General features: G+C 39.7%; 2 protein-coding genes across 8 annotated transcripts; both read left to right on the forward strand.

The window, feature by feature from the left end:
- Positions 1-220: 220 nt before the first annotated feature.
- On the forward strand, positions 221-43,255 carry HGFAC (HGF activator). Its single transcript, XM_005498445.3, has 14 exons — positions 221-404; positions 1,974-2,028; positions 3,915-4,011; positions 9,834-9,907; positions 14,960-15,073; positions 16,126-16,257; positions 17,653-17,763; positions 28,586-28,760; positions 32,169-32,254; positions 33,210-33,450; positions 36,106-36,245; positions 38,377-38,517; positions 39,566-39,714; positions 41,322-43,255. Exons 1-14 carry the CDS (start codon positions 327-329, stop codon positions 41,490-41,492), a joined length of 1,764 nt encoding a protein of 587 aa, XP_005498502.1. The 5' UTR covers positions 221-326; the 3' UTR covers positions 41,493-43,255.
- A 1,912-nt stretch (positions 43,256-45,167) lies between these two features.
- On the forward strand, positions 45,168-111,457 carry DOK7 (docking protein 7). 7 transcript variants are annotated; one of them, XR_010472101.1, is made up of 13 exons: positions 45,179-45,681; positions 45,825-45,870; positions 48,395-48,640; positions 52,352-52,552; positions 61,017-61,136; positions 68,323-68,430; positions 70,889-71,763; positions 93,957-93,999; positions 103,643-103,711; positions 104,793-104,864; positions 105,844-105,877; positions 107,866-108,018; positions 109,659-111,457. XR_010472101.1 is itself a non-coding variant. In XM_065060448.1 (12 exons), the coding sequence occupies exons 1-12, from the start codon at positions 45,628-45,630 to the stop codon at positions 109,793-109,795; spliced, it is 2,124 nt and encodes a 707-aa protein (XP_064916520.1). In that variant the 5' UTR covers positions 45,178-45,627; the 3' UTR covers positions 109,796-111,457. The 7 variants fall into 7 exon arrangements, 5 of the variants coding, with proteins under 5 accessions (XP_064916525.1, XP_064916520.1, XP_064916521.1 ...); XR_010472102.1 differs by having other exon boundaries at positions 103,646-103,711; XM_065060448.1 differs by lacking the exon at positions 105,844-105,877 and having other exon boundaries at positions 45,178-45,681.
- The last annotated feature ends 486 nt before the right edge of the window (positions 111,458-111,943 follow it).

The raw sequence follows: 111,943 nt of genomic DNA on the forward strand, positions 1-111,943 counted from the left end.
TCTCTGATCATAGACAACATTCGATCGACTCCTCTGGAGGTGCTCTTAAACGCTTGTGGAGTACACCAGTGGTCATCTCTGAGGGTCAAGCACTTTGTAAACTCTTCACTCCCTGTGGTTTTGGGAGAGTATCTCGCTACCTGGAATTACCATCAACCCACAAAGACATTAATGATTAACAATGATAGCAGCTGTGCTTACTTAGAAAACTAAAATACCCTAAAGTCAAGTAAATCACAGTCCCTTGCGAAAGCTCGTTGCTGATTCACCCTCCTATTTCAGCCAAGCCCTGGAAGTTTCCCTCTGCGAGGAAAAACCTTTGTGAGATGAGAGCAAAGATGAAAGTCTGTGCTCCTTTTGCTGTTGTCTTGGCTCTGACTCTGAGCAGTGACTGTGCAAGGATGGTAAGTCTGATTCTTCTGTGTTGGAGTGGTGGATCATCTGTGTGCTGGCTGGCAGGCCAATGTTGCCTTGGGGGTTGGATGAGTGAAGCCGAAGACTAGACTGAAAGGAAGAGCGCTTCAAATGAAAAACAAAAGGAATTTGCTAGGTGAAGCCTCACAGCAGTGCTGACTGAGTGGGGGACCTGTAGGACACTTGGTTCCATATGTATCTTAATTCAAAGAAATTGCTTACATCCATGCCCTGCTAGGGAGAAAGAAAGAGAGGGGAGGAAGGACAACAAAAACTGAAATACTTTGAAAATGCATCTCAGAAATGTGTTGACACAAGCAGGTACCTACAGTAGCATAGAGTGCTACCCTGTCAGGCATTACTGCTACCTGGTAACTGAACAGGCCAGCTTAGGTAACCATCTCCTTCTTCTCAAACTTCCCCCTGTTTTCATGCCATGGCCTTCAGCATTTTCATCATGTGCTTTGTGTTTTGTAGTTTTTGTTGTTTTGTTTTGTTTTTTTGGGGGGTGGGGATAAGTCTACACAGCAGCTGCAGCGCTGCTGAGCATGGCTGTTGACAATTTGACTTTGCTAGTTTGCTTAAACCCAGTCATGGCCTGGCATACATCATGGACTAGCAGAGCAACCAATATCCTGGACCCTCAGTTGTGTAGCTTTATGATTAACCTTATTTCACTAGCTAGGTTAAAACCAGCTCAAATATACTTAAGCGATCCTAGTTATCAAAGTGAAGTACACAAGTAGCTCCTTAGACAATGCAGGTGGGAGCAGAGAGGAATATTCCCAGTGTCCAGGAGAAGTTCAGCCCTGGCTGAAGCTGTTGGAGACAGCTCAGTGCTGGCAGAGTCTGCGTGGACTGCAAAAACTGCTTCTTTCTTGGAGCTGTTCAAACCCTTCCTATACATTTAACAACAACTTTGTCTTATCCATTACTTGTTATGTCGTCTATCCAGTTCTACATCCATGATGTGCTGCTTCCCTGACTGCTTTTGTGATATTTTTATTCTGCTATAATTCAGCTAAAGTCAGCACCTTTGGTGGCAACAGCACTTTATGTGTATTATCATTTTGTGTTATTTCCTATGACTTAAAATCAGGTCAGACGGTGGTCTTTGCTTGCTGATCGGTGGACCCAGATAAAGTAGGGGTTGTTTTTTTTAACTAATGCCCTGGGGGATACAGCTAAATGGCAGGAAAAGTCAAGTGCTAGGATATCATTTGTAACTTTGAACTGGCCCCAGTATGCATATATGGTTTCTTCCCAGAGAAATAGGAGATATGTTCCTTGGCAATAGAAGTAAATAATAGAGCAGAGCTTCAGCCTTTTTTGTACTGTGCTGGCTTTTCCTCACTTAATAAAGACATTTCACAAGCCAGTGTTTATCTACTCTCTCCAGACTGTGTCCTAGCAAAAATCGCACACAAATAATGAGATCTTTGCAGAAGCACTGGGAGAAACACAATTTCAGGGCACCCTGGAAAGTACATTTGTCTCTATAGGATGGTTCCCACAGTGAATTTGTGACTCCAATCCACATTCTCTTTTTCTTGTTGTAGCACCACAAATCTGGGGCAGGAAGAGGCTCAAAACATGAGTTCACTCGCCCACAAGGTACAAAGTCAATTCCAGTAGGTTTAATGACAGTAAGAATGATCTGCCTGTCTGTATTCATGCTGTGCGAGTCAGTAGTAAGCCTGTCTTTGTTTCAACATGAATAAGGATTATGGAATGGTTGTGCCAATATTAATTTTTATGTAGAGGGGAATTTGGGATTAGCTCAGGAATCTCAGGTTATTTTCCTTCAGGTGTGGATTAATGGGAAGATGATGATGGGGTTTTAGTTTGTCTGAGCTGGTGTGGCTTATATTTACTCACAACATAGTGCTGCTGAAGATATGCAACTCCATTTTAATCAGAGCTACATCTGCCCTCTGACTTTAAAGTACATAAGCTATTTGTATATATAGGTTCAATGTCTGCTATGGCCTTTGATTGCTCTGTGGCAGAAGAGTTTGAGTCTCATGCAATTTGCTGGGTTGCATTTGTTTTGGTGGGACCTAAACCATCATCCTGTCTGTTCACAGACATTGCAGACTTCCATTTTTATAGCTTTTGTTGTCCTGTGTTTTTGCTGTTAGGGATAACATGAATTGGGCCATCAGTTGTGCCTTTATAGCTTAGAACAACAAAATTTGGTGGCCTTTGGGATGTAATACATCTTCTGAATGGATGTATTTTCACAACTTTCCCAACTGCTTACAGTGGGAGGTATCAGAGAAGGTAAATATCTGAACATTTGCCCAGTTACTTCAGACAATGAAAATCAGACTTGAAAAAAGGATAGCAGAAGAGCTAGCAGTAGCTATTTCACATTGACAGATAAGGGGACAGTTAGTGCAGATTGAAAGGCTAGGACCACAGGGACAGGTTATTTTTTCCACAGTGTTAATGACTGGCCTCAGCAGCTATTTGGAATGATGAGTCTGGGCTTGTGAGGGTTAACAGATGTCACAAGGGTGTGCAGGAGCCCCAGCCATCATGGGAGGGGTAAGCTCAGGACAATGAGCCATAGTACATCCTCACTGAGAAATGGAAATGTGCTGTGCACCCCATTGCTCTCCTATGGCAGTGGTTGGCTTCCAGTTCACACTCCCAGCTCTCAAAACTGATTGCTTTTAGTGTAGTGGTTAAATAAGCTCTGATAGGTTTTGTGGTTGTGGTTTCCTGCCCCCATCCTGGCCCCCCTTTTTATTTTTTTTTTTTTCTTATTATTTTTGGTTTCCTTCATTCCAAGACTAACCTTGGAGGATTTTTTTCTGCTAGACTCCCACTAGCCCTCCTTAGGCTCCCACTAGCCCTCCTTAGGCTCCCACTAGCCCTCCTTAGGCTCCCACTAGCCTTCCTTAGACTCCCACCACCCTTCCTTAGACTCCCATCACTGATGTGGCAAACATAAACTTGCCAGTCCCATCAATTTCTCCCCATTTGCAAGGAATCTGCTTATCCCAAAGGGAAGGTGTTACGATCAAAATTATTTGTAATTTCCACCAGTCTTTATAACCTCCTTTCTTCTGACTGTTTCTATTTCAGCTTGTGCTATCTGGTGGCTTAATTGTTTTAAACAGATGTTATGACGTGATATGGAGCCTGAAAGGATACTACTTCAGAAATCAATTTAATATGCTATTATAATACTACATAATTAGAAATTATAATTTCAATTAATGAATATAATTGGCATTTGCTGTACCAGAAATTGCAATATATTTTGAGCTGAAGCCATCCGAGATCTTTATTCTACCACACAGCCCATTAAACTTTGTTGATTCAGTCATTACATAGGATTATAAGCCTCTTTTATGCATTGTAAGTTACAGAGACATAGAGTCAAGCTGAAAAACCTATCTATCTTCATAATTTCATACAATAACATATAATGCATTTACCTGTGAGTTGGATTTCAGCTACATGATGAGCTCTTTATTCTTGTATTTCAGTGTTTACAGAAGATGGAAATTTATGCAGATTTCCTTTCCGGTATGGTGGAAGGTTTTATCACTCGTGTTTATCAAATTTATTTTCCCGAAAGAAATGGTAAGTTAACAGTGCTCATAAATGAAAAAAGCCATGAAATGAAAATGTCATCCTTTTAGTGCTTTAACCTTGTTTTTAGAATTGTTAACTTGGGCTTGATATCGTATCCAAGGAGACCCACGCAGTTCTCCTGCTTGTAGTCATGACCTCAGATTAAGACTTGTGCTCAGAGGAGAGGGAGCCCAGGTGTGGGGTCTCCAGGACCACAAAAAACACAAGAACTGCAGAAATGTTTCCTCCTTGGCCTTCTTATTGGAATTCCGACTTACAGGAGTGGCCAGAGCTTGCGCAGAAAGGGGGGGACTGATGGGATGACCTCATAGAAACCTTCTGCTGAGGGAGAAAAGAGAGATACAGACACCTGTAAGAGACGACACTCCGTTAAGGAACTGTTTGATTTGTGTGGGTCATACTTGAACTGCAGCAGAGAACATACGATTTCTGAGGACAGTGGAAAGTGTTGGTTTTGTTTGTTTGTTTTTCTCCTTCTCCATGTCTCTAATTTCTATCCAGATTGGCACCAGGCCCTTTTTGGACAGTGCAGTAGTAAGAGGTGAAGTATTGCACCTGTTTGTGCGGTAATGATTTATTCTACTAGTGTGTTTAAGTACAGGTCTCCTTATTTTGGGCAAAGGTTATTTTTTGACATATGTGGAAGTTGTTGAGGCATTCATTATTAATTTTGAGGTAGGGGCAGTCAGGTGGAAACCCTACTGCATCAAGAGCTGAATAAATAACACTAACTTTGTAGGCAAACCTATCTCATATGTGCATATTAACAGAAGTCAAAAGCAATAAAGCAGGGAATATATGAGTACCAGTAATGTATGCACAGATGAGCTATGTGAAAGGCACATACTTGCATGTTTTCAGGGTGTAGATAACAGATTTTATTTTACTCACCCATACCAGGCAGAATTTTGATTTTTTTTTTACACTAGGCTGACTAATTTTCTCATGATCTGTATAATCTTGATAGGACAAGGGGTAATGGGTTCAAACTGGAACACAAAAGGTTCCACTTAAATTTGAGAAGAAACTTCTTCTCAGTGAGGGTGACAGACACTGGAACAGGCTGCCCAGGGGGTTGTGGAGTCTCCTACTCTGGAGACATTCAAAACCTGCCTGGACACCTTCCTGTGTAACCTCATCTGGTGTTCCCGCTCCGGCAGGGGGATTGGACTGGATGATCTTTCGAGATCCCTTCCAATCCCTGACATTCTGTGATTCTGTGATCTTTCTGACAGCATATCTAAGTGTAAGCGCTCATGCAACGTAAACACAACACATACCTTCTCACACAAATAGACACAGAGCTTCAGGCTAGGAGACTACTTCTGAATTGCCCCAACACCCATAGATACAATCCAGATAGGAAAAAAAAAAGCCTCAAGGAAACAAGAATTCAAGAATATCTCAAGTAAGGGAACTGGAATAATTTTTGAGTTTGAACACAGTCTTTGATGAACTGTAGCCACAATGAGTTTGGCCTTTATGCCCACTTAATTTCATACAATGCTTAAGATGGATCATGTAACTCTGTGTATTTGTTTTCAGTCAGGCTACAGAAATGGAAAACCCCATGAATGGATGGGATCCAAGGTTAGAGCACACTTTAGAGCTGACCTTGGACAACTTGCTCTTATGGTTCCAAATTTTTAAAAGTAGTTTACAAGCAGGGAGATGAGGAGGAAGACACATGGAGCTGTTCAGATTCGACAGGCCATTTCACCTCATGGCTGACCTTCTGGTCGGTCTTCACTGTTCTTTCATAAGCTAAAAGCAACACAATGTGTGACTTCAGACACAGAGGTGCTGGGAAAAGAGCCACGAGAAGCAGTGGGGAAACCTGCTCTGTGCGTTCTTGTGTGACTTGAGCCTAGCCCAGGCTGGACTGATGCTGAATAACTGATCCCAGGGGACCCAGCAAGAACCAGGTGAGGGCAAGGCTTGTGTCCTTCCTCCCTGCCTGACTGCGAGCTGCTAGTAACAATGGAGATGATGGGAGGTTGGATGTAACCTGCAACTTTGGGGACAAATGCAAGGAGCCTAGGCCAAGAGAGTGCTGGATTATGCACTTGATGAGTCCATGTCCTTAGTCCTCAAATCATACTTTAAGACAAGATCATGGGCAGGACTCTAGTGTGTGCCAAAGCCTGCTCCGATTTGCTTTAATGTTGTTATATGTTTTCCCATACTACATACAACACAGATATTGTATGATAGACCATAACATTAAGTTAAATAAAAAGATAGTCCTCCTACAGAAAGCATTTAAGAGCAGTCTCTATCTTAATACAAAGCTGGATATCTCATATATGAAAGCTACTGTGTTGATTGAAAAGGCTAAATGTGGAAGTCAACCAAACATGACCTTGTCCATTTGTAACATCAAATGCTTCAACATACATCAGAGTCCTGAGCACAGAAACCTCTTACTACTTACTCTGAGAGCAACAAACAAGTTATGTCTTTATAAATATTTATCAAAAACACAGGAAACAATACAAAATAATTGCAGTAGTCAAATAACAATCTTCCTTTAACAGTATCTGGTATTGAATTTCCCTTTAATTATAAGCTGTTTTCACAGATAAATTACTATTTAGAGGCCTCTTACCAGGTACAAGGATGTCATGTAAATTTGCCTTTTGTGTTGAAGAGAAAAAATTAGCTGGAACTGTTGCTAAAGATCATTGATACCTCCAGAAAGACAAAACAGTGTAGGGACAGAGAAAATGGGGGTGCAACAAACACCCGTGAGAGCAAATGGGGAGGCTGGTCTGAATTGCGACCAAGCTGTGACTGCAGGGATGCTGCCAGTGCCCTGCCCCTGTGTCCCATGGTGGGATGGGTTCCCTTGAGATCCTGCTCAAGGGGAATGGCTGGAGGAGATTTGGGCTCAAATTTTAGCTGTGACTGGGAAGGTGTTGATATACACCCTGGAGAAGCCTTGTCCTGTGCTCAAGTAGTGGATGTGTGGGTTCCCATTGTGCCAGGTTGCAAGGAGGGGTGGGCTTAGGTCTGTATAGGAAGGGCATGGTCTTATCCTCTTCTCTGGAAACAGTAGGATTTGATACTTTACCACAGACTGGAAACACTGCAGAGAAGGGTTTATTTTGGGCTAGCTGGATTACAAGCTGGAAAGTTTATTGCAGTCCTGGAAAGGAGGACATGTGGGGTGAGCCAGGAGATAGAAGCATCAGGCTCTGGAGCTCGCTACTGCTGATGGTGTCTGCTTTGGTGTTGTCAGGCAAAGTCTGGCCATCGCTCTTGGTCAGGACAGCACCTAAGAAGTCTGAGGGAACTTCCAGGCCTTGAACACGGTGACAAGAGCAGATGTGATGGTGGAGCTCTTTGCTTCCACCAGTCTGGCTCTGGCCTGTGGCTTTACTTGCTTTCCAGAATGTCGTCTTATTAAAGCTCCCAAAATGCTCCTCATGCATAAGTGGCTTTCCATTTATCCTTCCTACCAGTTAGGCCTCATCTGTGATACACCATTTTTCCTGTCCATTTCAATGTTTTTTATAATACCACACATTTAAAAATGTTGTTTAAATCAGTTCCTCGAAGTGGACTTCTCTGGTGTAATTAATTCAGTATTCGTGTGCTTAAATTTTCACTTTTTTATTGAAAATTTGATGTGACAGGCTAATGTAAAGGCATTACCTCATAAATTTAGGGAGTAGGCCCATTTACAAGTAACAGCAAGGAATAATAAGCCTGTTTGGTTGGTCTGGCTGCTGGAGGTAACATCCCATGAGACTGATATGTCATCAAGTTTTTGGTAAGCCTCCCAGCAAAGAAGAGATTTTAAAAAGAGGGAGATTAGTTAAATAGCTTTGAGAATGTGCTGAGCTTCTCCCAGACAGTGAGAGATACGTGACAGAAAATATAAAAGAATTATGTGAATGTGCAAGAAGTTGACACTGAGGAGGCATCGCAGGGGAGGACCGGCCTCCTCGTAGTCACCGTGAGGAGATAGGGAAGGAGGGGGCTGGTTGTGAAGACCACTGGGTGGGAGGACCAGAAAGTTGTGGAAAGCTGGTGCAAGAAGTCTCTGTCGGGGTCTCTGATTGCAAAAGAGACATTTAAGAGGGGAAAAATTGAATTCTTCATTTGCTTACAACTTGGCTGCTGCTGGACAAACTCCAGAGACTGTTAATTTGCATATAAATAAGTTTTTTCCCCCTAATGATCAGAGTTTGCCTGAATTCTTTAGATGTATATGGAGCCCTTTCTGTTTGCTTCTCCCATGCTGTTCAGTGTAATGTCGCTCTGCTGAAACAATCATTAAGTCAGTCAGAAAAATTTGGATTCTTCTTCCCCATCATGGCCGGCACAGATGAAGTGTTCAGCCAGAGATGGTTTTGCCAACAATGGCACAAACACTGCACTGCTGAGAACCATTTTCAAGTTACTCCTCACCTTAATTCTCATGAGTATTTGACCATCCTTTAAAAATCCACGATCTACTTCCTACCGAAGGAGCACAAAGAAATCTCCATTAACTCCCAGCAGCCTCACAGGCCTTAATGCCTGTGAGAAAGCAGCCTCTTTCAGATCATGTCAAGTTAATCTGCACTAGACTACCAAGCACCTTTCTTTTTGTGCTCCTTATATAATTGAGGTCACAAAACTTAATATGCATGGCCTATTCAAATGCTCCACAGGAATGAAAGCATTTTAAATACCACATAGCATCTAATTAAGAAGCAAAATAGGGCAGTTAAAATGGTAGACATGCTCTACAATAACATTTCAATCTAACTTGTGACTTCTTGGGGTAGAAAAATATCTGATAACACAACTGTTCAAGGTATGATAAAAACATGCATAATATAGATTATCAAGCTCATTCAATAAAGCAAACTTCCATTTCTTCCAATGCCATATGACCACCCATTTTCCTGTGTAGAGGCAGCTGATACTTATTATGCTGCATAAGAGCTGGTTAGGGAGGATGTTTTGGTGGATGGTGTGTTGGGATAGGACATGGACCTCCAAGGTTCAACCTTGCTTCAGTCACACACTCCCTGTGTGGCCTTGGGGAAGCATCTGTCTACCTCTGCAAATAGAGAATGGTAGCTTAATGCTCCTTGGTATGCTGTAAGCCTTGGAGATAACAGACCGATGAGGGTAGGGAAATGTGTGGATAAAACAGTTGTCAAAGTTGGTCTCAGTAGGATTCCCACAGGTGGTATGGTGTGCAGGATTCAGCCTGCTGCTCTGCAAAATAGAGAGGTTTTATCTGTGTGTTTGGAAATCACCCCCATGTTAGCAATTTCCTCATTTCATCTGTCATGTTAAAAAATAGAAATGCTTTAAGGGAACTGAGTGCAAAATAGGTTTGCCACTAAAAGCCAGGAAAAATTCCCTCTGTGGACAGTCTCCTGCCTCCACAGATTATTAAAATAACTGACAGGCATAAAAAGTGGGTTGGGTTCTGTTTTGCATGTTTTGTAATTATAAAGGAGACATAATTTATTTGCTTTGGTTTTGGTTTTTATTTACGCCTTTCATTTTCTAATCTTAAAAATAGAAAGAAAGTTGGGTTTTTGTGGAGTATTTGTTGGAGATCTCAGATCCTACTTCCACATCTCATTCTTAATCTATATTTATTTTGAGAGAAATGCAGTAGAGCATCTTTAACAAAAGAAAGCATATTTTTTCTCTGGTGTTAAGAGAGTTTGAATGAAATACACACTAGTTAGGAAAAAAAATAAAAATCCATGTTACCAAAGAGTGAAGGCCATATTGTTTCACTGCAAACATCCAGGTTGTTTAAACCTGCACTAAACTGCATGTTTAATTCTTTTCAGGTGCTCAACAACACATAACTACGACCGGGACAGGAGATGGGGACATTGCGCTTCCTTGCCTAAAGACCACTCAGGTAAGGTTGGGCCACTGCTGAGTTGCTTCAGGTACTTGGCTCCTCCTTTGCCACTTGCACTGAGGAAGGACGGTGCCTTCAGTGCTACTTGGTGTACACAGAACCAGCCTTCACATTAGCTGTTTCTGGGATCTCTCTGTGGCTCTCTATAATCACAGCATTAGACTGCGAATATCACACAGTCTTTAATTCACTCTCTGTTGACTAATTTGAAGCCATGGAGAAGAATTATGATAACGCCAACATGGAAATCTGAACTCCTGCTGGAGCCAAGGGCACAGAGGCATTTGCCTTCTTCTCCCTTGTGGCTTGGATGTGCCTTCGAGTTTTCTCCTCATTTAATCAGCTACATTTTCTGTCTTTTTGACCAGTTAATTTTTTTAGAAGGTACAGAAACATTTTACAATGCTGTACAGCACATGGCCATCACTTACAGCTGTCCTTCCTCAATACCTCAGGCTAAAAGTCAGGCCTTCAAAACCTGACTTCCTTGGGAATTGGGCTGTGTCAGAAAAGACAAGAGGACACACTCTTGTAGGAGTATTAGGGGACAAAGAAAGGGTTACTTAGCTGAGCAGTACTACTGCTTTGTGTGGATCACAGCTCACCACTGCTACAACTACCTCATTGTGAAAGTCTGTCTAAAACGGGAAGCCAAGGTCTGTGGCAAACTCTCCTTTCTATATAAATCACTTTTAATTGACACACTGGGTGAAAGCACCATGTCACAGGCAGTTCAGTGGGGAGCATGCATCCCTCTCCCCAGTACTACCTCGATGGTTGGACCTTGATTATCTCTCTCTCCTCAGCTCCACGTTTCATCAGCTGGATGCCGGAGGATCTCATTTTATAAGGAACATATGTATCTAATTCTCAATTTATACAGCGACAGACCAGCATTGAAAAATCAGGTGTTTCACTGATCTGACTTGATGCCTCTGAGTTTTTTTTTGGATCTGCACCAAGATGTTGATCATCTTCCCCTTTTCTCCTTTGCAATACTTTCAAGTGTGATCTGTCTTGTTTAGTCTGCAGGATATGACCAGATGCCCTTAGATGTTTGCTTCCCACTTTCAAATGAAAGAGAAACTCGTTTTCCACCATCCCCTAGCAGGGAATTCTCTGTCAGGAGTCTCATCGCCAAGCTGATTGCAGTCTACCAGAGCACTTGAAAAGCCAGTGTTAGCTGAATCACACTGACAGTCTAAAATTATGCAGTATACAGCATCATCCTTTTAAACTTAACAACTTTAAATTCTTTTCCAGCCTGGTTTTAAAACAGATTAACAGGAGATCAGAGACAAATGACCTAACCCCCAAACCCCCAAGCAGCAATGCATGTACCTTTGTAATGCAAGTATGTCAGGCATGAACATAGACTTTATAGACAGTTCATGTTTACAAGAGTCAAGTTATGAAGGCTGCACGCACTTATTCATGAGTGCCCTCCCAAAGCTTAAAATGTTGGAAGCTGTAGCTCGTGACTGCTTTAATCCGCTGTTGAAACACTGACTGTTTTGGGGCTTGCTGGCTCATTTTTGCCTGTTACCCACCACAGTGTTGGATAGGATGGTTTACAACAAGAAAGCCCCTTGTCTGCCTGCCCCTTGAGGAGGGATATCACTGTCGATATATCCTAATGCCAGAGAGGGCTTGCTCTGGCTGCTTTTTTTGCAGAAAAATAAAGAGATATATGTGTGAGAGAGGAAAGGAAACAGAAAACAGGATGGGTAGCTGGAAGAGATCACTGCTGGCTATTGCAAAGTAAAGTATTTCTGAAAGCATTAGGAGTTGTGTAAAATTAAACTAAAATGTCTTTAGCTGTTCATTTATTTATAAACATAAGTCTACTTAGTTTTTAAGCAGCAAGTGTTTGTACTTGGGAAAATGTTTAACAGATCAACCAGCCACAGCTTAAAGAGAAAAGTTTTATTGTGTGGTTGAAAGGAAGGAGTGGCATAGTGGCTGAAGGGAATTTCAAGCAAATGGGAGGAAAGTTTGCTCCTGGGGAAGATAGTTAGGAAGAAAGAAGCAGTCAAACTGAATCATGTTGATCTTTAAAGTATGGAAAAATATACAATTTTGTTGGGAAAAAACCCCCACCAAAATATTAAACATTTGGGGGAATCTCAACCACTTTATAGACACTTGTAAAACAAGAAAAAAAAAGAATTTTTGGGGAGAGAGTGTATCCTTTGGCCATGAGACAGTGTGAGGAATCTATGAACTGGGATGGGGAAGGAGCTGGTTGAAAGCAAAGGCTGAAGCATGAGTTCACTCCAGGCCAAGAATACCATGTGTACCTGGGGAGTTGACCTGAAACCATTGGAGCTGCTTACAACTTAGTGTTAAGCAAGTGTTGGAGGCATTGATCCAGAAAAGTACATCTGCTGACTTCAACAGAAAGTTTAATCAAAGAGTGTTTATTTTCAGGATGAAGTGAAGCTCAGGTATGAAGGCTTTGCTGGAGGGAGATGTTAGTACTGCACTGTACAGAGCCAGAGCTCTCCATAATAACACCCAAGGTGCTTGTTCAAACCCCTCCTGAAATCCACAGGAGCTTTATTGCTACCTTCAGATTTCCACAGGATCCTCCACTCCTGCCCAGGAGATCTCTGTGGAGATTGTGTGTAGTATCTGCCCGATGTGACCCCTTCACACATATGGGCCAACTGGGCAGTGAACATATAGTTCACATATATTTACATTTATATGCATAAAAGTTCAACGACACTATGTGTGGGACTTCCAGATCTTGGGCAGTGTGTTAGGACTACTGCTCTGAATGTCTGGAAACCTTGGACAAATGGCCAAAACCACAGACTTGGGAGAAAAGTAGCAGACAGTGTGTTTTTTAAGAGATGTTTGGACTGATATGGAAAGAAGAAGTGGGGTAGTGTGGGCTGTGCAGGCAGGAGGAAGAGGCATCACCCCAAGAGGCACTCTGGGGAAGAGCAGTCCCTGTTCTGGGAAAAGTGGGTGACAGAAACAGAAAGTTTTTGTGAGAAGATACGGGTAGAAAGGCAACACAATTCTACTGCTCTTTCAGCAGAGCCTCAGAGATGAACCTGAAGTCAAGAAGAATGCAAGCATTCATGGAGTATTTTACCCATGAGGGTGGGGAGATACTGCTGGGTGGCTTTAGACACCAGCGGAGCAGGGAGGGACTTGGCACTTCCCAGTTAATGGATAATTAATGGTGGGCAGGATTCTTTACAGGGAGATGTGGAATGCCCATGTGCTTATGAGTAGAAGTTGTTCCTGGTCTTCAGGGGGGGTGGATAGGGATGCAGAATACCCTGGGGAAGTCAAGCTGGAGAGATGGGTGGGATGCAGTAAGGGAAAAAAAAATGGAGGCCTGGAAGTACTCTTGCAGATTTAATGAGTGTACTCAATAAATTACTTGAGCACTACTGTACCAGAAAATGGTCTAGAGATAAAGTTATGGTTTAGATGTGATGGGGATAGGAAATACAGGACTTTCCTTTGAGGAAACATTACATCACTAAAAGTTTCATAACTATCAAACTGCAATAACAGTAGAAACATTGCTGCCTTTACTTGCTTTCCCTTGATGTTATCCTGGAGTGAAACTACCAGTGAATACACCCAGGCCTGCTATCTGATCTCAATTACATCACTCTCTTCTGAAGTAAATATTTTGATCTATGCAGGGGAACCTTCATATTTACGCTGCTGTAGCAAAGTTCAGGATATACCTTTTGTGCTTTGCTTCAGTTCTATATGTATGTGTCTGTGTTTCTATATGTTGCATCCCATGCTTAGGACCACACACTCTAGCACCTGGATTCAGTAACTCTACAGTTGCCCTTGAGGAGTCTGACTAGCATTGAAAGGGAGAATTTGAATGCAGACAAGTTGCTGGGCCAGCTCTGTAGAGGGTGTAAAATGTGATGTTGGTTGACTTCAGTGGAGATCTACTCCTTAACACTGCCTGAAATCAGGAATGTCGGATGGCCAGCAAGACTCTGACAACTTTTGCATTGCGCGTTGCCAAGTAAAGATTCCATTGTAGGAGTTAGAGGGTTGCACTGGCAAACCCTCTCCCTCTCCTTCTTTTCCTTCTTCTCCTTCTTCTTCTTTCTCCTCTTCTTCTTTCTCCTCTTCTTCTTTCTCCTCTTCTTCTTTCTCCTCTTCTTCTTTCTCCTCTTCTTCTTTCTCCTCTTCTTCTTTCTCCTCTTCTTCTTTCTCCTCTTCTTCTTTCTCCTCTTCTTCTTTCTCCTCTTCTTCTTTCTCCTCTTCTTCTTTCTCCTCTTCTTCTTTCTTCTCTTCTTCTTTCTCCTCTTCTTCTTTCTCCTCTTCTTCTTTCTCCTCTTCTTCTTTCTCCTCTTCTTCTTTCTCCTCTTCTTCTTTCTCCTCTTCTTCTTTCTCCTCTTCTTCTTTCTCCTCTTCTTCTTTCTCCTCTTCTTCTCTCTCTTTCCTCTTCTTCTCCTCCCATGATTCAGAAAATTCCTTAAAAAACAGAGATACATTAGACTGGTCCAGTTTAATCTTGCTTGGCCTGATTTACTGGGATGTGCCCTCATTCTGCTTTAATTTGTTTTCCTTTCTTCCACGTATCCATTCGTTTTAGACATAACCCAAAAATCCACAGCAAATTCTTCTGTCGAGGATTGTCCTTGGTGTAACTGGAAAGAGAGAAGCACAGATCCAGTCACTGATGTTGGAAGGCGAGGTGTGCAGGGCAGTAACCCTGGCAGAGGCATTGCTGCAGCTTTCCCTCCCCAGTGTAAAGGCACAGCTCCATCTTGTGGGCATTTGTCCCATCTTCTTCCTCACCACAGCTCTGGCAACTTCACCCGTGCCTGGACCTACCACCTTTGGACAAGTTACTCTATACGGTTTTTAAAAGCTGGATAAATGTAGCTGTACAGCTGGAAACAAACCCAATGTAAATTGGTTGGATAAACATTGTTTTAGATTAATAGGCGGGTATTGAACGAAAATGGTTCATGTAGCCAAAATGACACCTAACACAACAAAACATGGCTTGTCTGGCACCTGTTAACAACAGCTTCTTACATGGTCTAGATCACTGTGCAAACAACCCTTGCCAGAATGGAGGGACCTGTTCTCTTGCTCATGGCCATAGGATGTACCACTGTACCTGTCCCGAGGAATTCACGGGCGAGGCCTGTCAGATGAGTAAGTATCTTCTTCCGTGAATGTTACAACATGAAATACAAGCAGTAAGTAGATCTCATTAATGTTTGATTAATGAAAAGGTAGTGCTGTTGTGATGGGAGAGACCCCTGCAGCATGAATGTTTGTGTAGGCGGATTTCCAGATGGTTATGACAGACAATCCATTCCTGACAGGGCAGCTGAAATTAGTACAATTATAGAGATATAACACACAAAGAGCCTCTTCCTCTCCCTATGCTGTTTTTAAGATTTAAATATCCCTTATGTGGTTAGAAACTATTAATAATATCATCTAGTAGGTATGGCAGGGAGACATGAAAAAGCAACAAAATTTCCAGTGATGCCTTATTCCTTATGTATATGCATACAGGGCTCCATTACGACTTTTCCTGCAAAGTCAGCTTTGCACCAGGGCAGCTACTTCACTTTCAGGGTAGTCATTTTCAAAGGAGGAGAGTCAGGCCAAAAGGCTTTTCTTGGGTTATTTTTCCAGTTTTATGGTGGTGTTACTCCCAATTTACTGCATGTCAAGCAAGGAATTAGGCTTTTAAGTCGAAGGTTTTCAGTTGTGCTTGCTGTTGTTTTGTGAAGGCTTTTCACAGAATCATCTAGGTTGGAAAAGACCCTCAGGACCATTGAGTCCAACAATTAACCTAACACCACCAAGTCCACCACTAAAAGGTGTTCCCTGCAGCTCTTGGCTTCTCTCCCAACAATAAGCGAGAAAGCCTTTTTCAGTCCTGTTGCTCTACTGTCTCCAGCACAGCCCAACAACTGTGGATGATGCAGTAAAGTGGGACAGATGCAAGTATATAGCAAAGATTTGATTTTTTATGTGTTTGCTGAAAGAATTTCTGAAAGGAAGGGCTCAAGTAATGTGGATGCTGTCATGCTCATAGGGCTTTAGGAGAAAGCCACCTCTGTCTTGAGCAGGGTATGATGCAGATTGCGGTCCCATTCCTCACAAGAAATAACCTCAGAAAACCTGGGTGTTTTTTGTTTGCTTGTTGTTTTGTTGTTTGGTGGTTGTTGTTGTTTTTTACTATCTTTTAGATAAATGTTTTGACAACAGTCTCCATGAGTTCTTTGATATGGGCATGAGCTGGGCAAGAGTCCAACAAGGAGCTGTGGAGCAGTGCACGTGCGTGGATGGCCAGATTGAGTGCGAGACTGTCAGACACAAAAGTAAGGCCCTATTTTATATTACAGATATTGGCCTGCATGGCGTGGGGATAAAGGACAGTAAGGATATCAAAGTCAGAATGTGTTATACACAGTAATGCTGCTCTTGCAGCTCATGCACCCTCCCCAAAAAAGAAAACTTCAGCTTTCCATTAGTAAGTAGTAATTCTGACCCAGGAAATCACCTCATTGTGATCATCCTTATTTGAGGAAGCAATTATATGCACTAAGCTGAATTTTAGGGACATAGCTCAGTGTTTTCTTTACCAAGGATGCAATCCCAAACTGCAGCATGTAAGAATATGCAACAGATTATATAGTAGAAGTGGCAAAATTTCTGACCTTACAAGCTCTTTTCCAAAACTGTAACCTCCCTGAGAGGCACACCCTCCTCTATCTCTCCTGCACACCTACAATTGCTTCACATTGTTGTTTCACCTCTGGGAATTTTTCCCAAGCCTTGCTCACTCTAGAATTGCCAGCACATAAACTCTACCAACTTCCAGGATCCTATTTGCCCTACGTCAACCCCAAAGTCCACATGATTTTTGGCCCCACATACCCATTCATGGCTGGGGTGATGCTTATGTTTTGAAGCCTTCTCCTTGTTTTGGGGCTCCCAAATGTTTGACACAGCTGACCAGCTGGCTGCAGGTTGTCTCTTATCTGATGAAGTCAGCACAGCACCTCTCTTTTGGATGGAGAGATGGTGGGAAACAAACCAGGATGCCTCACCTGTATATGTATGTGCTCTGGTATGGCTATTCTGTTATTCAGTCCAGCTGACTTTTACCATGCCCAGACTCCCAGGTAGTTTGCAGTACTGAGTAAGCTTCATGAAAGCCCTTTGAGATAGGTAGGTGCTTTTATTCCCACCTTACAGCACTGGAAACTAAAACATGGAGAGAGTTGGTGGCTTTCTAGGACATTGGGAGTCCATGAGAGAGTTGAGAAATTTGATAGAACTTAATACTTCCCAGTCACAGATCCTAAATATTTATATAAGATCCCTGCTAGATACACTACTACAAATTCTAATACAGCTCAGTGACGAACTTGGAATTGGCAGAACCCTCTATATAGATAGAAATGCTAATGCTGTCACCAGCACCATTAGTAATAAAGGTCGCCACCACCATTTTGCCCATTGTTCATTGATAACATTTTTCAATAGTTAGGCTGACATTATCCAATAAAAGTGATGAGACACACCTCAGTAGGCAGAAATTGGGATAGTTTCCTTTTCTTCAATTTGTATCAAGGGTAGATCTGACATGAGTGAAAAAGAATGAACTTCCACAACATACATGTTCATGGAGAAGCTGTGCTAAGGTTAAAATAGACCTACTCTCTTGAACTGTTTGAACCTTTGGCTTGATATTTGGTTTCTGCTTATAGGTTGTGTTCATGATCCTTGCATGAATGGTGGTGAATGTAAAATGGTTACCTTCAGTGGGAAAATAGTATGTGACTGCAAAGGAAATTATGCAGGGAAGTATTGCAATATCGGTAAGTAAAGGAACCTACCAGTGAGCAGAGAATTTGGAGTTTTTCCTCTGTGTTTTATTCTGCCTTTGCAGATATTTCTTGTAATAAGTGAAGAGTCACACCAAGCTAGTATTTAATGTATACCTCCAGGGTAAAACATTACACACTTTTCACCACTGAGACTCTGATTCTGAAAATACTTGTTCGTGTCCTTGACGCTATGGAAAATTAAACACAAAACTTTTAAATCCAAGTACTCATGCCTGTAAATGCTTCAGTTTTGCAGGATCTATTGCAGAGCTGTACTCTAGTGCAAACGCTTCCCCACAGATCCATGCATCTTACGTTGTCCGCTCATAAAATGGGGATTTACGCTCTGACAAAATCCAGCAGCTGACTGTATTAACTAGTACTATGTTGTTATGGGAAGCAGACAAAGATAAAATGCACACTTCTTGTTTGGATTACCTTATACTTTAAATTAATAGCATATTTATCCCAGTATGTCTTGCCTAAAAATCCTTGCTTGCTGGTGAGTCAGGGCAGAGAAATCTGTTTTTTGGTGCCTACATGTTTGTTCTGTGTTGCTTCTTTTAGATACTACATAGTTTTTTGATATTATTTTCCTCTAGAAGATTTAACATTTCTCACTGCAAGGGTTAAATCTGCTTGTAAAACTTACCTGCATGCTAAATCCTCAAGTTATATCAGCAGCTACTTTTCAAATGAAACAGGTTTTAGGCATAAATTGTAATAGATCTTCAGTCATACCAACCTGTGGTCCCATCAACTCCCTGGCTATGTCTTTCTCAATACCTAAATCCCAGGGCTCATCAAAATTGAAGACAAGACTCCAGGTAGCTCTGGTGGGCACCTAGTTGGTCCAAATGGCTGGTGGGTTAAAGAAACCATGGCAATAAAGACTGGAATTGGTATTTGGTATTCTTTTTTTTTTATTCTGGTGGTTAACTGTGTAGCTGTCTACTCAAGCTGGGGATAAAAAATCCATTTGGGAGACCAGCAGTACGGGTGGAATAACAAATAGCAGGAGATAATTGGCAAATTGAATCGTGTATGAACTGGCCATGAACCTTCACCCACCAGGTACTCAATGACTCGTGTCAGATCGGCCTGTGACTTCTTTAAGTGCCATCCTAAGGAGTGATATTGTAGCTCTGCTTTTTTGTCCTTTAGTTGCCTTTGGGAGGCTTTTCCCAGGCTTTGTAAATTCTGCTGCATGGCTCCAGGCAAGGGGCAGCTTGTCTTCAAATAAAACTGCTTTTCAAATTCCTGTGTCTTTATCAGCTGCTTCTGCCCAAAGCAGCAACACTGTGCTTAAAAATCCACCCAGTATGATCTGGATTACAAATATCAGGTTGTCGGTGTTAGAGCTGTAATACTGGTTTCTGTCTGACTACCTTAGAACAAGAAATAAGCAAACGCTCTTTGATTACTTGAAAATAATAAAGCAAACATTTGGTTTGCTAAACAAGTGGCTTTAGATGCTTATAATCCATCTGCGCTTAACTGCCTAACACCCCCACACAAAACGGGTACTGAAGGATTGTGTTTATGTGTCAGGGCCTTGCAAACAAGTATAGAAATGAAAAAACCCTCTTTGCTAGGATTTAGTCATTCTAAATAAATGCAAATAAATCAGTGCTGGGGTCTGTAGACCTGGTTGGATCATCACATGAGGGCAATGACATTCTGATGAAAGCGCTGGGAGCTTTTGCTCTCAAAGCACGTAGAACTGATTTTTAGATATGTGTTGGAGTAATTTTTCTTCAAGCCTTCAATATGATGCTGTGAGCACAGCTGGCTTTTTTTTTTCTTTTTGTTTGTTTTCCTTTTTATTGTGTTTTATATTTTCCCTTGTCTAACAAGACTGAATTGTGAGGTTGCCCTTTAGTCAAAACAGCTCATGGTTATAATGCTTGGTCCAGAAGTTACAGTGTCTCCAAAATGTACTTTATTCTAAATTATTCATTTATAGCAGCAACCTTAAACCCAGGTTGTGATGCAAAAATATATATATTTTTTTTAATAAAAACCCAATCAATTTAATTAACAGTAAGTACCCCAAAATGTTATTGGGCTGTGATGTTTTTGAGTTCTCTCTGATGTCTTCTGCCCTTGACTTCTACAAAGAATAACCAGTCTTCATATGTTTCTAATGGAAAAGCAGCTAATTTACCTTCACGTTACACTCACAAATATTAATAAATGGAGTGCTGTCCTGTGTAAGACCACAAGTCTAAATAATACTGTGATTTGAGCACTGGAGAAATTAAGGATGACTGGGGAGCAATGTAAGTAGCAGGAAATTACTGAGAAATACTTCTGGTTGAGGATTTTCTTAGCAGACGGCTGGACCATCATGTTTAATAGACCCTTAACCTGTTTCCCATGAATTTGTCTAAACTCTTTAGAACCCCTTTTGCTTTTCCCTTTCACAGCATGCCATGTCAAGAAGTTCCAGAATCTAAATAGATCTGATGAGAAACTGTTTTCTATTGTTAGCTTAAAACCTACTGCCTGATAATTTTGTTTCCCCTCTTTGAACAGTGAGTAACAGAATAATCATAACTTCTGTGATTTTACAGATACCTATTTAACTGTCCATTTGTGCTTTTTTTTCTTTTTGACTACAGAGTCCCTGTCAGAACTCAAAAATAATCTTTTCACTGTTCTTAACATTCTCTTGCAAACGATCACTATATATATGCACTACATAAACAATCACTATATATAGCCAAGCCATTATCACAACGGCCGTGCAGTTATTGGCAAATTACGAGCTGACTTATGGGAGGTGATAAACATAACATAGGAGATATTTATAACAAAGGAAATCAAAATACAAAAGACAGTTTCTAATATAGGTTTCTATTCTTTGCGGTAATACATTATTTTCTAGCCCTTAAAGAAGAAACCTTCAGTACTAAAGAAAGAACTGCCATTTAAAAAAGTGTTCTAACAGAGTTTATGCAGAAATTTTAAGTGAAGTTTAGTTCCAAAGGAAATTAGATATATCATCAACAAATCTACCTGAAAACACACACTGTTTAAAATTATTCAGGGATGCATTTTAATTAAGTTTAATTCATAATAATTGCATTTAAATATGCACTTATTTTTAGAAATACGGATTTTGTGTTAAGAGAGTAACTGCATTCACTTTGGAGACAAAGTTTTTGCCGAGAGAACTCTCTATCCAGGTTTTAGGTGAAAATTCAGAATTAATTATCCAACCATGAGTACCAATAGTTGTCTTATTGTACAGAGGAAGTTGAAAAAGGGACCCAGACCTTTGTCAGTGATAAATGTGAGGAAGAGGTGAAAACTAAGAGGGATGTAAGGGTGATATTTTTTCCCTGCCCCAAGTTGGCGTAGACAGTGGAAAGGTAATTGTGAAGATTTTTGGGAAACATATAGCTTCAGGAGTGTTTAACTTCATTGGAGGTGATAACTAATGATAAATGGTTATGAACATGTAATTGTAAAATTACTTTGCTATTTTATGCTTCTTTGAACAGATAGGAGCCATGTTAGAGATGTCGAGTGAATACAGAGGGACACAGCTAAAGACAGAGGAGTAGCTGTTTGGCCAGAGGACAGATAATTCAATCTAATAAGCATTGGTATGTAAATGCTGAATAGAGTTGGAAGGCGAAGGAAGGTGATGTAGAACTTTTTTTAAGGGATTGGTGCCTTTAGGTTTCTGTGATTGAAAACCCACCATTGCACTCACATTGTAGGTGTTAGCTGAAGTGCATGTGAAAACTGATATATATTTTGCCCCATTTCCTGTGTAAAAGCACTTCCTTCTTGCCATTGCTTTATTACTGGTTTTGTGTGTGGGATATTGAGTTAATCTGGGAGCCTCATTTGTATTTTTAGGTTTATTCTTGATTTTTTGGAGGGTATGTTGGTGGGGTGTATTTATTCTGTTTAATTAGCTGCCAAGCCTTTTCCTGAAACATTTAGTCTATGTAGGTGGCTTTGTTGTGTCGCTGTTGATCAGAGGAAGAGCTGGTAGTCACATGTGGAGAACTGAGGTGGGGCTTAACACTATGTAACCTTAATCATTGGGTTGGACGATGTTCTTGATGGCTAGCTGGGGTTTATTTCTGTCTCGTTTGTTGTATTAGGACTCAGTAGCAGCTCAGGACCTGTTCTTGTGGAACTATTTGCAAAAATAAAGTAGCCATGTAACAAAGCAAAGCAGTGGGATGGATGAGTTGTGGCAGATTTTGGTATTTTTGATGATTAAACTAGTGAAGAGGGAGAAAGTGACACATGGAAAGCCTGCTTGGATTTGTGTCACTGTGGTCGTGGGTTACAGTAGATGGTAGTTTGAAGAGTATTGGGGGGACTGCACAGGGGATTATACATTTTGAGGTTTATTTGGATTGAGATTTCAATAGCAATAATGTTTTTGTTAGCATTTTGGTCATGATGAAGTATGAAGTTGTTGAAGATATTTTTGAAAACTCTTTTATGTTTTCTAGTTTGTTTGTTTGTTTTTTTTCCCCTATTTTATTTTATTTTATTTTATTTTATTTTATTTTATTTTATTTTATTTTATTTTATTTTATTTTATTTTATTTTATTTTATTTCCTATGGGTAATGGAATTAGAGGAGTACCATAACTTTAGAGAAAGTATGAGTTGCAATGCTAATTGTGGAACGTTTATGGTTACATAAGGAGATGTGTTGTTGTATGCCACAAGTAGGTTGAAGATTTTTAGAAAAGGAAGGTGACAGAATAGCTGAATATGTAATTACACACAGAAAAAAAATTCTTGGCCACATCTTTGAGGGTTAAGCTGGGGGAGTCTGAGGTAATAAAAGAAGTAAAAATGACAGCAAACTCACCTTTTCAGTGGTTGTTTTACTGAAATAGGGTGTTTGCAGTTTTCTACTTAAAAAGAAGATACTTTAGTAAGTAAAGTTCAGCTCTGGAAACTGGAGGGAAAGTTTAATTCTTTTTCTTCTTAAGACGACAGCAAGAAGAAGATAATGAGTCTTACTTTTTGGTTTATGTTTACTAGTGTTATTCTATAATCTACTAGAATGCTTTTGGATTAGTGTTCATTTTTTTATTTCCTAGGATCCGGATGGGGGGGTTGGATGAAATAGCTGAAGCATAATAACAGTCAGTTGACTGAAAACGACAAATGAATATTCAACCAGTCAATCCCCCACTGAGCGTGGATAAGTAGGTCTGCCACTAAGAATTGAAGAGGATTTGTAAGTGGGGCTGGGTTGCTGCTTGTTGTTTGCATGTGTGGAGCATTTGAATTAGTAATAAAGCTAAGATGGAAAAGAATAAGGTTAGTATTCCTCCATGGTTGTAGAAGAATGGATAGACTAGCAGATAAAAAAGCACCATTAAGGTCTGACATGGCTTGATATGGTTTGCAGGGGTAGAGTCCTATGGATCCCCTAGGAGGCTGCATGAGGGCAGGGCAAGGGTTAATAAGGCAAGGTTAACAAAGAGAAAGTGTAGAGCACTGTTGCAGAGATAGTAAGGGCAGGTTGGATTTTATCAGATTTTGAATTATTTCAAAATAATTCAAACAGTGCTGGAGTTCCATGGGGAAAAACTAGGTCTAGTGGACTATCCCCAGTGATGGTAAGTGGCAGGAAGAATTGCAAGATGAATAAGTGAGAGAATGTGACATTATCAACTGAGAACCCACCTCTGATTCATTACACTAAAATAGGGTCAATACAGGGGATGGTGGACAGGAGACTAATGATAACTATAGATTCACAAAATGATAATTATAGGGTGTCATTTATGGAGATGATAGATATGAGCAATAATAGAGATGCTATTCTGATCTCCCAGGTTTCTTTATAAAGTTAGGAATTTTCCACATCTCTGACTAGTTTTTGGCTCAGACAGATTGTTTGTGCGTTTCATAATCAGGCTACTGTTTCAATGGGGATTTATTTCAGTGTTAGGTGCTCTGAGTCCAGAGATATCGTTGCTATTCAAAGAATCAGTAAGCAGCATAACTGTTTGAAACAGTTATTTGTTATAAATTAGTGGCATGCATTATCTGCTGTTGTATTAAATCATAAACCCAAACAGAAATACTGAAATCTAGATAAATATTATAAATGCATGATTGAATTATACAGAAATATATATATATATATATATATATAGCTTTCCTTACACTTCAGTTGTGGTTTATATTTGATAATTTGCAAACTCTGAAAGCTACAGTGGGTGCTGTTATTCTCACTTTCACAAATAGGTATTAGTGCATGAAAATACGAAGCCATTTGCTTCAAGCCATTTGCAACAGTCCAGTCCCAGGGCTGCTGCCATGCAATCTCCTGCCCCTGTTGATTAGCCTTCACATTCTCATAACTAAAGAGTGAAAAAGATAGCAACTGCTTTCTTCAGTGCAGTCTATACCCACCTGACCACCTTCCTAGACATTAACACAGATTTTTCAGTGGCACAGGGAATCACTGAAAGATAAGCTAAATCTTCCTTTGGGAGCAGTGCTAGGTTAATGTGGACACCCTTCAAAGCTCTCTGTGTGGTGTTTGTTTCATTTTGCATAGAAATTTCTGCCTTCAGAATACCTGGGGGCTTTTCAGTGCTTTATCTGATGAAATGAGATGCCAGTAAGAGCAATCTCTAGGAATACTGGAGACTCCTTTCTGTCACACATTTATGGCCAGCTCAGGCTAGAAGCTGGCTGCACTTGCAGCGAGGGAGTTGCAGCTCCCCAAAATCAAAAGCTTTCACACCTTTCATGGCTACCCAGGAAAGGAGATCAGGGACCTTCCAGGTGAATCAAGAAAAGATGGACCCTTCTGTAGACATCCGATGAGTCTGAGCTCAAACAGGAAAGAAACTTGACTTACACTCTGGTAAAGGATGACTTGGAGAGCGACACATCCTGCAATGCCAAGGCAGTGTAAGCAAAAGGCTTATGCAGTGTCATAAAATTTCATTGTTTATTACTATTCATCTTCATAGTTAGTGGGTGAAATAGGATCAGGTAGAAATATAAATAGATAGACATATTAAAAAGGCTTCAGAGGGATATTAATGCACTGTCTTGCAAACCAGCTTCTACTTAGTGAGTGCTGGAGTGTTCCCTCTGACCAGACCAGGGGATGTAGGGCAGGCACTCAGGCCTTTGGCTCTGGAGCTTCCCAAGGCACTGCAACAAGAGTGGACATGTGCTCCAGGAGAGCTCTGGATGGAGGACCCTCTTATAATTCCACCAAAGTTTTGCTTTAATTTACAATTTTCTAAATAACTCTTCCATCTGGGTGACTGATAATCAACACACTGGAGAAGACTTCTTGTAATGACAATTGTGAACAGAGAGGGGACTTCTGTCCTTCTCCTCTTCCCTGCTCTCCCTTTCTGTCATCAGCTGATATAGAAATTCATCTAACACTGTATTTAATAAAAGCATTACAGGTTGTCAGGAGTAAAACAAAGCATTCCTGAATGAAAAGGTTACTTAAAACTATCCTGTCCCAGGATTAGGACGATCAGGGGAAAAATGTATTCTTATTAACAGAATGAAACAGCTTACGCATATCTGGAAGGAAAATAAAGTAAAAGCTCAAAAACATTAGGAAATTTGCTGATGAGATGTTTTAGAGGAAAAAAATCTAAAAGACATATTGCTTTCTACACAAAGACTTCAAAAAGAAACTCATAAAACCATTCAGGTATGTAACTAGAGAACCTGGAACAAGATTTGGTGACAAAAAGTCTTGTGCACTGTTTTCAGAAATTTAGCAATTAGAACTGGTTGGATAACTGCTGTTTCAGGTTGCTTTTAATTTTAAGACCTGAAACAGCTTTTTTATTGAAAATTTAAAAGGCAAAGAATTTGTGTGACATGCTGATAAAATATGCCATCCTAACACAATGAAAATGTTTTAAGTGAGCTATTTAAACCTCTTGGATTTTAAAAACAAATCATAGCAGGAAAGTATTTCTAGTTTAAAGTTGTGTTTTTATTTTTCTGAAAAGAAACAGTGGTGATAGTGGCATAAGTCTGCAGAGCAACTTGAATCTGCATTTGCATCAAATTTTTCGTCGTTGGAAGGTTTAGGCCATTTCTACTCAACATAGTGATTGGCAATACTGCAGGGAAGTGAACAAACAAGAAAAATACAGACATTATGTCCTCCATTACTTTTTTCCACATAGGAAAATAAATATGTTTTGGAGTTATGAGAAGTTTCAGAAGCCATTAAGAATTGAGAATGAACAATTCCCAGTCAGAGCAATCCATAAAGAACTGCTGAAAGCAGACCACCTACACACTGTTTCTGACAAAGAGAGGAAAAAGAGATTTTTTCAGTGCTGTAACAGTTTAAAAAAGAGTATCAGGAGCAAAAGATCTATATGACTGTAATAGTTGCAAAGAGTTTTTTGGAAAACTATTTGTCCTGAATTATAGGAGATAAAATGTATTAGGTTTTGCATATACTTCTTAATGGCCTCAGATACATCATGAAATGCAGTTTAATGAGCAGCGATGTGAATACTGTGATGCTACTACAAGCCAGTCAAATAAAGCTTGCTGGAGTGGAGAGCAGGCTGATGGAAAGCTACTAATGGAACAATAACTGCATTAAGCTAGAGGCTTCTCCACAAGATAAGAGATTAAGTCACTTTACTCCTGTGCCCAAAATACTCATTATAAAACCAAAAAGGAACACAAAACTGTGTGAGAGATATTACTGTTCCTCTCAACAAGTGCAATATGTAATCCAGACTCCTTACTTACAAGAGAAGAACAGGAGGGATGATTTAGAAAGAGGCCAAATTCTTCCAGTTATAATCTTCTGATATGTTTAGCAATAACTGGCAGACCTAATGAAACAGAGATGCATTGGATTTTAAGCCTGACAAGAATGAGCACAACTTGCAAACACCATCTGTAAGATGTCCAAAGCATTGCTGTTGCAGAATATGTCCCTGGTTCTGCACTGAAACAGAATCTCATGTTTCATCCCCATAAAAGTAGTTTAGTTCATTTCCGAATGTAATAAATACAGTACAAACAAAAACAGCACCTGGCACTTCCCTGGATAAATCAAAGAATTCAGCATACAGCATGATGATGGTATTTTCATGACACTGTTTCAAGCAAACAAAGCAGAGTAACATGCAACTTGCCCAGAAAATAAATGTCAGGATTGCCAAGAAATGGTTACTATTGCTAGCAACACAAATGAAAGGCAAATTATTTTCTGTGAGCTCCTAGACTATGGTTGTTACAATATGAGTTGGAATTAACGTTATATTCATAGCAACTGAAATAAAGGGAATTTGATTTGAGGGCAGGGGTAGGAGAAAATGTTGTCACCATCTCAGAAGGGTCTGCCACGCCAAGCTAGAAAACAAATTTTGCTAAGTATTTGTATACTAACTCACACTGGAGTTCTTGCAAAAAACTTCTTGACCTCCAGCTCTCCAATTTATGCCATATGCTTGGTTGAGGTTTTGAGGTCTGTAGTTACACTGCTGACTTGGAGGGATAATTGACACCAGCAGTTCATTGCTGTGATTAATAATTTCGGTGCTGGTGATATTCCCTGGTTCACTTGTCACCTTATTCCATCAAAATAAACAGATCTTTGGCAATAGCTGTCCACACTGTGGTGTGACAGATCATCCTCATGGTGTGTTTTTCAGCAGTAAAGAAATATCATGATGTTATATATTTAAGTATGTTTAAAAGTTTAGAAGGAGATTCAACCAGTCTTGCAGATGTCAAGGATAAGTCACACTGACATAGCTGGGATAAGAAACCCTCTGAGGCTTGGTAACAATTAATCCTCTTTATACGTTAGAAGGTTTTGTGTTTCCTTTGGGATACTCTGAGCTGTGTTTTGAGGTGTAGACTTTCTGCTCAGTGTAGCTATTTGTATACAAATGCATCCCCATATGTTTTTCAGCCATAATGCTGGTATGTGCTGTTGATAGATCTTGGCAGCTGAGTGTACAGGTCATAGAATATGTATGTCAGGCTTATCTGAAGAAATAACCCATGTGCAGGTGATGAAGAAATGGGGTTTGAATAACAAAATTCAACCTACTAGTTAAATCTTTGCAAAATGCATATATTTGCAACATGTAGCTACATATATATAATATACATGGGTATAGCGTAGATATATGGGCATGTATGAGTCCATAAAAATAACTATTTTCCAAAATCGGGCCTTTTAAGCATGTACTGGCAGGCCAGGGTTGTTTTTACTACTTTGCAACACAGATATCTCTATCTGATATGCTTGACTGAAGCTCCTTTTATTGTCAATGGAGATTTAGTCAATGGAGTCAGGAGCGTGAGGCAAGATTAATCTTGTTTCAAAAAAGCCACCTCAAGCAGGCTGGATCAGTCTGGTGCTAGAAATGCCTGTTTCTCTTAATTGACTAAAAAGGGAGCCTCCAGTCATGAGCTCGGTTGTGTCTAAAATTAGGCAGGAGGAATCCCAGACATATTGCTGACTTTGCTGCCGATTGCTGACTAAACTCTTCCATACGCAGTACAAATTTAGGTTTATTTTTCTGCTCTACTGCCTGTTGAATAGTTACTTGTGCATGTGTAAAACAAGGCTAACTCACCATTCATTTTAAACAGAATTTTTAACTGCTTGGGTTGTTTTTTATTAAAAAAAAAAGAAAATCCTGATTTGATGGATTCAATTACTGTGAAAGGCAGTATACAGAATTGGGGCCACTGGCTCACATTTGGGACCTCAGCTGTGAAGTAAGTATTTAATATAGAATTAGCACTGATTCTTGACCAGTGTCTTATGCTTTGCCAGTTCCCAGCCAGCGGTGCTATGTGGGCAATGGCACGGAGTACAGGGGCACGGCAAAGACAACCATTTCTGGACACAGCTGCTTGCCATGGGATTCAGATTTGCTTTACCAAGAGCTTCATGTCGACAGTGTTGAGAAAGCAGTACAACTCGGCTTGGGGCCGTTCTCTTACTGCAGGTGAGAAAAGCTCTCAAGTGCCTTGTATTTGTAAATCAAGAGGTGGATGTGTTGTGTAGGGGAGAATGGCCAGGAATCTCAAAGCAGGTTTTGTCCCTGCCCTGGAAAAGCTGGACTGGCTCTAACAGGCTGACTCTAGAGATGTTAGTGTGCACAACACATGATATGGTAGATGGGTTAAATCAATAGCTGTGACCACTAACAGAAGCTCAGAGACACCATGTGGTGTGAATTTAGGGAATGTCATATGCAGGGACAGGAGCTGGACTTGATGATCCTTGTGGGTCCATTCCAAATCAGGACATCCTATGATTCTAATGTTGGAAACTCCAGGTCCTTTTACTTATTTATTTATTTTCCCTGGGATTTTTTTTTCTTTCTTTTTGAAAATAAGACCTTACTGCAAAACTTTTGAAATGGTTCATAAATGACTATCTAAAAGGAGACAGAAATGTGCTAGCCAAGTTGAAATGTTTAATTTTTTATTTCTAATTCTTAAATTTTGAAATACAGATTGTAAAGGAAAATATTTTAAAACGGAAAAGTTATTTGAAAATGAAAAATCAAAGCACTGTACTTCAATTATGTTGAAATGGCATGTCAAATTTCTTTCCTGAATTTCTTCCAGAGCAAAATTATTGCAAAGTAAAATGTCACTGTTTCAATTTTGATTGAACCATACCTATGATAAACTGCATTTCTACTAAAGTTTTCTGTTCAGCTGTAATGAAAATGTCTATGATACATAGGTTTGTGCTTTCTCCTCAGTCACTTTATGTTCCACCTCCCTCTGGGGTCTTTGTGAGGTCAATGGATATTCACAAATAAAGGAAATGTTTCTTTTTAGAGAGAATCCTGGAGATTAGCAAATGTTAGAAATGAATAAACTTCAGATGTTCTCCATAAATTGGGGCAGCGACGGCTGGAGGCCTGTATCTAGTGGAGTGCCTCAAGGGTCGGTGCTGGGGCCAGTACTGTTCAATATATTCATCAATGACTTGAGTGAGGGAACAGAGTGCACTGTCAGCAAGTTTGCTGATGACACCAAGCTGGGAGGAGTGGCTAACACGCCAGAAGGCTGTGCTGCCATCCAGAGACCTGGACAGGCTGGAGAGTTGGGTGGGGAAAAATGTAATTAAATATAACAAGGGCAAATGTAGAGTCTTGCATCTGGGCAGGAACAACCCCAGGTTCCAGTATAAGTTGAGGAATGATCCATTAGAGAGCAGTGTAGGGGAAAGGGACCTAGGCATCCTGGTGGACAGCAGGATGACCATGAGCCAGCACTGGGCCCTTGTGGCCAAGGGGGCCAATGGCATCCTGAGGTGTATTAGAAGGGGGGTGGTTAGTAGATCGAGAGAGGTTCTCCTTCCCCTCTACTCTGTCCTGGTGAGACTGCATCTGGAATATTGTGTCCAGTTCTGGGCCCCTCAGTTCAAGAAGGACAGGGAACTGCTAGAGAGAGTCCAGTGTAGGGCAACCAAGATGATTAAGGGAGTGGAGCATCTCCCTTATGAGGAAAGACTGAGGGAGCTGGGGCTCTTTAGTTTGCAGAAGAGGAGACTGAGGGGTGACCTTATTAATGTCTATAAATATACAAAGGGTGAGAGTCACAAGGATGGACCCAGGCTCTTCTCGGTGACAACCAATGGTAGGACAAGGTGTAATGGGTTTAAGCTGGAACACGGGAGGTTCCACTTAAACTTGAGAAGAAACTTCTTCTCAGTGAGGGTGACAGACACTGGACCAGGCTGCCCAGGGAGGTTGTGGAGTCTCCTACTCTGCAGACATTCAAAACCCACCTGGACACCTTCCTGTGTAACCTCATCTGGGTGTTCCTGCTCCGGCAGGGGGATTGGACTGGATGAGCTTTCGAGGTCCCTTCCAATCCCTAGCAATCTATGATTCTATGATTCTATAAATTACTGGTTGATGTCTCAGAGGTGGTTTGGTTTTTTTTTGTGTTTTGTTTTGTTTTTTAACTGGAAGTTAGATGAGTATTTCAGGAAGATCAGAATGTGCTGCTTTTTCTAATTTGTTTGGTGTTAAGAAGCATGCATGCCTGCTGAAAGAAGCTCCTCTCTATCTAACACAGAACAATAAGCGGTTCCTACACCCTCTCCTAATGCAGACTGTCTTGCTTTCCAAGGCTTGGTCCTGATTCAAGCACTTAAGCATGTGATTTATGGTGTCCCAGCACAGTATGGCAATTTATTAGGCACATATTTTGTGCTTTGATAAATCTTGATGGCTTCAATTTGCATCATTTAAGCAGATCTGAAATGCAAAGAATAAAATGGTGTAGGAGCTGATGTGTTCGTGTTCTGTAGAGCTGAGAAAAAAAGCTTTTCACTTTTTTGTCAGCTTGTTACAATTTCTGGGGATATCTCTGCTACACTATATAATCCTGCAGACATCTTCAAATAGTCTAATTTAGAAACATTGTTGGCGGAAGATGACTCAACCTGTGTTGCTTCTTCAGTTCTGAGAAGCTGAAAGTGCTTTAATTTTTTTCTGAAGAGCAGTCATTAAAAAGAAAAAAATATTGAAGAACCTTAAAATAATAGATAGTACTTCTGATGAATCCAACTGAAATTAGAATTAATGTTTATCTGGAGCCTTGAATTACCTTGTCTATTTTTCTTGGCCTACTCAAGATCTTTCTGGCTCTTTAAAGTTTCCTGATATTCTTAAACGAGTAAACTGGGCAGATTTCTGTTAATTATATAGCATTGAGAAAGACAATTAGGCTGTACCATGGAGAAAACCTAACGAAATCAAACCAATACCTGTTCAACACCAAGGTAACAAAGGACTAAACTGTTTCTGATATGCCTTTTTTTTTTGTCCCCCTTTTGAGGAATACAATATTTTCTTGAGGTAGTCATACATTTCCTCAGACTCTCTGGGGAATGTGAACTTCAGCTCCTCAAATTAATTTTTGCTAGCTGTTCTTGTTATGGATTTTCTATGAATCTACCTGTGTTGGAATTTCCTTGCTTAAAAAGATCATCTAAAAAAGGAATCTTTCCCATGGGATTTAGTCCTGAAAATAGCTGAGCTGATATCTGTTAGAGTGCTTCAGTGTGGGCTGTATTTAAACCATGTGAACATGCTCATGAATCCAAATACTTGTAGGCAAATTTTACAGGTGTTTAGTCATGTGTCTGTATTTCAGGTCCTAAAGAACCTTAGGCTTGGTTAGCTTGGAGCACGAAGAACACTACTGAAATGCTGCTCACCTGTGTAGGGGTTAGTAGGTGCTTCGGTCCTTTGCCAGGTAGCTCAAAACCTGAGAGTCCTGTCAGTCCTCTGCATGCTGCAAGAGGAAAAAGAAGAAAACCTCCAGGTAGCTTGGAACAATACTGTGGTTAATGCTTGTGATTCACTCTCCCCTGAATTAATCAGAAATCCAGATGATGATGAGAAACCATGGTGCTACATCACGAAGAACAACAGTTTGTCTTGGGAGTATTGTGACATTCCATCTTGTGGTATGTAAAGGCTCTCTTAAAATCCATGTTATGAATGAATGAGGAAAGATTTAGTGATACCAGAACAAGCTTTCACTGTATAATTTTGAATGTTCTCCTGTTCCCAGGAGTGCTGTATATTTTACTGTTTGCAGTAAATTAAATGACAACCAGATTCTTTTGCATTTTTTTTTAAGTTGCAATACAATCTGTGATTTTTGTCCTGGAATACTATATAACAGCACTGTCACACAACTGCTTTCAGTCAAAATCATCCCAATATCATCAATTTTTCTTCTAGAACATGCACAATGTCAGAAATGATTGATGCTCTGGTACAAATTGTCATTACTCAGGGAATTACGGGCCCAGAGAAGTGAATGGGTCTCTGAGCAATCAGAGGACTGGATCCTCTGATGTACTGATGATGTACTAGATGTAGTACTTAATGCCAAAAATTAAAGATTCTTCTCTTCTGTAGATTAGTATTTAAATGTTAATGTTGAAGCTGACCTTCAGAATGGAGTTGTAATCTGAAAAGACAGTTTATAAAGTGGTCATTTTTTTCCCCTTTTATGGTCCTAATGCATTTGATACATGATATTTACATAATTGTCCTAGTCCTTGTTATTGCAGTGGCAAAAGCTCAGTCCAGAATTTAGGAATGAAGAGGTGATCTATCATGCATTATGTGCCTCTCCCAGTAGTGAACGTTGTATTTGTACTGGTAAATGCAACAGTGTCCAGTAATGTTCACAGACTTATTTAATTTACAGTAGTACACATGTAGCCAGGGTGTTGGAATAGGCATAGCTTTCATTCTTGCAAGTCTTTGGAGGAACTGAATGAGATTCAGTTGTATGTAAATGTTTAATGATCATTTAATGAACTTTTCTTTTAAAGAGTCCTGTAAAAGTTCCAGGCCTTACAAATCACAAGGATTTATAGTCTGATACCATATCCCTTCCTATCTCAGCAAGCAGGGAAAGGAGGCCACCAGCTCCAGACAATGCAGATAGCTCTGCAGTTACCAGAAGACCATGTGGGAGAAGGCACAAAAAAAGAACTTTTGTGAGACCTAGGATTGTTGGGGGATCTTCATCTCTGCCTGGATCTCATCCCTGGACAGCAGCTATATATATTGGAGAGAGTTTTTGTGGTGGAAGCCTTATTCAGACCTGCTGGGTGGTGTCAGCAGCACACTGCTTTGCAAACAGGTAAACTCACCCATTAATATGACAGTAGCTCCTTTGCTCCTCATACTCACTGCTTGTGGCTCACAACAAACCTGAACTGAAACGAGTGACAAAGATGTGATTTTAAAAGTCTGATTTTTCAAAAGGAGATTCTGACAATTTGGGTGCAGCTCACAGGTTGACAAGTAGCCTGCAGCCCTGTTGTCTCACAATCTTCTTCCTTAAGGAGTCTCAAAGAAGCTGAATGACCCAACTGAATTCGGTCGTGCTGAGCAGGACATAGAACGGGAGCAAGAATGCAAGACTAGGAACTTGTATGTGCAGGCATCTGCAAGGGGATATAAGTATTTCTCTGCTTCTCAGCTACCTTTTTAAATGTTTTTGCCTGCTTTGAGGTGTAATGCAGATGACCATGCTCATTGCAGTGTTTAATTCAAAAAGGCTGAGACAGTCAAGCAATGATTTAGAGGAGACAATAAATTACCGTTGGTTGACACAAATAGAGTGGGCCAAGCTTTATGAAAAGCCAAAGGGAAGAACTAAACACTTAATTTTTTGAGGCTGATTTCCTTGAGAGATGTTTTGGGTTTTTTGGAGTGGTTTTGTCCTCCAGCCGTGGGACACTGGAGAGAATATTGACCATAGGATGCTCTTACTTCATTCTAAATACTTAATTTTCCACAAATGCTGAACACTTTCCCCGATTTCAGTTTGGTCACATTGATGAGAAAAATATTACATCATTTCATACCCATTGTTCCTTTGCATAGTAAAGAAGCCAAGAGAAACATAAAACCTTGTGCCAGAATACATACACTGATAGCTCGTAGAGCTAATAATACCATTCTGAATGCTGTACTGAAGCATTTGGAGCTCGAGCCACAGCGCATTTGTTTTTCAAATGTTGTGAAATAGCTACTAACTTTGGCAGCTATTCAGGACATTTCCACCCACTTCCAGCTGGTGGTTTGGTACATACAGATTTTCCATAATTGCTGCATTGTAATTTGCACTCTTCCGTATGTTTAGTTAGCCACAATTTCAACTCTTTTCCGCTAGGAGACAATAGATACCTGTGCAGATTTTTTTTTTTACTTATTATTATTTCTTTCTCTTTTCTGTAACCTCTCCTGTTTTATTTCTTTTCCTGAATGAACCACCTGTAAGTCATAGCAGAACCATTCAGTGCCTTTAATAGCTATTCTAAATCCTACCCTGGGAAGAAAACTTCCACCCTGTTTTACAGGCCCCAAATCTGATTTTCGAGGTGATTCATTTGCTATTGCAAGAACACTGAGAAAATCCTGCCATTACATATCGATCAAAGAATATATTATTGTCTTATTTTTTTTTTCAGTCACAAAAAAATAAACTTTGCACTTTCATTTGTTAATTATAAGCACAGTTATTGTTGCAGGGTAGCTGCTGGCTCTATGTGATGCAATGAATTAGAATCTCTTTCCTCCAAGTACATCACTGTTGATTGTTGCTTCATACTCAGTACTGGAGGAGACTCCATGGTGCTTTTGTATCTGATGAGCACTGATGATGCACAGAAACACAATTAGGGAAGCTGCAGTGATGTTGACCACTCTGCATCTGTGCATGATGTGTGACAGCAGATATTTTCTACCCCTGCACTGGATAATAAATCATATGAGTGCTCCAATGTTGAAGACACTTGATAACTAAATTCATTGTAGACATGCACATGCAGATTGAATTGGTTTTATAACAAGAGTGAAATTTGAATTCCATTGCTTTCAAAGGTAGAAAATTTACTGTCTTTCCAAACACTTACTGATTATTCCCAAATGTCCCTTTCTTCCCAACTGCTGTACTGTTTCCTATTAGTTGCCTGTCCTAAGGCAACGGATATGAAAGCATTGTGGTCTTTTTAAACACACAATGTCTGTAAAAATGTTGTGGATTACAAAACCAGTGTTTTCTTCTGAGTGTGCTTTTTCCTGTTAGATTAGTGTGATGTTGGAACCTTCCTCCACCAAGTTGCTTTTGATTCTAGACAACAGATTTAACATAGATAAGCTAATCTCAGAACAGAAGTGGTGATAGCTCTTAGGTGGAAGCTGCCCAGATGTTCCTCAGTTGTCAGTCTGCCAGCACCTTTAAAGCCTTGACCCATGCCTGTAATATTTTAAGAGGCTGGTTTCCCAGAGAAATGAGAGGTCCACCACTGACTCTTCTTTTGGTCCCTCATTTCTTCCTCAGTAGTATTTGTACTCATTGGCAAAGTGTGGTCCACATTAATGCAGTTGAGTTTCTAGAACAAGAAGTGCTTGCAGCCCCTGAAGATGCTTTTGAGCTGGACAGCAGCTGGGCAGCAGTGCATGTGCTTGCCTTTTACTAATACTTCTGTCAAAGAGCAGTAGCCTTTAATTAGGCTAATCAGGACCCACAGAGCCTGGGACTCACTGTAACACTAGTCATCTTTTTCCTGGCCCACAGTAGGTAGGAAGCTTGGGAAACATGTCAAGGAATTATGAGAGGGTAAATAATGGATGTGGTGAGGGACTGAGGTTATTACTGTTCAGAGGACACACAGCCATTGGAAACCATGTTTTGTTCGGTCTGATAATCACAGAATTGCTTGTGTGTGTGTTTATTTTATTTTATTTTGTTTTATTTTATTTTATTTTATTTTATTTTGTATTACAGTCCACTAAAATCAACTATTAAAGTAGTTCTGGGTCAGCATATATTTAATAAAACAACTGACGTAACACAAACTTTTGAAATAGAGAAATACATCTTGTATCCTGATTATTCTGTGTTCAACCCGACTGACCATGACATTGGTGAGTATTTTTGTTCTTACAGTTTTATTTTCTGTTTGCTTAAGTTAGTTTCAAGTTGATCTGTCAAAAACTGCCTTCGCAGTGGAAAAAATTGTAAGCATTAGGAGAAGCTTTTGAGTGCAGAGAGTTCTTAGTTGCACCAGAGGTATAACAGCATCTGAAAGCTAAACAAATTCAGATGTGAAATAAATGGCAAAATTTTAAATAATTATGATAATTAGCATTTGGAGCAATTTACCTAGATGTATGGCAAATTCACCATCACTTCAAGTCTTTGTGGGATTAGGCATTTTTTCAACTGAACCAGAAACTGTGGGCTTGACGCAGGAATTACTTGGTAAAATTCTATTGTCTGTATTGTATAGAGGACCTGACTCGATGAACATAATAACCCCATCTGCTCTGAAAATCTATGTTACTAAGAATCATTTTTACACCAAAATAGATTTAAGAATCAGCTGTCTTATTAGTCAAAAGCCCTTCTGATTGACCTTATAACAATAGTCAGAATGCTGATGTAACAGCAACTCACTTCTTATTTTCTGATCTGCTCTGGTGGAAGGTGGCACATCACCTGGGGGTATTGAGCTGTGTGAGTGCTTTGTCTATGAGACTATTTAACAGCCTGGCATCAGGGATATTTTAGGTCAGGCAAGTACTGGCTTTTTTTTGCTCCCAGATGGTGAATATTTTCCACCACATAGCAAAAAGCATTCAGATTCTGTGTTGGCGGGAGCGCTGTCAGAGTGTAGCAGGAGATGAACTGGGTTTGGGGTATTACTCTGCTCTGAAATATCCTGGTGTAAACCACCATCGGGACTTTCAGATCTCCTAACGTTTTGAATCACTCTGAAATTCGGCATGCCTCACCAGTGTGCGGTGTCCAAATCTAAGGTCAGCGGAATGTGGAGTTTCTAATACATGCTCCACTGCAAACAAACAAGCAGGCAGAAGCTGGGGGAGGAAAGATGTGGGGGCACATTCTGCCCTGTCAGTGATTTCTACTGATGAAGCAGAAGAGTTATTTCCTGCTGAAAATGCTTTCCTAAGGGAAAGAACCTGCCACATGGGTGTTTGGTGGGAAGTTCGAGTGATTCAGAAACAGGGAGAGTTGGTGGGTGAGAGGAGGTAGGTGAGGAAGAGCAAGCTGCTGAGTGTTGGAGCATGGTTTGTGTGGGCTTCTCAGCCTGTGAGATACTCTCTACATGTTCCACAAAGGCAAAAAAACAAATGTAGTCAGTAGAGAAATAAGACTATCTAGTGGGATCTCTTGCTTTCCACACAGCTATGCTCAGAAAACCTGGAGCTTCCGAAAGGCGTGATGTGAAGTAATGGGTTTTTCCACACTACCTCAGCTCTGTCCTCTTTGAGTAGTGTGTCCAGACCCAACATGTTGCCCTTGCTACACCAAGCACAAAGCCCCCCCTCTGTTGCTCTGCAGCCAAACACAGGGTGTTTGCTACGGGGCAACCAATGCTTCTACTACTTTTGACATTTTCTTTCAATATTAAGCTCATGATGCTGCAGAGCTCCCTATTTACACTGTTCTCAGCTGCATGAGGGGATAGCAAAGATTGTGTAATTCCTTGTAGCTTTCAGAAGCTTGGTTTTGAAATACCCTGATTTTTTTATTCCTTATTTTTCAAGATATTTAATTGTGCTGAATTCAGTGATCACAGAGCAGGAAATACACCAGCTCTTGCAGTAATTGTTTTTTTAAATCAAATTGGAATTAGGTGTGTGGACAGACTTTCAGAAGCAGTGAGCTCTTGTACATCCCACTTATTTCAGCTGAAAGTTGTGGATATGTCACTGTTATTTAACTTTAAGGTAGGAGGAGACATATGTATTTTTTATCTTCCTCCTTCTCTACAAAGGCAGTGAAGCAAAATCTGCTCAGTGAGTGCAGCATAAAATAAATATTCCCACAAGGGGAGTAGCTAAATGTTTCAGCCTTCAATTTGCTGTGAAATCAGGTGCTGTTGAGATGAGTCTGTCTGTCTTTGATTGAAATATCTTAATTAAGAGATGCTTAGGGGATAATTAAAGTTGTATCTGAGACCCATTGCTGCCAATCCTATTAAAGAAAGGGAACAATCACTTTATTTCTCCTATATATTCTGTTCTGCAGCTTTGATTAAGCTGAAGAAGAACGGCCAGCGTTGTGCCGTCAAGTCCCAGTTTGTTCAGCCCATCTGCTTGCCAGAAAGTAACACTGTTTTTCCTGATCAGTTCAAATGTCAAATTTCTGGATGGGGACACAGGCATGAGGGTGAGTAAAATGAGAGTTGGTGTCTGTAGAAAAAAATGACAATTAAAACGTAATGCTCAAATCTATGTTATACAACTGATAGTTTGGTGTTTGTTAAAATGTTTTCCAAGGGACTTCCGGCAGAAATCTTTTTACTTACCTTTAGATCTTCCTTACAGCCCTTGGAATTTGGAGCATGGTTCCCTTAACCAAGTGTTTGTGTCTGCTTTAGGATGGGATGAGCTGTGGGCCAGCTAGATCTCCATAGACTGGGAGGGGAGCAAGTAGTTCAGTTGCAGGTGCCAACAACTTGACAGTTTAGTCGAGTGAATCCTGCCCCTGGTTTCTCAAGGTAGATATCAGAGACTGCAAACCAGATACAATTTACTAGTCTGTGATGAAGGAGTTCTTTACCTTCACCAGCAAGAAAATTTGGAAACATCTACAGGAGAGGGACAGATAGACTTTGGATAAGAAGTGTTTACATCCGGCTTGAAAATGTGGAAAAATCCAGACTATCCTTTCAGAGGAGGAATTTCAGGATTATGAGGCTTGACCATGTTCCTTTGATGTGGAGACAGCAGAGATCTATGTAGATAGATAAGGAGGATGGGGGTGCTGGCTGCCTCATTTTGGTGAGAGATTTAGTATGAGAAAGTGTTGTCCTGATCTAAATGTGTAGTCTAAAGGCAAAACCAGGCAATGGACCCTATGATAAATTGATGACTTAACATCATATCTGGAGAGAGGAGGGGACAGGAATGCTGGAGGAGTGTTCGTGAGTCTCTAGAAAATGAGAGAACCCGGAGAGGATTGATGTCTGGACATGGCATGCTGTTATTATAAAGGTCATCATACTGTTATTATAAAGGTAATGGAATTTGACTGGAGGAGCAGAAAGTCATCGGATCACTAGAAAAATTGTTATATTTTAGAGACATCCACAACACAAATATGACTGAGATGTATTAAATGTGTTTATATGTTTTATTTTGCATAGTGTTTCCACGTTACACTCTTCACGTTCTATAAAAATGACTTTCTTTTCCTTTTTGGGAATTTTTTTAAGATACACCTGGTTATTCACATGTCCTGCAAGAAACACTGATTCCAATTATTCCTGAGGAGAAGTGCAGAAGTCCTGAAATTTATGGAACAGAAATCACTGAAAATATGTTCTGTGCTGGCTACTTTGATAGCAAATCTGATGCTTGTCAGGTAATGTCGTGAGTCATCTCTAGGCAGAGAATATAAATGTATATTATTGCCAAAAATGTTGTAGTGTTAAAGTGTTTACTTTTGACATTACTGTGTTTTTATAGAAATGTTCATAAAGAAAAGTAACTTCTGTGACTGCACTGTTTGCTTCCACCTTCAGTTTTTAACATTTTCAATGTCAGATAAGATCTACAGAAAGGCAAAAAAGCCTCAAGGGTGTTATATTCCTCCTGCCTTCATAAAATGCAGTGGCTGTGCACTGGATGGTGAGCTGCTTGAGCTCTTGGCTGAGCTTGCAGCGTGATGGTGAAGGTTTGCTGGCCTTGGGACAGGGATGCATTGGCAGGTCAGTCAGCAAGGACCTGTGCAGAGCCAAATCCCCAAGCTGCTGCCTGTTGCCGTATGGAAATTAGGTAGGAGATGGGGAACAGCGTTGAGGTCTGGAGGAGGAAGGAGCTGAGGTTACTCTAGTGAATGGGATTTAATGCTGTAGAATATCAGTCAATTGGAAACTTTTTCATGACTTCTGTCCTTTGTGAAATGACCTCATGCTCTTACTACTTTGCACATCTTTTTGAATTGTGTCACACCTTGGATCTGAAAAAGGATGCAGAATTGTTGTGATGATGGATGAGAGTATTTTTTAAATGAAGGATCAGATTATTCCTTACATAAACCTTCAGATTTTATCTTCAATTCATTTTGAAGAAAGAGGCTTATGCTATGTATCTATTAGCATAAATCTGGGAACAAACAGTACATAGCTAATAGCTGGCAGTGAGATTAATTATAGCAAAGAATATAATGTATACTGTGTGCTGAAACCCCCACAGAGATCACAAAAGTGTCCAACAAAAGTTATTCAGACTGAAATGGCAGCAGCCATCAGTGGCTCAAGGTTTCCAGGCCAGGGCTGAGAACTGGTTGTAATTATTGGCTGCAAATGTTCATACAAGCCAGAGAACTAGAATCTACCTTGCTTGCTCAGTTTTCCTTGCCTTACCCAGAAAGTACAAGTACAAGATGCAACACTACAGCTGGTTCTTGCTCCCTGCTGTGGAGAAACAGGGTTGGTCAGGAATAAGAAGGAGAAAGAAGAAAGTGGAGGGAAGGAGAGAGGAGCTGCACAAAGACAAGTGGTCTGGAGAGAATTGCAAAGTCTGAGACACAGTGATTTAGAATCACAGATGTTGCTGAAAACAGTGCTCGTGACATTAAATCATTGTTAGTGAATCAATAACTCATTTTTTTCCTGTTGGCAGGCTTGTAGCGTGATCCAAAGAGAAATAATGTAGACTTAATGTCACAACAAATGCAGCTGACCTCTGAGTTTTCTCAGTATATGCTTAGGAAATTAATCTTTAAAACAACTGTTATGTATGAATGTATTTCAAGGCCAAGAAACACCAGTGGATAATCCATTCTGCTCAAGTATTTTTTTAAGATTTTATTGTTGGGGTTTTTTTGCTCAATGCAGTTATACCAAAGTGCTGAATGTAGATTGATCTCAGATACAAGACTTCATTCTTAACTTGGGACTTTCCCAAACTGATCTTTTCTGACAAGTTTCTATCAAATTAGATGATATTTCCTTATTTTTTACACAGGGAGATTCTGGTGGACCTCTGGCCTGTGAGAAAGATGAAATCTCTTACCTCTATGGAGTTATCAGCTGGGGAGATGGCTGTGGCAGAGTCAACAAACCTGGAGTATATACGCGAATGACAAACTATGTAAACTGGATTAATGAGAAAATATCTCCCCGAAAAACTAGTTGAACTGTTAAATATGCTAATAGGTGAAGCAGGGTGCTGGAGTCTTTTTGTTTCATTAAAGTGACATAAATATTTTATTATAAGCTTGTATGAAAACTGTCACAGTTATTCTTAGCAATTCCTCATCAGACCACTGACAGTAGGCCTGTGAAATCTGATGTCAGGATCCTTGATCTAGAATTTTAGGGCTGTCAATTGCTCAATATACAGGACTGTCATTATTTGCCTTAATAAAACAAACATGTCCAGACAGGGACAAAAATCTACAAATGTTTCTCTGCTTAGGTAATTGCATTAGAATCACAGAATCACAGAACGTTAGGGATTGGAAGGGATCTTGAAAGCTCATCCAGTCCAATCCCCCTGCCGGAGCAGGAACACCCAGATGAGGTTACACAGGAAGGTGTCCGGGTGGGTTTGAATGTCTGCAGAGAAGGAGACTCCACAACCTCCCTGGGCAGCCTGTTCCAGTGTCTGTCACCCTCACTGAGAAGAAGTTTCTTCTTAAATTTAAGTGGAACCTTTTGTGTTCCAGTTTGAACCTATTACCCCTTGTCCTATCACTGGAAGTTATTTGAATGTTTGTGCACTTTCTGGTGGAGCTGCCATCCCCAAACCAACTTGTAAAAAGGTTGTCCTTGTATTCTCAGGTGAGACAAAAAAATAAACAGAAGGAGCACCAAAAATGAAATTCCCTCCCTGTCTCTTGAAGTTGAGGTCAAGAGACACCAGTAGAGCAAGGGCAGTGAAGCTGCTCCTCAGTTAACTGTGACAAACCAGTTCTGGGGAAAAAACATAGGGTTTAGGTTTTGATTCAACCAAACATGTAAGAGTATTTTAATGTTCCGCTGACATAAAGTCAGGAACAAGCCTCAGAGGTCTGCTGAATCTGGTGTGCAATTTTCCAGCAACGTTCATGTAAAACCTCCTGAGAGCACAAAGATTCTTGTTGAGAAATGTTGGAAGTCGAAGCACCTGATTTCAGGCTGACGCAGTCAGGATATTTTGCAGGCTGTGAGCTGCCCCTCACCCTGAGGATGGCTGTGGAAATACTTCACCTTGATGATAAATGCCTAAAAGTTCCTTAAATTTAACAGTGTTTTGAAGATGTCTTAGATGTTGTAACAAGTTGTTCAACTGTTTAGATAACTCAAAAAGAAGTTTTCTGTTAGCAAATTTTTAAACTGGATTTTTAAACTTGGGAGTTTTCTTGGGAGTTTGATGATACCATAAACCAGAGGCTTTGCTGTCACGGTCTATGGAATTGTTATTGGAAGAATCAAAGGAATTATTACGATATATGGCTGTTTAGAGGCTGTGGATTCAGCTATGTAAGAAAAAAAGGCAGAAAATGATTCAAAACCAAAACAAATTCTACTCTGATAAAGAATGGAAAATGCCAACTTTTTTTTTTTTTTAATATATATATATATACAGGGAACCTTTAGTCATGTCAGGTATGTACATTTGGAAGTGTTGATGTCAAGTGTGTTTCTTCTCTGATAGTGAATGTTTTTGAATTCTCTTAAGTGTTTCGAGCAAAGCTGTGTTTTAAGATACAGAATTTTAAAGCGGTGCCTGGATACTCAGCTATGTGTTTTGTTTTATATGACTGGCATAGTGTCTTCATGGTGAATGATTTTGGCAGTTAAAAGAAACTTTGTATGGAAAAACAACCAAAACCTGAATTTGTGTAAGTAGAAATATATAACAATGCTAATCTAGATAAATGACATAAGCTGTTTAATAAAAATGTTTACCCTCTGTTTCTTGGGCTTTGTTGTGTATAAAGTTATAAATGAATCTTTGAATCCCTCTGTAGGTTGTTCACCAGGTTGAAAGCTGGTAGAAAAAAAAATGAAATAACAGTTCTGTGTGCTGGAAGGCATCTGAAAAGCTCTGTGTGAGAATCAATTTCAGCTGGTGGTGCTCCCAGTTTCATGCAAGTGTTGTACAAAATTTCCATCAGACAGATGCAAGAGCTTAGACACAATTTTCAGATATGAATACTGTAAATACTAAGATCAAAGTCTTTAGTTTGTTTTTTCTGAAGCACTAAACACTCCAGTGAAAAACCGACATCCACCTCTAGGGTCTTGATTCCAAACCAAGCTGAAGACTCTTGTTGCCTAGGTTTGCCACCCTGACCATTTGTAGTACAAGTCTGGCTTGCTTAACTCCATGAAATATACATGATTGTGTAACCAGACTAATTGCACCTGCTGCTGAAAGACAAGTACTAAGTCAGCATGAAGGAACTATTTACTCTTCTTTGGAAGAAGAGTTCTTCATTTAGAACAGGTTTACACACAATGCTCATGCCATTCCAAATGTCCATATCTGTTCTGTGACTTCAGTTTCATTTCACAACTCCTATCTATCCGCGTTGTGCATGCTTTTAATCTCACAGTTTTGTGTTATGTATATTCTCTCAGTCTTCTCTTGCTGTAAAGAAGGTGGCTGATTGATAGGAAAGGGGTCAAACTTGTGTTTCTGGCAATCCATCTGCAGCTTTTTAGCTGTCCTGTTTTCAAAATCTATGTTGCTTATATCAGTATGTAACACCACCAATATGACCAATAAAATATTTTTAAAAGATGTATTAAATGTTCACAAGTGAAACAGCCTATTTTCTGCCCTCATAGGTCTAAATGGCAGATCTTCAGTCATTACTGACATGGTCTGAATGCATTAAAATTAATTTGTGGCTTTCAAAGAAGCCTGTTTGCCCACTGTTACTGCATTGATTTGGTGGAACTGAATTTCATCATTTGAGCATCTGATGTGTGGTGACTGTATTAAATCCACAAACCCAGACTAGGGCTGGCGAGGAGACATCCAGGTTAAGTGGGAGGCCCTTGCTGGACCTCTCACACCCCTGACATTGGTCACATTCCTATGGGGCACTGCAGTGCCTTCTACCTCCCAGTTTCCTGTTGAGCATTACCCCACAGAAACTCATCGTCTGTATTTTTCTCTTCTCTATAAGTTCTTATCACTTTGGTTAAAATGAAAATCCAACTTAAATTTACTAGTGAAATTTTATCTGATATTTTTCCTAACATTTATATTGAAACTGAATTAGAATGCAAAGCCAGTTGAACAAACACCTTCCCAATTCATTATGAAACACACTTAAAAATGGTTTCATTAAATTATATGTTATTCCATGCAAAGTGACCGATGCAAACGGAAGAAATAAATGCAAACATCTAAAAAGCCCCTCTATTGTGCTATTGAAAGAAAAAAATGTGCTGTGGTGCTGTTTAAAAAAAAGCTGAAGAACCAATTACCATCAAATAAGATGCAGTAGGAGTATTTTTAGAATAATGGACCCTAATTAGTCCATTGCTCGTTGAAATAAATCTGAGGACATCATTAACACATCTTATTCTATTAATTGTAGTTGCTCTGGGTTTGGTGTAAGTGGGTTGTTATCTCGTGACAGCTGCATTGCAATGAAGCGAAAAAAAAAGGGTATTTTTATCCGGGGCTGTATGTCTTCTGGGAGTCAAGAGGAGCAGTAATTACAGTTTTTGCCAGAGAAATCTGGGCGTTATAAGGAATCGGTTGCTTCGGGGGCGCGGGAAAGCGGGTGGTTAGGTCCGCCGGCACCTGGCCCCGCTCCGCGGAGGGCGGAATCCGATCCGGGCCTTCCCGCCGTCCCCGGCCGCCAGTCTGTGGCGGCGGTCAGCTGCAAAGCCCGGAGCGGGATCGCGGCGGGGGGCGGCGCGGGGTCGCGCCCGGAGGAGATCCGCCGAGGCGGCCCCGCAGGGCTGCCGCCCTCCGGGTGTCCCGAATCGCGCCCCTGGCTACCGGAACACCGGAGGGAAAATAATAATAGTTAAAAAAAACCCCAAAACAAACAAACCCAACACCACAATAAAATGCATGAATAAAGAACCGCTAGAAAACTCCGCAGGACCCCCTCTCCCATCCGCCGGCCCGGCCCCTGCCTGTCCCCCTGCCCGGTGTGGCGGGGGGCGCCGGGGAGGGCCGGGCCGCGCTGGCCGCTCGCCCGCGTCGCTCCCTGTGCCTGTGCGGGGACCTAATAAAGCTATTTTGAAAGTGACCCCTCGGGCAGAGCGCGGGGAGGGAGCAGCGAGCCGGGCGCAGCTGTCCGGAATCATGACTGAAGATGACGGATTCCGTGGTGGTGGAGGGTCACGTCAAGTTGAGAGATGGAAAAAAGGTGCCCGCTCCCGGCACCCCTTCGGCCTGGCCCCGCGGCGGGACGGGGGTCCCCGTCTGGCGGCCCCCTCCCCAGGAGGGGAGAGAGCCGGCTCTTCCCCGTTCCGGCCATGGCTAACCCTCTCCTTTTGCCTCTCGTTGCAGTGGAAGAATAGGTGGCTGGTGCTGCGCAAGCCCTCCCCGGTGGCAGGTAAGAGGGGGCCCGTTTTTTTTTTTGGGGGGGGTGGGGGGAGGAAGGTGCCGGGGAGTCCCTTGTCCTCTGCCCGACCGTGGGGGGGACGAGGTTTGGGGCCCCGGGGGCAAGGAGTTTAGAGGGCTCTCCTAGACGTGAGCTACCGCTGGAGATCCCCCTCGGTGGGGCTCTCCTCAAGCCGTTCGCTGTTCTTTCCTCATATTTTAATTTATTATTTGTTTATTTTTACGCGGGGGAGCGGGGAATAAATTATCTGGCGACGGATCAGGCGGCCAAAAATAGGAGGCGGCGGCTGCTGTCGGAACCCCCCAGAGTGTTCCGAACGCGGAGAGGAGCCGCAGGGCCTCCCGTCTCCTCCCCGCCGGTAGCGGCCCGGGGTCGCCTTCCCCGCAGCGGGGGCCGGGGGCCGGTTCGACACCCGCCGCCCCCTCAGCGGGTGTAACGCGGAGACCCCGCGGCCGCTGCCCGGGGGCCGCGTTTGTCCATCGGGCCGACAGCGGTGCCCGGGCGTTGTGTCCGGCCGCGGAGAGAGGGGTTTTAGTAGCTTAGCACCGGTCGCTGACTCAGATCATTGGGAAAGGTGACTTTTCAAGGCACAGCTGCTTGGTTTTGGTTCGTTTAAAATGCGTTTTTTATATTTTATTTTTTAAACTTTATTCCTTCAGGATGATTGGTGGCTGTAAAAAAAAAAAAAAAAAAAAACAGCCTGGCAATGTAAGCTCTGTAGTTATTTTTGATCAGTGTTTTGACATAAAATATCACTTCAATTTAAAAATAAAATGACATTTTAAATTAAAGAAAAAAATCGCTTCCATGTTTCTGAAGGGGAAATTGAAAATGTTGTTCTGAAGGGGAAATTGAAAACGTTATTCAGAGTTGATGTTTTACTGCTGGAGAAGGAAAAGTAAGTTTCAGGTTTCCCCATCTATTCCTAACAGGGAAAACACTTAAACCCAAAAGTATATATTTCTGGGGTAAATGTTGCCTGTACTTACAAAACGTGAATCTGCATTGCTGCAGAACAGATTATGGCATCTTTTCTAGATTGTTGCGTCATCTAGAAGGTTTCTTAGTAATTAAAGCTCTTCAGACCTAAGTTGTTACAGTTATGTGTTAGTGTCTCAAATGCCTGTATCTTGGCTGAATGTGTTCCACTTCTCTGCATGAATGGGCATCTGTTGATCCTAGAGCAGGTATCTAGACATGCGAATATAGGCCTGGATTTCTATTGTGAGTAAGCCAAGTTGGAAGGGGGAAGATAGGGGAGCTTGCCTTGAAAACTTACTGACTGATAATGTCCTGAAAATCAGTATTTTTATTCTAGCTAAATTGGTGAGGTCTACCAAGAAAAGGCCCAGTGATTTGCTTTTCTTATTTTGTAAACCATAGTCATTTGTTCTTCAGACACACAACTGTATTGCAGAATGTTTAAATATCGTAGCTGCAGCTGCTTTTGCTAACAGGTGCACAAAAACAATTGGGAGTCCATGCAAAGCTCTTCTTTAGTTAGCAGACGGTTCAGCCTTTCAGTCATTTTTCACCTCTTTGGAGACTTGCCAGCCTTTTTCCCAGCAGAGAGCCACAGGGCACCTCGCCAGGGCTCAGAGCATCGCACCCCAACATTCATAAAATGGGACGTGTGGGGGTTTTCTCCTCTGTGGCATGTGGGTCAGCTTGAGCTGTGGATGTCACAGCTTTGATGTTGACCGTTAATTTAATTTACAACTGAGTGCTATGTCATAGGAAGGGAACCCGGGGAAGAGGAGTGATAAATACAAAAGGTGGGGGGTCTGTCCCCTTTTTTTCCTTCTTTTGTGTTAGCTCGTGAAATGTGCCTTTCCCATTGGACCCTGGCACTTGAATTACTTTCTTCCTTTGCATAGTTACTATGTAATAAACACCTCTAGGAAGGGGTTAAAAACAAGTGGTGACACAAGTGAATATTTATTTTTTTTCCAAAAAGGTGTGGCACATAATGATTATTTAGCAATGGCTACTGTGTAACATTTAACTAGGAAACCTGAGCTGACACTAACAATCTGGCAGTGCAGTCTGCTCGCCATTTAGTAGTTGAGTAATCTCTGAACTACTGTAAGAATTTCATTTGTGGTTCAGTATGTTCTAATGGAAATATAGATGACAATAGCTTCTTGGTCTTTAGTGTTTGTAATGTGAACAGCTACCACAGTGTAACTCCTAATGTTCAGAATTAATGAGTCAGTCTCTTCCAGATTCGGGAGAGTATCTGAAAAACCACTGGACTTTTGAAAAATAAAATAGGGAAGACTTTTTATTTACCTCCTTATTTCTAATACTGCAGGTTAGCTTTTAAACATGCCGTCAGTGTTTGCTCCCTGAAAACAAGGGCTGCAAACTACTTGGGGGTGGGTGGGAAAAGGAAACTGAGTTCTCACATTGACTTGATCAGATTGACCCTGAAGTTGTCTAAAGCACCTTTGTATTGAAGCAGAGTACTGAGAAATGCGTTATGTTCTATGTTCTGCCTCATCATCTCTGACAGTTTTGCTTCTTTTAGACTGTTTGCTCATGCTGGTGTACAAGGATAAATCTGAACGTGCAAAAGGGCATAAGGAGAGGAGCAGCATGACCTTAGAAGACATCTGTGGCTTGGATCCTGGGCTGTCCTACGAGGGCTTGAATCACACGCTTGCAATCATCTGTCTCTCTCAAGTTGTGATGCTGGGGTTCGAGAACAAGGAAACAATGTGTGCGTGGGATGTACGAATCCGCTACAGTTTGGGGGAAGGTAATCTTTGCCTTCTCACACTTTTTCTATTTATTTATTTGTTTATTTTTTTTTTTCTCCTCAGGGGAAAGAGGCAAAGAAAAGCACAGCTAAAATGCAAATAACAAAGTACAGTTAAGGAAAAGACTGTCACTAATTCGAGAGCGAAGAGGCTGGTCTTCCCCTTCCATCTTAAAGCAGGTGTCCCTTACGATAGGTGTTGATTACATTACTGCCCAGTGCTGACAACTAACTACAAGAGCCCTTAACTTAGTTTTTGATTTTGGCACCGAAAGTGTGTAGCTTTGAAGCAAAGTGATCGGACTTCTACTTCTGGCCCTGTATTTTAATTGGGAATTTTGACAACAGGATTCAGAGGGAGCCTGAATTAAGAGAAGGAGAGTCCTGAGTAGAAATGGGCTGGTTCAAACCCAGTTTTCTGAGCTGCCTGGTAGGTGTTGCGCTGGTGATGCTTATTGCTGCTAGTGCCCCCTTCAGGAAGAGCCATCTTGCAACAAGGAGTGTCATCAGGCATAGTCTTTCCAGCTAACTTCACTCTCATGCATCCTTTCATTTATTTTATTTGCTTGGTTAGCAGCTCTAAAATGTACAGTGGTGAACAAGGAGTGATAATATTGGTAATCCAAAGTATCTGTCTTATGTTTGTTTAGTCATAACTAGGAAAGCAGGACAGGTGTGTGTGGGACACACATTAGCTATCTTAATAATTTCTTACATATGCTTGGCCATCTGTTGCATTTGTGGACTCTTTTCTTTGAAGTACATACACAGAAAGATGGCCTAGGAATTTTACAGTAATAAAATGTACAAGTATCAGAAGAGTGATGTATGGATGTACCACTTGGAGCTATCAAATATGAAGCCTTGTGTAAGGGGGAAGGTCAGAGAGGGTTTCAATACAGGCATGCATAGCTGGAGTAGTTGGTACACTGTTGCAGCTTTATTATGTACCGGTTCTGTTTCTGGATGTGTGTTATGATTGTGATAGAAGGAAATGCAGAACAGCAAAGAGCTTTTGTTTTTAAGGAAAGCTACAAGTGAGGTAGAAATAGAGCCTATTGGATTATGACGTGCAGCCATAGAGTAAAGATGGAGTGGGAGAGAATGTGTATGGAGGTGAAGAAATGAAGTAAGAAAATGAGTGTAATTGCTTGAACTGGCAATAATTAGTGGAATGTTAATTACAAAATAGCTTAGGGGAAAGGGGATAGACCAGAGTACAGAAGTTGTTTTTCAGGATTTTATCTTTCAATGCAGGTTCAGTTAGGAGAAAGAAGTCAAATTGAAGCGAATTTGGTTTGTGAAGACACAAAAGAGTGGAGACTGAGATGAAGAGAGGATGGTGAATGGTGTTTTTTCTTGAAGCGTAGTAAGGGCGCCTTTGTGTGCCTTGAAGTAAGGTGGCTGGGTGATAAAAATAGACTATGAACAGATGACCTCAGAGTCTGGGAAGCAAAAAAGAAAAACCAACAAAGTGAAAGGACTCCTGTTCTTGAATGAGGACTACAGAATGGAGGTGTTTGCTCTGGAGTTCCCAGTGTTCTCTCTCTCTATTCTTAGCAGATGAGGTGGATGTGATTCCTGGATTAAAAGAACCAGGATTAGAGAAAACAGTGGAATTTAGTGGTTTGAGGTATAGGTCAGGTGTGAGAAGAGTTCTTGAGCCCATAACTCATTCTGAGGAAGTTAGCATACTGCGTGCAGCTCAGTAAATAGCTGTGAAGAGGAAAAGATTAGCTGAAGGAAATGAGGAACCTGAATAATACATCTTGTTCATGGGTATATTCAACTGTGTGTTTTTTGTTGGTGGTGCGGTTGTATTTTTTTTGTGTTTGGTGCTTCCCTGCCCCCCCTCCCCAGATTAGCAGAAGCATATGGCTGGGGAGAATTTAAAAAAAAAAAAAAAAATCCACTTTAGCAGGAAAGCAGCCCATGGCAAAAGCTTCATTACCAGATCTGTTTTTTTCCCCTCTACTTTGGTTTTGTTCATGTTTGGAAATGCTTTTTTTTAACAGTGGTCTAGAATCTGAGTTGCAGTTCTTTGTTTTTGGCAACTGTTGTAACTTGCAACTGATTGCCTTAAGTGTGCACTCCATTCCTCATTTATGAGACAGAAAGTACCCTGGTGCTTCTGCTCCCATGGTTTAATTGCCAGGAAAGCACTGGGCAGACTTAACTGGGCAGGGGGGTGCAAATGATATTAAAGATTCCTTACTGAACATTATTAATCAGATGGTTTTGGTATCTTTTTCATAGTTTATGTTTAAGCAGGTTGTGTAACAACTGTGTGCCCAAAAGGGGACATCGTGTGACTATAGATTTGCTCCCTAGCAGTACTACTGGCAAAGCTGTAAGTAGAGCTGTAGTTAGTTAGATCTATCTCTGTCTCCTTGCACATTTCACTCGAATGACTTTGTGGCTAATTCTGATGGAGCCTCAGGGAACTTACCAAATGCATGTCACAGATGAGGAGTTGACTTACAGCTAAGATGGTAACTAAGAATATAGCAAGTATTTAGATAAGGAGCAAGACTTTGACATAGCTGAAATTCACGATGCCTGAAGAAGCACAGCCAAGAGACAGGGAACAGTGGTTGTAAGAAGTGAGACTGCCTGGAAGTCACCCTGCTGATTTCACAGGCAGGAAGCTCTTTGTATGGATGGATAACCAAAAGCTAAATCTATGTGCTTCTTGATAAATACTCCACTGGAAACCTCTGACTGGAAATGTAACAGCCCTGATGATTCTCTGCATCACAACAGGTGTTTTTTTTTGTCTAATCACAAGATGAAAGAAACTAGAGGAGTAGTGAAGGTCAAAACAGTTGTTTTAAATTGCTCCCTTTGAAACACTGTGAGATTTGTGCCTTTGAAATGTTCTCAATAGCTTATTATTCAAAATGCAAGAGCTCTGGAGAAAATTGGGAGACCAGCCTAGAACAGCTGCTACTTTAAGTAAGGACCTTGTGATATAGGAGTTGGTATTTGAACCTGAATTTTGTAAACTTGAATGAGACAGGTGTTTCCTTTCTTTCCCCTCCACTTATTTCAGGTTTAGGCTGTGAAATATGAAGGACTAGCTGACATCTAAGAGTGTTTATTACCTATGAATCACTTAGTTTTCTAGTAATTGTACGTGCCTGGGCATCTACCATCACCAACTCCCAAAAGATGCACAAAGGCAGGAAAACCTTTGCTGCAAAGGAAGGAGTGAAGCAGTTTGTTAAATGTTGCAAATGAGTCAGAGCTCTGGTTAGAATTTGCCTGCTTCTTTGAGCCTTGGCTTTTGGGCTCCTTGGGCACAGTTTTGTGTGTGCGCATGTAGGAAAGGAGAGGCATAGCTGCTTGAGAGGAGGATGCAGAAAGAAGCTCGTGTAATGATGCAAGTATGGAAGAGGTAACTGAATAACTGACTAATTTGAGATAGGGAGTAGCCTGAAAGACTTAGGATGACTTAATGTAGTATTACAACTTAATAATTTGTAGCATTAAGCCAAGGTATGTTTTTTTTCCAATCCTAAACTGACATAATGAGTTCATAGCTACTCACATGGGGCTGTCTGGGCTTCACTTAGAATCTTTATGCTGGAACCTCATGGTGTGGGCAGGGGTGAGTCCGCATACCGCAGCTCAATGGAGTGACTTGTGTGACATAAGTCATGGTACCTCCTGTTTTCTATGGTAATTTTTTTTTTCTTCCTTATCTGATAGTTCATAGATTTCAAGTTTTTGTAGCACCTGGCACTAAACTAGAGAGTGGGCCTGCTACCCTGCATTTCTGCAATGACATTCTCGTCCTTGTAAAAGACCTTCCTCCTAGTGTCATGGGGCAATGGAAGCTCTCGGATCTGCGTCGGTATGGAGCTGTCCCAAATGGATTCATCTTTGAAGGAGGTACCAGGTGCGGCTTCTGTAAGTACAGATGGAACCTGTCTTCTAAAAGTTGTTTGAAAACTTGTAGAAATGTAAATGCTAGTGTCATTCAAAGTGGAGACTGCAGACCCAGTTGTGCTGCTCTGTCATACAGGCAGCCTCGTGTCAGTGGGTCTGTTTTACTGAGTAGATTTCTGTAGGCTTTAGCCCTGGTGTTCAGTAAAAGTGTGACTGTGTGGAGTCCTGACTGAACACTGCCCTGTGGCTCTCCAGGTGATGTTTTGCCAACTGTTGCTAGTGGACACAGAGCAAAAATAAGGTAATGAAATTTTGTGACATGTGTGATGTAAGAGATAAGGCAAAATGGTTTAATGTTCAGATTATTAAGTTGTGGTTAATTATTTTCTTCTTTGCAGAGGGAAAATGGTACAGAGCCTTGAGGTTACATGCAGCCTCAAGGCTCTCATTGTGAAAATACAAATGTCTAAGTCCTGTAGAGGACTTCTAGCTCCTAAAAGTTAGGAACTTCTGTGTGTTCCCTTTCTTTCCCTACAGATTAGCTTTGTTACTTTATGGGATGGTGAGATTCCTGAGGTCAAAATGAAAACAAGCAACTGAAGGTAGTTTTTGTAGCCTAGTGGCCAAGATACCCTTTAGATGGGGATAAATCTCTTGTTCCAATCTCCAGTTTAGGACTTCTCACATTCTTACTTCAGATACAGTGTAAAGTTCCTATGTGAGAGCTGAAAAGGAAAGATTATTAATGCGCTGGTATATATCATATACATCATTAGAACGCATGAAGTTTAAAGTTCAAAAGCAGAGTTTGAAGACATGCTGAACTGAAGATCTGTGAATGGAAGGGGGTATTGCAGAATGCCAGTTTGATGTGAAGTTGTTTGACTTGCATAGTGAAACGTGAAAATAATGGATTTTTTCAGTTACCAAACTGAAGAAATAGAAGGTTTCAGAGTTGATCTAAATCCAAAGATATTCTCCCTTGGTACTTTTGGCAACATATGGGGAGGAAAGGGAAAGAAATTATTTTGACTGTTTTACTCCAGTGAGGCGCTTTCTTTTTGTCTACTGAAAAGTATGAAGCTGAGTTACAAGGATGGTATGGAATCAGCTATTATATCCTGATTCCTGACTTGAGATATTGTTTTCGATGTGTAAGATTCTGGTTCAAATATTTCCCTATTTAATTGGGAAGTCGGGCCTAAAGAAGGGTTTCCACCATGTGCAGGAATGGGATATAGGTATAGCCTGTGAGGATACGACTCTGTTTTCTTTTAAGGTTATTCTGTTTCGGTTAAAAACTGGTATGGGAACTACCATACCATTGCCTTATTCCCTACTAGTGTGGTTTAGTCTGTGAGGTAGATAACTGGTTACAGAGCATAAAGGATAGTCAGCACAGTCACCTTTTCCCCCCTCTCTTGTAGACCTGGGCTAAACTTGAACCTGCAGCTTTGATTTGAATACCAGCAGTTTTGGTTTCAACAGGTTTTTCTCCATTCAAAGTACAGCAATTGTGCCTTCCTGCCTCTGTATCCAAGTACCACTTTAAATGCAAGCTGGCCTTACAATAAATGTGTGCACTGCTATGCTGACATAATTTGGGTCCCCTCTTTGAATTATTAACTGAAAATAGAAAAATTAGTTTTGAATGGAACTTTTCACAATGCTTACAGGGAGAAAATTTCCCCAAGTTGAACCACAATATAAGAAATATGAACTGGTTTTATGTGATGTAAAAAATGTTCAGTAGCCTGTACAGTAAATATAGACCACTCAGTTTGTGCATTTTACTTTCATTACAGTGGTTAGGAAATAGCAGTGTTGGTCTTTTTATTCTTAATTGGGTTTTGTAGTAAATGCTGACATCTCATAACATTACGAATATAGTAGGAACTTTCATTTACTGTTAATTGTTTTGAAAGAAAATTTTATGCTTTAATACATATTAATAGAATATCACCAGTTCACTCTAATGCTTGGATTTTGAAAAGTAGCAAGTAATTGAACAAAAATATTAATCTGAAATAGCTTTCTGTCAATTTTTGCTTAGTTGTTTGATAATACAAATTAATGTTGTAATTTATTTTGAAAGATTAGCAGTGCTTTTGCACAGAGAATTTACCGTAGCAGTTGTGTTATTAAAGTGTTGATGGGACACTGCTGATCTGGTTATGCAGCAGCTAATGCTAATTATTAAGTTTTTACAGTATAGTAAGAGAACTTTTTTTAGAATGAGATCAGATTTGAATGTCACAAATGCCTAAATGTTAAAGACAGCTTGAGAGGGACATTTGGAGGTTACTTTGTCCAACTCCCCTGCTCAAAGCTGGGTCAGCTGGAGCAGTTTGCCCAAGACCATATCCAGTCAGGCTTTGAATATCTCCAAGGATGGGCACCCCACAGCCTCTGTGAGTGACTATTTCCCATATTCTGGTGTATCAGCTGCTCCTCCCAATTTTGTACCTTCTGCAAACTTGCCGAGGGTGTGCTCTGTCCCATCATCCAGGTAATTCATGAAGATATTAAAGAACACTATCTCCAGTGCTGACCACTTGCACACACCAGTCGGGATTGTCCTCCAACTGGACTTTTTGCTGCGGATCATAACCCTTCCAGCCTGGCAGTTCAGATGGTTTTCAGTCCATCTTACTGTTCACTTACCTAGTCTGTACTTGATCAGTTTGTTGATCAATATATTATAGGAGATCATGCTGAAATCTTTGCTGAAGTAAAAGCAAACAATATCTACTGCTTCATCTACCAAGCTGGTAATTTTATCAAAGACTATGAGATTGATTAGGTGTTATTTTCCTTCTGTATTACCAACTATACCCAGTCAGCATCTTTCTTGGAAACGGCTTCTAGGATTATTTGTACTGTTACCTTCCCTGGTCTGTGGTTCTCTGAATCCTCCTTCTTGAAGACAGAAGTTACATCGTCTGCTTTTTTGTTTGTTGTTTGTTTGATTTTTTTTTCCTTCCCTAAGCCCTTAGGCACACCATTCCATCCCCCAGTCTTCATGGACTTTCAAAGATAATAACGTACTTGCAATGACACTGATGTCTTCCTTAGCACATGGGAATGCATCCCATAAGGCCTTATGGGCTTGAGTATATTCGATTTGTTTAAATGTTCCTAAACCCGGTCCTCTTCCACTAAGGGAAAGTTGTTGCTTTTCTAGATTTTCCCACAAATCTCAAGGGCCTGGGATTCCTGATGGGGGAATTTAATCTTTTCAGTAAAGACCAAGGTGAAGTAGACTTGGAGTACTTTGGCATCTTACATGTCCTTTGTCACCATGTCTACCATTCTATTCAACAGTAGGTGAAGTTTTCCCTGGTTTTCCTTTTGCTGCTGATATACTTGCAGAAGCCATTCTTGTTGCCTTTCACATCCCTCTCCAAATTCAAGTCCAGGCAGAATCAGGGTTTCCTAAGCCCATTCCTCTGTGCTTGTACAGTGTGTCTCTATTCCTCCTGTGTCATCTTGGCCACCCTGCTTCTATGTATGCTATGCAGACTTTCCCACCACATTTGATTGGCTTGAACTTGCAGTAGGTGATCCTCGAAAATCAGCCAGCTCTCCTGGATCCCACTTCCCACCAGGACTGTATCACATGGGATTCTTCCAAGTAAATTCCTGAACAGGCCAAAGTCTGCTCCTGCAAGCTGATTCTAGGAAGTGAGAGTGAAGATGTTATGGGTCTCTAGATAAGCAGTTAAAAAAACAAAACAGGAATATTTTTCGAAGTGAGTTGCCTAACTGGAGGGGACACACTGAAACATCACTAGGAAAGACAAAGTGGTGGTGGTGTTGCTGTGTGTGTGTTTTCTGGTTGCCATACTTCTACAGAGTGGGAAACCTGAGCTCCTAGCCTCCTTCAGCCTGCAGGACTTCAAATCTTTGTTTCCCTTCTGTGGAGTGGTTAGTGCCCACAAAAAGAACAGCCTACTACAAAGCCTGGAAATTGCCTCACTTTTAACGAGATGTGAAAATGTCACTGGGATCAGAAGAGAGAAATGGAGTATGTGTCTGTAGCCTTGAACCTGGGAGCACAAGTGCAGGGACAGACCCTAAATTCTGGTTGCTGCTCCTAAGCTTAAATGCTTTGTTCCCAGTCTTAAATCTTAGTTGTATAAGAAAGCGCAGAAATAATCACAGAATGGTTGGGATTGGAAGGGACCTCTGGAGATCATCTAATCCAACCCACCTGCTAAAGCAGGTTCACCAGAGCAGATCACACAGAAATGTGTCCAGGTGGGTTTGAATGTCTGCAGAGAAGAGACAGCCTCTCTTGTGAGTCTGTTCCAGGGCTCTGGAATGAGGTATACAAGTAGCCCTTCATTGATGTTGTTTAGCTGAATTGTGGCATTTATTCTGTAACTCGTTCTAGATTTGATGCATTTGCTGTGCTCCAAGAATTTAAACTGGTTTGGGCTTATTGAGTGCTGCTGTATCTTATCTCCAGACTGCAGAAAACGTAAATGGTTCAATCCATAGGCCAGGGTGCCAGATGGAAAAGTAACATGTAGTAGGAAGTGTGGATTGATGTACAAATGTGAAACTGTAGGTGATGGAGCTTGAAGTTCTCCCCCCCCGCCTCATCCCTTAAGCTTACACTACTTTCTGGTGCAAACAGTACAGGTGTAAAAAGGAAGAAATACATCCCTTTCAAGGAGAACTCTTCTGATGTCAGGAAGATATTCTGCCTTTCTTGATATTAGCATTAATTAAAATGGTCTTTGAAGTTGTGGTTAGGCATATGCAAATGAAAAATCTGACTTCTGAATGACTGTCAACTGTTCCTGAAGGTCCAAAACTTTTTGAAAACTGGTATTGTCATGACTTTCATCCTTGAAAAAGAATCAAAGTGTGAATTAGGTTTAAAATGTGGTCTTGAGGACTGTAGATCCTTTTATAGCTCTGATCTTTTAATCTTTTTAAAATTTCCAACCTAAATGTATGTGTTCTTTTATCCTAGATTGTTTTTGTACCAACGCTGTCCTTTAGTGTAATGTTCTCTCTCTCTCTCTGATGCTTATCTCATTAAATATTTATAGAGCATTTATTTATGCTCTCTGTCACTATTGCTAGGTTAAAAAAACTCAGCTCTTTATCTTCTCTGTAGGATACAGGAGCTCATTGGTAGCTTTCCTGTGTACCTGTCTTTTCAGTATGAATTAGTCTTTTTTATTTCTTGGTTACAGGTGACCAGAATTACAGACAAATACTTTGGAAAGAGTCCTACTATATTGCTGAATATTACATTATTATTAATACTTCTTTTTTTTTTTAATAATTAATATTTGTGTTGATATCTGAGAGCCTTCAGTTGCCATGGAAGGGTCTTTTTTGCCTTTTGCATCTTCCCGTGTGCAAGTGCATTCAAAGGGAAGAACAGTATATTCATTTTGTACAAAATGAATAGCCTGCACAGTTGGAACTCTCTGCATACTCAGTCTTGTTAAAGGAGCTGATGCTCTTAACTGAGCACCCAGACAGGTCTGCAAGCGTAACAACATTTAAATATGTGTTTAGTCTAAGTATTTGTTTTAATACTGCCACTAGAAGAAAATGCTTTTTATAAATAAGACCTAAATAAAAATATAACTCTGCTTATTCTTAACAGAAAAGTAAAAGGAAAGACCATTTTTCTTCAGGTATCTGATTATTTTATCTTGTTTCTCTGAAATTCTTGAGGAATATGACAAACAAGTAGCATTCAGGAAAAAAAACTTGATATGTTATTATAGAAGTTGTTTTAATTCCCAAACAAAAGCCCTCTCCTTTAGCCGCTCGTAGAAACATTGTATGATATTATGCAGACTCTATTATTGTTACTTCCCTGTAGGTTAAACCATATCTTTGCTCCCATTCTTCATGTGAAGCTCCAAATGCAGTGAAACTGAAGTTTTAAATACCTCTGTAATAAATACCTTACTGAAAGGAACGGATGATCTTGTGGTTAGATTGGGTTTCCTCTCCATACAAAAAACCATGAAGCCCCAAACAGAAGCAAATTGACTTTTTAATATTTCTGTGGTAGGACTGAGGACTAAAAGTATCTGTGTCTGGTTTAGCTTTCTGTTCCTTGCTTCTCCACAACATTTTGTGTAAAGATAAAATACTTAGTTATGTTTTTTAATTAGTTACTCAGTCCAGGCTTTGTTCAACCCTGAAGGCTTTGGTGCTCAATCCAGGTAGAGGGAAACCATCTGAGATAATGCTGAAATTTCATATGTTGAATCTAGGTGCATTTTCAAGATGGTTAGCACGAGTTTATTCTTAAATAGCTGGTATCAGTGTGATTGATGGGGGAAGAGTCACACCATTTAACATTAGACAAACTAATTTCCCTGGACTCCCATTATGCTGTGGGGGGAGGAGAAGGCAGCTCAAAGGAAGAGCTGAGTTTTAAATAATTCCTGAATACATACCTTGCACCCAGGTTTTTCTAACGTGGTGTTCTCTGACTCTTTGGCATCTCTTGAGGAGTGGAAATGGGACAAGACTGTGAGTCACCACCAGAAACTTTCATACCTGTCAGACTGCTTTATTAGTGGTGTAATCTCCTAAATGGTCTTTGATATTGAAGTCAGGATGTGTATACGTGCTGTGGGGAAATGTGGGACAAACTTTTTTTTTTTTTAAACAATCAAACAAAAACAAAAAACCCCAAACATTAATAAACACCAATACCACAGAAGTCTGGAGTTAAGCAGACTTTATTCCAGTTGATTAATACATTTCATGAGCTACTGTGTGTTCATCTTTTCACTTGTTTAAACATAGCTTAGTGTTTTAATATTTGTCTGTCCTGAATCTCGAGGAATATGTTTGAGAACGTGTACTCTAGAAATGACTGGCAAGGCAGTCTCTAAGTATAACTTTGACTTCTACCAGTGAGGCAATTCTAATTGGAGATTATAGCAGTTCACCAAATGAAACAAACTGTACTGGGAACAGGATTTCTGTTTCATTAGCTGGAGAAGTTTTGATCAGTAAGATCTGCAGAGGAACAAATGTTGTGGAGTGACAAATCAAGCTGTGAAATGCTGATAACAATGTTGTCTTGAATAGATTTAAGCAGAGCAGGCAGAGACTTAGATGTGACATAAATTGATAATGACAAATGAATGTGGACCAGAATTTGCTTTTCCTAAATTGGTCAGTTTACTGCTTGCTGGCTACATTTAATATACTAAAATAGTTAATTTGGTTTGTGATCCACCCTTTGTTTGAATCCCATAGTCCTTTGTCAAGCAGTCAAAAGTTTATCTATTGCTTAAGTGAAATGTGAGTATCGTGTTAGGTATGACAGGGCATACATGTGGAAAGTGATGGGGATTCAGGCATTCTGAAGAAGACTATCTGTGCTGTTTAAGGTAAAACTGGCAAAAATATGTATGCAACTCAGAACTGGTTAGAGAAATGCAGAAGTTAAACCTGTGTCCAGATTAGGGGCCCAAGGTCCTAGGAAAATAATATGCAAAACCCTCCTGCAGGTCTTAGATTTGGTATTGTGGTTTTCTAATGTGCTTGGCGCTGGCAAAATGGAAGCACATTTTCAGGGTGTCTATACTAATTTAATTCCATTCCACTTGATATCTGCGTATTGTATTTTCTTTTTCTCCTGAACTCACTGGTTACTGGAGTGATTTTTTGCCTGGTGTTTTAAGATCATCAAAAAGGTCAAGTAGACTTCCCCTCTCCCGCCCCCGAGGTCAGTAATATTCGGACTGACAATTCCCAAATAGAATGTTCTGTGGTGCACTTCTAGTCTTGTGTGCTGTCCACGTAGCCATATATCATGCAGCTCAGAACTTGTTTGTTTATTTAGTGATTCTCATTCTAATTTTGCCTGGGGCTATTCTTAATGAATGGAAAGCAAAATATCAGGATAGAGCAAAGGGTAAAGATCTGATGACAATCTGTGGAGTTGTGTTACGTTCTGTTAATAATAGACACATAAGACTTAGTCTAGGAGAATTTATAATATAATCCGGTGATATAACCAAAACATGATTCATTGGGATATAAAAAGCTGGTCTTTGTTAAAATCAGGTAAAAGTAGAATTAATTTGGTTCATTTTGACAAAGACACTTTGAGTATCCCTGACACCTGCGTAGCTGAGATTTGATCTACAAAATTTTAGGGGTAAATAAGAGTAAAAGACCCAAACAACTGTTGAGCTTATGGCTTGTATTTTGCATTGCTCTAATTGCCTGAATCTCAGACAATTAGAGCAATGCAAAATGATTTGGTAGCTATTGGGTTTATTTGTATATTTGTGGTATAGAGTGTGTGTGTGCTGACCTGAATTTTTTCTTTTTATTTCTTTTTGTGGAGGACATCTTGTTGATTTCTTTTCATGGCTTGCACTTAATGCTCTTGATTGCTATATTATAAGTATCTTCAGCTAAATATATTTCTAATGTATCCATGTGAAAAAACAGATACTTATGTTGTGCTTTCTTGCAGGGGCTGGCGTTTTTTTCCTTTCTTGTGCCGAAGGAGAGCAGATCAGCTTTCTGTTCGACTGTATCGTCCGTGGCATCTCCCCGACGAAGGGCCCTTTTGGTTTGCGTCCAGTTCTACCAGGTTAATATAGGAAGTATAGAGTAACCAAGTAAAGTCGGACCTCGCTATGTCTAGCACTCATTGCTGTGATTGTAAGAACACATTGCAGACACTAAGGGTGTAGAAAGTGCAAAGTGGTTCTCATTCTGAAATGTCACAGCACAGATTTATCAGTTGAATGTACCCAGTTTCCCCTGCTGCTCTGGCTCATTCATATTTCTGGTGATATTGCTAACTTTATCCTTCTCTTATTTAACAGGACTAAAATATGGTGATTTGAGTTGAAAGGAACCCTAACCATTAGGTTTAGACTTTTCCTATTTCCTGGTAAATGCTGCATGTGCTGTAATATTCAGAGAGGAAATTAGATGGCATCATAGCAAGCCCTGTTGCCTTTTGACTTCAGCAGATGAAGAAATATATATTGAGTTGGAATGACTGTGTCAAACAGGGCAAGAGTGTGGAAATGAGATTGCACAAAAATGTCTCTGAATTGGTAGTGGGCTATTGTGGGAATAGGCTGCAAGAATGGTGAAGGACGAGGTGGGATTTGTGAGAAATACTTAGAGTCTCTACTTAAGTATTAGACAGTTAATATGTGTTTGACAGGGTTTTATTGCTGTTATAAGATTAAGATAATTGCAGGAAGGAAATGTGATGGAAAAGATGAGATCTGGATGTGAAATTTGTGAAAATAAGTTGTGAGAAGGTAGTTAAGGTAAATGCCATAGATAGAAAACTCAGTTCATCTCTTCTTTCTTTTAATTGTACCACTGAAGTAAAGAAAATAAGCAGAATAGTGGGCAATAAAACCTCATTCTTGTTATATAATGATCTGTTTGCATTCAACCAAGTGGAGTGTTTTAAAAAAAAAAAAAAAAAAAGGCAAACAAAAAGCCAACAACAGAAACCAAATAAACAGTGCCAATACTTAAAACTTTTCTATTGAATGCACATTTTTCTGCATGTCTAAAGCTGTATTACATACATACAACTCCTAAATCGTAGAAGAAAATAGTTAGAAACATATTTTTGATATTGTGTTTTCAGATGCCAGCTAATCATAAAATCATAGAGTCATAGAATGGATTGGGCTGGAAAGGACCGTAAAGATCATCTGACCTCACTGAATTGCATGGTGGATGTGGAGTATCCTGGGAATTATTGGGTGGTTTTTGTAAGGGAAGACCTCTTTTCTGAGGTCTTTTTTATTTGTCTTCTGTGCTTGATGGACTTGCTGCTAAAATAAGGTGAAGTTTCACCTTGGTTCCCTGGACAGGAGCAGCGTTCAGTAGGGAACTGTGCTCACGTTCTTGCAGGCTCCTCTGCAGCCATTTTTCCAAGCTGCTTTGACCCCTCCAACTTGTATTTCCCTGTATCTTTGCCCTTGTCTGTTCAAGTTGGTTGTCACCCGCTATGTGCACATGCCTTCAGAGAAAATTTTTATTTTTTTATGTTCTACTTCATTTATTATCCCACGCAGAAGCTTCCACAGACCTGCTTGAGGCACGTGTACAATACTAATGATTCATCCATAAATTAATTTTCCCTATCTAGTATGCTGTGACATGGAATGTACTGTATTGCTTGAAAAGGTCAAGTCTCTACCAGCTGCAAACTGTATCTGGCAAGAGCATTGAACTTCACCCAACCTTTTGAAAGGATTTGTTATTAATTAGATTAATCATCTGCATACTTCAGGTAACTAGATCAAAACTTCCAGATTGGGGATTCTACCAGGAAACATCTAGTCAATGTTATTCATATTTACTGCAGCGCAGAATGCTACACAGCCTCAACTGTGCTTTATATATGCAAGGTTCTGTTTTCATGTAATTTAAAAGCTTTTATGGGAAGCAGCCTTCTCTCCATGGTTTGCTATTTGAATTTGGCTTCTTGCTGTTGCCTCTACCTTTCCAACTTAAACACAAAATACGCTCAAATAACTCTTAGCTATTTTCAAGAAAGGAAAACACACAAAGGGCAGGCGTACACATAAAAAAATGGAATGTGTTGAAAAAATAATCCATTGACAGTGTTCTTGGACACCAATGCGCACAGAACAAATATAATCTAGAGACATGATGCAGTCAACATCTGCTTAGTTTGTCTTTGGAAAAAGGGTAGTGAATGAAGACAGTTGCTTCATGTGCAAACAGCTCAACCATATGGGTAAATGGGGTGCTGAAATATTTAAGTTTTAGCATAAAATTAATATGAAATTATAGAGACTGGTTTAAAGAGGACTGGCAAATGACCAATTTTCTCACTTGTTATAGTGATTCTTTAAACAAATGTAAAATGTCTGGTATCCAAAAGGAGTGCAGGGGATATTTGCTCAAGTACAATATTCACTTCTTTTTAGAACTGTAGTTTTAAAAAACATACCTTACTTCCTTAAAAGCTTGGTGTTCTTATAATGCAGATTTATTATTATTGTATGTATTTTATGATGTCATCTATACAATGTATAATGAAAATGCCATGCAGTGGAACTCGAAACTTGACTGATCATTGGAGTTATCTAAATCTGGTCTAGTCTCTCATAGCTGACATGCTTTGAGCAGCAGGTTAGTCTAAAGAACTCCTGAGATCCCTTCCAACCTGGATTATTCTCTGACTTTTTGGAAATAGGTGTCAAATGAATGTGAATATTCTAATTATAAAAATAATTCTAGTATGCGTATATCCAAAATAAAATGGAAAAGAAAAAAAAATTAGATGTTTTACAGTGTACTACAGTGTGGTATTTATTTTGGGAGTCTAGTAAATCTGCGAAATTGTACCAAAATACTCCTATTGGTAGCCCTGTTAACAGACTGCGGGGTTTGATTTGTTTAATGGTGCATGATTTGGTCTCAAATTTAAGACATATGGTATTGAATGGGAACGCAAAGGTAGTGTAGGTATCTGTACAAGTTTTTAGACAGTGTAGCATTTTAAACAAAGAACTCAGATGAGCAACAGGATGTCTTTGGATGGCTTGTTTTCCCCAGGTACTTGTTGGAAGATAATTGCTGTGATTGGCTACTTGCATAGTCTTGTGTTTTTTTTTTCTTGAGAAGATGTTTAAAAAACAGACCAGAGCATTTGATGTTCTTGTCTTGACAGAAGTCTAGGCATTGACAGTGTAATGATTCACTGATTGCATGGTTTGTAATCTCTACCAGATTTGCATGCGTATTATTTGAGATATGTTTGTTTACCAGGTGTGCATTGAGTTCCTTCTTTTCACTAGCAAGATTCATCTTGAATGCCAAACATGAACACAGCAAATGCCCACCAGCCGATCAGTGATATCTTTGAGCAGATCAGTGCTCTTATCTGGCAAAGGCTATGGGACAGTCCAGTCCTGCAGGCTGGAAAGATCCCAAGTGTAACGTTGATAGTCTTGATGCTCTCTTTTAATTTTGGAAGCTTTTTCAGACTGCTTTGTGACTGACTGGAGAGTGTGCAGTGCTGCTCCTGAGGATCTATCTGATGCTCTTTCTTTTTGTTGAAGCCTGAGACACCTTTGGCCATTGCAAGACAGCTCTGTGGCTGCCTTCTGCAGTATCTGTACCAACTGGATCCTCCCCAAACTTTTAGGACATCTTTTCATTCCTCCAGACATCTTACAAGGTGTGGAGATGTTAGCATGAAGGTGAGGGTCCAGGCCTGATTTGCAAATGTGTCTACAGTTACAACGGAAGAAAGAAAGGAGAGATGTTCAACCTAACATTGTTTAATGAAGTAATTAACCAATATTGCATTTTAAAGATGCATATAATCAAGCATATCTTAGGCAGCTGCTGACTTGGCTTGATACATTTTTTTCCTGACAGGTGCTTACTGAACAACCCAGGAGCTTTGAATTACTGTGACACTTTATTTGTATGTTACCAAAGTATTCAAAAATCTCCCACGATGAGCAGCTGAAGTGGCTTTACTGAATATCCACCAACGTAATATAAAAATAAAAACTCCATCAGAGGCAATTTTGGTCCAGCCCAATTTGATGTAATTCTTCCCTTTTGCCCCAAAGCAGGGTTTTAAGAAGATTTCAGTGACTGCCTCACACAACAGATTTTTTTTATGGCAAGGGATTCATTTTTGATTGGAAAATGATAAAACACTTAATTGATTAAAGGACCTGAGTGAATCTGGCTGCCTAGATTCCATGGGAGTAAATCGTGGTATAGGATAGATGTTAAGAGTTTGAGAAATGAAGATACTAATTGCTCTCAGAGTTGTTGGAGATACTGTAGGATGTTGTGTGGGCAGAACCTGTCTGAACTTCCTTGGACAGCTGTCTCAGTACCGGTCATGCTGCTTCTGTCCTCTGAGTTAGTAATATGACAAATTACTACACAGTTATTTAGAGGCTTTGGATTGTGTGTGTACAAGGTATAGGATGATGCCAACAAATACAGCTTCACTGTTGAAAAAAATCCTTGTTTTTATTTATTTTTTTTTTTAGGCCGTATTTCTACACTGATATAACAGGAGGTCATAGGTTATGTACTCCAGTAAGGACTGGTTTCTAAAAGGCGGATACCAGTGACTTCAGTCCTTAGTCCGATCTTGTAGCAAAAGCTCCTGATCAGTGTTTGACAGTCTGTAACCAAAAATAGTGATGTGAGAATCAGCTGCTTCTGGGGAATAGCAATTTGTGTGTTTTCCGTAGAAGTCTTTCTTATTAGCAGAGAAGATTAAAGGCAAAAAAAATATTTCAGTAAGACTGGACAATTATTTTTAGTATGTGCCTGAGACTTTATATATGTTTTGCAGGTTTTGAAGCTGTTTCTCTAGGTATTTCCTGATACTCCCTGAGAAATGTTTTTTCTAACCAGTTTTCCACAAAACTGGTCACTGAGAAGTCACAGCACATAACTAGGAACCTAATTTTATACACATCTTTTACACACAGGCAATCCTTAAGGGCAAGTTTAACCAAAGCATCGTCAGTGCTGTTGGACAAACAGTGTGCCTGAAGATTTCATATTGTTGGGTGAAACCCATTGTGTTCTGTAGCTGTGTAGCTGATAGGGAATTTGGCTTCTAGAAGCAACTGAACACGTGAAATGCAAACTTACTGATTTGCTTCAACTTCCTTCTGCCTTCCCACCTTGTATTTTAGTCCATTTTTGCAAGATCAGTTGTTTTATTTTTTTAAAAATTATTTTTAATACATTTTGTCATCTGTAAGAGGGATATCGGTTACTAAAAAACTAATGGCTGTGTATGTGCCCTAGTAACATTCTGAAAATCTGTATTTATTAAGTAATCATATTCTGAGGAAAGTGGAAGGATCTTTCCTACTGACAATTCTTTGCTGTGGGAAGCGTTAGCACCTGTTGCATTTGGTTTGACTAATTTGCTGACCTGTTATGCCCACTTTATATTCAAAGTTCTTATAGAACTTCTTTGAACCCTTTTGGACATAAGGGCATTTAACTAGATACAGCAGAGTAACTGGAGCAGAGGAGATTCAAAAATAGATTCAAGCAGCAGCCTGTAACACTGCGTGCCACTGAGCAGATCCTTGCATAGACCTGTCTGGGTTGCGCCATAGGTGCTGGTGGCCAAATCTTACATTTTCCTTTGGCAGAGGTCCATACGGAAGCATCGGGGATTTCGTTTGAGTAAGCGGTTACACAGGTTTGGACAAGTCAATGCTTAATATGAGTTGTATTACAGGGGAAATAGGAATGGAGACGGAAGAAAATAATCCGTATCAGTCTTCTTTTCTGTTCTTAAAGTCAATTTTGGAAGGTGTCAGACTCTGACATCAAGCACTGTTTGAGCTGGTAGGCACACAGCTCACAGGCATAGTTACCTTGTCCTTGTGAGAACATCTTTCATTTCCAAGATGCTCTGTTACAGAAGGACTGTGTGTGAGTCTGACTTGTTCTGCTAATCTTACCCAGATTGCAGACTGCTGAAGATGGAACCCACCTCTATGTGGGAAAGAAAGTTCAGCATTGTCACTTCTGTTCATGTGGTGCGCTTGGACCTATTCAGAGCAGGTCAGAAAGTGAATGCGGTCAGGGAGATGTGGCGGCTTTTTTCTCAGGTAGTTAATAATGTAGGGACTCTTATGGAACTTCAGCTCACCTGGCAATGTTCTTTCCCCTGATTGTGAGCTTGCTTTGACTGCTGAGTTGACAACATCAAACCCAAGTCTTTTAAAACTGAAAGACCTGGCATGAAAACGAAACTTTTCTTTCATTGTTTCAGCAGTGTTCTATCTTATTAACTCGACCACAGCTATGTGTAGCCCTTTGCGTCCTTTTTGCCCCCCTCTTATTAAATGATTCAGTGATTAAATACTTTTGTGGTGTGCTACTACCCAGTTGATCTGATATACAAGGGCAGTGGTTGTGAGGAAGCTAATTGGTTCTGTCTGCCATTAATTCCTTTCCCTGTGTAATTAGTTAGAGCAACTGAAACTTCTGATGATGAACAAGTTAGCAGACCATATCCTATGCAACTGCTGAATGTGACACTCGTGTCAGTGCTGTTCGAAGAAACGTGTACGATTTCTCTTGGGATAATGGTTATGATTAGTTCCAACATCTGGTTTTATTGTTGTACCCAACTGGAAACAAAATGGTTTAGAGGAAACCAGCCTGTTTTACTGATTAAAGTTCTTCCACGTTCCATATAATTTTTGGTCTTTCAATTTGAAGAGAAGGAGCCTTCTTCGGTGGAGTAATTTCACCTGGAAAGGCAAACTCACTAGAATGTATGTGGAAAATCCCTGACAGTACTTTCTAGGAGTGATTTTTACCATTCTAACTTGTCTCGTAATAAACATAGAATCATAGAATCACTTAGGTCGGAAAAGACGTTTAAGATAATTGAGTCCAACCGTTAACATGCAAACAGCTACCAGGTTGCTTATTTCACCTCTGACTTAATGACCTTCTGAACATCGAACTTGAAACCCTTGTCGTTATAAACAGATGATCTGTATTGGAAGGGATCAGATAATTTAATTACTAAGAGTCTGCGTTTATGATGTAGATTGGTAAATTTTTAGGATGAAAAATTTGGTCTTTCTCAATGATAAAACTCCCAATGAGAGTTTTCATTCTTCTGTAGTAGAAAATTAAACGTAAGACCAGAGTATCTAACGTAAGAATGTGGTGGGTTTTTTCCTTCTTTTTATGTCTTTTCCACACCTTTTATTTTTTATTTATTTATTTTCTATTTCTTTTTAAAGATCCAAGTACAAATCCAGCCTATTCAGAAGAAAGATTGGCTCATGAAGCTTTGCAATTAGAAAAGCGCTTGAGCTTGCTGTCCCATACAAGTCGCCAGGGCAGTGGAGGTAAGAAATATGTTTAATTAAACAAAGATAAACGGTGTTCATTCCTTTCCAGGCATAAGAAATGAACATATGTATATAAGTATAAGATGATGAGCTTAAAAGAAAAATAAGAAAGAAATGGTCAAGATATTTGATTTGGTTGCTGCTGCTTGTGGGACTGTTATTTAACAGCATTGGCTAAAGTCCCCTGATGTTGATTGAAGTTTTTCAGCTGAGCAGAGTGAGTTTTGGAACAAACTCTATTAGCGAAGGAAAATCCTTTAGTGTGTTGCATCCCAATGAATTTGTGCATTTGCAACTTCTGGAGAACTGTCTGGGTTAAGTTTGATATCTGCTGAAGTACTTGACTCCAGCCTATGAGATGAACTGACTTGAACAGTTCACACATCAGGCTCACAGCAGATTTTTGTAGTAAAACCTAGGACTCCTGTGCTTTTAGTTCAAGTGTTATTATTCTTGCTTTGTGGTGGTATCTGGGCATGTGCCTTCTGGAGTTGTTTCTATATCAAAGTAGAATTGGTGTCTACCACTGGATTTGTAAAAAGACCTATGACCTCAGCTGACATTTGAATTGTTTAATAACAGAAGTTAGATCCTCAAAAATCTGCCTTGCTCTTTACTCTAAAGCCTACAAGCCTAAAAATGGTCCTGTGAAGATCCTCAAGAACTTATTGTATGCTTCTTTTCATGCCCATGGCTACTCTAGTCTTGATGCTGCTGAGTAGTGCAGTTTGTGACTAAGTGTGGGTCAAGTTCATACACTTTCTGTGCTTGAGATTACTTGAATTTATGACCTTATTATTCTAAGAATGTTGTAATCCTCAGAGAATGAGGAATCCTAGAGTATGATTTTCATTTTCTGTTATTTGAGTTTTGCATAGGAAAATTAATATTTGTGTTTATCAGAAATATTATAGTGATAAAACTGTCCCTGTAGATTTGGTGGGAGGACATTTGCCTGCATTTGGAGATGCAGGTTCTGCCACTGCCTTGGGGAACATGTAGCTCTACATAGTTAGAGAATTTTGTTCAGGACTGTGGGAGGGCTTCCCTTCCAGAGTCCTAAAGTGCCTGAAATATTTGTCTAAGAGAGGTGATTTAAAAAAAAAAAATTCAACAATCTTATTTTTTAAAATAAAAATAGATGTTTTTGTAAGCAAAATAACTTTTATTTAACAAGTATATTTCTTCTTCTGGCCATGTTACTGAGAACTACGTTAATATTTTTGTAATTTATTCCTTCCATCTAGACAGCTGTATAATTTAATGTCAGGAGTCACAAGCCAATGTCATGCAATAGACACTGGGGGAAAAGAAAGGATTTGATTTCATGGGATAAACACTACTATTTTATGATAGTCTGTATAAAGAATTACTCCATGAAGAGCAGCAGAATTGTTAGAAATTTTTCCCTCAACACCTGAGAACAGAAAGAGCTGATTAACACCAGAAACTCAGGTCACAATTTGCATTGGACCCTTCCTCTTTCTACCTCATCTGGTAACTTATTGTCCAAGGTTTAAAAGTAATACAATTAATTAAAATTAATAGCTACAAAATGATCCTGCTTTCAGCTTTTGTTTGCACATGAGTTTTATTAAGAAGGAAGGCGTGTGTGCTGCTACAAGAAAGATTTTGTTTGTTTGTGTTTCTATGATGGTTGCGTCTTGTCCTTATGCCCTTTCATGCCAATGTTTAATTTTTTTTCCACCTTTTGTATTGGATAGCAAAAGTTACCTGCAAAAGTGTCCTTCTTGCAAGTTTCAGTGAGGGAAAAAAAACCTTGCAATATGTGCATAAATGAATCGTGGAAGATCTTTTTGTATGTAGATATGTAAACATTTTTCTAATGGTAGAATTCTAATTTTTGTTTATTACAGTGATGTATGGTTGCATTTTCATATGGATATTATGAAGAAATACAATGTAGGAGAATTCATTGGAGAGAACAAGACAGTCTTAAGTTGGATTTTTATTTTTGCAGTTTCTTTAACATTCACTTTGTCATTCAGATAAGATTTAAATAGAGAAAAAAAAGTCTTTGGGTTACAGTAACAAGGTTTTCTTCAGAGCATCCTCAGGTATTTTGAGCACGGGACTTTGTGACTGTTTCTTGTGATATAAGATAGGAGTGCCTGAAATAAAACTGATTAACTGTAAGGAAGTAAAATTTGGCTGAAAAGGGGAGAACTTGGTGCATAAACTCTAAAAATTTAGCCCTGAATGCATTATGTTCCAAAATGCGGTAGGGTTATGGCAAGGTAACATACTATTTGCATTTTATTTTTCCCATGGGAATTAACAGGAATTATTGCAGGAATTCTGGCGTTCTGACAGAAGTTCCCTCTATAGAAAGCAGATGGAATCTCACGGTCCTTTCTGTTAGTACGTACTTGCCATGCTTCAGTCTGTCAGTTGCGTTTGAAACACAGGTTGATATGTTTTCTTTTTTTTCTAGGAGACGATAGAAGTCTTTCAAGCTCATCGTCAGATACCAGCCACTCGGATGTTAGCGTTGGGAGCAGATTGACAATTTGGCCCGAACAGTCTTCAGCCAGCACTTCTCAAGAGAGTCACGGACTGGCAGCTGCCAAGGGCATTCATCTTGGGGAAGAAAAGTCCCTTCCAGAAGGGGCACGTGGCACCACTAAGCTGCCTCCAAAGCCCCTCCGATCCAGACAGCTCCAGGAAATAGGTCGTCAGAGTTCTTCTGACAGTGGAATAGCTACTGGTAGTCACTCTTCCTACTCTGGAAGCTTCTCTTCCTATGCTGGGAGCTTGGATATTTGCCATGGGGATGAGTTTGGATCCTTGCTAAGCTTGCCACTGAACTTTCCTTCGGATCAGAATTTATGTACTTGTCCTCACAGTGAGCCCCAGAGAGGTGCGGGATCAGAGTATCAGGTTCCCAGCTCTCTCAGACATATTTACGACATACCCAGGAGTTTGTTACAGGCAGCTTCTAAAGATGTGCAACTGAAGAGCACGGATTCCACACTACCCAAGGACCAGGGCCCGTCACCTCAAGGTACTAGTGACCCAAAACTGCTACGACCACATTTGGAAGCACGGAGGGTACCTGGGCACAGCCAGGACAGAGAAAGACCTTCATCCTTACTCACAGAAAGCAGCAAGGACTCAAGTGATGAGACATATGTGGATTTTGTCTCGAGGTGGTCAGACACAAAACCACAAGGAGAGGTGTCACACTCCAAAAGTAGTGAGTTGTCACCACCTAGTGGGGCCTCAGCTGAGCCCTATGAGACATGTAGCCCCCACCTTGGGATGACAAGAGCTCTTTTTTCGGCTTGTCCAATCTGTGGTGGACTAAAGGTAAATACCTAACACTGAGCAGATGCTAACAAGCCTTATGAAATAGAGCATGATTAATTTAAAATGACTTAAATTGCAAGCCATAAGTACTGTTGTTTCCTTTATAATTTGAACAGGTAATAGCTTTTGTGTTGTTTATGCTCAAATTGAAAGGACTAGTACATGATTTCCTCAATCTGTGCCTGATGAAGAAAACACTGAACAGAATAGGCCATCAATTGTTACTTTTAAATTGGTCAGTTTTGATTTTGGGTGTGTATGTGTGGCTTACAGTGACAAAGACGGAAGCTTTACAGGCATAGGAGAGGGCTGAATGTGTCACATAATAGTAATTTAGGATGAAGAATATTGATCTGTCTTACTGATGGTATTTCAAAAGAAGAAAGGAGGCCAAATGCCATGTGCTGCTCTTTAGGTGACCACAGTACATATTTTTTATTTTATTGATATTTCTCTTTTCTTTGTAATTGTAGTTTGAGCATGTCTTGCACTAGAAGCCAGATTAGTGAAGCTTCTCACTGGGCAAAGAGAAGATAGTCAAGTTAGAATGGCAATCAATAGCAGATCAGCTAATCCAGTATTACATTTAGAACTGGCCTGTGACAGATATTTTAGAGGAGGTGTACAAAAGCTCATTAGTGGTGTACTACCAGGACAGTATATTTGCAGGAAAAAAAATTGATCACCAGTCACATAAAGACTTAAAACCTGAAGCATGGAAATTCATATGCCTTTCTAAATACATTTGCCAGTATGTGTTACTATGACTGCTAAATTCTTGGCTTTTTTAATGGCAGTAAGCTGTAACATTAATTATACCTTGCACGGAGAAAATATTTCTGTTTTTACCTACTCTGGAGAAGATTTTTTTGATGAATGTGCTTGCAAAACTTGAAGAAAATAAAGCTGTTTGTGTTGGTGAGCTGTTGAAAGGCTGGAAGGTTAGAGAGAGTGCTCAGATTAGGGAATGTGTGAAGTAGGGATTCAGCAAGAAAGACTTTTGTTTGAGGAATTGAGTATCACCATTGGAGTGTGTACATTTTAATTGAGCATGTGGGATTCCATAAATCACTGCTATGAAAAGGGCTTGAGTGTATAGTAAGTTAGGAAAGAAAAATTAGAATATTATAAACTTGAGGAATTTTTTTTTTCTCATGTGATGTTTCATGGATTTGCATCACTGGCTGCCTTGATGTGTCTGAAGACTAGAAAATGATGTCTGCCTGAGGTGCTTGTGTAGCCTCTGTAACAATACATTGGGCAGTACTTTGTCATGTAGGAGAGACGCTGGTGTGAGCGACCTCTGAAGGTTGTATTTACACTCATCAGTAGGATTAGTGTTCTTCCTTTCTAGGCAAGAAATTGTGAAGGTACCATTAGCTCACGTGGTCTGTCACGGAGTTACCACAAGGTCAGTGTTAGGTGAACAACAAGTTCCAAACCAGACTTTAATCTGGCTGGAAAAGTGAAGCCAATAAACCGACCAGAATCAGGGTTTATATAATTAGTGAGCACTCCGACAACGTAAAATACAGGTTTGGATATCAGTTGAGGAGATTATTGGGGTACAGCAAAATAAGAATAATGAGGATCCACAGCGTGCATGCACACACTCACAAGAGACAAAACTAGAGGCCACTAGCTCTGGGGTACCCATAAGAAATAATCACTCACCTGGGTTAGGCAAGGACTCACTCTTGCCTTGTTAAGCAGGGACTCATTCAAGAATATATCCAGTAAATAACCACTCACCCAAACGAGGAGGTGAGGCGCTCTCAATCCCGGGAAGTCTCCTTAGATGGCATCCCAGTCTAAGGAGAGGGCTCCAGTTCACAGACTTGCTGCTCTGAGAAGACAACTCCAAAAGGGGCCTTTGCTGGGAACCCCGTTTTTATAGTCTGGTCAGATCTGGCTGTGGGCATTATAACATGGTCCAGAAGCTTTGCAGATACTCTGGGCACCTCCTCTGCTAAGGACCCTGTCAACTGACCAAGGGTCACGCCACTCCTGTCCCATCAGCTGGTGGAGGTGAAGTCACCCTGCCCCGGCGCAGGGGAAGATGTGACTGTCAGCACCTTGGTACCACCTTAGGTGTGTATGTGGGGACAGGCACAGTGGGGAACAAAAGGTGCTAAAAGAGCCGTCAACAGCCCCATTGAAGTCTCCAGATCTCAGGGGAATGTGCAACTGCCACGTGGTCTAAATGTTTCTGGGTCATCTAAGTTGTCAGTTTAGACATGAATTTATCAAAATTTACCCTGGGCATCTGTGGCAAACAGGAAGCTGAAATTGAGTATTCCATTGCATATCTTCGAAGGCATTACAAGCTAAACTATGTCACTTATTCTTTAACTGCCTGTTGACTCCAACAATGTATACAACCACATATTTATTGCGGAGTGCTGTCAGGTTTCATAGCATTTCTAGTTGCCCTAATAATACCAGTTGGCACGAATGTCAGGAATTGTCAATATTTAAACAACTTTAGTGAGAGAAACACTGGTTCAGCCCTCTTACCAGCTCTGGTTTTAGCATGAGATAGGCATATCTGCTTATCTTTTTTTATTCTACTCATTTGTAAGCAATTGGGGAAGAAGTCTCATTAATTGGAATGATTCATGAGTTTGTTTTTAATTTTGAAAGAAAAAATAACCTCTCGACACATTATCCTGAATTGTCAAGATGAGTTATTTTGGCAGTGTTTAATGGACACAGTCTTTGGCTTTTCTCATGATGAATTCAGTGGAAGCCCAAATCCATATGCTGTACATAAAAGAATAATTCTTAGTCTGTTCAGAGCACAGGGAATATGTTTAAGATGCAGTTAGGGCCAGGAGGAGTTGATTTATGGGTTAATGAAGACACCAGGTTTTCACATTTATTCGGATTCATGTTCAAAAGGCTTTAGTGTGCCAGTGTTTGGAGTTCCTTTGCAATTTCAAGTTAAGCTGTTAATTAAATTGTGTTGATGGTTTTTAAATGCCTACTATTTAAAGTGAGTGAGTGACCTGAATAGAGGAAAGTCTATGATGGTTAAAAAGTATATAAGGATTTGTTTTTTTTCTGCGCTGTACGTAAACTTCGAAAAATCAAGATTAGATTTGGGCATGTTGCCTATGTGTGTTGGAGTCCAGCATGTGGAGAGTTGGGGGCAGGTTGCAGGATGAAGACCTGCATGTTTGGGAGGCCTGGTGGTGTTTGTGATGGGGATGGACTTAGTTAAGAACCACCCGCTCCACTAATGACCAGGATGATGACAAACACAGGGAGAACGTAGCTTGGGAATGTGCCAAGATTCAAGCAGAAAATAGGGCAAGGAAGCCTTTCTGTTTCACTCTGGATGAAGAACAGAACCAGCATGATGGAAGTCACTAAATATTGCTTCTATTATTTCTATATTGTATTTCATATTAGACGCTGGGGATGAATAAGGAAGCATGCAGGGTGTTTTGCTTTCTGTTGTTTGTTACTGTAGTGTGCTCAAGATGTTCTTTACAAACTTCACAAGGTGTGCCTTTGCTATGTAATTTTTGCTTAGGTGATTTCAGTGCTATAGATGATTGCAGAGATTAATTCTTTATGTATTGTAAGTTTATTTTAAGCTCAGAATATTGGATTGTTATGGGATTTCTGAGTAAGCTGTAGAGACTTGTTATTGGACTTTACGTATTATAACTACTTAGCTGACACTAATTTGATAAATAGAATTTCACTGTATATGTGTTGCTCTGTAACTTCATTTGATGCTATAGTTTGAGAAATGATGTCAACCTTTTTTATAGGGTGTCCTTTTTTTTTTACACCACCATTGTTTGTAAATTTTCTTAGAAGTCTGAACAATAAAAGTATTTTCCAACTGTTTTTGTCCTTTTCCATCTGACATGTACTGGTTTTAGTTTTGCTTTGCTTTTTGTCCCCTGACCTTCACCTTCTTGCAAGTTGAATTAATATGGAATGATTATGGCTGTCTGTTCACACTACTTAGTTATCCTCAAATCACTGTTGACAGCTCGAAATGTGCCCATTAGTAGGAATGACTTTTATGTATTTCTAGCTCACCCTAAACTCATATTTATGTCAGTGGGAGTTCTTATGGATGTAGAAATATTGGCTTGATTTCTGCTTCGGTAGTTAACTAGCCATGATAGAGGAGAAGAGAAAGTGTCAGTTTGTATGTGGCTGTTATCATCAATCCTGTTTTGGTGTTCAGCCACCTATTTTAGCTGATCGTTTAAAAATACCAAAACCTCTGTGGAGACAAGGGTCCCAAATTAGGAGCCCATCTACCAAAATCCTCTGTGAGGTATTTATACAGTTCCTGCTACCACTGTAACTATGTGCCTCAAACTTTGAATCCCCCAGCATATCTGTAGGAAGCGGAAATACAGGAATGCTGTGGTCAGGATGCACAAAAGAGTTTAAGGGTTTTGCCAGGTGGCAGGATCCACCGCTCTGAGCAGCCAAGAACCCTTCCCTACACGCTGAAGGGACATCTTGTACCTGCCTTAGGGGGAGGTGAATCTCAGTTGCTTTGATTAGCTGATAAGAAATTTACCTGTTTTGATCTGTTCTGTAGAAACTGCTTTATTTTGCATTGTAACTTTAAGAGAAGGCATGTGTGTGTCTGTGCTGTGATCCCTGAGCAGGCACTTTACTCAGTATATTTGATCATACAGCATCATGTCCCTACAGGGTTGTTAATCACATGCAACCTTAGATCTAGATCTAAGAGATCTAGAGATGCTATGAATATCTGTGTTTCCATTGCGTGTTGTAGACCAGGGGGAGACAAGCCTAGAGAGAAGCAAGGCCAATGTGTCCTCAGTCAGAGAAGGGGCTTGAACTCTACAGAACGTCTTGCACAGAAGTCTGTTTTGTGGTCTTGCCTGAACTGATTTAACCAGGGTCATGAGCAGCCTGTAGCTGGGTTGGGAATACAGCCGCAGTCTTCCAAATCCTGTACAAATCACTTAACCCTGGATTTAGCTGGTGTGTCTGATTTAATTGTAGGTGCTGCTTTTGAAAGTGGTAGAGAGAGAGCCTGTAAGGTGTGAATTTATGCAGTGAGACTCAAGAAATAGTGGCTGTAGACTACATTGCCACATCCATGTAGCTGAAAATGTTTTCTTTTCTTTTTCTTTTTTTTTTTTTTTTTTGGCTTTTAATCAGGTACTTTTCTAGTGTAGCATTAAAATAGACGCTAAAGAAACCACAATATATTGTTAAATACAAATTTAACGTAGCTATTTTTATTCTGTTGGAGCCATTACCTCTTTCCCCATGAGACTGAACACCTGATGTGTTTATCTTGTAGTGTGTTTGTTTCCCTCTGAAAGTATATGAACATGATTATTAGCAATTACACACCTTTTATGTCTCTTTTTTTTCACATTATTGGTGTGTGATGTAACATTTGATGCTTCTCCCACCTTCAGAAAAGCTATAGGCTGTCTAAATTCTCAGTTGAGAAGGATGCATTTGTCATCTCCTACAGCATTGTTTCTATTTCTGCTCTAATCTCAGAGCTCTGGGCAGATAAGTAATACACACATTGTCAAAACCGTAACAGGAACAGTTTACCCCTCAAAGGAATCTGGAAGCCAGTCATCAGGGTATTGTTGGCCTTTGGCATGAATTGGAAAACTTGCATTTGTGCATTCTTCTTTTAATTCCAATTGTGTGGTGGTTTTGTTTTTTGTTTGGTTGGTTGGTTTTTAACTTTTTTAATTTAAGTCCTGACTGTGATACATTAAGCTGCAGTGAGGTGCATCTTCCATAACGTGTATCACCAGTAAATGAGGTGACTGCACAGGATACTGGTTTGGCAATCTGGAGTTTTACTTACGTTATAGTTTTTGTAAAAGGCTCTGAAATGTTTACAATAAGGTCATCTTATTTGGGGGGCTTTTCACAGATCCAAAGACAAGCACTAGTTTTGCCTCAAAATCTTTCAGAAATTAAAGAAATCCATGACCGTTCATGACAATGAAATGCAGTAGTTTCTGGAGCGGGATGTGCTGACCAAAGCACACACCACTGTGCAAACCAAAGATGTGTTCTCCAGTTGAAACTGGCAGAATAAAGGGGCATTTGTGCCTATAGTGTCAGGCTTAGAGCTTGATTTGTTTTGTTTCCCTTGGGGCCAGGGCCCCAAGTCTGTCAGTGTTAACTCCTGTCCTCTTCCTAAGGTGCTGTTGAATCTGCTTACACACTGTGGTGAGATGTTGCTTATCAGCACTTCACAGGGGAAGGAAGATTTTATTTTTAAAATTATTTGAAATTTTTTTCTTCTTGTATCACTGCTGCTATTTTGCACAGTATTATAATGCTTCTTGGTAATAGGCTTCACTCCTAAATAATCAAGGAAAGATCTTACTTTGCTGTTGCTGATAAGGGCTCATAGAAGTGACCCAGCTCTCCCAAAGCTTTGCTTGGAGGAGGTCACTTCATGGGTATGACTTTGGGTTTGAGATACCACAGTAAAATACAGGACAACCCAGCCTCCCCAGAACTGTGCAGATCTGACTTGCTTTAGGCATCGTAGGAAGCTGCCTTACCTCTTATCTAAAAAACAATGCTGAAGATACTCTCTGTCTATCGTGAAAGAAGCCCCACAGTGTTTGTGCTAGGACTAAAGGTTCTGATCTGAATTCAGAATAAGAATTAAGCTCTCAGCACTTCTTGGGATGGGATAGCCTATGGTCCGTAATGGGAAAAGAAGTGCCTGTCATAGAAGCACTGGTAAGTGAAATGAATTAATAATGTCAAGAGAAGAGAGCAGTTTCCTACATGAGGGAATACAGACAACATAGCTCAGCAGAATTAATTCTTCTGTATTATCTGGAAAAGTTGCTGGATTGCTTTTCTGTCAGAGAACCAGTGAAGATATTGATAAACCATGATATTGGCATTTTTGACCCATCAGAATGAACAAACAGGAAAATCTATTTCCTCCCCTATATAAAATCAAGCTGGATAATAGCACTTTATTATTACAACAACGGATGGCTACTTTTTCCTCTGTTGGGAGCAATAGCTTTTCTGAAGAGAAAGAAAGAAATGTTTAGAATGAGGAGTTGTCTGACAACAAAAGCTGTAAAAAAAAAATCCCCTCCCTTGGAATATAGGGTTTGTGGTGGTCTTGAGTTTGATCCAGTTGTAGAGACACTCATCAGATTGCTTGGAACGTGTCCCACATGGGAAAATGGAAGGTTTTTTCATGTCCTTTTTTCTAATTAGAAATAATTTCTTTCTGTAAAAAATCTAGAGAGTCCTATAAAGTGTTAGCAGATGCTTACTATCTTAGTTTTCCAAAAGAGAGAAAGTAGAGCTCAGCTGCAGAGGAAGAAACCTCAAAAAGAGATTAGGAAAGCATGGATTACATTGAGCTAAATGCAGAGGGAAGCAAACAATGTAAGTGGCAGCCCTGGATTAAGATTCCTAGGTTTAATTCCTGTGTGATTCATCTCCTGCAAGATTACAAACCAAGTTACATTAAAAAAAGCTCAACTCCTTGACCTGCATTTCTGCAAAATGTTTGTAATGTCTACCAACATATTTTTAAGATCATGGATTAAAGAAGGCTACACAGACAATATTCTGTTTTGATTAGCAGTCAGTGATACTAAAGTTATTGTGTGGCTCAAAAGGCACTGGTGAGTGTCAGTAGGATAGCAATCATTTGGATGAGATGTTTGGTGGTTGACAGCAGCTCATTGTGAGTAGATGAGAGGACTGAAAACAGATGCTCAGTAGGGATGTGACCTTTCCTACCAACCGTTTTTGACAGAGCCACTTAAAACTGGCAGTAGGCAAATTAGAAGGATGAAATATGTTCCAACAAAAGGACACAAACTGTGCTTAAATTTGTCCACAACCCATGATGAGGCACATGAGTGGGATTAGTTTTGGTAACTCAAGATGTCCAACATACTTACTAGCTCAAGGTATCTGTGGAAATACTGTCCATCTGGCTGATAATATCTCATATGGACTTGTAATCAGATCAGGTCCCTACGGTATCAGTCATGTAGAGGTTGTGATGTAGGCAATTTCTTCTGTTTATAATAGAACTTTGCAACTCTATAACAAATTGCATTTCTTGTTTCATAAAGAGTAAATAAGGTTTTCTAATGTTGGCTTAGTAAAGTTGAATAATATGGTAATGGCATCTTCTTATGGGTAATGGGATTTCAGCATTTGTTAGCAAGAAAGTGGCCAAAGAAAAAATTTATTGCTTGCTTCACAAAAAAATACACTGAAATTAATTTGAGATATGAATCACTGGAAAATGTTGATATGTTCCGAACAAAATGGATAGTTCTCATAGACAGGAGGGTTAGAAAATGTGGGTAAGTCACTCTGGTATAGAAAACCTTGCCAAACAGTTTTCAGGATTGACTGTTTTAAAGTTACCTTGTGATTTTATGTATTGCTTTATTGTGCACTGTTATGAATCCTTCTGCTGAAATGTGTAGAGAAATGTTTGCTGAAATGTCTAGCTTGTCTAGGGAAGAAAAGAAAGGCAATTCTGCAAAAGCCCACACTGCGGAGGCTGGAAGAATGGGGGTGATTGTTCTGGACCTGAGAAAACACAGATGAAATTCACACTAAGCTTTGGTGGTTTTGCCCTGCCTGGCCTGGTGCACCTTACAAACCCCCATGCTGTGTGGCAAAGCTCCTTGTCTTCATGCAGACTTCAGGGCAGGAATTTATGATGGCAAAGTGCAAACGGCAGTGTTTTGGACAATGTCTCACTTTGAATCAGGGGGGAATCCCAGGGCGTGCAAGGGAGGTAAGAAGTTTGAGATTTGGACTGACCGAAGAGTTTTGTCTTGTGGTTTTATTATTGTGCCTCTGACCAGCTTACCTCAGTCTACCTAGTTGTGTTGTATCTGGATGAAGTTTACTTCCCAAGGCTACTGTCAGGATCAGTGTGATGGTGTTTCTACAGTACTTTGGATATGGACAATTCTATCCAAGAGCTAAAGATTCAATTAAATGTGATGTTTTCCAGGCTGCAGCGAGAGAGACAAAAAGTTGTTTGCCTTTCAAGTGAACTGTGCACAGAAAAGGAACTCATTGATAAGAGATACTAAAGAAGAAAATCAGCCTGCCAGGATGGAGCAGCTGCCCTACAATTATTATTTTTTTTTTTAAATGCTGGGAAGTCTATCACTAATTTTTATAACTTAAACAAATACTTCAAAGATGTTGTATTTAAAGAAAGATCACAGTAGCCCTGAATACACCATTTCAACAGAATTTCTTTCTGTGTGAAATGGAGCTTGAAGAATGGTGTCTTTCAAGAACTGCAGAACTACTGGAAAGAAGTTACTAATGCAGGAACCTTTATACTCAGTGGATTCAGAAAGTCTACAACGGAGGACATGGCAGTTGAAAATCAGTTCTAAGCATGGGACTAGCAAGAGGGTTGAGCACTTTTTTAGCATTTAGAGGAAAGACAACATAATTGTATTATGTTTTCTTCATGTGTTCTTTTCTTAAATGATTATGGAGAGGGATATTGCATCAAATCTAATTTTGCTTTTTTTTTTTTTTAATGCAATGATTTCTCAGAGGATCTACAGTTAAGTATTTCAGCTAGTCAGTTGTCCCATCTTAAATAGAGATTTACTGTTGAGATTGGTGCTGGTTAAACTCAGCTCAAAGTGTAGGAACTCTGGCTCAGAACCTCAGTATCCCAATGAAATCTTAAAGTTACTGTGCCTGAGCAACGGAGTTAATATTTTTTCTGGTGTAAAAAATACTCTTAACCCCAATTTTTACTAGTTGTGTATAGCCTTTTTGTTCTGTTCTTAAATGACATTGTGGAGGGAAGGACCTCCCTGCATCCTAGCCATCCTTGCTAGGGTAGTAACATATTGACTGTTGAAGGGTCCTTTGAAAGACTCTGACTTGCTTAATGGAGTAACTCAACCCATGGGTGTAGCACACGTGGGGAAAACTATTTTGTGGAGCTACTGTTGCTTTGCCATCTTGTGTCCACTCCAGTGAAATCTGGTGCTTTAATATGTCTGTGACAACATGGAATGTGTGTGTGTGTGTGTGTGTAAAAGTTACATTGAGCTTCCTCAGGTGGGAAGGGGACATTAAGATCAACAAAAGTGACTATTAATGTGATCCATGTGATAAATGACAGCCAGGATGGGGTGAGCGAATACCACAGATTCTAGGCTGCAGTAAAGTGCTTTTATTGCATGCAAACGCTGCTTGCATGTCTTCCTTAGCATTATCTTTATATATTTCCATGTTTCCTTTCCTAAAGCAGAGTCGATGAAATAAAGCAGTCCTGAGACTTTCTCTGAAGCAGCGCAATCCCACACAAGTCCAAACAGTAGATGGAAAAGGGACTTTAAAGTAGACTTTGTGCTCCTAAGTCTTGTCACATGAGGATATTGGGCTATTCGCAGTATATACTGCAGCAGCCAGCTGTCAATCAACTGAAATGACTGTTTCAACAGCTGGGAATCAGTGGGACATGAACTCTGGCTGTATTCCTTCTCCCCTAGCCACATCCTCTGCAGTAGTCTGGATTCTGTGGAATCCTCTGCTAATTCAATGCTGATTGGAAGCAATTTTGAATGTACAAGAAATTTGAGCCTGGAAAATATTAAGGAAATATAAACCTTTTCCAGATCTGGTCTATTACAAGGACAGCGAAGTGTTAAGTGGGCTATATCAGGGCTGGTAACTCTATACTTGAATCCTGTGTAGCCCTAGGAAAACATGTCCAGATGAAGTTTGCCGATTCATCTCATTTATTGAGACACCAAGTCAAGCAGAATGCACATGCTATGGAGATAACTGCTATAGAAATCTTTGGAAAACTACAAAAATAATTATAACTAATAATTTCTAGCAGTGCTCTACAGTATAGGAGAAGCTTGTGAGCAGCCCCTATGCATAGTTAAGTATCTGTATCCTTTGAAGCTGTGCAGTTTAATTATAGTTTCATTACCTTTGACAAACCATAATTTCAATGATGGGTTGGGGATAAAGGAAAACACTTGTCTTAATCTTACTATTTTGAGCCTTCTCTCCCTTATTTGTCTCAGTTCCATCCATTTCTTTCTAATGATGATCACTGATTATCTTGTTAATAAATTTTTTTCTGGGACAACTTGACTAACTTGAGCTGTAAATGTGAGGTTGAAAAAGAAGAAAAATGAATACGAAGATGACATTGCAAGGCTTTCATTTTTATTCTTCATAGGCTCATAATTAAGCCCACTCGAGTTCTTACTTTGTGTGGAGCAGGATGCTCAGGTTATAACAAGGATTCTTTTCTTTATGTCTTTATGTGGCATGGGCTGGAAGGAAGGAATCAAATAACTGGTCTAATGTAAATTGGCATAGCTCCATCGGCTACAAAACAGGCCCAAGTGTATTTTTAGTGCAAGCACATGCTAAGCTCTCAGTGAGGAACAACACTCTTTGGGGAAGTAGAAGGAGGAACAGACCTTTCTTAGGGCAGTCCCTAGGCGAACGCTTCAAAATGGTAGTTACAGCTTAACATAAACTTCCTTCATCTCTAGGAATTTGTGGAGGAAGGTTTAATTTTTCTCTGACAACTGAGGTTTCACTTTGCTAGCTTTTGGAATATTTTTATGTTTGAGCCCTTCTTTACGGTTTGTCACTGTAGCCATAGAGTTGTAGTTAAACTATTTGAAAAAAAATCTCTTTTCTTTATGAATAGGTGACTCGGATTTAAAGTCTTATTGCAAGTGGAGAACTTGAGTAAAAGAGATACTTTACCCAATTTTGTATTATTGGTGGAATTTTCTGTTAATCAGGAAGTTTTTGACAAGAATAGTTATGATAAGTTCGGATACTTCTCAGTACAGTGGCATAAGAGCTATTTTGCAGTGGAAGGTGTATAAATCTCTTATGCATGTTGGCTGAAGCTCATCCCCTTTCCTAATCAGAGAAGGAATGTCTCAGTGTCAAGAAATGAAAGGATTCTTGGACCTTTTGTCTCACATGTCTCTTCTGGTGTAAATTTGCCATAAATTACCCCTTTGCTAATCAAGAGAACAAGTATATATTAGTTACTGTCCTTTTCATTTCCTTTCAGTCTCTCCAAGCTTCCTGCTAAACAGTACATTTGTATTGACATTTAAAATCTTGAAATGGGCTAACATTCCTACTGTGGCACAACCCTGTTGTTTCTACTGGTATGTGCTATTCTAAGAAAATCTAGAACAACACTTCCCATGTGTCAAGCCCTCCTAATTTCACAGGTATTTCTGCAGTACTGAGATGCTCAGTGGTGTCACGGTTAGTCTTGTGAACTCTAAAATACAAAAGAAATGGATCGTGTGAGCTGTTGCGTCCAGTCTGTGTGCTCCTTGCCTCTCCTGTTTCTTTGACAAACTCAGCAACAAGAGCAAAATAACACCACATTTCTTATTATCTGCACAGCAGAGTCAAGTCTGCTGTTATTCACACCTGTCTGGACCCCATCTGAGGCTTATTTGCAGTGGTATGGTAGTTTTGCTGGAGCTTCTGCCTGGAGTGGTTTTCACTTGGTGAAATGAGTAGAAATTAAAAGATCTATTGCACAAGGAAGCTCAGACTAGCAGATGTGGGGAAACTGAGTGTATTTTGAATACCAAATGTTCTTTTAGCAATGTAATGCTACCCCCTGTTGGAAAGTGGAATAATTGGAATATAAACTAGAATACATGGAATTGAGGCCTCTTTTACTTTGTGTACATTACTTCATTTCCATTGCACTTCATAGGACTTTAGAAGTGCCAGTCTCTATTAATAAAAATAAATAAAAGAGAAAAAAAGGGGAAAAAAAGGAAAATATTTTTTTGGCATAAATATGAATGATGTTTTTCCTCCACTTATCAGGACTGAATTAAGTTTGAAAATATATTCCTTTTGTGTTAAAATAGAGCTGTAGGCACAGATGTCTGCAATTTTACTGTCCTTCTAACAAGAATACAAATATATAACCTATTATAGTTAACGTTGATTGTCATTGTTCATAAACATCTATCTGTTTATAAAGGCCTTGCCACTTCTAAAAGAGAAACACATTTTGTCTTTCTGCATGGCTGAAGCTACTGTGTACATTATTATTATTCAGCTGCATGTTCAATAACAGCACTCATGTCCACCTGTGAAAATGTGAGTGGTTAAAGCGATGCTGTGGGCGCACTGCTGAGGCTTCAGCAGTCAGAACAAATCTGTGTTCAGACTCTTCTGCTTAAGCATTACAGATGGGGTTTCTGTGCGTGACTTAGGAGAGGTGGTTCAACTAACAGGGGCCTGGCTGAACAAGGCTCGGGAAAGGGAATGTAATGTTGCTGTGAAAACATCTCTGAAAAGGTGACAATGCTATCTTGAACTAGAAAATCAGCTGGGTGTCTTATGCTTAAATTCACTGAAGTGGCCTGAGTGTTTTTGCTTTGGGGCAGCTGTACATGCTCTTGAGTATGTTTTTTGTCTAACCTAGAAGTATGTGAGGTTGACTTGCAGTAGTGCCTGGAAACACACAAACTTCCCTGATGTGTTTACACCAGTTATTTTTATATGCATTGGTTGGAATTGCGTAGGTGTTTCCTCTAGAATTCTGTCTGAATACTTTTATACATAATGAGATATGGCGTGATGTGAAAAGGATGCTATTTAGGTTGAAAAGTTAAGCCCCTCACTGTTAAGGAATTGACAGATTTACAGTTGCTCATGCCATCTTGCTTTTACCCACACATGTGCCTCTCTCGTGCAGTAAGTGAGGCACATGTTCTGTGGAAAAAATGATATGTGACCGCGTAACTGCGTTACAGTCCAGTTGTTCAGCACACTCCCATTGTGACTCTTTGGTGTGTAGTAATTCTAGGTCTGTCTTTGAAACACAAAAGTCAAGAGCAAATCATGTTCCTTGTTGCTGTGTCAGCTTCCCCATGACCATACATTACCAGTAGCAAAGCTTGCAACTGGACCCTTCAGCATTGCAACCAAGACTCCTGCCATCTGAATTTCAGGGCTGTTGCTGCTGGCTGGCAGCTGGAGATGGCCTCTGTCTCAGGGTGGAAGCTGGGCAGCTGCATCCAGATACTGGCTTTTATGAGGGCTGTGTGTCGTGGTTTAACCTGAGCTAGCAAAACAACCACAGTAGCTCCTCACTCATCCCTTCCTCACCTCCCCCAAATAGGGGAGGAAATAGAAAGGGAAGGGAGAAACTTGGATTGAGATACACACAGTTTAATAAAATAACAAAATACTAATACACTACTAGTAAATATATGTATGAAACAGAAATAAAAGATACTCAGTTCAAGAAGGGCTGGAGAGAGTCCAGCGCAGGGCAACAAAGATGATGGAGAGGAGCATCTCCCTTATGAGGAAAGGCTGAGGGAGCTGGGGCTCTTTAGCTTGGAAGAGAGGAGACTGAGGGGTGACCTCATTAATGTTTACAGATATATAAAAGGTGAGTGTCACAAGGATGGAGCCAAGCTCTTCTTGGTGGCAACCAATGATAGGACAAGGGGTAATGGGTTCAAACTGGAACACAAAAGGTTCCACTTAAATTTGAGAATAAACTCATTCTCAGTGAGGGTGACAGACACTGGAACAGGCTGCCCAGGTAGGTTGTGGAGTCTCCTACTCTGGAGACATTCAAAACCCACCTGGACTCCTTCCTGTGTAACCTCATCTGGGTGTTCCTGCTCTGGCAGGGGGATTGGACTGGATGATCTTTCAAGGTCTGTTCCAATCCCTGACATTCTGTGATTCAAGGCAATTCCTCACAAACTCCATCCGCACCGAGCAGCCAGTCCCAGGAAGCAGCATCTGGTCCTGAACAGCTGATCCCAAAGAGAGAAAAAAGGAAAACAATAGTCAGAAAGGCGCAGAAGCCTCTGCAAAATGGTAAAAGGCTGAACTAAACACCCTGAACAGAACACACCCCGGCTCCAAAAAAAAAGAGTGAAAAGTGCTAAGAAGTAAGAGAGCAACTGGAAGATCCCAACTGTCTTTAAGTATGAAGCATGATACTAATGGGATGGAATACTCTTATTGATCAATCTGGATGTCAGTCAAGCTCTGGCCCACCCATGCCCCGCTTCCTCGATGCCTCACACCTGTGGGCAGAGCTCAGAATGTCAGTTGCCCTCAGACCAGAGCAATTAAAAACATTAACTCTGTGCTGGGGTCTTATCTCTTGTTGTCAAACTAAGTCTAAATAATGACCATGCTAGCTATGGAAAAGAAAGGTTTCTAACTACATGAAGAAAATTGACTCATTTTCAGTCAAACTGGCACTCTGTGACAGAGAACTCAGCCCAGCTTATCTTTCTGTCCCTTAAGTGGACAATTTCAGAGTATGGTAAATGGCAGGAATGTCATTTTTTGAGCTAATGGTCATAGTCTGATGCCAATGGTCATAGGCTTGATTGGGTGACAAACCGCTTGTGGCTGTGGACAGCTGGGAAGCCCACAGCAAGAAGCAGAAGGCTCCTCTAAACAGAAGCATAATCGAAATCACAGCTGAAGAGTTCCTCTGTAAAAACATGAGAGAGAGAAGATGGTTACACAAATTTGCACTAGAATGAAACAATACTTTTCATTCTTCATTCATACTCTTGTTTAAATACCTGTAACTTGTAGATGAGTTGAGCTGCGATTATCTCACAGGTTTTAGGAGACGTATTTTAGTGTGACACAGCAGAGCTTGCCAGTGCCACTGAAATCACCAGCTTCATGCTTCAGAGAACAGCTGATGTTTGGGCTTGGCTGAGCAAACTGGGATGTTTCTGAAGTGACTTCAGCGATCTTTCTGTGAGCCGACAGTTGGCTTGAGCCAGATGAAGCTGAGTAATCAGAAGCTTGCAGCTGAAGTCGGAGCCCTGCAGCTGAAGCATGCCACGGACAGGAGCTTCTATTTCATTTCATTGTTAGGAAATATCACAGAGTTTAATAATTTTGTATTTTTTTGTTCAGAACCTGATCAACTGCTGGGCATTGTGAAACAGCCCATTAAAGCAGATGACCTTTAAAGGTTGCTCTGTGTGTCACTGTTTGTTGACCTTTCCTGGGAACTCTCTTTTCCTTGTCGCAGCCTAAGCATTCCAGCTTTAAATTTTTCTGGTGATTTGCTCCAAGAATAAGTTATAGTCTTTTAATACTCATGAGGAAATCTTAGATAAGTTTAAGACTTTTTATTTTCCATTTTGTAAAAGCAATTGACACTTTTCGATTTTTGTGATGCTAATTTCAAAGTCTTCATTCAGAATTTCTTATTATGTCCTTTGCTTCTTTGAGAAATTGCCGGCAGTTCAGGATACTATTGTCATAAACTCTATAATGTAACTGTAATCTACTGCCTCCTTTTACTTATAAGCTCCATGGAGCAGTCAGAGGGAGTGTGGTGAAGGGCCATCAGTTATATACAGCAGGCACAAGAGTGGTTGTTCATTGTTAGAATAAGTCTGCTTCGTAGTTGCCACTTTTCAGGGATCACCCACTGGATTTTGAGTCATGATTTTGATGGTTTTCTCTTGAAAAACTAGATGTTTTGCATGGTCTTTATACTGCATGATAGCTTTACAGCAAAGGAAGGAAGAGGAGAAAAAAATCTAGATCATGTTCTCCATGAAAATTAAGGAACTGACCAATATTGCAATCTATCCTCTTTGTTTATGAGTGCATTTTTGGTGCTGGATAAAAAGTTCACAGTGCAAATAGTTGCTTCTATTGCTATTGAGTATGAATTCCTCTTTTGTAACAAGAAGCATCTGGGAGCCTTATTCTTGTTGAGCCTTTCTTCTTCCAGTTGGAGGACTCAGACTGGGGCAAAGTTTCATATATGTGCTTAGACTAAAGGAAATGACACCTGAAAATCATAGAATGCTTTGGGCTAGAAGGGAACTTTAAAGCTCATCTAGTCCAACCTCCCTGCCATGAGCAGGGACATCTTTGACTAGATCAGGTCAGAGCCCCGTCCAGCTTGGACTTGGATATCTCCATGGATGGGGCATCTATTAATAACACCTCTCTAGGCAACCTGTGCCAGTACTTTACCACCCCGATTGTAAAAAAATTTCTTCCTCATGTCTAGCCTGAATCTCCCCTCTTTTAGTTTAAAGCCATGACCCCTTGTCCTGTTGTAACAGGCCCTGCTACAAAGTCTGTCCCCATCTTTCTTATAGGCTCCTTTTCAATTACTGAAATGCCGCAATAAGGTGTCCCTGGAGCCTTCTCTTTTCCAGACTGAACAACCCCAACTCTCCCAGCCTGTCCTCATTTTTGTGGCCTTCCTGTGGACCCACTCTGACAGGTCCATGTCTTTCCTGTACTGAGAACTCTAACGAGGTTCAGAATAATGGAGCTATAAAAAGCTACCACATGCAGATGAGCTGAAAGAAAAGCTTTATTTCTAAAGATACACAAAGGGAATGACATAAGCTGTGACTGATGAGGTGTGTCTGATATGTTGACAGTTATCAGGCAAATGGCATTTCATTCCTCTTGCCAGTGATGATGGAGTCCAGCTCAGCATTACAATCTACAGAAGCTGATATAATTTTTCTTGGAAGTGTGGTTTCCTCCTTTTTAGGAGGAAAAATATGAAACAAGCAAATATATATATATATATTTTTTTTTTAATTACATGTTTTCCTCTGTCCATCTGACATGTAAAGTCCTGGCTCCTTTTTCACACCACAGTGATGAGCTTACAAAGCAGTTGTGATGCTTCTTTTCACTATGAATCTGGCAAACTTCTTCAAAGAATAGGACATTGCACAGTATAGTAACCTTTGCTTCTTCCTTTGGAGCTTCTACTGGAAGATCTGGACTTTGAGGCTGATCTCGTGTCCAAAGACTAAAACTCCCATGGGCAGCAGTAAGGCAGAATTGGTTATGTAGTCCATGGAAAATGATTTGAGTATATAGAGAAAGATAGGCATATTGCTCTATGTATCAGACAGTATTTGTGTCTGGTGATTTTTTTTAAATGAGGACTGATCTGGTAAATCATGTGTTTAATGAAATTTAAAGCGAATGAAACTTTGAAATCAAATGAAACTTTAAAAGAGGGGGAAAGAAAAAGATACACAAAAGATACACAAAAGATACACAAGGTGGGAAAAAATCCCATATTTTCTGTAAAAAGGATTATGTACTATGATGGTTGCACAGACAGAAATAAATGCCAAGGCTTAGGTTCTGTTTAGCTGTTTAGGGCAACAGAGCTAATATGTGAATAATGATCCAGCATATCAACCTAGTGGGTTCTCCTAACATCTGTCGTTGAACCCTACCCAGGATATTTGAAAGCAGAACATCAAAAATGAATGTCATCTGGCAGCAGCCAGATCACTACCAGAGTTAAAATAGCCCTGGACATGTAGTTCACGCTGGGTGATATGCAAGTGGTACGTATCCATTTACTGTGGGTGTTGTGGTGAGGTTGTTGGAACTAACAACCAGGCATCGTGTATTTCAGCACCCAGCTCTTGGGTCGTAGATAAAAGAATCTACCTTAGAAAGATATTTAACTTATATTTATCAGTAATGGTATGAGATACTCAGGACTTAGATACTCACTTTGTTAGTTATTGTCTGAATATCATATCTTCGGTGTAATCATATGGTAGTTTGAGATATGTATTATACTTTGCATTTGAAACCGATGCATTTATGTTTGTACATTATGCCATAACAATTTAAAAAGTTTATCCTACAGACAAAAGGTTGTTTGGTCTGAGTCTTGTAGAATTAAAAATATATATATTTTAAGGCTCTGATACTGTTCTTTCTACAAAGTTGCCTTAGTGGTAGTTGCTGTAAGTTAGTGAAGCCTCTCTCTTACAAACAACTGCAGCAGGAGGCCTCAGAGTTGCAGAAATAATAGAATATGATGCATTGAAATGGAAATGAAGACAATAATGTTATAGTCTGGAAAAATCACTTTATAACAAAAAATTGGTTTTATTTTATTATCTCGGACTCTTTTTTAAAATCTAATAACATCTGACTCATTTAGTTATTTGTTATCTTTCACTGTCATATCAATGATATTTTATCAGTGTCCCACATCTGATGTAATTTCACACATCTAGGTTCTGTCTGCTTTTTGCACTTTCTTTGTCAAGTATAATCTCATCTTCTAATAATGACTTTGAAATGTCTGTATAGCCTTTATCAATTTTCTCATCTTACCTAATTTGTACATTTTTATGGAAAACTTTTTAGAATTTATTTATTAAAGTAACTTGGAGTTCCAGGCATGAAATCAGACTTTCTTGTTGAACAAAGTGTAGCTATGTTAACAAAATGACCTCTTTAATTTTCAGTTATTTCCACGTCATGTATGATGTGTAGAACAAAAGGCAAATGGTGATCTACATTCTCACTCACATTCAAAGGTCAGAAAGCCCTGCTGATCAATTTTAACTTGCCTTTAGCAGCATATCACAAAAAAAAGTTTCTTCAACTGGAATATGTTTAACAACTTGTCATTGCCAATTTTTTAATCGTTATTCTTGCAGCAGTGCTATACTTGTGCAACACTGGGAGGAAGGAAAACAGCAAAACTTAATTTGCAAGTAAATCAAGTATTTATGACTTGAATTTAGAGTGGGGCAGAGCTGTTTAGCAAGTAGGAGCGTATGCTATTTTGCAAATAACTTTGCTATAAGGTGAGAAGGAAAACAATCATTATCAAAATACTTTGTTTCTCTGCATTACTGTAGCTTGCAACATGGATAATGATGATAATCTCCTCTCTGGGAGATTATGCATATACAAAGAACCAAAATGCCATTCTTGCTTCAAAGAGCTTTCAATCTCCTTTTAGGTTTTTGTCTTTCTGTGCTTTATTTATATGCATGTTTTTGCCATAATTTAGGATATTCTGATGTGTAATGCATTTATGGAAAGAGAGTTAAAAAACATGTCATGCATCAAACCTATGCCCTGATTGGTGGCAAGGCTGAGCAGGTTAATGAATCAAGAGGAAAAGGTGAGGAATATAAAGGTATTTTCTTTTTCCTTCCTGAAGCAATTTTTGATTGACTTTGTGAACTAGGTCCCCCCTGCCTCATACCCAACAAATTAAAAAAAAAAAAAAAAAGGAAAAAAAGCTTTGTTTAAAAGCAAAAAAAGTTGCCAGAAAGTTTGTGAGATTTTTCTCACTAGTATTATTTGATTTTTATGCATTTCAACACTGCAGTTTGCCACTATTGCATTAAGTAAGCTAGTAGACGCTACCTTCATGGGCAGAATAATCTGCTTTGTATCCACAGACACAATCAAGGAAATTATTCTTTCATTTTCTATATTAGTAAATCCCTAAAAAGTTACCAGGCCAGGAAAAATGCCTTTATCAAATCTGCTGTGAATAATAGTAACAAAAAAAATCATGTGAGTTCTATTGTAATGGAAAAATATCATTCGCTAAATGTGCAGAATATTGTTCATAATGGACTCTGAAGTCCTCTGTCCTTGATCTGTGTATTCCCCAGATGAAACAGCAGCTCCTGTGGTGGCGCACAGTAACTATAGAAACAAATAACATCCACTATGGTTAAGTTAATAAAATGCTCTTGTTTTCTGAAATGCTGTGGGGTGTTTTTTTCTTTTTTAGAAATGAAATATTTGCTGTGCTTCTGGTTGCTACTTCTACTTTAAACAGTTGCTCAAATTCAGTGTCTTAAGTATTAAAATATTCAGCTGGCATAAAAGCTCAAGTAAATATTGAAGCTGTAGATTTTGTTTGCAATGGGATCAGACAGAAACATCCTGCATATTGTGTTATTTCACCATTGAAAGTTGTTCTGTGCTGCAGATTTCAAAACACACCACCAATTATCACACACTACTCCAATTGTTCCAATTAAGCTCTTTTAATATATATTTTATTGGCTGACACAGAATCAGTGTAATATTGTCAAATATTTTTTCTAGTTTGTTGCAAGGTTCATTAAAACCAAAAATAAACCTTTCCTCCTACTTTAAATGAAGTTTGATTTAGTTGATAACTCTGACATTTTTTTATGATAGTCAAATGTAGTGAGTTTTATGTCTTCATATGTTTGTCTTAAGGAAATGTTGTGCAGGAATTGAAAAAATAATCTATTTTGTTTTCTGTTGAACAATTTTGGGATGTCAGTGCAGTGCCTGTATAGGGGAAAGATATATATAAATCCCAAGTGTGTCAGAAAACCACCAGATTATAAGAAAGCATAGTAAATGCAGGGTTATCGGGGCTAACCAGTCTGTGAATTTAGGTGAAGAAAATTACTGTCAAGTGCTATATAAAATGGGATTTTATTGCTTTGGAATTGGGCAATGTTATTGCTCAGCTCTAATAGGTATATAGTGTTTTCAGCTTCAAAATCCAGAAGACACATTTATTTATCAAAAAGAATGGATCATGATGATGCATTCTTGGTCTCACCAAGGTCAGAGAAATATAAGTGATCTCTGACAGTGCCAGAGTGTCCCCCAGATCAGTTTTGAGTGACATAGATGGTATAACTGGGGAGAAACCTGGCCTGCAAGCACGTTTTGGAACATCTTACTGTCAAGTGTCAATGGGCACTGGTTCTCTGTGCCTGACTGGTCTGATGTGGCCTTGTATCACCATGGTATGAGTCATGTGAAGCATCTGAGATGGCACAAAGCTTTCCTAGAAAGACCCTGATGTCACAGGTGGGGTTTGTAGGCAGTCTGAAGTCCATGTGAGCTCTAGGATAAAATATGTTGGTTTTATGGAGCTGAGTCAGAAGAACACCAGGCTTTGGTCTGCTCACAACACCTACCATTTTAAGCAAATATAGGGCATTGCCCTAATTTACATATGTTAATCCTGTTACTCCAACTTGATATCATCTGCATCTGAATATAAAATTTTCTTGCATTTTGCTGTTCAATTCCTGACTGATTCAATAGCGCTAAGCCTTACGGTGCCCGCTACAGCTGTTGCAAAGAACCCAAGGCCAAGTTAGTGAGACTTTGCTAAGGTCCATGAAGGTTTTGCAACTTGTGCATGTTCTGAACATCTTTAGGTCTGAACACAGTTGTGTCCTGGATTTTAAAACCACGTGTTATGCTTTTGTGGTGGTGAAGTGACTTCTCTGACATTCTTCCTCTCTTTTGTAACGTTTCTATTTCTTGTGAAGATTTTTCATTCTAAAATTTTCTGTTTTCTTTAGGGAACAGCACTATTACAGTCTGGAGTCTTACCAGCTCTACCAGGTAGGAGCTCTTAAGTTTTTTGCTTTGTTAAAGAATAATATTTAAGTTCCAAATTGTGATGAGGGAAACTGAAGATTCATGGAAGCAGAATTAAAGACTATATTGAGATGCATCCTGTTTGTGGTTGGTTGTGCTGCTGTAATTCATGGCTGACAATTATGAAATGCATTGTAATCTGTGGTATCTTTGGTTGCAAATATTAACATACTTGTTTTTCCCTTTTGTAATCGAAAGATGCTCAAACTTGTCAGTTTCTGTATAGAGAAACTCACATATTTTAAAGAAAGTCAATAAAATGGTTTTTTTTAGGGTATAGTAACACCAAGGGGAAATTTGATTTACATGTTCAGTGTGCATACACAGTTTTCTAAATAACACAAAAACACAGGAATGTATTCTTACCAGAGGCAACATGAGGATGCTTCTCTCGTGTCAGTGGAACTAATGATCGACCAACAAAATGAGTGCAGGGAGGAAGCTGAGTACCTAGCTGGGAAAGATTATTTAGGCAAAGGTAACACTTTGCATTGTAAATCAGTAGAACATGTTGGTGATCTGCAGTTCCCTGTCTAAAGTGGGCAAATAGATCTGGCACCTCTTGTATCATCATTTTACTTCATAGGTAACATTCTGTAAGTGTTTGGTTTTGTGTGTTGTCTCCATCTTACTTATTTGAGAGATATCTGCAAAGAAGTTGTTTAGAATCTTAAATGTCATTATATTTTGTAAACTGTTTACCTCATAATTCAGTAGGTCCATTAAATTTCTCAGGTTGCTTGCTTCCAATAGACATAGAACAGCTCTTTGTGCTTGGGTTTCTTTATTTCTTTTAAAAATCTTAGAAAACAGGTAAAGAAGTATAGCTGATTGATACTTGTGTGAACAAATCCAGTAAGATACCTAGGATTAGGAGGTGTCTCTGGAGAAGGTCGTAAGTAACTCTATTCCTTTGTGTGTCTTAGCAGGAGGAAATCCAGAGGCATTTAGCAGATCTCGTTCCTAGTTATTCCACTCGAGTCAGTGGAATTACTCTTGATTTATAGACGTCTAAGTAGAAGAACAAATTGGATCATTAACTCTAATTTTATCTTTCCTTCTGGTACTCAGGTTTCTAGTCCTCTAATCAACCCAAGGAAACTGGAGCACTTATGATTAAAGTGTGTGTAAATACAGGGGAACTTGGGTCTATAGCTGCGTCTGGTGGGCACAATATTATTTCTGCATTAATTTCAGTGATAAATTATTTGTGGATGTAAGCAATACCCGACAAAAGGCTTAATACAGACTATGCATACAGATGAAGGAGTTAGTTGTTTTAATAAAACCTATCATTAAGCAAATTGGAAATGCAGAAATACAGGATAGATTTTTAGATCAACAGAAAGGGAAGAGGGAAGATCGAGGAAACTTGAGTGGCTTTTCATGTCTGGTACACTGGGAAAATATTACTTAAGAAAATAACTGAACACTAGTTAGAATAAGTATAAAATGCTTTAGGCAGATGCAGCATCTAAAGCCAGTAGATGAAGTTTCTGTCTGTCTTGGTGGGGTTTCATCTCTCAGTCTTGTTATATAACTGTAGAACTTCATTCTTCAATACAATTCTATTTTTCAGAATACAAAAGAAACCTGTGTTTTGTCTGTCTCATTGTACCATTATTGTTATACTCAGATATTTCCTTCTGAACTATTGTCTTGCATATATGTCAGCATTCCAAGTATAATTGACCCTGGTGTTGCAAAGCTTTCAAAACAGTGTTGTAGCCTTTAAATGTTTTGGTTCCCTCTTGTTTAATCCAAGCCTTTAACTGAAGGTTCCTTGGTGCCGAGCCATAATTCAAACAGTTCTGTTGGACTAAAGGAACAGCATTAGAACCGTTCTGTGTTTCTCCATTATGATTTTTTAATCCATTGTTGATGATGACATACAGGCACACTAATTTGAGGTGACTGCTTTCAAAACCTGTCTTGCACATGTACGTGACAAGATACCTCTACTAGCATGAGCAATTGTACAATGACCCAATACACATCTACAATGTTTGCTAGTGTAGCAGTCTGCTTATTCATAAACACATTTATTTTTTTATCACAGAAAGGATTGTGTTGTATTTTCGTTCAAATACACTGTATGAATACAAACCCACCTCTTCCAGTGCTAAAGGTGCCCATATGTTCTGTACAGTATTTTTGCTCTTGAATGCCACAGTTCTATAGCAAGAAATGAAGTTAAAGAGTCAGAATCAATTTTTATAATAAAATATTTTTCAGTTTATTGGTAGTGAATGTGGGTGATGATATTCTCTTTTTACTGTTAGTTATATATGCTGAGCAATAGACTCAGCAACTCCAGAGAAATGTGTCTAATTCTAATGGCAAGCTGAAAAGTGGTCGTAAATGTGGCAACAATTCTGAATGGTATTGCTAGGTGGAAAGAAAACAAGTTGGATTGGATGATTTAATTATGATTTAAATAATTTGTTTGTCTTTGTTATCAAAAAGCTTCATAAAGCTTGATTAGAAAGACTGAATTAAACTCCTTGCATTTGTAGGGGCAAAGTGCTCCCATTGTTATCATAGCTTTGTGCTGAAGGTCAAGGTGGGGGATTGTTTGGAGTTGTGTGATGTGGGTGTGCCTGCTCTTAGGTGTAGTAGACTACATTCATGGTTATAACGGACCTTGAAATACCATGACAGAATAGAGGTTCAAAAATGTAATTCAGCTCTCCTGATTTCTGAGACTCCTGGATTCTGGAGGCACCTATGTTCAGCACATTTGGTCTAAGAAGCTCTCGTGGGACTTATATAGAATTTTTCATGAACACTTGAGAAATTTTGTAGCCTGATCTAGCGGACGCATTTTCAGAGATCTGTATGTGTGTCCCTTTCTGAGGACCTGCTTATGTGTTTTGAATTAAGGGACCATGAATGAGAAGCACATTCAGTGTTGAGAGATGGAACGAAAAGGTAGCACATTTCTTCACAGAACAGTGAGCTGAAGAGCTTGTCATTATCTTGGTTACCTTTCTGGTACTCTAATCAAAGTACTGTAGGAAAAACAGGGCTGAAGGTGTTGTCTCTAGCTCAAGCCTCTGCCCTGAGGTTAGGATATATTTCTGTGTGTATGTCCGACAGGTGTCTGCTTAGCATGTTCTGCAATAGAATCCTTAATCCACCTTAAATCATCTGAAATTCCTTGCTATTCTTACATTTAGAATGTATTTCCTAACACTTACAGTGTGATTTAGGCCTATTATTTAAATCTTGTGCTACTTGGTAGTTCATTGCAGCAGCTTAGATAGGAACCTCCAGCCCTTACTTATGATGCCTTCATGCTCTCCTTCAAAATATTTGGATTTTCTCACTTGAGTAGAGCTCCATCACAGCTCTCTTGTTTTATGAATGATGTTTAAACCATGATGTTTTACGTGTGGGAGAAATGCCACTAGCTCTGTCCTTGGTTGCCACCCATTCCAACTGAATGGAGAAGGCTGAATCCCAAGGCTCCTATTTAGAGAAGTTGAGAGCTGGAATGGGTTTGCAGAAGGGCTTGGGGACCCTTTGCAGTCCCTGGAGAAAGCATTTCATACAGGCTTTGTGCTCCATATTTCAGAAACCTTTGTCCATTCCAATTAGCTCAGGTAAGCTCAGGATTGCCTGGGCATTCCCAGGAGCCAGATCCAACCTTGAGCATTTCAACACCGAAATTAAACATCTGTAGTGGCAGGTCTGATCTCCCTGTGCTTCTGAGCCGCAGGCACTGGCACTACAAAAGTCAATAGCTGACTGAGAAAATAAGTTAACAAACATCCGCCCATGGAAGCAGCATACTTAAATATTGTTAAGTTTTGTGACTCTGAAGTTGTGTTTCCTTTATTTATTTTTTATTTTTATTTCTTTATTTTTTCTGGTATGTGCAGTTCCATGTTTTCCATATTTCAAAGGAGCAAATCCATCAGCTTCGCAACAGACACTCTTGTTATCTGACAGCCCCTTTACTTGTAATACCAAACCTACACAATGCTTGATGGGAAATGTCCTGAGAGAATTAGTTAAAGAATAAACATAAAACTATGCCGTGGATTGGAATTAGCTGAAATGTCAGCTCAACACTGATTATGAATGTTGTATCTCTATTAAATTGTTCTTAGGTAGGTAGGGAGTCAAAGTAGAGAGATTGAAACAGAGAATAAAATTAAGCATAAACAGGTGATGGGTGCTGGAAACAAACTCAGCTGTCTGACAGCTAAGGTTTTCTAATGGAAAAATAGGCTTTCTTTCATGCATTTTAAATATTTTTAGTGAGAATCTATGCAGCCTGATATTTCTGTCTCAAGCTTAGGAGTAAGCTTTCAAGGGATTAATTGTGAACAGTGAGAAAGAAGAATCTGGGCCATACTGTGTTCATTGTTGTTGCTTAGGTTGAAAATAATTTATAAGTCACAATTTTTTTTCTTTTTTTTTTAGGAAATGTGTTGTCAGCTCTTCAGATGTAGGGAGACAAAGTACACCATGATACTTTTATTGAGCCAATAAAGGACTGTGTGCTGGACAGTGTCCATCATAAATATGTCATACCTGATAGGGCTAAACACTGTAATAAAAGAGCCTTATTATAATGAGAAACTGATCAATAAACCACTGCCATAATACATAACATGGCATGTGTTTTCTTGATTGTGCTTTGTTTTATAAGTGCACTCAAAATAATTCTGTAGGGGAAGAAAAATAGGAGCTCAGCCGATTAAAATACGTATTTCATTTTCAGGCTAAACCTTGGTCTTAGTGACTCCCAGAATCAATTGGGGCCTTGCAGGTGGAGGAAAAAAAAAGTGATTATTTCAGCATTTTTGTTTTTTCCTTCTTCTCCTGTTAAGGAAACACATTATGTGACCTTCATTCTTGGCTGAAATAGATACTGAGCTTCAGATGCATCAAGATTTTTGGAGCAAATATATGTAAAGTATCTTTGAAGTTACATTTTTCAAAAAACAGACACTGAGTTTGCTGGTACATGAAAATGGTAATGATTCTAGCTTAACACTTTTACATTTTTAAGGATGAGATGCTGGGCTAGAATGGCCCTACAGCAAGGGAGGATAAATAATAGCAAGAGGTAGTTTGATCATCTGTGATTCTTTTGGACACACTGAACGTCTTTGTGGAGCAATATTTGAACAGTCACTGTGCTGGAATCCATTCCTAATTTTGAGTGATTTTTCTACTTCCAAAGTTGACTGTTAGAGAGTCAGGAGGCATTTCTGAATATGGTGAAATCTGTAGACCAAGTAAGCGTTTTTAAGCATCCTCTTCGGCTTTTTTGTATTGCAGATAATGCCATTTGATTGGCAGAAAATATATGAAATCACTTTGAAAACTGAAGAGTAACAAACTTACAGAAGTTTTATATAACAATCATACAGCACTAGGAAGCCTATTATTACATTTTCATGAAAAAACCTCCTGCAGTATTTCACCTGTCAATCAGTATCTCCAGCCTTTGGGTGCTCTCTTAAGCAAGGTATCTCTCTTCGGAGGAGATGGAAAAGTTGCTTGGCTAAGTGGATCGAAGTACTTCATAATAAAGGTAGTTTTAATTCAACAAGAAGCAAGAATTTATGGTAGATCATAGTGTTTTCTTCTGTCCTGACTCCTTGTCAGGAAATTTAATAACCCAAACCTTCAGAGTTTGTGACCTTCTCCATGAAGGCAAAGTGGAGGCTGAGCATTAAGAAGTGCTTGCTTGGTAAATACAGTGCAGTGTTGCACGTGTCTATTCACACGTAATGATAGGTGACAGGATCCGAAAATGTAAAGTGTCTGGGCTCAATTTATAGCATGTATTTCCCTTTCCCTTCCCTTTCCCTTCTTCTTTTTTCATGTCTCTTTCTTGTAGCACATGTCCTGTAAACTGTGCTTATTTTTGAAGACTTGGCACAAAAAAAAGACTATGAAGTTAGAAAAATGTTTCAAGTGGTGGTTGTCCTCATTGAGCTACATCAGACATTTTGAGTCTAATCATATGTAGGAATGCAAAATATTCTGTAGCGTATTTTCATTTTGTCATATTTTGAATATCTTCTTCCTCTTACACACTGAGGAAAGTAGAACAGAAATAACTCTCTTGATGAGCCACTCAGTTTTAACAAAGACGTGAGCAAGTCAGTCACACAGAACTGGATGGCAGGGGAAGCTGGAAAAATTATTCTTACAATCCCTTGTAAGACAAAAAGAGTGATGGAAGGGAGTGTCCATCTCTTGCTGGATGCTTTATACATTCAGAAATTCATCTTGCTACCTTGATTTTTCCATTCTTGCAGAAAATATCCTAAGATTCGTGAATAAGAAACAAACCAGTTTACATGGTAGATATAAAGAAGGAAGAAAATATATAGGTTGGTCTCTGTTGACATGTCTTTATATTACTCAGTTCAGAGCTTAAAAAAAAATTCCATGAGAGATTTGACAATGTAAATATTTGTTAGGTGTGAGATTTGAAAATGAGGAAAATGCAACAGGTCAAATCCTGAAGCATTAACACAGTTCTTTTAAACCGGCTCCTAATGGGAAAACTTCAACTTGACCATAAGTGGGCTGGAATCCCTGTTTCCTGTGGAGTGATTTCTATTGAATTACATTAAGTTTTTGAGGGAGAAAAATACCCCACACCAATTTTGTAATGAAGCTGCAATTAGTGTAAAGGTACAATCTTCAAATTAAGGTAAGGCTTTCAGCTGCATAAAGCATATTCTGATATTCTTAATAATGCAGAGACAGGATTCTCTGAGGTGAGAAAAATTAAAATAAGTAAATCAGTCCAAGGCATCATAATTTCTGTCCTATTTTTGCATTTATTTTTATCATCAATCTTGTTAAAAATAAAATTTCAAACAATATTTTTAGTGGTTAAGTCCTCACCAGAGTGTATAAAGATTCTACAATCTGATATCATTTGTTAAAATACAAAATCAGTTTCTCAGTATGGTGTGCCTGAAAATTGATGTACCTTTGTATTATGTGGATATTTGGTTTTATGTACACAAAGTCTTCACAACTAAAGGTTTTAGGCCAGTTGTGCACTTCTGAAATAGGTGTTTATTATTTTTTTAATCAATTCTCCTCATTAAATTAAATAATCTGTGGGTTTTGTTTAGATTTATTTTATGAAAGTGTAAGAATAATTTTTGTAAGTGTGGAAATTATTAGAATTAGAAAAAAAATGTATGAATGTATAGTTTATACAGGGGAATAATTAAGAAGTTACCATTTTCTTTAGACTTTTAGGTCCTGCAGATTTCTTAGGTATTCGAGGCTGCTATTTATCTTACAGAGCTTTTTCATGTCATGTAAGAATCTCAACAATTTTTGGATGCTATTTTAAAAACAATTTGCAGAGAAGTGTCTCACCTGCTCAAAGACGATTCACCAGTTTAGTGTTAAATTTATCCCCGATCCCCAACACCCAGCAGCACATGGCACAGCTGCCCTGTCACCAGTGGCAGGGTTGCTCATATGCTCAACCTTCTACCTTATTTCTGTCAAGTACCATTTACTTACACAAGAAGTTCCCTTGAAATTATTCGTATCAGGAAAAAAAATGCTGGTGCATTGATGCCCATGGTGACAGCAATAGAGACAAGACATTCATGGCTGGATAGGCACAATGCTAACCAAACAGGTAGGTATAACGATGATTAGTTTCCTGGGTAAATAAAGAAGGGATGTGTGTTTGTAGACAAACCACACCACACAGAATCATAGAATCATTTAGAAAAGACCTTTGAGATCATTGAGCTCAACTGTGAAACTAACACTCCCAATCCTACTAAACCATAGAATCACAGAAACCTAGAATGTCTTAGTTTGAAAGTGACCTTAAAGATCTTCTAGTCTCAACTCCCCTGCCATGGGTAGGGACACCTTCCACTTGACCAGGTTGCTCGAACCCTTGTCCAGCCTGCTCTTGAACACTTCCAGGGATGGGGCATCCACAGCTTCTCTGGGCAGCCTTTTCCAGCACCTCATTACCATCAGGGTGAAGAATTTCTTCCTTATATCTAATCTAAGTCTACCCTCTTTCAGTTTAAAGTCATTACTCCTTGTCCTGTCACTACAAGCTCTCATAAAATGGCCCTCTCCAGCTTTCTTGTAGGTCCCCTTGAGGTACTGGAAGCCTGCTATAAGATCTCCCTTAGACCCTCCTCTTCTGTAGGCTGAACAACGCCAACTCGGCCTGTCTTCATCAGAGATGTGCTCCAGCCCCCTGATCATCTTTGTGGCCTCCTCTGGACTTGCTCCAACAGTCCATGTCCTTATGTTGGCAACCCCAGAGCTGAACCGTCCGCAGGCGGAGTCTCACAAGCGCAGAGTAGAAGGGGAGATCACCTCCATTGACCTGTTGGTCACACTTCTTTTGATGCAGTGCAGGATATGGTCGGTTTTCTTGGCTGCAAGTGTTCATTGGGGGGTCATGTTGAGCTTCTCATCAACCAAGACCCCCAAGTTCTTCTCCTCAGGGCTGCTCTCAAGCCATTCCTTGCTCAGACTGTATTTGTTCTTGGGATTGCTCTGACCCACGTGCAGGACATTGCACTTGTCCTTGTTGAACTTCATGAAGTTCACACGAGTCCACCTCTCAAGGCTGTCAAGGTCCCTCTGAATGGGGGCCCTTCTCCCCAGTGTGTCGACTGCACCACTCAGCTTGGTGTCACAGGCAAACTTGCTGAGGGGTCACTCAATCCCACTGTCCATGTTGCAGACAAAATATGTTAAACAGCACCAGTACCACTACTGACCCTTGAGGAATGCCACTCGTCATTGGTCTCCACCTGGACATAGAGCCATTGACCGCAACTCTTTGAGTGTGACCATCCAGTGAATTCCTTACCTACCGAGTGGTCTGTTCAGTTTTCTGAATTGCTAACTCTTGTTTCCTCAAACTTCCATTATCTAATAATGTATGTGAGACAGCATCTGCTGATCTGCATAGGGCTGGGGAAAGGAGACTCGACTGTGCCATCTGACGTGTCCTTGGTAAAGCTTTCCTGGCTGTAATGCTTGTATTTCACAAGAACGAGCTATGACCTGAATTGCAACCCCATGGAAGCTAAATCCTTCACCTACCCTTTACCCTGCCCCTGTTTCTGTAGGCATGTCTAAAACTGGACAGTGGACTACTGAAGTGTGATACAGTTCTTCCCATTAACTCAATAATCCAATCTGATGAGATTTTAATGAATACTTCAAACTTTGTGGATGCCAAAGCTATGTTATGGATTGGAAAGGCAACTACCCACTCAGTGTTCATTGCCATTTTACTCCTCAGTTCAAGACAACTATCTCTGTAAGTAAGGTAGTACTCTCCACAAACAGGGAGGCCAGTATCCTGAAGTTTTGTAGAAGGTATCCTTTCTTTCTAAAGAAAGAAAACAACAAAATTAGATTATACTGCTTCAATCTCAGGATAAAGAATTTAGGGGAAAGAAAAAAAGGTATGTTGCTTAAATGAAGAACAATGATTTGCAATTCTTATTCATTTTTTTTCTTGATGTTTCAGAAGCATCTAGTAAAATGCTGAGGCACAGCATGTATCTAATAATAGCAACAGATATTTAGATTTAATGTGAATATCTCTCTTTGAAAGCAGGTGGTGCTTCTGTCATGGCAGCTTCTGGGTCTTTGAAAGTACACAGAGGGCACAGTCTCCAAGCTGGTAGGTATAAGTGGTTATGAGGTATGTGTGTGCATGTGAATTTAAATTAATTTAAACTTAAATGATTTTAAACTTCAGAAAATGTTAAAGGTAATGTATGGCTTGATTCCCTATTGTAAGGCTTACGTATTTCTTTGGGTTTTTTGCTTTGCAGGGTTTGTGTTAAAAAGACATTGACAGATGGGATAAGTTTAGAAGAGGCAGTGACAGATGAGATAAGTGTCACAGCATAGGCAGAAATCTCATCCACAGCAGGAAAATGCTGCCAGCACCTTAACAAAGGGCACCCACCAGAAAAACCCACCTCAGGCCATAAGAAATCGTGTATACTAGAAATTATATAGTGCGAAAAAAACCCGAAACCATCACATTTAAAGGTACTACTACAGTATAATGGAGAAAGAAAAAACACCAGCAGATAAAATTATGTGTTTTTGTCATTAAAAATGAATCCAAATATGTTCATTCTATGAGCATAGCATTTTTACTTGCCTTGTTTTAACTGGGGTGGAGTCTGAGATCATGAGGGAACCTGGACGTCTTTTTTTCAGCTTAGTCCTCTGGAAGGACTGATGATGTTGTGCAATCTGGTTTCTTGCAAAGATCATTGTTTGTGTATGCAAAGCAAAGTTGTCTTTGGAAGGGCTAGTTTAAGCATTCTCTGCAGAGATTTGTCAGAAATCAAGAAGTTCGCCATCATGCTGGAGGTGGAATTTTAAAAAGAGTCTTCCAGATGCTCCCAAGATCACCCACACACTTCTCCCTGATTCATACATTCAAGGTGGCTTTGCTCCAGCATCGATGTATAGCAAAATACACTGTTGCCTTCAGTGGCCTTCAGTGTGAATACTTGCAAAAATGTCCCAACGTTTATTTCCTTGCTGTTGCGCCCATTAGATAACGCTGGCATCACCACCACAGAAAGGCCAGCAGTAGCCAGCCACTCCTTGTACTTTCTAAGATTTTTCAGTGTGATTATTCAGATTAGAAGGTTACAAATCGGAACCAGAAAATCATATGATTTTCCCTGATTGTGCAAATTCCTAACTCCAAAGCTGTTGATGGTGCTCCTGTATTCTAGGTCCTAAAGGTGGTTATGAGATGCTGACACTTCCTGCAGAATCTGGAACTCCTACCAACCCTGAGGAACCTGGTGAGTACAAGTCATTGCAGCCAGCTGCACAAGAGGACACTAACATCTCCTATTTATGGTTGTGATCTCTTCTAAACATTTCTTTTTGAGGTATTTTTTTCCATTCGAACGTGTCAACTTTACATGAATGCTCACACACTTATTTCAGGGCTGTGTTTATGGTGTTGATTTTCTTTCTGCATTATTTATCACACATTTCTGAAAATGGTGCCTACATAGGATAAAAAATATGAATAGCTAGCACTTGCTGAAAGAAAGGCTGAAACACCAGTTTCAAATATCATTCTCTTCTTTCCTCCCCAGTCATACTATCTTTCCCTTTCTTTGTATTCTCATTTCAATGTCACTGCACTTTCTCTTTTACTCTTCTGTTATTTGCTTAACTATATTTTTTTCTTCCTACCTTTCTTCCCTTTCTTCTCAAGCAATCATGATATCCTGCCAATTCTTTCAGATGTCTCTGAGTTGTAACTGTGTATTTTGGTCTGGTTTTCTCCCAAATTCTCCCTCCATAATGATCTCAGATACTGATCCTCTGACCCCGCTTGTAAGCATATTCTCCCTTTGCCCACCCAGAAAGGATGGCTGAAAGCTCTGCCTCTGTCGATGGCTCTATGTGTGTGCCTTGTTTTCTTAGGAGGAGCTTTTGACTGTCTTGTGTTTTTCAAATAAACCTTTCTCTTCAAACAAACATAAGCCAGTTTTTATTGTCTAATGACCTGGGTTTTTCTTTTAATTTGAAGGAAAAATGAAAAGCCAAGTATTTATATGTTTACAAAGAAAGCAGTTTCCAGTAAGAAAGCACAGACTAAACAACAGAAGACTTTTCCTTCCACTCTAGTTTGCCCAAATTTGTTTTTTTGTCCTTTGAGAAGAATATTTGTTGACAGGGATTACGTTGTTCTGTGTGTTTCTTTTGCTTTTCTTGCACAAAGCCCTACCAACTAATATATTTTTTTCTCCATGTGTGTTGTTTTAGTTCTCAGGAAAGTCACTTGGCTTGTCTGCATCAGGTATGACATTCAGCTTCCTGAAACCTTTCAACTATGTAGGTCTGGAGAGAAATGTGCTAGTTTTCATGCTAGCTAGCTTTGAGGAGACTTCACTTGAACAGTGTATAGAAAGACTTCAAAAATTATCTTTTCCTTCATGCCTATTCATGACTCTGTGTTAGTCCTTAAGACGGTAATTTGCTTACAATTTTAACTATTTAGGATGCAGGTTTTCAATGCTATGGTTCTGCCGAATCCCTGTTAGCACAGTCAGGCCAAATTTCTTTGAAATACTTTAAAGAACTATCAAGGATGATTTCTGAGAATGACATTTGATGAAGATATAGAAATTTCATTTTTTTCCTGACACCTGGTTTTGGAACAACAGCTTGAAGTCTGATGGTCAGAAAAATGTTCAGTTACGCCATAGATGTTCCTGTGTTTTCTTTATGAAAGTCTGGCAGAAAATGGGCCGACTTTCCTCGCTTTAAAGATTTTGGATTGCCTAGCAGACTCCTCTGATTTAAATAGCTTAATCCTGGAGATATTCCATTATCCTGGAACCTGCTGTAGCCTCTGACAACTCTTACTGTTGCCTGACTTTGTATGAGCTATCTCTGCTATTCATAACACAGCCCGAGAAGAAGAAAAAGTTCCCCTTAATGGTTATTCACCAGTGCTGTTAGTTGGATATAAGAAGTAATTCTCTCCCGGCCTCTAAAAACTTTTGGTCACCTACTGCCTTTCCATTCACATCTCGACAGTGTCTGAATAAGCAGAAAAGCAAAACAGTGATTTGGACAAATAAAGTTTTGATAGGAGGTTTATGTAGGGACAAAGAAAGGGAGAACTTCAGGGAACGGGGGAACCTGGAAATGATATGATTTTTCCTCTGCACTCCTCTGTGTCAATTGACTTCACAGCAGAAAGTATTTAAGGGAAAGAACTTCAACTGGACTGGACAGGCAGGTGATTGCTAACCTGCTGAGCAGGACAATGAGAATGTGACTCAAAGACTTGCCCAAGCACAGGAGGAATACAGGTGCGTATTTGGGTCTCCTGTAGCCCAGTCAATCCTGATAAGTCGCTTGGCATTCATGGATCAAAAAATCTAGATGTAGGTATCTGATGTCAGGAACGAGTTGAAGGCTGAAATGCCTGGTTGGCCAGTGAATGGAACATTCAGCTTCCACATTCTCTCTTAGTTTCACTTCTGATAAGTTTAGAATAATTGAAAGTCAGGCTAGAAGAAGTCTTGAGAATTCTTCCAGTAGACAAAAAAAGTTGTCATTAAGTCAGAATCACTTTATAGAGAACTGTTTCCTGGTAGGTGTTAGTCCATCTCTTTTTTAGAAATTTCTAGATACAGAAATTGTTCAGCCTCTGTGAGATTTCCTCTAGTGTTCTTGTGATCTTTACTATTAGAAAGGTTTTCCCACTGTCTAATTTGCTACTTTTTTCCTGCAATTGAAGTCTTTTATTCCTTGGTCTGTCCCCACTTGGCATTGTTCTTTTCTTTTTCAACTCATTACAGGGAAGCCTTCCCCTTGCTTTAAACAGTTCTTCAGTCCCTGTTGTGAGGACATAATTCTTGAACTTTACTCTTGCAGACGATATAATAGTTCACATCTTCCCAGAACAGATTGCTTCATATAAAGCTTTACTAACCTGTGTTAGAGCTGAAAGCCTTGTGAGGGAGTGTTGCACATGTTGCTTCTGTTTGATAATTCCTGCACAGTGTTCACTTTCTGTCACAACAAAGCGAGCTCACTCGCTGTGGTCTGTGGCCTTCTGCACAGATCCTGACTTGATCAGACTCTGAGAGTCTTTTCTGTAGAAGCCTTTGTCTTCACATGTCCCATCTACTACTGAGAAACGTACTGTTTGGCAAGCTGAGTTGTTGCCGCTGAATGTTTGCTTTGAGAACATTTGATTGAACATCCTGTTTTTATGAAATGCATCGTTGGTCACTGCCAACAGTGTCTCTGATAATGTGTTACTTATTCTAGAAGGAGCAGTAGGTTATTCAGGTGATGTTCCTGCATCAGATCGACCCCACAGCGAGACAGCCACCTATGTGAATATTCCTGTTAGCCCTACTTCCAAAAAACAACTTCATTACATGGAACTGGAACTTCAAGAACCTAGCACAAGCATAAGAGGTAAGGAAGTCTACAGTACCATTGGAACAGCAAAGGAAGTAGTAATGCGAACTCTAGTGGGAATCTCAGTTTCTTGTCTACCCATAGGCTCTTGCTAACAGAGGCGTTGAACCCTGGTACATTTGTGAGTCAGTTCTTGGAACTGCCAACTCTTTTGGAAAAGATTTTTGAGCAATGAGGTTCTATAAGATGTTGCATCCCTCTCACAGGTGCATTGTATATGCACTCCTCCTAAAGCGAACATTTCTGTGTCTGTGGAGTCTGACAGACGGACTTGATTTGTGTTCTCAAGGTTTTTGTCACACATATTAGGACTACACTTACTTAATTGGCCTTGGTTGGCTTCAGAAACAGGGCTGTGGGTGTAGGTGTAGGGGGCTTGCTCCTGAAGACACTGACTCTGTAGTCATGCAGCAGATGCTTGAGAATAGAACAAAGTGTTCTATCTGTTCTATCCATGAGGATGTGTGAAAGTGCTACAGAGAGGAAAGCAGTCCAATTATTTGATTTTTTTTTTATTATTTTTTAATTTTTTTTTTTTTTAGTTTTTTGTCTGGATCTGGGTATTTTATTTCTAATTCTTAATGGGCAATTAGCACATAAACATGCATCATAGCTATCATGTATTATCATTTGGACATGCATCCTTCCTTACAGAAAACCTCTAATCAGGATGTGGCCTTTAACTGCTCACACATGGTATTAATGGGTTTTCCATGTATAGTTTTCAGCTAACGAGATTTTAATTCATATACTTTTAATTTCAGCAAGTTTTATTAACTTTGAAATGCTAGTGTTTTCCCCTTTGGTTCTTTATATGGCTCTAGTTAAATAATTCTAAGGTTCTCCCAGACTTTGATGTATTCTCCATACAACATCCTGTTGAGATATAAAAGTGATGGTTTCTCTTCTTTTTAAAGACAGTGAACCAACGCATTAAGACATAGTTTCTTAAAAGTCAGCCACCCTCCTGTGCTCAACTTGAATAACTGAAGGTGCCTCTTATGTCCATGAATATTTTATTTTGCCATACTAAAGTTTATCCAGCCTCCAGAGTTGTACCTTTGCCTAGACAGACCTGTTCTGCTCTCAAACACATTGAGCAGCTTTAATCTCCCTTATTGCTAATTATTGGGTTAAATTGTCGTTCTGCCTAAAGCTGAAGGTGGCTGATCTGGTAAACCTTCAGAGCACCTGTTCCACACAAAGAAGAATCCCTGCCAACTGCCCTACCAATGGCGTTTGCTTTACAAATACCAGGTGCTATTAATTTACTTACTAGTAGCTTGCTGATGAAGCCTCCCAGAAATGGGAGAGCTGAATTCAATTTTGTCTTCTACCAGGAAGAGTAGAGGTGGAGACTCAAACCTGGGCAGAAATACATGTGGTTCATTTGCTTACTTGAAGAAAACCAGATAGCAAAAATATGGATGTAACAAAGCTTTTGAGGGTTTTATATATATATTTTTTCCCAGTTGTGGTTATCACCTTACCCCCTTTATAGAGCTTGCTTTAAGACTAGACCAAGATCATCTAGGAAATCTATAGAAGAAGTGTCTCAATAGCTTAACCCTGGGTCAGTTTTACCCAGGAATATGAGAGGGGTGAAGCCTTTTACATGGTTTCATTTGGTATTTCAGGGAGTGGATCATCCCGATATGCACAGATTGACATTGCAGCCACCGAGACAGCCCACAAAGTGGGGACGCAGCACGCCCAGTGCCGGGAGGAACGCCTGCAGGAGCTCGAGCAGAAGAAGAAAGGGGCTCAGCAGTGACCTGTTTAGGAAAGAACTCTTTGCTCACCATAAACTGGTACTAATTTATCTTCCAAAATATTTGCGTTTATTTTCAAAATACTCATGCAAGAAGCTGCCATTACTTATTGCACCTATGCCAGATTCATTCCAATATCTTGATTCCTGATTGGAAAGCTGGTAGCATGAGGGGTGTGTGTGGTCTTTCTATTTTAATTTGGTTGTAAAGTTCTGATTTTTTCTTTTTTTCCATATGCAATGACAGATGTAAGTTACCTTTTTCCATAATTCTAAAATCCTGGAGAAACTGGAACTAATTCCAGTGTTTATTAAATGGTGGCATTTTCTTTAAAAATGAAGAACTAGAATGTGTGCGGATAAGGGAATGCGAGTGTGTGCATTGTAAGAGTACACATATGTTCGCATTTGTGCATATGTATGTAAGCACACATTACTGATAAAATATATGTATATATCTGAGTGTATAAAATATGTAAAGCCTCTATTAATATATTAATGGACTCTTACAAAAGCAAGAACATTCATGCCTGATTTTTTTGCAGGCACAATTTTTTTCAATTTATATGCTTATTTATGGACATGCTTAACTTTACCTATGGGTAATTCAGTTTTATAACTCACCAAGAGTTCTTTAGCTTTGGCTGAAGTTGCTCAGATTTAAAGCTGCAGTGTCAGGGATGCATAGGTGTGTGCATACAGACAAGAGCACACACAAACAAGTTACTTTATTTAATTATGTCTATAAACCAAAGTAATGTGAAGGGACATTTTGGGTGCTTCTGTTCTTAGAAACCCTGTGTCGAACCATAGCTCATTTCATAGTTGCTGAGTACCTGTAATTATTAGCAATTTTCCTGGAGTTGAACATGTGTATCACTTGGCAAATCAGGTGTCAGGTTTCTCATACAGAATATCTTAAAATCAAGGTATTCTAAAGAAACATTCAGTTTTGAAAATTGAGTCCTTTATTTACATCTTAAAAACTATTCCCGATGTAAACCATCATCAAAAGCAGATCATCTACCTTGAATGTAAATAGTTCATTGAATAAATCTCTGCTGTCACTAAATAGCATAAAATCAGTTCTGTGTAAAAGGATGATGTTTTCAGAGATGCTACAGAATTGAGGCACAACAGATGTTCTATTGTAATATAGGTTTATCCAAAAGTCTTCGACTTCTTGCTTTTGTACAGTGAGATTGTACAATTTAAAACTTGACATAGTTTCTGTTGCATTGTCTATGTAATTCTTGTGTTCTGTGTATTTGTCCCGATACAAAATGTTATTTAAATAAAATGTTACTGCAGTAACAAAGCAGTGTACTTACGAAGAAAACAAAATCTTAGCCTGCAATAACACATCAGCTTTGGCTCCCAGAAGGTATCAGGAGTGAAATCTTGGGTATTATGATTTTTGACTGTGTCCTCTTAAGACAAAATATCACAGCCCAGTTCTGTTTTTCAGGTTTGCGTTGTAATTCATATTGGTGAGTGGAAGTTTTGTGCCAGTGAGGGGGTTTCACTAAGTGACTCAGAAGGAGAGGTGGGTGTTTGTTTCTGAGGCAAAATTTGACTTATAAATTTACTTGAATGTAGCCTCAGCAATAATGTAAAATATCAGAAATCTCTCAAATAAATAAAAATGTGTCTGAGAGTTGACAATTGGCATTGTCATCTGTCCTGTGCTAAGATGTAATTCTCTGTTTATCAGCCTGCCATAGTTCTGAAGGGAAAAGAAAAATACTTGTTATGACATTCTCAGTTTAAACAATTATTATTATTATTATTATTATTATTATTAGACAAATAGACAGTGGTGATCTGCTTTGTTAACACATATTCAGTATAACTGGAATAGCCTGGACTTTCTTACAGTTTCTGGGACCATATTTATTTAATTGAACAGATCCTTATTGCCTCACAACCCGTTAAGAAACTAGTTTCCTCATTTGAACAACAGGAGCTCACAGGAAGTCTTTTTCCAAAATAAATAAAACAATGTGGCTTCAGTTTCCAGTTCTGACCTTGGGAAAGCACAAGTCAAACCATAATCCTATGAGCAGGCCTGTGCCCACTGTGTAGCTGCCATGGGTTAACTCTAGTACCACTGTTAATGTACGATAGTTAGGGGTTTATTCATATGCCTTG

The sequence above is a fragment of the Columba livia genome, chromosome 4, assembly GCF_036013475.1.
Source record: "Columba livia isolate bColLiv1 breed racing homer chromosome 4, bColLiv1.pat.W.v2, whole genome shotgun sequence".
Classification (NCBI taxonomy): domain Eukaryota; kingdom Metazoa; phylum Chordata; class Aves; order Columbiformes; family Columbidae; genus Columba; species Columba livia.

Coding starts and splice junctions, on each gene's coding strand:
- DOK7 (XM_065060448.1), top strand. CDS start 45,628: ATGACGGATTCCGTGGTGGTGGAGGGTCACGTCAAGTTGAGAGATGGA. Junction 48,641..52,351: donor CCGCTACAGTTTGGGGGAAG/GTAATCTTTGCC, acceptor CTTATCTGATAG/TTCATAGATTTCAAGTTTTT. Junction 108,019..109,658: donor ACCTAGCACAAGCATAAGAG/GTAAGGAAGTCT, acceptor TTGGTATTTCAG/GGAGTGGATCATCCCGATAT.
- HGFAC (XM_005498445.3), top strand. CDS start 327: ATGAGAGCAAAGATGAAAGTCTGTGCTCCTTTTGCTGTTGTCTTGGCT. Junction 16,258..17,652: donor CGAGACTGTCAGACACAAAA/GTAAGGCCCTAT, acceptor TTCTGCTTATAG/GTTGTGTTCATGATCCTTGC. Junction 38,518..39,565: donor ATGGGGACACAGGCATGAGG/GTGAGTAAAATG, acceptor AATTTTTTTAAG/ATACACCTGGTTATTCACAT.